The sequence below is a fragment of the Octopus bimaculoides genome, chromosome 11, assembly GCF_046866305.1.
Source record: "Octopus bimaculoides isolate indiv1 chromosome 11, ASM4686630v1, whole genome shotgun sequence".
NCBI classification, from domain to species: domain Eukaryota; kingdom Metazoa; phylum Mollusca; class Cephalopoda; order Octopoda; family Octopodidae; genus Octopus; species Octopus bimaculoides.
The window spans coordinates 40348893-40466392 of record NC_142938.1 but is presented as its reverse complement, the minus strand read 5'-3'; the positions used below and the strand labels follow the sequence as shown (position 1 = coordinate 40466392).

The 117500-nt window shown below is 35.4% G+C and overlaps 2 protein-coding genes and 1 pseudogene across 5 annotated transcripts in view; all 3 read left to right on the top strand.

The window, feature by feature from the left end:
• Nucleotides 1-1865, top strand: part of LOC106880237 (cilia- and flagella-associated protein 36) — a 29018-nt gene extending 27153 nt beyond the window's left edge. For all 3 annotated transcript variants that reach the window (XM_014930100.3, XM_014930099.3, XM_089359845.1), the window contains exon 8: nt 993-1865. In XM_014930100.3, the coding sequence (XP_014785586.1) occupies nt 993-1280 (288 nt within the window). In that variant the 3' untranslated portion in view covers nt 1281-1865. The remainder of the gene's footprint in view (nt 1-992) is intronic.
• A 9091-nt stretch (nt 1866-10956) lies between these two features.
• LOC106880239 (calpain-9) lies at nt 10957-67709 on the top strand. The gene is made up of 18 exons (XM_014930105.3): nt 10957-12249; nt 23892-23973; nt 24818-25079; nt 32642-32822; nt 35347-35430; nt 36791-36891; nt 37060-37137; nt 39805-39962; nt 40319-40479; nt 42086-42297; nt 44047-44152; nt 46573-46630; nt 47165-47223; nt 50186-50254; nt 51339-51417; nt 53972-54088; nt 56009-56061; nt 61208-67709. Exons 1-18 carry the CDS (start codon nt 11803-11805, stop codon nt 61229-61231), a joined length of 2331 nt encoding a protein of 776 aa, XP_014785591.2. The 5' UTR covers nt 10957-11802; the 3' UTR covers nt 61232-67709.
• Nucleotides 67710-81186: 13477 nt separating this feature from the next.
• On the top strand, nt 81187-84443 carry LOC106880236 (transmembrane emp24 domain-containing protein 3 pseudogene; annotated as a pseudogene). Its single transcript, XR_016243652.1, has one exon. The product of XR_016243652.1 is annotated as a transmembrane emp24 domain-containing protein 3 pseudogene (transcript).
• Nucleotides 84444-117500: the final 33057 nt, after the last annotated feature.

Genomic DNA, 117500 nt, shown 5'->3' with positions numbered 1-117500 from the left:
GCAGTGGTACACTGGGGTACACTGTGATACATTGCTGCACTGTAAGGAGTATCTTGGTACACAGTGAACTTCTAAAAATATAAAGTTCGATAAAATCCATGTTATTACATGAATGTCTTGAATATGTTGTTTTCATAATTTAGTTGTATAAAAATGACTAAACAGGGTAAACAATAGTTTCCTTTAAGCAATACAAATTCATAGATGTGATATGTATATATCAACACTTATCTAACTCAGCATGACCCACTCAGGCTTGTATTGTGCTTTTAGAAAAGTAGATAGAACAGGGGATTAAGATCAATGACTCTGGGTTTTCATGTTATTTTGATTAATAAATAAATCAATTTTCACTTGAAAGAATACATCTCCGTTTTACACACACAGTTTGCTGAGTATTAGGAAAGCTGAACTGAGGTGGTTTGTTATTGCCTTCACTAGGAATTCTTAAAGATAGGATTAAAGTCTGGTTGTAATATTGGTTTCAAATTTTGACATGAGTGGAGGGGGCAAGTCGATTACATGGGCCCCAGTCCTCAACTAGTGCTTATTTTTATCAATCCCAAAAGATTGTTATTACATTTTCCAATATCTATTTCAACTTTTTTTCAAGGTTGTGAGCTGGCAGAATTGTTAGCACATCAGGCAAAATGCTTAGTGGTATGTTGTCTCTCTGTATCTTCTGAGTTCAAATACCCCTGAGGTTGAATTTACCTTTCATCTTTTTGGGGTCGATAAAATACGTATCAGTGAAAGACTGGGGTTGATGTAATCGACTTATGCCCTCCCCCAAAATTGCTGGCCTTCTAACAAAATTTGCAATCAATATTTATTTCAACTTTAAACACTAAAATGTTCATTATGTCTCTTGTTTCACATGTATGACAGTGTCTTAGTGGTGACATCATTAAATCTTGCTTTAATTATTTGTAATCCATTAATGATACAGTTGACTGAATGAATTTAATTGAATCAAATTACTTTTGTTTCAGGCTTTTACAACTAAATTGAATCCAGAAAATTTGAAAAAAAGACAAGAATTTCTACGTCAACAAAGAGACAAACTAATTGAAATGAAGAAGAATGAACGGCAAAAGCAACTGATGAAAGCAGAGAAAGATCAGCCGCAACGGCCAAAATCTGCTCGAATTGCCCGCTCTCTGCTGACCCAGAAGCCAGATAAAGTCTCACAAGAGTCAAATACTGTGAAGAATGAAGCAATAGCAATGAGGCAGGCGATTGCAAATCGAATTAAATTGGAAGTGATGTCAAAGAAATGAAGGAACTTTGAACCTGATGGATGATAGAATCTATCTAAGGAGAGGTTCCCAGCTCTAATTACAGTTATTTCCATGGTCTAAAGGCTACTACTTAATAATCCATGTAATTCTAAAGAGAGCAAGATATTCATAGAGTAATAGCCACAACACATTAATAATTCTTTGATTTCCATTCTTCACTTTCACAAATACCCCCCTGCACACACACACACACACACACACACACACACACACACATACACACACATACACACACACACATATACACACATCATATATTCTATAATTTAAATTCTCACTTGCATCCTAGTCATGTTATCCTCCTTCAGTTATTTGAGTCTCTGTGAAAATAAGTTTTAGAGAAAAAAATTTGATATTTCACCAAACACAAGAGTGAAAGAATGCAGTACATTTCCATGTAGCATAAACAACTCCCCACACCACCCAACTTACTCATTATTAAAAAACAACACTCGATAATTATGTGCAACTAAGTAGAAATGCACCTACTGGTGCAATAAACAACTGGCAGGAAAGCATTAAAAATAAATAAATAAATATATAATAATAATAATAATAATAATATAAACTATATATGTTGAATGTTTTTTTACTGTTGATTTTGCATTTCACACTGTTTTTTTATACATCTATTGAGATGCAAAAACATGCACAAACATACATACATACATACATACATACATACATACATACATACATACATACATACATGCATGCATGCATGATGAAGAATGTTACAGGTATCTAGGGGTGGATGAAAATATATCTTACAATGACACCTGTAATAAAACACGTGTCACTAAAGAATATTACAGCCGAATAAAGAAAATTTGGACCTCAGAACTCTCTGCATTCAATAAAACAGTGGCCCACAATGTGTTTGCAGTGCCAGTACACATAGCACCATTTAGGCTGCTTCATTGGATGCTTGATGAGATCTGAGCCATTAATGTGAAAACTCGAAAAATACTAACAAGCACCGAAAAATACTAACAAGCACACATAATTTCCACATAAACTGTGACATAGACTGCCTCTACCTAAAACAAAAACAAGGCAACAGAGGCTTAACATCGATCCAAAATACCTTTGAATATTGCATCATATCCCTTTGGCAACATCTTTTAACCACCAAGTGTCGAAGTGCATCCTTTGACCAAGTTTGCATACATGAGGCTGATAGCATCATAAGACTTGGAAGGCACCTCCTTGAGCAACACTCTTTGTCTAATAACCTAGAATACATGCCCAAAGAAGTTGCATGACTCTACCGCAATGTATCATCAAATGAAAGGATGAACCTATATGAGCAGAAGACTATGCATGGATATGTTAGTAGAAAGCTCCATGATGATAATAACATCGATCATCAAAGCAGTTTATCATGGACCAAAAGCCAGATTACTACTTCTCATTTTGAAAGGTATGTGTTTGCAATCTAGAAACAGGAAATATCAACCAAGTAACTGATGCACAAAAGGGATGGAGATGCAGGAAAAGCCTTAAAATGTGACAACCAATGCAGACTTTGTGGAGTTGACACTGAAGATATCACCTACACCATAAGCAATTGTCCGAGAATGTCATCACGGTTTTATGTACCAATGAGACATGATGTTGTAGCCAGGACACTCTATAATGAAATCCGTTGGAAGGATAATCCTGAGGACAAAGAAATAAGAACCCACAATATGGTAGAAGCCATAGCCACTCATAATAAAAAGGAATACTGGCGGAATGTACCAGTGAAGACCTCAATAAAATGTAAGCACAAGAGACCTGATATAAGGATTTGGGATAGGGAAGAGAAGTTGTGCGCAGTTGTGGAAATTAGCAGCCCAGTGAATGTTAATTTAAGGCTGAAGATCAGTGAAAAGGAGAACACCTATGCTGAACTATTGAGAAATCTGGAGTTACTCTATCCAGATTACAAGTTCAGGTTTATACCTGTAATTATTGGGGCTCTGGGATATGTAACACACTGCTTAAATACCAATCTTGAGAAATTAGACTTCTCAAAATTGGAAAGGAGAAAGCTAATTCGAAGACTACAGATCCAATCCATCAATGGAACTGTAAAAATCTGTAAAACTTTCCAGAAGTTTATCATTTAAATATATATGAACCTGTTTAGATATGCAACTATATTCATGAGAATACAGACATAAAACAAAACATACAATTCTGCACATATACATACATACATACATACATACATACATACATACAAACATAAATACCCTGTTGTTGATGTTGAACTTCCAATGAAGGAACCTTGGATCTAGGTTAGAAACTGGTTCTTTCTCAATTGGCAAGAAATCTTGAAATAAACTGAATAATGACATACATACATAAATATATACATAATACAGAATATGGGGGTTTAGTTCACTGGTGATCTAAATGAATATGTATGCTAGGTAAGTGCTACAACAGATTGTCAGGACTCCAAGCTTGTAACTGAGACAGGAGCTATGGAACCATTTTAGGTTTCTGATACAGCAGATTTATATTTGTGAAAGAGGACAACAAACGCCAAGGCATAACAAGTATTTCAAGTCATAGACATTATTGTTCTTAAATTATCTACAGTCTATACTATGAAAACACTAACACTGCATAAACTATACCCCTGGCCCTAACACTATAACTAGCTTGAACCTAGATAATATAATCCCCGCCTCTGAGGGAGCTTTATGCACCGCTGAAGCCAATGTTAATATTAATAGAAGTACTGATACTAACAATACTAACTCTACTATAACCACTAATACCTCTACTACAACTATTAATAATACTAACAACAATGCTACTACTACTACTACTACCGAAAATATTACTATTACTAATACTATTACCACAACTACTACTACTAATAATAACAATAATACTGCTACAAGTACCAATGCTACTACTAATAGTAACAATTATAACGACCACTCAGAGAGCGCAAACTTCCACCAAGGCAACACCAATGTCCTCTCAATGATTAGCCAGTGATCATTTCTAAAATGACGATATCTGAAATAAACTGGATTGCTCTCACAAACGAGAATGCTAAAAATGAACCCGACCACTCTCAAACGGAAAAATAATCCATATATATATATATATATATATTGAGTGAGAGGTGAAGGGGGGGGGGGGGGGGAGATGAAATACTAATACAGTGAAGGAGAAGTAGTGAGAGAAATAGCCATGACTGAGAGGGAGTGAGAGAAAGTAATGACAATGAGAAAGATGAAATGAAGTGGCAACGAGAGCATCATATGAATGAGAAAGGAATGGATGATAGATGAATAAAGAAGGAAGGAGTGAAAAAGCCAATAGACGGTGTTTGAAGTGTGAGTATATGTGTGTGTACAATGGAAATGGGATGGTAATGTTTCAATGCTGAAAATGTGTGAGTATATGTGTGTGCGTGTACAAAAGAACTATGTAAACATGTAAAGTAAAAAAATTGGAAAAATAATCCATAATCCTTGTCTGGTACCAGATCGATACCAAAATCTAATGAGACTGTGCCATTCACAAGGCCAAACATCCCTGAAAGTTTCATCCAAATCCATCCAGCAATTCTTGAGATATCTTGTCCTTGGACAAACAAACAAACACGACTCAAAACAATACCTCTGCTTTTACTAAAGTGGAGGTAATAATAATAATGGCAATAATGATAACAGCAACATCAATAACATGAACCAATCACCTAATACAACCCTAGCCTTTAACTTGTCTGCAAATAGCATAACTCCATCCCTCTCTTCAACTAACCAACTTAGAACAGATAACTGCAACTTCAGATCTGGGACTGATTGCCCATTGCAAGCCCACTGCAGAAGGTTCAACGTGGTATACCAATGCACTGTCCATAACCTCTTAAATAACTCCATTAGCTACTATATCGGGTCTACCATTAATTTCAAACAAAGATACTCTGCACATTTAAACTGATTTAAATATAAAGAGTATAGCAATTCCACATCCCTAACCAGCCACATACACCATCTAATTAATAGGAAAACACAATACAGGATATCCTGGGCTATAATAGATTCTGGTATCCCATGTCAGAGCCAACACTCCACAAGTGGACTCTGCCTAAAAGAAGCCCTCAAGATTTTAACTCACAACTCACCGCAATTACTCAACAAACAAAATGAAGGCTTCATAAATTGTAAACACAAATTTTTCTGCACATATAAATTTTTCCATAAGTCAAAGTGTAAACTTATCCCTCATGCATAACACTTATTTCCATATTTCCATGATCGTTATAATAGACCTATGCCTATCCCCTCATTATCTTCTCTATCAACATTAGTACCTTACAAGATAACTCAGCGGCATTTGAACTCAGAACATAAAGACAAATGAAATGCCACAAAGCATTTTGCCCAGTATGCTAATGATTCTGCCAAGTCAGTGCCTTAATAATAATAATAATAATAATAATAATAATAATAATAATAATAATAATGATTATAACATATACAGAAGCTTTAGTGGCAGTAGGGCCAATTCTGGCAGCATTAGCAAGCCTAATATTATGATAGTTAATAGTTAATAGGCAGCAAGCTGGTAGATTCATTAGCACACTGGGTGAAATGCTTAGTAGAATTTCATTCATCTTTATGTTCTGAGTTCAAATGCTGTTGGAGTCAACTTTGCCTTTCTTCTTTTCAGGGTCAATGTAATCGACTTACTCTTATTCCCGAAATTACTGGCCTTGTGCCAAAATTTGAAACCAATATTATGGTTGGTAATGAAGGCAACTCTAATAACAGAGATAAAAATAACAATAGTAATAGTAATAATAACAACAATAGTATTAATAGTAGTAGTAGTAGTAGTAGTAATAGTACCAACAGCCTTAACAATGGTGCCAGTCTTATGAATACTGAAATTGATAACCACCACAAGATGGCTAAATATAAAAATATAGGCAAGAATGTGAACAACCCAACTAACCTCTCTGAGAACAGGACCCCCATTTTGTCACCACTAGAACTAGAGATAATGCAAATACTAATAACAGTATATACAACACTGATGATACTCTAGAATATAGCATATATGAGGAAGAAGAATCTGATGGACCCAGTTTAACACTGTATAGATATCTTAGTAATAATACAAACAACAAAAATAGTGTAAAGGAGCTTAACAGGAAATGATGCAACTGTAAAATACTTAGTAATTGTCCGTTATAAAGCAACTGCTACAAATTTAATGCAGTTTATAAATCTATTTTTCTTAGCAAACAACAAAACTCTATCAGGATATACATTGCTGTCACCTTCCATTTTAAACACCCAATACATTGGCCCACCTGAGCTCTTTTAAATCTGTAAAACACAACAAATCTTCATTACTTCTCAACCCTCTTGCCTCTCCCCTTCTCTATATAGCATAACCCTTTCTTTCCCACATGCATTGATCACCATACCACACAGCTGGTGGCTAGTAAGTATATTTCATCTTGTAAGTTACCCCTCACCTGAAACTCAATGCCTCTTCTTCATACATAATGTTCCCCCTGACACCTGGTGGCTAATCTAGCTAACTGATAATTCTAATTTACTTACCCTATATTCTGCTGCTATTCATGATCTTCCTCACACAACCCCACTCAGCGTTTCCCTTCCCTACACATATTGGTACGGGTCACTTCTTTATATGTACCTTCTTCTAACATTTGAATGGTATATATCTATCTCTTCTCATGTTAGTTTTTATCTATCTTACTATTATCATGACCTTGTACTCTGCCTTTCTTCTTTTATGTTCACCTCTGTATATCTCTGACATAACTAATAAACCATTACTTCCTGTTAAGACTTTAGCTCATTCATCTTCCAATGATGGAATAGATTGCAACTATAATGTTAGCTGTTAACTGTTTGCAGAGAAATGCACCCTCTGCACATCTATTCTTGAAACAGCCATAAGAAACTATCTGTGCACCTTCTTCCTTCCTTTCTCCTTTCTTCTCATCCACCTTTGGATTCTATCTACAATGACATAATACCAATAATTCGGACTTACCAGCTTTACCTAATACCAATAATCTGGGCTTACTATATAACTTCTGGAGAATACTAGCATATACCATAACCATTATCATTTTATTGACCTCTTGTGATCTTTATTCCTGTAACAACCCAACCCTCCCATTTAAATGTATAAATGTCATAATCTGACCTGATACCAGTTGTTTGCCTGTTTATCCTTTTATTCGTGTGTGTGTATATGTGTGTGTGTGTCCATTGTGTGGCATCTAATATTGGTTTGTTTACATCCCTGTAACTTAGCAGTTCAGCAAAAGAGCTGATGGAATAAGCACCACATTTAAAACAATTAGTGATTTGTTTTACTAACACTATAAGGCAGTGCTCCAGCATGGCTACATTTCAATGACTGGAACAAGTAAAAAAATAAATTCTACTTGGAAGAAAGTTTTATGGAATTGTGAGAGAAACTTACTGTCAATATTATAAGTATCGTTGTTAAGCACTTGAGAAAGAGAATATATGTCAGGAGTATAAATTTTCTGTTCATGTATTGCTACTTGTCGAACTCAAGTGAAAGAAGAAATGAAGAAGTGTGTAAAAACAGTGAAGGCACAGTTTTATAGTACATAAACACCATAATACTGCACTGATAGTCTCAGTCACTTTAAATTATGATTCCATGTCATCTGGGAAAATTAACAGTTAAATAAATCGACTGAGAAAAGAAGGAAAGAAAACATTATGCTTCACAGAACAGCAATAAATAAACTAAGAGTTTGTATGAAATACACAGATTCTGATAAAAAATTTGCTAAATAGGAGTATGGGGTGAGATTTGTCTCATGGCATTTGAAAACTGTAAAATCTAAAGAAACACTTGATAATTATCCTTCTGTATTCCAACATCATAGAGTGGAGGGTGGTTTAGTTATGTAATGTATCTGTTTATGACAATGCGGGTAGAGCTGTATTTTGACTCTAGACTAAAAAGTGTGAAGTGAAGCAAAGGGGAGTCACTCTAAATCGTAACAAAGTTTGCTGAGTCAAATGACATGAATACTAACTGTAAAAAGAAAAATTTGTAAGGATTAAATGAAAAGTTTACATGCCTGAGTGACAAGTATTAACATAAACAGCTATTGTGTGGAAAGAATATGTTCACAGTAACATTCCTGAACAAAATAACTTTATTTTTGTTGTATAGAAAATACAATTTTGTGTACATAGTTTGTATTAAAACTACATCATATGAAATACCTCAACTTACATAAGCTGTATTTAGCACTTAAATATGACAAGGGTGATTTTCTAGAGAACCTCAAATATGGGCTAATTAATCCATTAGTCATGATACTAACCACTTGCCTACAATTATTAAACATACCACAAAAAATATCAATAGATACATTTCTTGCCTATCCTATATATATAAGGATATATTTAATAGAAGTTCTACATACTATAAAAATGCCTTATGAAGAAGAAGTCATTTGAATGACAAGAATATAAAACCAATACCAAAAATATCAGGTACACAACGAAATATGAGAATGATATGATTTAATCCACCATATTATATAAACATACCTACAAAAATAGTGAGGAGCTAACTAACCCTAATAAGTTCATACTTTTCTGTTTCTCGTAGATACCACAATGTAGAGAATCTCAAATTTTCAGCCAGAAACTATCCAGAATCACCAACATGGATGTAACTATAGAAAAACAACAACAAAAATTTCAACTGGGTTTTTTTCCCTTCATTTATGATATTTATTTTGGCTGGCTCATTAATTTCCATTTCTTTTGTCATTTTCTATGGTTACAATGTTCTATAAGTCATCTCTAAAGGGATTTTAAAAAGTAGTATCGTCTGTTACATAGCTATATCAATCCTTTTGTTCTCTCTCCCCAATTAACAAACCATTGTCAATATCACTACTGTTAACACCACAACCATTGTTAGCAGCAGCTTCTTTTCTTACTTTCAGTTTCTCCGCACGTAAACAAGTGTCAGGTTATAAATGTGTGTGTGTGTGTGTGTGTGTGTGTGTGTGTGTGTGTGTGAAACAAAAATAAGCTAAGATAAATAACTCAGCATGCTCAGTAGAGAAAATGATTGCAGCCAAATTGAAAAAAAGGTATCATAGACAGATGAGATCCAACAAGAATTAAAATACTCACACACACACACACACACATATACACACAATGGAGATGGACTACTACACACACGCACACATCTTTTATCTTTTACTTGTTTTAGCTTTTAGACTATGGCCATGCTGGGGCACTACTTTGACGAAATTTTAGTCAAACAAATCAAACCCAGTACTTATTTTTTTAAGCAGCCTGGAACTTATTCAATCAGTTTCTTTTGTCTAACTGCTAAGTTATGAGGACATAAACACACCAACACCAGTTTTGAAGTGGTGGTGGGGGACAAGCACAAACACAAAGACACACACACATACATACACACATATATTTATATATATGATGGACTTCTTTCAGTTTAACTGGTTCGTTTAAAAGTACCCTTCAATCGACAGGCAATATGCTGTGCTTGAGAAGATCTGTTGAGTCAAATGAAATCATAGCCGTGGCTGATGCCAGTGCTGTCTGACTGGCACCTGTCCTATTGGCACGTAAAAAGCACCATTCAAGTGTGGTTGATGCCAGTACCGCTTGACTGGCTCCCACGCTGGTGGCACGTAAAAAGCACCAGTCGAGCGTGATTGATGCCAGTGCCGCCTGACTGCCCCACTACACTCTTCGGAGTGGTTGGCATTAGGAAGAGCAACCAGCTATAGAAACATTGCCAGATCAGATTGGAGCCTGGTGCAGCCTCCTGGCTTGCCAGTCCCCAGTCAAACCGTCGAACCCATACCTGTATGGAAAGCGGATGTTAAACAATAATGATGGTGATGATGATGATGATGACGTTTTTCAGTTTCCATCAACCAAATCCACTCACAAGGCTTTGGTTAGCCCAAGGATATAGAAGACATTTGCCCAAGGTACCTCGCAGTCGGACTGAACTTGGAACTATGTGATTGGGAAGCAAACTTCTTGCCATGAAGCCATGCCTATACACAAACATATATAAATATACATATATATATATATAAAATGTTTATCGCCACACACACAGAAGCGTTAGCACGTCGGCGAAATGCTTAGCGGTATTTCATCTGTTGCTACGTTCTGAGTTCAAATTCCGTCGAGGTTGACTTTGCCTTTCATCCTTTCGGGGTCGATTAAATAAGTACCAGTTACGCACTGGGGTCGATATAATCGACTTAATCCGTTTGTCTGTCTTTGTTTGTCCCCTCTGTGTGTAGCCCCTTGTGGGTAGTAAAGAAATAACACACACACACACATTGCCAATGTATCATATATCTAAAAACGAAGCACCTAAAGTATAGAGCAGTAAAGTATATTCAAGTAATAAAGTAAAGGTTAATGCTCTATTACCAGAGACATATAATTTTTATTATATATTTCTCTCCAAATTCTTCAGAGTAGTTTATCCATCTATAAAACTGAAAATGTTAAAAAAAAGGATATATCATTATGCATCCACACATTTCTTTCTCCTTCCCCGCTGACATACATAATACATGTGGAGGTGTGTATGTGTGTGTGCTATAAGAAAAAAAAACAGGCGGAAGCTACAATATCGCATGTAAAAGTTTTGTTTACACTTGAGTGAAGAGACAGAAGTTCACAATGACATTAATCAAAGCATGCCATCTATGGGCATTTCATCACAGCACCTTTCTTTGACAAATGACGTGTTCCAACTTTTCCAAGTCTTGATATAACAGTGTACAGTACTTTCTGTTTTAAACGAACAGCTATACTTGTTTAAAATATAACACTTTAAAATGATGGAATGATCGATAATTATAACTTTGGAGAGGTAGAATATAACTGTAAGGACACACCCACCCGCCCACTTTACACAAAACATATGCACGCATGCACACACACACACACATTAGTACTTAGACATTTACAAGTACACTAACATACTTATTAAATGGAAACTGATATTAGATCATCAGATAAAAAAAATAGTAACTTGCACGTTGTAATATGAATTCATGGATTTTTTTCCCTTTTAAGTGAAAGAGTAAAGTCTATTGATTGGTTGATAGTATATAGTTAAAACAGTAAAATGCATAAGTAGCAAATAGCTTTGGTGTTGTATATGCATTAAGGATTATATGACATTAAATAGGTAGGCTTAACCTTGCTGTTTTGCATACCTAGCTTTTCCTGTCTACCGCTTTAAACAATTTTTTCTTTTATTTATTTTTGGCTCAAATAGTTGAGCTGCCAATATGGCGGGTACCTGCACATGTGATGAACTTATCGGCAACATCAAACATGTGTGGAAGCTCACCTAACACAGCATCCTGCCTGACTGAAAGAGAAAAAAAGCAAATAAATAAATATATAAAAGAAATCTGGTTCCTACAATGAATTCTGGGAATCAGTTTCTCAGAAGAGAAGCTGTCTTCACACCTCAGCCATATAGATCGCAGCAAAATAACGAATTCCCCGCCAAGCAACGGAATTCGATATCGTCACAACAGCTGGACTTTGGAATTTTCTCACCTTTACCAACAAAACTTAAAGCTCAAAATTTTGCCAGTAACATCGCTTTTACTTCTACAACAACTGTGACGAACGGCACCAGCCATGAGGAGACTATTAGTTATACAAACAATAATTTAAATATGTCTAAAGAAGACACATACATGTCTGGTAAAAGTAATAAACAGATCTCTCGTCTTTACGACATCGTCCGTCGAAATTGTAAGCAACAGGCGGAACTGTTCGAAGACAAGGATTTTCCTGCAAACGATGCATCTATTTATTTTTCTCGTCATCCACCTTACCAATTTGAATGGAGACGATGCAGTGTAAGTTAAAACAATCAATATCTAACATTTCCACTCATCACATTTCACCCTTACCCTCATCTTGACTTTTTGATTCGGTTCTGGTTTTATTTACTTTGTTTCATTGTTATTATTATTTTCCACTTTTTTTTTGTTTGCTAGTACAACCGAAAAGTAATGATTTTCGTTAAATGTTTAGTAGTTTATTTTAGTGTATGTGTGAGCGACTTTTTTTCTTTTTAATGGGGAGTTATTGATTTAAAAACGCAATCTCAGTCTGGCTATTGTCAATGAGTTATTATTTATTAGGTATATACACACGTATACTTAGGGAGAATTATTGCTGATCCTTTCAATTTCATAGAAATTGGGATAAATCAGTCGATGTGGATTTTTATTTTTAATTATGAGAGCTAGAAGATAGTTAAGAAAGATAAAAAAAGTGACTGATAGAGAGTTTAATATATTAACTTAGATATCCCCAGTTTTTATATTACGTGAATCTGTTTGAACATTTTAAAAGGTATGTTGTCGGTTACCCCGCCCTCAGGTCAATTCAGATCGAACAAACACATTATCAAAGACATTCCGATCATGCCTGTCCTTCAGTAAACTTTTTACATTGATTACGTATGAAATTGAAATACATTATCCACGATTGTTGACATAAATAGGAAAATATTGAGCAAGTAATATATTTCTTAAATATAAGTATCAGCAATTTTAAGGAAGGGCGAAGTACCAGTGTTGAACTGGAACTTATTTTATCGACCTCGAAAGGATTGGCAAATTCGACCTCGACGAAATTTGAAATAATAATTCACATCCAAGGAATGCAAAACTTTCTCTATTAACTATGTCACCTTGTAACGAAACATAGCAAACTATAGATTGTTCACCCCCCCCCCCCCATAAATGTTTCACATACCTCCTTGATTAAGAAAACATACAAATTTAAATACAAATAATTTTATTTATTTAAATATAAACATTTGGAAATATATAATTGATTTGGATTCTAAATATAATATGCAATATAGAAGTTACGCATATTGAAAGGTAAACATGTATAAACAAAATCGTAATAAGATCGAACCGGGTACCACGTGGCTGGAAAGCGAACTTCTTGACCCATATGAATAAATATTTTTAAAAGTTAAGCTTCTTAGTGGCATTGTTAAAAATAACTAGAACATACACCCACACAGATTCATCTCTCCTGTACGTACACTAACACTGTTTACAAAATGTGCAAATAGACTATACAAAGTATTTTGTTCATAGAACTGTTTATTGTTAGCTAATGGACAGGTCTATATACATACATACAGACACAGTAATATATGTTTGCATACATAATACGTACATGCAGATAGACAAACAGACAAGTATTTATGTGTATACATTTCATACAAACACAGAAACCGGTATGAATTGTTTGTGAGAGAGAGAGAGAGCGAGAGAGAGAAAGAGCATATCTACACATGTGTGCGCCCGTGTATGTGTATACACATACACACACAAACACGTATATCTATGTATATGTTTAAAGTATGTAAATAAATGTTAACTTTTCAAAACAGAAAAATGTATTGTATTTACTAAAAGAAATCATTACTTTTCCATCTGCAACACACAGTTATACAAGTGCCGATTAGAAAGGGTGCCGACTATGTCTATTTAGTAAGTTAGGGAGTCAGTTATGGCTATGGCTATTTACTGTGGTGAGCGCATCAGCTGTGACATGTTCACCAGGCTTCTTACGGTATGAGTGCAAAACGAAAGAGAAGGTTTACGGACTTTTCACCCATCTCTACTGTTGTTCAATGCTGGAGTAAGTTTTGGTTATTATGGAGATTTCTGTACTCTAATAGAGGATGTAGACAATTCGATTACATTGATGTTATAAGCAGTCACACAACACGAAATTGAGGCTCTGCCAAAGATAATATAGGACAGAAATGTCTAGTGTGGCGTGGTGAAACACATCTCAGTTGTAGCAATTTCAAGAAGATTGTGTATGTGTGTATAACTATAATGTGTATGTGAGTGTGTGTGTGTGTGTATATATATATATATATATATATATATATATATATATATATATCATCATCATCATCGTCGTTTAACGTCCGTTTTCCATACTGGCATGGGTTGGACGGTTTGACTAGGGACTGGCAGGTCAGGAGGCTGCACCAGGCTCCAATCTGATCTGGCAATGTGTCTACAGCTGGATGCCCTTCCTAACGCCAACCACTCCGAGAGTATAGTGGGTGCTTTTTGTGTGCCTGTCAGGCGGTACTGGCATCGGCCACAACTACAATTACCATTTTTGATTTCAATTTGATTGTGATTTTGATTTTACTTGACTCAATAGGTCTCTTCAAGCACGGCGTATCCCCCGACGATTCAAAGGTATTTTTTAAATGGGCTGGTTATGCGACACTAGTATAGGCTATGGCTGTGATCTCACTTTACTTGCCGGATCATATTGTATGTAGGGTATAAACATACGTGTGTGTATGTTTAAAGTAGTATTAGCATAAGACAAGATAGAGGAGATAGAAAATAATAATGTTGAGAGTGAACAACTGGGAGCTTCTTTGGAATAATCTATTAAGGAGATCAGACCAGATCTGTGACTGAGGCATGGTCCTAACTAAAAAGAGGTTAAGAGGATGATGAAATAGCTCTATAGAGAGAGCCACAAAGGCTAAGAGACAGACTTAAAAACTAATTGAAAGGATGGGTAGCAAAGAGCAAAAGCAAATTGTAACAAAAGAAGCTAGATATCAGGTAAATCTAGCAAAAGGAAAAGCTGAGAGTAAAAGCTTTGCCCAATGTTCTTAGATGTGTGGATCAGAGAAAGGCATGAGATATTTCAGATTGCTAGGCAGTGAGAGAAAATCCTGACATTGTTGGGTTGAAGTGTGTTTGGAATGATAATGGTAGTCTTGCTTGTACAAAGAATGACAAAAAAGACTTGAAAGTACTATTATGTGAGGTTGTTGAATGAAGAGAATACATGGGACAAAGAGGGTTTATCTCAAGTAGAGACCCAACAGAGGGACTGGCCATTCAATTAGAAAGCAGTATGATGGATAGAGAGATTAAAGATACGAAGGAAAGGAAGGCATCCTCATCCATTAGGAATCACTGCTGAGATGCTTAAAATATCTGGCAAAATCATAACTCACATAGGAAATCAGATGCACAGCTGCATCATTGTCAACTACTAAAAGGACAAAGAAAATGCATTAGTGATAGGAAATTATAGAGGAAACTACTGAGGCATTAAACTGTTAGATCAGTTTACAAAGGTTACAGAAAGAGTTACAGTATAATAGATTAGAGAGAGAATTAACAGATGTGATGCAGTTAGGCTATTTTCCTAATGAGGCTGTTGCAGGAGACATATGTTGCCAAGAATAAGCCTCCATACAATACATTTGTGGATCTAGAGGTGTTTGACAGGGATCCTCTGCTGTGTGATCTGGCTGCCATTGAGAAAGCTTGGGCTATGTGAATGGCATTTGAGGGCTGTTACAATCCATGTACAGAATCAAAATCAGCAAGGTGAGAGTTAGTAATGAGTATAAGGATGAATTCAGTGTGAAGGTGCAGTACAGCAGGGGTCAATCTCAGCTCTCTCTGTTCATTATAATCCTCTAAGCCATATCAGAAAAGTTTAAGATATAGTTTTCAATTCCAGCAGAAACAAATCCTAGAATCGTGAAGCCTCAAAGTGAATTTAGCAAAGTTTAAAATAATAAATAGGAAGAAAACTGGAAGCTTGTGGAAACTCTCATTCTGAGAACTGAAATTCCAGGCATGGACACAAAACCTGGAATTAAAAACCCTGAAAATGAACTTAGCAAAGACCCAAGAATTAGTAAATAGGAAAACACAGAACCCTACTACTATCAGGAAAATGGCCAAGCTCTCTATGTAGTAAAGGATTTGGTAGAAATTCCATACAATGTATCCAATGCAAACTATGGACATACTTAAGGTGCAGTGGAATCATAGGCAAGTTATCAAAGAAAATAAACTTTAGTTATGGTAGACGTGGAGGAGCAATAAACACCAGCAGTGTATAGGAAATAGATGCTCTCAGATGCTCAGGAGGATTTCTCAAATTAGCTGATAGCTTCATATCTAGGTGACTTAATTGGTAATTGAGGAGGAAGTTCTGAAAATGCAGTAGCCAGAGTAAGAACAGGCTGAAGATAGTTCAGGGAAGTATTATCTCTTTTGATAACTAAAGATTTGAAAGGCAGACAGGCATGATACTTGTGTATAGACAGCAGTGCTACATGGTTGTGAGATGTGGGTCTGGAATATAGAGGACCTGTGGAGACTAGAAAGAAACTAAGCTAGCATGCTTCACTGGTTGTGCAATGTTAGCATGCATGGACAACAGAGTACAAATGTGTTGAGAGGAAAACTGAGCATAAGAGGAATCAGGTGTAATGTGCAAGAGAGTAGACAATATTGGTTTGAGAATGTAATGTGACTGGATGAGGATAGTTGTATAATCCTTTAGTATTCAGATTACTCTCATAATTAATGCCTATTTATTCACATTGTTTTGAATTAATCATGTAACGTCTTGTAACTTTAAGATTTTGATGAATGTGATTATTTATTTTTAAAATGACATTCAAGGGTAAGTGTGAGAGGCCAGACTTAGCCAATTTAATCATAAAACAGATAGAACATTTAGGCTGGATATGGCCAGTTTAAATGCTAAAAGAATAAAGAAGTGCTAATTACAGCAGAGAAAACCTGTGAATGAAGGAGACAAAGGAAGATGGGGAATGAGGAAGTGAAGACCAATCTTAGGATGTTTAGCTTCATGGAGGAAATAACAAAGGACTGAGGTGATTGATGATACACAGTGCCTCACGCACAGCATATTTCCAAAGGTCTTGGTCAGAAGTCATCGCCTTGGTGAGGCCCAATGTTCGAAGGTCTTGCTTCACCACCTCAGCCCAGGTCTTCCTGGGCCTACCTCTTCCACGGGTTCCCTCAACTGTTAGGGTTTGGCACTGTTATTTAAACTTATAACTGTTTTTAAATATCCACCCATCTTCTTGGATAGGTTTTCAGTATAATATATCTCAAGTGTTCCCAAAACTTTTTACTGCTGTAAAGATCCTGTGTGATCTTTTTTGTACTATGCAGCATTTTTAGATCTGACCACACTTTTTCGAAGCTCTTCCGCTCATTGCCTCTGTCTCAACAGCTGCTGTTAGCATGGGCACTATTTTATAAATTGACATTGCTTGTGATATACCCCTACTGTACAACATCATTGTACATATACTTCATAGAGTCTGTTCTGTCACAAACACTTTCTTACCGACAGATGTAACAAGCCACTGAACATTTTCCATCCTAGTTTTAACAAAACTAGTTGAGCCAACAAAGGAAATGCTGCATGGTCGTTTTATATGCTAGAAATAACTGACATATCTCTTTCTGATGACACACTACTATTTTAAGAAAGAAATGACTTGTATAATTTTGAAAAAAAAAAAAGCAAGATGGTCACATCTGGAAATGCAATAGATTATAGTTCTGCTTAGTCAGGGATGATTGAAAACTTAATAAACAAAAACTTAGTGACTGAACTTTCATTAGAAACCTTCTGTGTTAATTAAATCATCTTACTATAACTTCAGGCTGACCAATATCTCATGAGAGGAATTTACTAAATGAAAACTGTAGGAGTGCACAAATGTGTATGTGTGTGTGTAAGTCCAAGAATGGGGATGTTTGTATTACATTACCAGCACCTCCATTCTTGTACTAATTGTAGCATATTCTGTGAGTAATAAATCCTCTGTAGAATTTAAGCTGTATGAAATGGTTTCCCTTATGGAAACTGTTCATTTTTATGCACTCTCTTAGTATTTGCAGAAGTGCTGTCTGAGGTAACCTCTCACTTTTCTAAATCGACTTTGATTTGATTTATGTGTGTGTGTGTCTATGTCTGTGTTTATGCCTAAAAATCAATGTTTTTGTTTATGTTGTGTCCTTTCACATCTTGTAACTTAGTGGTTCAACAAATAGACTTCAATAAAATAAGTAGCAGACTGAATTAAGAATTGCAGTGTGATATGTTTAACTAAAAACACATGAAGGAAATGCTCCAGCCTGGTTACAGTCCAATGTATGAAACAGATATTCTGCCTGTCTTATTTTCAAATTGGACAGATCCAGCCTCCCACACCAACCCTTTCTAAAAATAAACAATCACATCATTGAAATCTTGAAGCTACAAGATAATGTATGATTAATTCAAAACAATGTGAATAAATAAGCATTACATTTAACAAGGTTAAATGTTACAGGGTTAAAGAAGGGGACATAGACAAGTAATCAATGCAGTTTCTGCTTGTAGTATCTGCTACTAACCATTCCTATGCATTTGCTGCATCCAGTGATTTAATTTCAGTCTGTCAGATTCCTTCACTGCACCTATTGCTTACTCTAAGTACATAATATAATATTGAATTTCTACACATTAAGCAAGGCCACTTTGCAGATAGTGCTACATTTTTCTGTTCTGTTCTGTTCTGTCTCTCTTTCTTTTTCTCTCATTCTTTTCTTTCTCTCTCTCTCTCTCATTCCTTTCTTTCTCTCTCTCTCTCTCATTCCTTTCTTTCTCTCACTGCTAATAGCTAAAACTTTTTTTTTCACCCTACTTGAACTGGTTGTAAAAGCAACCAAATCTCTCTTTAATCACACCTTACACTCTCAAAATGTAAAAGAAAGGTGATTTCTAGAAAGATGGAATTCTCACAGTTGGAATTCCTTTAATCATAGATCTGGTCAATCAGGAATGACTTGGTGCTAAACAACAGCAATATTAGTGAAACAAAGTACCTTGTGGTATTTGTTCTGGCTTTTTACATTCTGTGTCAAAATCCTGCCAAGATCAATTTTGCCTTTCATTGCTAGTTTTGTGCCCAAATTAGAAACAATTTTATCTTTAGTTACTTGGACAGATTATTATATAAACAAAATATAGGTGCAGGCATGGCTGTGTGGTAAGACATTTGCTTTCCAACTACATGGTTCCAAGTTCAATCCAACTATGTGGCATCTTGGGCAAGTATCTACTCTTATAGCACTTGGCCAACCAAACCCTCGCAAGTGGATCTGGTAGATGGAAACTGAAAAAAAGCCTAATGTGTGTGTGTCTTTAATTTAACATCACATGATTGTTGTAAATGAGTGTCACTGTCATACAAGTAGTGTCATCCATATCTAGTATTCTGTGAGAATATGCCTGGCCATGGGGAAATATTACCTTGCTTGGCAACAGCTGGGAATGAGTGACAGAAAGGGCATCCATCTGTAGAAAATCTGCCTCAAATGAACTCTGTTCAATCCAGACAAGCACTGAAAAGTAGATGTTAAATTATGATAATGATGGAAACCTTTGTATCGGGTTTAAGGGGTGGCAGTAAGTATTGAAAAACCTACATACATTCACTTTGTCATTGTATATAGGTACAGGCGTGGCTGTGTGGTAAGAAGCTTGTTTTCCAACCACATGGTTCCAGGTTCAGTCCGACTCCAATGCACCTTGGGCAAGTGTCTTCTGCTATAGCCTCAGGCTGACCATAGCCTTGTGAGTGATTTGGTAGTCTGAAACAGAAAAGAAACCCGTCGTGTATATACACACACACACACATATGAATGTATGTAAATACTTATGTGTGTGTTTTTTGTGTCTGTTTACGTCACTGTAATTTAGTGGTTCAGCAAAAGAAACTGTTAGAATAAGTACTAGGCTTACAAAGAATAAGTCCTGGGGTCAATATCTTCGACTAAAAGCAGTGCTCCAGCATGGCTGCAGTCAAATGACTGTAACAAATAAATACAAAGATACTGAAGGAAAATAGATTTTATCCCAAATTTTAAAAAAACAATAAAAGAGATATATATCAAATAACAATCATAATATACAGTAATATGAGGGTAAGTTATTTAGGCGCTGAGCTGGCAGAATCGTTATTGCATTGGAAAAACTATTTAGTGACATTCTGAGTTTAAATGCCACCAGGATCGATTTTACCTTTCATCCTTTTGGGTGGATAAAATAAGTACCAGTTGAACACTGAGGGTTGATGTAATCGACTTACCCCGCTCCCACGAAATTACTACTCTTATGCTAAAATCTGAGACCAATTAGTTGTTAATTACTTGTAATACACTCACAATTTTTTTTTTTTTTTTTGCAGTAAAATTAGTTGTTAACACAAATCACTATAAGTGCTCTCCCTTTAGTCATTGTAGCACAGGATTGAACTTGGAATGGCAGAAGCGTTAGCATGCCGGACGAAATGATTAGCGACATTTCTTTTGTCTTTACGCTCTGAGTTCAAATTCCGTCGAGGTCAACTTTGCTTTTCATCCTTTCAGGGTTGATAAATTAAATACCAGTTGCGTACTGGGGTCGATCTAATCGACTGGCTCCCTCCCCCAAAATTTCGAGCCTTGTGCCTAGAGTAGAAAAGGTTATTACATTTACAATGAAGGTGGCGAGTGGCAGAATTATTAAGCACACCAGTCAAAATGCTTAGTGGCATTTTGCCTGTCATTATATTCTGAGTTCAAATTCCACTGAGACTGGCTTTGCTTTTCATCCTTTCAGGGTCAATAAGTACCAGCTGAGTACTGGTGGGGGGTGTAATCAGCTCAGCCCATCCCCTGAAATTGCTAGCTTTGTGCCAAAATTTGAAGTCAATATTACATTAATGATGGATGCTCCACTGCTCCACTTTTTGTTTGTTTCAAACAAAAGCAGTGTTCAGTATTTTGGGGTTTTTCCCCTTGTGTGTGTGTGTGGGGGGGGTAGTGGTGAGGTTGGCTACCCTTCCTACCATCAACCACTTTGTAGAAAGTACTGGGTGCTTTTTCATGTTACTGGCACTACTAGTGAGGTCACCAAGTGACTCACAAGTCAAGGCCGTGGCTTTGTGCCAAGTGTTGAAAGGTTAAAGTATGACAGAAGGATAAGGAACAGGTGTCTTGCTGTAGAGGAGATACATTGCTGCCCAAGATGGTGGTGATGAGGTGTCAGGACATACCTTCAAGCTACAAGAAGGTCAGGATCTTTTTTAAAATGGGGGCCACATTTTTCATTAACGAAACACTTTGAAACTTGGAACACTGGTAGAATGTGTCATATAAAACATCTTTTTCTCTTAGTCTTCTTAAAAAAAAAGGAAATCCATAAATTATTCCATGTTAAAGTTGTCGTATTTCTGTAATTTCAACCAATCACTGACGTCCATTCAGCCAATATACATTAAGTGCCGACTACATAAACAAACGATTCTGAAACAATTAACCCTAACCCTAGGGTTAGGGTTAAAGCAAATAAAACGAAGGTATGGAGATTAAATACGCTTTACATCGCTTAATCAGCCAAAGGACTAAATGTAAACAACTGAATACTTGTCAGTGATTGGTTGAAATTATCGAAATAAGACAATTTTTTACATGAAATAAATTCAAATACAAAAATATTTTTCTGTTCTATAACACAAAATAGATAAGTATAAGAAGTTTGAAAGTCTTTCGGTACCAAAAACACTACGTAAAACATTAATGAAAAATGTGGCCCCCGTTTTAAAAAAGATCCGAAGGTCACTATGACGGCTTAAGTGCAGAAGCATAGATGAAACAATATGCTTTTAGGACCTTGTTTTTGCCAAGATGGACACTCAAGCACAGAAAAGTCACCAGCCATTTCAGTCATTTATCATCTCTTCTATGATGTTCAATATTCTGAGGCTGGTTTCCACTACTTTGTCCCACATATTACTAGGTCTCCTTTTTCTTTAGAGCCCATCCTCATTTAGCAATCCACAGCTGTCTTCATCCATTATGCAGCTATCCTCATCCACATGCATCACATGACTATACCAGCACAGTCTCTCGCACACTACATCTGATACCTCTTGTGCCCAGTTTTTCTCTCAATACATTTACTCTTTGTTATATATGTGCACTGATGTTGAGCATGCTAGCGTTCTTTCTAGTATTTGCATATCATCTGCTTTCATGGCTCACATTTCACTACCATGTAGTATTGCACAGGTATCATACAATCTGAGTAAGAGGCCTTTTGCTATCAACAGAGGTAATAGTTCTCTAAACTTTCTCCATCTTGTTCTTACTTTAGCAGCTATACTTTTGAAACCTCCTCCTCCACTATTAAGTCACTTAGATAATAAAAGCTATCTTCTACCTCTTGTGAATCTCCTCGGCATTTGAAAAACTCCATTTTCTCTGGGTTTTCAGTATTTATTGCTCCTGTCGATCAACCACAGACAAAATCTACTCTCTTTGTTAACCTTCCTGTGATATCATTGCATCTCTTATGTGTCCATAATTTGTACCTAATACACCAGATAGAATCTCTGCCTAAACCCTCTTTACATTTAAACAGTCATTTTCTTGAAGGAAGTAGCATCCATTCTGTTTTCCTGCTTACAAAAACATTGGTCATTGCTAAGTTAATTTTAAGGCCCTTTGATTCCAGGTTTCCCTTCCACATTTGGAATTTCTTTCCTAATTCTATTACAGATTCAGTTACAAGAACAAGGTCATCAGCATTGAAGTGTTCTCATGACTTCCAGTCTTAAAGTCCTCTGTTATGGCCTGAAGGACTAGGATAAAAAGGAGAGTAATGAAAACCGGCCCCTGGAGTGAATTCCTACTGGCACACTAAATTTGTTGTACTCATTGCTAGCTCTCACTTTACTGCCAGCACCCTGGTACATGACATGAACAGCTCTCACCAGCCATTCATGCAGCTTATGTAACTTTCATGACCTGGTCCAGCAATTTAATACTTCTGTAATTACTTCTCTCTAAGGCATCTTCTTCATTCTTGTAGCAGTTGATTATAATGCTGCTACACCAGTCATTGGCTTGTGCGTGTGTGTGTGCGTGATGTTCAACATATGCACTAACTAGAGATAGAAAAGAACAAGTTCGCTAACAGACTTTGAACCATGTACTATTTGCAGGATGACCTATTACTGATGTTATTCCTGGCCATTTTTTTTTTCAAATTAGATATTTTTTAAAGTTTTATCTACTTGTTTTGTCTTGGACACTATCTTCCTGCTGATCAAATAAATGTCTCACCAATCCAGTGAAGAAACCTCTATATGGTCATTTGACCTCTTAGAAATTGTAGCTGAATCTCCCTCAAACCACACGCTAACATTTAAAATTTAAAAAAAAAGAACACTGAATACATGCATTAATATTAGATATTGATATATAATTAATATATTAATATATAATTAATCATATATTAATATTAGATATTAATATATGTCTGAAAAAAGACAGGATGGTCACAGCTAGACTGCCTTTAATCCTAGTCCTGCTTGTTTGTTGTTGTTTAAGCCCAGAACTTACCTGGAGTCTAAACATCACTAACAACATAAATGGCTAACATGGAGATAAATCAGCTACGGGCAGTATTCATACATAACCATCTGAATTAGAACTGTGTGATCATCTCCCTGCCCTGAAACTTTTATTAATCTGTTAAATTAAAAAAAATAAAATTAACATTTGAAATCAGCTCATTGTTTTAATTCTAAAACTTCCATTATTTTTAGGCTTTAAGCAAGTTAACTGGCATACAACCAAAGTTTTTTGTTGATGGTATTGGTGGCTTTGATGTTCAGCAAGGACAGTTGGGTGAGTACAAAATTGATTTTTGAATTTTTGGGGTTGTTTTGGTGTTGTGTTAGCCATCCATTTAACTAAAGAGATTATGTAAGAAACTGATAAATCTCTGATTGTCATGTATGTGTAACTTACATGACACCAAAACCAGCCATATGTATGACATAGCCATACATAACATAACCTTGTTAAACAGGAGAAATGGCACATCTTGTGTTGCAGGCACCAAAATAAATTCATCTTCAAAAAATAATCTGAACTACAAACAGGATAGACAATGAACAATGCAGCAACAGCTGTATGGACAATGAAAATTCAAAGATACCGACAAAATAGTAATGGCACTTCCACACAGAAAGAAAAAAAACAGATACACTCATTCTTAGAGGAATACAATGACCATCAGCTAATTCAAACCAACAGAATCTCACACACAAACAACATACACAGGAATACACTTCATAAGTAAAAAGATCACATGAACAAAAACGTAATAAAACCACTGTACCATAAAATTACCCTAAAACCCCATTTAACCATAAAAACAGTATACAAAGTGGATGATCAGCAAACTGTGAAAACAAAATTGCTGTATGTTTTGAGAAGTAAATCTGATGACAAAGTAACATAAGTAATGAAGTGTAAATAAAACTTGCTTCTTTTGACAAACATAATATCTGCTTTAATGAATTTCATAAAAATAAACTTGATAAACAGAAAATTTTCCATGAATATAAATAAGTATCTTTAACAAATAAGTTCAAAGAAAATCACCAAAACAATAAATAACCACTAGAAAGACCAAAAAAATTAACCTATCCTGATTTTAACAAACATCTTTTTTTTTTAATTGCAGGAGACAGCTGGCTTTTGGCTGCCATAGCATGTCTAGCCACACCTGGATGTTCAACTCTCTTCCATCGTGTTATTCCACTTAACCAAAGTTTCAATGTCAATGATTACTGTGGTGCATTTTATTTCAACTTCTGGCACAGTGGTAACTGGGTAGAGATTGTAGTAGATGACTATTTGCCCACCTATGAAGGACAGTACTGCTTTCTACATTCCAGCAAAAGTAATGAATTTTGGCCAGCTCTTCTGGAAAAGGCTTATGCCAAGTAAGAATTTCGATTTGATCTTTATTTTAGTCTTTTAGTTTCTTTTGAGTCAACAGTACATAACTGGACCATAATCGTTGTTTTGTTTAGCCCCAGATCATGCTTGAATTATAGGATACAGCTAAACTACAGGTATGATATTTGTGAGTGATAAGGTTGAGGGATGAGTATTAAGCGAGTTATTTATGGAGGCTTTAAAAAACTTGTTATAAGAGAAATGGTAACTGCTTCCTAAGACAATCTGCAAGTTCAATTCCTGTTTAGTGCTTGTCTCACACTTTTGATTATTTCTTTTATATTATAGGAAAGTGGGTTATACATCATTAGATGTATACCTGACTTTCCTATATAAAATTAGAAATTAAACGGAACGCTGAACTCCAGACTATCAACTTAAACAACATTTATTCAGGTGGTAAATATATACATCTTTAGCTCTTGTTTGTTGTTACAGCTTCTGTGTGTGTGAGCATTGTGTTTGGGACGTTTGGTATGTAGATGTAAGCGAGCTGTCGAGCGTAAGTCCGAAAGATGGTGAGAAACAGCTAAACACGTCCATGCTCAATCGCTGGCCAGCAAGAAAGAGACAGAATTAAGCGGGAAAGCTTGCTTGTTGAATTCCACGCATGCGTGAGACTACGCATGCGTGAGACTACGCATGCGTGAGACTATGCATGCGCACGGCGTTACTACAGGGCTCCCTTGCCAGTGCGGAAACGCACGATAATATGAAATCTGTTGGAACGCCTGAGGCAGGATGGCCACTGAAAACCACCCACAAGATGTAGCACAAAACACACACAAAGAAAAATGAAAGAAATGAATGTGCACTCATGAGAACATGCATGCAATGTACAAATGAAAGAAAGTGTGTGAGTGCACAAGTGTGTGTGAGAAAAAACACGGAACATAGTAAGTGTCCGTAGAGAAAAAATCCAGTTCGTACAAGAGTCCCACAAGGAGATAGAATGTCTGTACTCAGGAAGTCGTGGTCAGTTGTGACCGGTTACCTGGTATGGAATATTCAATTCGGCTAGCTCTTACTGTTGTGCGTGAGTGGATAAATTCCACTCCACAGTGAAGATAAAACCGAGTGTGTTGATTTGGTGTGTCCCTGGTGGTGGGGTTGTTGGCGCACGACATTGTGGTAGACAGTACATTGATGGTGAAGACGTCGGCGCAGGAACTGTAATATAGCTGTGTTCTGTATGTGTGGTGGTAATGATGTCCTGTTGAAACTTGGCGATGTCGGGGGGAATGCTTGTAGTTGGTAGTAGTAGTTGTTGTCGTCGTGGTGGTAATCTTGGTTGAACGAAGCTGGTGGCGAAAAGGCTGCTTGGTGATGAGTGTTTGAAGAGGTGCACTTTTTACAGACGGTCGACAGACAAATCTCTGTACGACCATTAGCAAAAACCTCGAAGAAAATTTTCTTAACCCAAGATGAAAAAACGACCGTGCGAACTCAAAAAGGAGAAATGGTGACGAATGGAAAAACAGAGGACTCCTTTTATTTAAACGTGTCACACGTCGAACACAAAATAATATATCAAAGATGATATACAAATAATTATGTTATACTACGATAACATAAATAGCCAGTAACGAGACGATAAAAGATGACCGTATGAAATGAATAACAAGAGATATTTAGTGTGGCATAAAAGATGTATGTGTATGTGAGAGTGTGAATGCAACATATAAGAACATAATAAAAGACAGGCCGTCTATATGTATGTGAGATATCACAGCAGATAGAAAGTCAGTACACGTGAGAGTTTTATACCAAGTGTTTTTGAGTACACAATTGGAAAGTCGCAGGCTGTAATTCTTGTCTGTTTATCGTGAGTGGAAACATCCACTCTAACAGAGGCGAGATAAAAACCGCGCTTGTTGATGTTAGTAATACGTAGTTCAGTCTCCATGGCCGCATTTGTTCTTTAGTCGGGGTCACCAATTTATAGGTTGGTAGTCCAGAGTCCATGCTGCGTTTGTTTCTTCATCGGGGTCACCACTTTATAGGAAAGTGGGTTATTGCAGCTCAGCGGGCTGCGTGTTCGAATCACGTCGGGGTCACCAGTATAGGAAAGTGGGTTATACATCATTAGATGTATACCTGACTTTCCTATATAAAATTAGAAATTAAACGGAATGCTGAACTCCAGACTACCAACTTAAACAACATTTATTCAGGTGGTAAATATATACATCTTTAGCTCTTGTTTGTTGTTACAGCTTCTGTGTGTGTGAGCATTGTGTTTGGGACGTTTGGTATGTAGATGTAAGCGAGCTGTCGACCGTAAGTCCGAAAGATGGTGAGAGACAGCTAAACACGTCCATGCTCAATCACTGGCCAGCAAGAAAGAGACAGAATTAAACGGGAAAGCTTGCTTGTTGAATTCCACACATGCGTGAGACTACGCATGCGCACGGCGTTACTACAATATCATGCATTTTGTAAGCAATAGGATACAAATCTCCAAGATGCAACTTCATGACATTTCTTATGGTAAGTGGAACAAGGGAATGTCTGAACAACTTAGCCAGAATAAATACCACAGTATTTTCATTTGATTACTCATTTATTTTCTCACTGAAGTGTCTGTCTTTCACAGATATACATTGACAAAAGAGATATATGCAAATACATAAGCACACACAATGGGCTTCTACATAGTTTCCTTGTACTAAATTTCACTAAGAAGGCATTGATCAATCTAAGGTTATAGTAGAATACATTACTTACCTAGTATACCAATCTGTGGGATTGAACCTAAAATAATGTGGTTGTAAAGCAAACCTCTTAACCACCAAGTCATGCCAGCTTCCATATTTGGCCTTCATTTATTAACCATTAACTTGGAAAAGAATCAACTCACATTTGCCAAATTAGCTCACATTAACAAAGATGGAGCTTTCATTGATGCTCCAGTTAACCAATGGAAACGTTTCAACAGGGCTATAGATTGAACTTTGGACAAGATTTTTCTCCGACACTTGTACTTATCTCCCATGATGGAGTTTATCTTAGATCTTTTCATATTAACTGGTTTTGAGAACTATTATCCTGGATAAGCTTTTGTACAGAGAAGGATTTGAACTTGAGACTGAGAACTAACACAACACTTATTAGTTTACAGCACAGTTTACTACTCCTTCTTTGAGTATACAGGATTTGAAGCCTCTTTCTGACCTCTCCTACCAACTGATCAGTTGATGTGAACAGTGATTAGCTGACTTACATGGACACTCGTTTAAGGACTTCTCAAGTTTGTCACCATTTTTACTAGATTTTTTTTCTCTGATGATAGAAGGTGGGATTTAATCCTTTAGCATTTAAACCAGCCATATCTGGCCCAAACAGTCAACCTATTTTGTGTTCAAAATGGTTAAATTTGGCCTCTCACATCTACCCTACAATGTCATTCTAAAGATAAACAGTCACATCATCAAAATTTTGAAGCTATGAGATAATACATGATTAATTCAAAACAATCTTCATCATTATCATCATCATCATTGTTTAACATCTGTTTTCCATGCTGGCATAGATTGAATGGTTTGATAGGAGCTGACCAGGCTCCAATTGTCTGTTGTGGCATGATTTCTATGGCTGGATGCCCTTCTGAATGCGAAAAATTTATGTTCCCATGCTGGGAATTGAACCCGGGCCACCTGGGTGAAAGCCAGGAATCCTAACCACTAGACCACAATAAATAATCATTACATTTGACAAAATAATCTGAATACTAAAGAGTTAAACTCTAAGTTCCAAAGTAGATACCACTAGGTATCATACCCAATGCTGTGCTATTCTGCCAATCCATCACCTTGGACAAATGTGTATGCACATACCCCTCAGGCCCCACCTTGGGTCTGCCCCTGTGCAATCTTTCAGGCTCAGTTCATGTTAGATGTATTTAAAAACCAGAACACTTGGAGATACATAACGTGTTATATAAACCTGTCTGAAGTTGAGTGGGTAGAAGCCAGTCAGATGGATTTTACCTGTAATTCTGAAAGGCTTAACCTTGTCACATGCTATGCAATGTGATTCTATTTGGGGATTACATTAACCCTTTAGCAGTCAGATTATTCTCCCAAATGTAAAGCTTATTTATTCACATTGTTTTGAATTAATCCTGCATTATCTTGTAGTGTTGAGATTTCCATGATGTGATTGTTTATTTTCACAATGACATTGTAGGGTAGGTGTGAGAGGCTTGATCTGGTTGGTTTGAACATAAAATAGGTGGAATATTTGGGCCAGATATGGCCAGTTTGAATGCTAAAGGGTCAAAGGTGTGTGTTTGTAGAATACTGAACCAGTTACAATTCAATAAGCAGATACATAATAATTCAATGAGTTGGTTGTGGTAAATTCATTTATTTTACAGTCCAGTGAGAGATAAATATCATTTAATCCACACAATTGCAAAAAGCTACTAGTAGTTTCATGCTTTTAAGATACATTAAATTGGCAGATTATATAACATGCATCAGGCGTGGTCCCAGGAATTTTTCAAAGGGAGGGCACAAGGTCAAAAGGGAATACAATTCCAGGGGAAAAGGGCGTAATATCATTATTTAGAAGGTGCACTTCTTTTCTTGAGAGGGGGAACATACCCCTCAGGCCCCACCTTGGGTCCACCCCTGTGTATTGTATCTCCAAGCAATCTTTCAGGCTCAGTTCATGTTAGATGTATTTAAAAACCAGAACACTTGGAGATACATGGTACATTATATAAATCTGTTGACTTAATATATCCTAAAAGCATGAAACTATTAGAAGCTCTTTTGTAATTACATATATTAAATGATACACATATATTCCTTTTTAATATAGGTGCGAGGCCTGAAATTTTGGTGAAGGGGGCTAGTCGATTACATTGACCTTGAAAGGATGAAGGTCAAAGTTAACCTCATTGGAATTTGAGCTCAGGATATAAAGATAGACAAAACGCCACTAAACACTTTGTCCAGCATGCTAACAATTCTTCCAACTCACCTTGTGTGTATATATATATATTCATTTACATGTTTCAGTCATTTAACTGCAGCCATGCTGGAGTACCGCCTTTAGTCGAGCAAATCGACCCCAGAGCTTATTCTTTGTAAGCCTAGTACTTATTCTATCGGTCTCTTTTTGTTGAACCGCTAAGTTACAGGGACATAAACACACCAGCATCGGTTGTCAAGTGATGTTGAGGGGACAAACACATACACACACATATATATACATATACAACAGGCTTCTTCCAGTTTCTGTCTACCAAATACACTCACAATGCTTTGGTTGGCCCGAGGCTATAGTAGAAAACACTTGCCCAAGGTGCATTGCAGTGGTACTGAACATGAGACCATGTGGTTGGTAAGCAAGCTACTTACCACACAGTCACTCCTGCGCCTATATATTTATATATATCTTAGCATTTGATTTTATGTAAACCTATATATAAAAACAAACATTAAATTGAAGGATCACTCAATATCTTTCAGTAAAGATATTTATTTCATTTTTACATTGGACTGTCTGATGAAGGCTACATAAGCTGAATCTTTAGAAGAGCTGTTAGCTTCTTTCTTGTCAAAATGATGCGTGTGTGTGTGTGAGAGAGAGAGAAAGAGTGATTCATTTTTGTTCATTTGATTCCCTTTCCTGTTTGTTGCTTTTCTGTTTTTATTCTTTTACTCTTCAAATTTCCTTTTTATTTCTTATATTTCTTTGTCTCTTTTTCTTCTCACTCCTCCTCTGTCTACCTTCTGCCTGTAGGATTTTCTTTACTCTCCCTCTCTCTCCTTTTCTCTTTCCTCCTCCCTTTCTCCTTGTTAATATTCAACAAGCATAGGCCCCTTTTTATGTCTCCATTCCCTTCATTTTCTTTTTCTTTTTTGATCCTTATTTTTAACTCCCTGTTAAGGTTTACATTCATTTTCTGTTATTTAGTTTTGATTAAAACCCAAATCAATCCTGATTGAGCAGACTAATGATTGTTGTGCCTGCCATGACAATCCCATCCTTTTTATTGTAGTATATTTAATACTACATTCTCCATTTCTAAAGTAGGAGTACGATTTGCCTGAGATTTAGCTGCTATTTCTAACAGTTGGAGTTACAGAAATGGTTATGTACCTTATCAACCATCATCATTTTACTTTCACTTTCTCTGATGGTATGGGTTGACCAAGTTGTCATGATCCAAGTCCTTGTTCACAGTTACTGCCCTTCTAGACAGGTCAGGACTGAGTCTTACTTATACATCCCTTTCTCTTCCTCTCCCTCTCTCTCTCTGCCAGGTAACCATGTACCTCCTCTATAGCAAGACACCTGTTTCTGCCTCTCTTTCTCTTTGTCACACTCTAACCTTTCATCACTTCTAATGTACCCTCCCCTCTCAAAATTCCTTGTCTTGCAAGTTACTTGGTGACCTTGCTGTGCTAGTGCCACGTAAAGAGCATCCAGTCCACATTGCGAAGGGGTTGGTATTTGGAAGGGCATCCAGCTGTAAAAACCATGCCAAAACTGACCTTGCCTGTGCTGGTGTCATGTAAAAAGCACTCAATTCACACTACAAAGTGATTGGTGTTATTAAGGGCATCCAGTTGTAAAAACCATGCCCAAAACAGACACAGTAGCCTGGCTGGCTCCTGTCAAACTATCCAACCCATGCCAGCATGGAAGACAGACATTAAATGATTACGATGATGACAATGATGACTTTCAACCTGGTTTCTACAGCTTGATACTCTTCCTGTCACCATTCACTTTACAGAGTGTACTGAGTGTATTTTATCATGGCTCTGTCATTAGAGAAGTTATCATGTTATCAATAAAACTAAAAATCCTATAATCTAAGTTCATACCCTGCTGTGTTTAACTTGGATTTTTCTTCCCTCTGGGTTTTAAACTAAGAAGTTAGCTCCACAATTTATAAAACAAATATCGCCAATAATCAGGGGAAGATTCAGTTGACCATAATTCCTCCTCACCAAATTTGTCACTGTGGGTACCTGCATTGCTGTGGAGTTAAGAAGTTGTCTTCACAATCTTGTTCTATATTTGACCTTATTGTTTGTTCCCTAGGGCAACTGTTTTCTCCTATGACCTTGAGTTAACTAAAAAAAACTTGTGGCTGAAATTGTGTGGGTGGAAGCTTGTGGCATAGGCTGTACCTGATTAGTCATAGCTTCTTGTTCTTTTGTACCAACAGTTTCAGGAACCTTGCAAACTTCATTGGCATATCCCTTTCCATCTCTAAACCCTGCAAACAAAAGCCTGTGCCAAAATAAAAAAGGAAAGCAATTTCTTCACTGTGAAGGGCTGTAACCCAAAATATCCAAAAAATGTTTCTAATATGTTGATTGTTTTAATGATTCTCGTTAACCGAAACCACCACTTGGTTCTTCAGTTTTTAGCAATTATCGAAGAAAATATAATTTATTTTCCTTATCTTTTGTTTTATTACCTTCCTTTTTGTAAATTTATTATTTAGTTTTTTTTTCTTTTCTTTTTTCCCCTATTTTGTTTCTTTCCGCTATTTTTTGAAAATTTGATTTCACTAAAGAATGTACGGATCCTATGAAGCTCTCAAAGTGAATGTTTTTGAAGATGTCCTTGCTGATTTAACTGGTGGACTGATAGAAAGCTACAAGCTTCATGGAGCCAATGCAAATGTTCCAGAAAACATCATTAATATTCTCTTTAAAGCTCTCGATAGATATTCGATTGTGGCTTGTGGCATAAACGTAAGTACATATGACAAAATTATATTTCCCAAGAAGGGATCATCATCATTGCCATCATCATCATCATCATCATTTAATATGTTTTCCATGCTGGCTTGGGTTGGACGGTTTGGCTGGAGTTGGTAAGGATGAAAGGCAAAATCAACTTACTTGGAATTTGGCACTCCGTCGCTTACAACGTTGAGGGTTCCGATCAGTGGAACAGCCTGCTCGTGAAGTTAACGTGCAAGTGGCTGAGCACTCCACAGACACATGTACCCTTAACGTAGTTCTCGGGGATATTCAGCCTGACACAGTGTGACAAGGCTGACCCTTTGAATAACAGGCACAACAGAAACAGGAAGTAAGAGTGAGAGAAAGTTGTGGTGAAAGAGTACAGCAAGGTTCGCCACCATCCCCTGCCGGAGCTTCGTGGAACTTTTGGTGTTTTTGCTCAATAAACACTCACAACGCCCGGTGTGGGAATCGAAACCGCGATCCTATGACCACGAGTCCGCTGCCCTAACCACTGGGCCATTGCGCCTCCACACTTGGAATTTGGACTCATAACATAAAGGCTGATGAAATGCCGCTAAGCTTTTTCACCCAGCATGCTAATGATTCTGCCAGCTCGATGCCTTGTGAAGAAGAGAAATATTGCTGAAGAATTTAGTTATTTACAAATGGAATTTTTCGTGTGTTGTGTTCTTGAGCAAGACACTTTATTTCATGTTGCTCCAGTTCACTCATCTGTAGAAATGAGTTGCAACATCACTGGTGCCAAGCTGTATCAGCCTTTACCTTTCCCTTGGATAACATCAGTGGTGTGGAGGGGGAAGGCTGGTGTGCATTGGCGACTGCTGGTCTTCGATAAAAACAACCTTGCCCGGACTTGTCTCAGAGGATAACTTTCTAGGTGCAATCCCATGGTTATTCATGACCAAAAGGGATCTTTATCCTTTTATATATATATATATATATATATATATATATATATTTGAAAAGATTTGTAAATGTACCACATGAGTAAGTAGATATCAAAGATAAAAATTTTTTTTAAAAGTGGCATTTTCATTTTTATTTATCTTTAATAAATATATATATATATATATATATATATATATATATATACTTTATTTAAAAGCAGAAGAAATATAACAAAAGACTGTTACTCGGAGTTTCACGTTCCCGTTCATCGGACAGTTTTGTTATTTTCTAACAAAACTGTCCGATGAACGGGAATGTGAAACTCAGATTAACAGTCTTTTGTTATGTTTCTGCTGCTTTTAAATAAAGCATATTACTCTACCTCTGGTATTTGAGTACTCTTTTTTCCACCTTGTTGCACATTTTATGTGCTTACTCCGGTATATATATATATATATATATATATATATATATATATATATATATATATATATGTATGTATGTATATAGTTAATGTGGAGAGGGGCTCATACATGTAAAACATGGTTAAAAGAAACTTAAATCAACTGAGATTATCCAAACAAATAGTTGACAAAAATTCCTTCTACGATTGCTTAAATCGAAGGACAGCAAACAAGGGAGATAACTTTAACAAGGCAAATTGAAGTGGATCTGGTCTTCAGAGCCAACTGATTAAAGCAATGAATATGATTTAGTATTATAAGATCTCCTTAGCATGAAAGCAAGATTTTTTTTTGTTTATAACTGAGTCTGAGCCATTGAATGAGTTTCTGTGCATCTGTTATACTCTCAACCATTCTTTGAAATGTGGACTAAAAGGTTTGTAGTCTTTATTTCTTAGGAAATTAACACTCCACAACAGATGCAAGTTAGTATGTTAGACTCTAGATTGCAGTGTGAGTCAGTTTGAAAGTAAATGATATCAGCTGAATCATATCTTGACTGTTCAGATATGTTATCAAGGCGAGCAGGCTTCAGTAACTGACCTTGTTTAGGGGCAACAGCAGTAATTTACATTGTTAATATACATCAATGGTTAGATTTGAAATCTTGTGTAAATTTACAACCATTGTGATATTATTCTCGCGTTTTTAAAAATTTCTTGTTTTTTAGTCAGGAGGAAGGCGGTACCTCTGACCAATTACAGTACATCAAAGGCTGGTGGGAGGGAGGGAGATATCCTCAAGCCAAAACCTGGCCTGACTGCTTGCACTCTGCTAATACCTCTCAAGATATCAGCTAGGTGACAATTTAAGTCTACCATCCAAGTATTCCAGGGCAGCATTTGAATTCAGAATGCACAGTCAGAACAAATACTATAAGGCATTCAGTGAGATGTTTTTACAGCTCCTTCAATTCATTGCCTTAGACTGGTACTTTTCCATCAATACCCGGAAAGATAAAACTCTGAGTTGACTTTGGTAGATTTCGAATCCAAGTATAGAGAGTTGGAACAAATACTACAAAATATTTTGTCTAATACTCTAATGACCGGCAATTTGCCACCTAAAGTGGGAGTGTGTGTGCGTGTGAGCAATTGTGCTTAAATTCACACCATTTTAAATTTATCTATTCCCTTTTCATTTTGATCTTTCAGTCATTGTCACTGGATGAGAAACAGCTTGAACTTCCAAATGGTTTGTTGTCAGGTCATATTTATAACATCACTGATTTGAGGCAGGTAATATTTAAATTTTTTTTTTTTTTTTTTTTTTTTTTTTTAGATAAATTTCAGAAACTTAATATTTTATTTAGTAGTTTTCTATGTGAATGGACATACACACACATCATCATCATCATACATCTGTTTTCCATGCTGGCATGGGTTGGACAATCTGACAGGAGCTGGCAAGGCCGAGCTACTCAGGTTTTGTTGTCTGTTTTAGCAATGCTTCTATAGCTGGATATCCTTCCTAATGCCAACTACTTTACAGAGTGTACTGGGAGCTTTTTACATGGCACTAGCATCAACATCATCATAGTTTGATATCTGTTTTCCATGTTATCATGACACATGAAATTTTTCGAGCGAGATCGTTGCCAGTGCCCCTGGACTGGCTCTTGTGCAGATGACACATGAAATGCACCATTTTGAGCGTGACCGTTGCCAGTGCCGCCTGGCTGGCCTTCGTGGGATTTTCGAGCAAGATCGTTGCCAGTGCCCCTGGACTGGCTCTTGTGCGGGTGGCACATAAATTGCACTATTTTGAGCATGGCCATTGCCAGTACCGCCTGACTGGCCTTCGTGCGGGTGACACGTAAAAGCACCCACTACACTCTCGGAGTGGTTGGTGTTAGGAAGGGCATCTAGCTGTAGAAACTCTGCCAAATCAGATTGGAGCCTGGTGTAGCCATCTGGTTTTACCAGTCCTCAGTCAAATCGTCCAACCCATGCTAGCATGGAAAGCGGACGTTAAACGATGATGATGCTATCATGGGTTAAATAGTCTGAGTCATTTTTTGTTATTGACTGGTGCTCATATATGTCATTAAGCTTAGATTCAACTGCTGGATGCTCTTCTGTTGTTAACCACAATACAGAGTGTACTGGATGCATTTACTCATAGTGACCAATGATGGATAGGACTAAAGAAGCCTCACAACCCTCCTGTTATATATCACTGTATCGACCAGACTATCAGATGTCGTCATACACCATTGATTACATTGCACTTCCTTGCAACAAACTTCTTAAACAGTCATGCTTTATATTAAATTGAAGGAAATAAATATTACCCCTGAATGGAATGCCAGTCTGTTGTAAGTTTACCTATTTACAACTGAGTGAACAGGAGCAACATGAAATGAAACATTTTACTTAAGAACTCAACACACCTCCTGGTCTGAGAATCAAAACCACAATCTTGTGAGTGCAAGTGCAATAGCCCCTACCTCTAGGCCATGTGCCTTCACTAGTAGAGAAGTTTGTACATATGTGATGTATATTTTTTTGTTACTGCATATGTGCATATACATGTAACCATATAGTCTCTTTCTTGTAAATAGTTATGCATATGCATATTCGCTGCTTTCCATTGCAGCTTTTACTGCCCTCGGATCAAGGAAATCGCTCAGTCACTCTGATAAGGATTCGAAACCCTTGGGGTGAACATATTGCCTGGAATGGACCGTGGAATGAAAGGTAATTCAAATTTGACATTTTCTTATTTTAATTTTCTTTAATTAATTTTTTTGCTTTTTAGTTTAACATATCATTACTTTCATTCGTATATTTATTGTTATATCATCTTTCCTTTGATAATTTGTTTTGACTTCCAGATTACAATGTGTTTATTTTCAAATTCTTTAGGTCTGTTGAATGGAACAGTATTCCTAGTGATGAGAGGGAAAAATTAGGACTAGTCTTCAATGATGATGGAGAATTTTGGTATGTATTTTTTTGTGTGAATTTTTTTTCTATATACATATATTTTATTCTCTCTGTTTGTCTGTCTGACCGTCTGCCTCTCCTTCTTCTCCTACTCCTTCCCCCGCTCTCTCTTTAAATATATAAATATATATAATGTTTTATAATATTTTGTGTATCCAGGATTGATATGTATCAGTCATATGCTGTATTATTATTATTTTAATTTCATGTAAAACAGCAGGCTGGTGATTATTGTTAGAGCTCTGGAAAAAATGCCTTGCCACATTTGTCCAAGTTCAAATCCTGTGGAGAACAATTTTTCCTTGCATCTCTCTGGGGTCAATAAAATAAGTATGAGTCAAGTGCAGGGATCAATGATATTGATTGATCTCCTCCCTTCAAACGTTGTCCTGGCACCTAAATTAGAAACTTTTATTATTATCATTATTACTTTTTGATGTTTCAAGTAAAATATAAAGGTGACAATTTGCTTTAGGTTGCTGGCCCACAGCCAAATTGTTGATGGTTTGTATCTTGCTTTTGACACAGAACATATTCATGAAAAGTATACCTTAACCCTTTAGTGTTTAAACTGGCCATATGGGGCTGAAATATTCTATCTGTTATGTGAAAACTAACCAGATTTGTCCTCTTACACTTATCCTACAATGTCATTGTAAAAATAAACTATCACATTATTAAAATCTCAAAACTATTAGATGATGCATGATTAACACTTCAGCATTCAGATTTCTCTGCCAAATGTAATGCTTATTTATTCACATTTTTTGAATTAAGCATGCATTTGAGATCTCAATGATATTATTGTTTATTTTACACTGACATTGTAGGGTAAGTGTGAAAAGCAGGACCTGGCCAGTTTGAACATAAAACACAGATAAAATTTTAGTCTAATATGTCTAGTTTAAATGCTAAAGCGTTAACTGAAAAACAATATAAATAAATAAGCCTTACATTTTGACAGGTTAATCTGAATGATAAAGGGTTAACTTTCACCAGCTTTGACTAGGTCAGTTCAGTTGGCTGTGAATAGGTAAAATAGTGTGGGATATAATTTATTGTTGAACTTTAGAAAGTGGGAAACATTATGTAGTAAGTGTTCTGTTAATTTGGAGTTATTAGTTTGAATCTTCTTAGAGAATGCAACAAAATACCACTTTCCAGTGTTTCCTATCTTGAATTGAACACAAGCACATGACATAAAGATGAAGTCTTCAGTAGAACTCCAGTTGCTCAATGAGAGTACACAACCTTATTTTCTTTCATGTTAAGCTGATGGTGTCCTCTTCAACTGATGATGGATCTTTCATTGGTGAGTTGTCAGAACACTGACTAGAATGCCTTATGATATTCATTTTGGTTCTCTGTGCTCTCAGTTCAAATCCTACTGAGGTCAACTTTGCATTTCATCCTTTTAGTGGTCAATAAAGTATGAGTCCAGTATGAGAGTCAATTCTTCTTTTTCTCTCTTTGTTTATTACTTTTTTGTCTCTCTGGATGAAAAGTGCTGTGGTTAGTCAAATCCAAAGGTATATGGGCTCAACCAAAACCACGTTGTATGTCACAATGATGCTCTTTCAACTCCATCAGGAGTTGAGGGATCAAATCAAGGCTAAGATCTTGCTTTGTTTCTACGACAAGTGGCCTGTTTGGTCAATGATTGGAACTAGCTGCTTTTTGTGTTATAATGTAAGTAGCTGGGTATTCCACAGGCATTTTGACCCTTAGTGTAATTTTCAGGCTGGGTCTCCAGAACCATAGATACAGTAAATACAATGAAATTTCACATAGTTTTCATCTAACTAATTTCATTCACAAAACATGGGTCAACCTGACACTGTAGAACACATTTGCCCAGGGTACTGAATAGTGGGATCAAACAAAGTTGTTTTTTTTCCTTCTTCAACAGAAGATAAATTCTGAAAACATTATGTTATCATCATCATCATCACTGTTTTAATGTTCTCTTTTTCATGCTTACATAGGACAGGCAAAATTTATTGGTGTAGATTTTTTATGGACAAATGCCCTTCCTATCACCAACCCTGACTAAGCATGTTAAAATTTTCCCTATGGGCTGGACAGGTTGTTCATGAAAGATTGGAAATGAATGACTCTATTTGTTTGCTGGTGGCACATGTTTATAACTATCACACAGTGCCAAGACAAGGATACACACACAACAGGTTTTTTTTTTTTTTCAGTTTCTGTCTACCAGGTTCATTCACAAGACTTTGGCTGGATCAGGGCTATAGTGAAAGACATTTGTCCAAGGTGCCATGTAGTGGGACTGAACTCAAAACCACACAATTGAGAAGCAAACTTTTGAAATCACACAGCCATGCTTGCTTCAATACATTATGAAGGGGTACTGAAAAGTTCCTGGCTTTAAGGGTATCATGAAAGGCCTGGTTGGAGGCACAGCCTTCCTAGTTCTCTTACAGAGCTTCGAAAAACTAAAGGACTGCTGCAATAAGTGTGTGAATCTGAGATAGGAATATGTTAAATAAGATCATAATTAACTGATCCTCCTGTATTTTCTTTTACCAAAAACCAGCAACTTTTCAGCACTCCCTTGTATATTCCATCTTCTTTGTTCAATTCACTTTCAACACTTCTAATGTTTACTGAATCTTTCACTTTTTTTTGTTATTTTTCCTTCAGGATGGACTTCAATGATTTTAAAGCTCATTTTGACACATTGAATATCTGTAATTTATCCCCTGATGCTCCAATGAACATGCCTAGGACATGGTTTGCAGTGGAATTCCATAATAGATGGTACAAAGGCTTCTCTGCTGGAGGAAGACCATCCTGCTCTAGTAAGTATTCAAAGTTAAAAGATGTAGGAAAACAAAAATTTCTGACAGCCTTGACTTAAAATGAATGTTGTCACACAAATCACTGTTGTTATTGTAGTAGTAGTAGTAGTAGTAATAGTGTTTGGCTTTAATCAAATAAAATAAATAAATGAGTTCATAAATTACTAAATAGAATTTGGAAATTGGTATTTTCACATAACGTCTGATGACAATATTACAGTAACTTTTTATAACCACTATGTTTGATATTATAATATAAAATAACCAAGTTAATTAACTTAACCAATTTTGATGACTTTCTTTTCTTTTCATTATATATCATAATCAGATTATTTCAATTTTCTTTTCTTTTGCAGCTACGCACTGGAGTAACCCTCAGTATCGCATGATTCTCAGTGATTCTGATGAAGATGATGACACTCACTGTAGTGTCATCCTACAGCTTGCACAGAAAGACTGCAGAAGAATCAAGCTGAAGAACCCTTGCTTACAATACATAGGATTTGTAATTTATAAGGTTTGTTCATTTGTTTACCTGCTTTTTAATAAGCTAGTATGGATTACAGCTAATGTCCTTCTTGTCACTAACTTTACATATTTTTCATGCAACTTCTTCAAAGCAACCAAATGATTTAATGACAGGGGAACTGCTAGCAACATTACTTGTAGTTCACAGCATTTGGAGAGTGTAAATGTAAACTAACTCACAGACATCACACACATACACACGACTGGCACTTTCAGTTTCCCTCTACAAAATCCACTCATAATGCTTGGGTTGGTCTAGAGTTATAATAGAAGACTCTTGCCTAAGATTCTCCACTGTGGGATTGAACCTGAAACCACAAACGGATAGGAAGGTATTTATATAAAAATGTATCTATTACTGAACCACAGCTCAAACAATTTGATTTTTTTTTTTAATTGCCATTCCTCCTTTTGAAGTAGCAATTTTATGTCTTACCCTCACCCCCATGTTATTTAATTTACAAAAGTCTGTGAATGGTTCATGGAAAGAAAAAAGAAAGCAATAACTGTAATGTCATAGAGATAACAATGGAACTTTGAATTTAGCCTGTTCAGTTATCTTCACTGATATTTCTCTCGAATATATTTCCTCCCATGTATGGATCTCCCCACACTTTCAGAACCACAGTCGTTCTGAAATATGGACCATGCATTCAGAAGATATTACACAATGCACTCGTACTTGTGCCACAGAAAATGCACTCGTGCTGATGCCATGTAAATGCACTTGTGACAGTGCCACATAAAAGCATCCATGGCAGTAGCACATGAAAAGCACCCTGACATACTCTGTAAAGTGGTTAGCGTTAGGAAGGGTATCCAGCCATTGAAACCATGCCAAAACAGACAATTGGGGCTTGGACAGCTCTCCGGCTGGCCGGCTCTTATCAAATTATCCAACTTGGAAAACAGACATTAAATAAAAACGATGATGACTACATGAGTCGTGTATTCAGACTTTGTCAATAACCATTTTTGAATTGTGCTTCATTAGCAAATTCTTACTTCATTGTTTATTGCATCTTCACACAGCCCATAAGTTTGAGTGTTGTCAGTTTGGGGATGGGTTACTGAACTGAGTTTAGATGAGTCACTCAATGTTAGTGGCTACACTTAGGCTCATAAAATTTGGATCACTAATTGTCAGTGACTTATGTTGTTCTTAACGTAGAGTCACGTCCCTTTGAAATAGCTGTCGCAATTTGAAACGAGTTAATCGCTGCTGTGCTATTTTACTGTTTTATTTGACATTGTAATTCTTTTGAAATACAATACATTGCTTTTGTTTCAATTAATTTTTAGAATGATGAAAAATTGAGTAAAATAGTTGTCTTAATTAATAAATATTTGGAACATAAACTTATACGAAATTTTGCTGAAAAGTTTTTAATTTAGATCATTTTAAAATAAGGAGATTGTATCTTAGAACCAGGAGCAGTTTCAGGTAAGTTGGTATAGAAAGATTAATGTGTGTTTGTGATTGTGTATTTGTTGAGTGGTGAAGAGAAATAAATTTTTTCAAATAGTATTATAATATTTTTCTGTTTTGCTATAGTGAATACTTAACCACATTTTTAAAATTTCATTTTTGCCAGAATGATCTCCACCATGCTCTTCCATTGCAATATGAATTCTTTAAAAAATATACAAGTGTTGCCAGTGTTGATGCTTTTATGAATGGTCGCCAAGTTGTGAAGCGGTTTGCATTGAAACCTGGAGAATATATTGTGCTACCCTGTACATATGAAGCCAACTTAGAAGCAAGTTTTCTCATCAGATTCTTTATGGAAAAAACAAATATTGTGGAGTAAGTTTTCTTAGTCACAAAAATATGCCATCCCCTTTAGTATAATGGTAATAAAGATTAGAAACAAAACTATCATATGAAGAGGTTGATAAAAGAAGTAAGGATTTTAGACTGTGATTATCTTTATCATTTTAATGTTCACTTTTCTGTGCTTTCATTGGTTAGATAGAATTCATTAAGGTAGATTATCTATGACCAGATGCACTTCCTGTCACCAACCCTTATTTATTTCAAAACAAGATAATATATCCCCATGACTGGACATGTTTACACAGAAGATTGAAAACAAAGGACACTGCTTGTATAACCGTGACATTCATTTACAACTATTGTGTGATGTCGAGACACACAAACATGCGTACACACACACACACACTAACATGAATGTGTGCACACACTCACATGCATACATATACGACCAGCTTCCAGTTGTTACCATCTATCAAATCTGCTCACAAGGCTTTGGTCAGCCTGGAGCTATGCAGCGGAAGGAAATAAGCCCAGAACCATGTGGTTTGGAAGCAAACTTTTTACTACACATTTATGCCTATGCCTATTATATATATATGTATGTATAGGCTTCTTTCAGTTTCTGCCTGCCAAATCTGCTCACAAGGCTTTGTTCAACCCAAGACTATAGTAGAAAACATTTGTCCTAGGTTCCACATATTGGTAAAAAAACATCTTGATTGACAAATGCTTTTGTATAGAAAATGTTATTGCCCATGTTGATTAATTTGAACAGTTGTTATGTATTGCAGTATTTCATACTTTTGATATAAAGTACAATATAGCCCTTTTATCATGGAACACTAAAGTGACATTGTGATCTTGACTAATTCTAGTTAGCTCTGCATAAACATATCTGTATTGTACAGGCAACTGATCTAATATTTTTGATGGCTATACCATACATCTCAAATAAGGTTTTCTTTTAGTTTTCTGACATGGTAGTATGGTATTATATAAATCAGCAACAAAGTTAAAACAATTGATTGTCTAGCCAACTTAAATGCATGTGTACTTCTAATGCCAGCATCATTTGCATCACAAGTATCACCTTTGGTCATTGACAAATAGAATAGAGAAAAACATGATATTACTAAGATATTAATTTTTTTAAATTACTGTTTCTCTCACCTGATCCAGGAAGAAGAAATAGTGATTTTTAAAATTATAGAAGAATCAAAGAATGGAAGAGATTCAATATGTGTTGATTCTGTTCTCAAGTGATTACAGAAGTTGTGTTGTACCATAGAGGAGGGTCCAACATAAACATAATGTTTTTAGGACTTTATTTTTGCTGTGATGGACAGGTCTTCTCAAGCACAAATCATGTAGATTTTAAATGCATAATGATGTTGGTGAGGGTAACAATGGTGATGATAATGATATAAGGAAACTCTGATTGTGAAGACCTCTGATCAAAGGAATGTAAATTGGGAGCATCTAATTTTTGTTTTAGGTATTACATATTTAGGATTCTGTTATCTTAGATGCAGATCTCTCTCCCCTTTTAAGATAGTAGGGTGTCATTTGAGGGATATTGGGTAGCTATTTCTAGCAGGTCAAGCAGCTGTATATGGGCCATGCTTCTAACTTGTTAGTAATAATGATGATGATTAAGAGGAAGAGTTACTGATGATGACAGTGAGTTAGTGGCAATGATGATGATGATGATGAGTTGATAATTTCAAATTGAATATGAAATACTTCAATATTCATTTAATTTATTTTCTATCCAATTAGACCAGCAGACAACATTCCTTCCCTTGTCAGCCAACCTCCAAAAGACTTCATTGATGAAAAAGATACAGAGTGTTTCAAAGAACATTTCTATCGAATATCGGGTGAGGTATGAATCCTGTTTTGTTCTGTTCTAAACCTATTCAGTCATTTCATCATGTCTAGTAATGTGATTATCAATAACATCTAATTCCTCTCCAATTTGATTTAAACTTAACTATATTAACCCTTTAGCATTTGAATTATTCTGTCAAATGTAACACTTATTTATTCATATTGTTTTGAATTGACCATGCATTATCTTGTTGCTTCAAGATTTTGATGATGTCAGTGTTTATTTTAGACTGACATTGTATGGTAGATGTGAGAGGCTGGATCTGGCCAGTGTGAACATGAAACACGTAGAATATTTAGGCCAATTATGGCCAGTTTAACTGTTAAAGGGTTAACCATTAGATATTGCACAGAGACTACTTAGCAGATTCACTACAGAACAAAGAATATCACTGCCTGTATACTATTGGTGACTAAAATGTTTTGCCTAAAAAACATGCCTGCATGCACAATTCACACTTGTGTATATATGTATGTATATATAAATATATGAAACCATATACATGTACACATGCAATATATATCATATCATCCTTTTTATGTCTATTTTTCCATGCTCACATGGGTCAGACAGAATTTGTGGTAGGTTTTCTATGGGTGGATATCCATCTGTCACCAAACTTCACCTGTTTCTAAGTAAGTTAATATTTCCCCATGACTCGACATGCTTACAGACAATATTGGAAATGAAGGACACTGCTTGCATTATGGTGATACTTGTTTACAACTATTATGCAATGTCATGACAAAGAGACAGTAACACACACACACACACATATATATATATATATATGACGGGTTTCTTTCAGTTTCTGGCTACCAAATCCACTTATAAGGCTTTGGGCAGCTTAAGGCAATAGTAGAAGAGACTTGCTCGAGGTGCCACACAGTGGAACTCATCACAGAACCTTGTGGTTGGAAAGCAAACTTCTTATCATGCAGCCTCGCCAGCATCTACATATATAAATGTGTGTTTGTGTGACACTGCATACGCATGTATATATCAGGTTGAGTAAAAAGTAAACAATGTTTTGAACACGGAAGAATTTGTACAGATTTTTACAAAGTTTTGAATTTTTTTAAGCATTTTTTTGCAATTGTCTGATAATACATAGACTTGCCCAAATGCATCAATAAATTAACATTGATATTTTTTTCACTGTTACAACCATCTGAAGTGGAACTGTCAAAGCAGGATATTCGAGCAATTTTGCTATTCAACTTCAAAAAGGACGTAAAGCAGCTGAAACTGATCGCGATATTAACGAAATGTTTGGTGAAGAAATGACCAGTGAGTGGTCAGCTCGAAAATGGTTTAAACAATTTCACAGTGGGGACCTGAGCCTTGAAGATCGTGAGTGTAGTGGACGCCCGTCTGTCATCGATGACGGTCAATTAAAGATCATTGAGAAAGATTCACGTAAAATCACTTGAGAACTGGCAAAAGAACTTCAAGTTAGCCAGAAAACTGCCTGCAACTGTTTGCATGCAATCGGAAAACCAAAAAAGCTCAACAAATGGGTACCACATGATTTGAATGAAAATCAGAAAATGCACAGATATGAAATTTGCTCATTGCTTCTTCTCCGTAACCAGACCGATCCATTTCTTGACCGTATTGTAACTTGTGATGAAAAGTGGATTCTTCACAGTGTTTGGACCAAAATGAAGCACCAAAAACCTTCCCTAAACCTGAGCTCTTGAAAAAGAAGGTTATGATGACTGTTTGGTGGTGTACTGCTGGACTCATCCACTATAACTTCTTAAAACCTGGAAAAACTATTACTGCAGAAACATATTGCCATGAAATTGCCAAAATGAATGAAAAACTGCTACTCCTCCATCCCAGACTGGTCAACAGAAGAGGACCAATCATTCTTTATGACAATGCTCGACCACAGGTTTCACTAATGACGCTCCAGAAGTTGAGGGAACCTGGCTACAAAGTTCTTCCCTACCCAGCTTATTCCCCGGACCTTTCTCCTACCGACTACCACTTTTCAACCACCTTGATGGTTTCCTGCGTGGGGAGTTAGAAAAACTGATGCTGAAAGTGCGTTCAAAGAGTTCATCAGCTTCAGAACTCTAAATTTTTATGTTATCGGAATAAACAAACTTGTAACTTGTTGGCAAAAATGTGTTGATTGTAATGGTACTTACTTTGATGAATAAAATTTCCGTATTGTTGAAATATATTGTAATAAAATTCACGTTTCAAAATGTTGCTTACTTTTTATTCAGCCTGATACATACACAGATAGCTAGATTAAAAAGAAACCATTATAATTTAAAGCTTTTCTGTTTTTAGAAATCACTTATCATCATCAATGTTTTTATGTTTGCTTTCTCATGCTGGTATGGATTGCATGTGTCTTAAGACACAATTATTTGATGCGTTTGTTTTGATGTTTACAGGATATGGAAATTGATTCCTTTGAATTACACAATATCTTGGATGAAGAATTTAAACATGGTTAGTCAGTGTTTCATTTTGTAATTACTTTTGCCGTCTTTTTTCTTTCTGCATTTGCATAGCTCATGTCTATCAAGCATATACTAGAATAAACACAAGCAATATATATTCCTCTCAAGGACCAGTGAGTAGTTTTGTTTTCATAGCAAGAAGCATACAAAAGATAAATTTTTCTTCTTGGAGACGACGCTGATCTGTAACTCCCAGATAAGCTGGTGCATATTCACCTGTACCTGGGTGAACTGAGATCATGAAAAATAAAGTGTGAAGCCCCAGTAACACAATGAAACACTATCAAGTGTATTTGAATTCTTGTCTGATCTACTTAACCATTTTTTAATTAAACGGTAGAAAATAAAGGAGAGAAAAACATGTATAATATAAATTGCCTCTTCACTTGAGAAATTGGCACATTATTTCATAGCTAGATTGATCTTTGGTTTGGGATCAAAGATAGCATTTTAGCTTTAATATTTGTATTCTTTTATTCTTTAAATATTAGTTTACTTTCTTTTTTTTTACTGTGTATTTCAGATAGCCCTTATCACTACACTGGCTTGGATACATGCAAGAATTTTGTCTTTCTCATGGATGTATCCTTTCATACAATATTTATTTGTCATTGCAAGTTGGCAGAAATGTTAGGGGGCGCCAAACTAAATCATCATCATTTCGTCATCTTCCTCGTCATTGTTTTAAGGTACACTTTTCCATTCTTGTATGGGAACAACAGAAGTTGTTGAGGCAAATTTTCTACAGTTGGATATCCTTCTTGTCTCCATCCCTCACTTGTTTCCAGACAAGATGATAGTTCTCCAATTGAGGAAGAAGTTGGGCATAACAGGAATTAAATGCAGTGTGCAAGAGAGAAGATTGTGCTGGTTTGCATGTGAAACTTATGAATGTCGACAGTTGCATACAAAAGCACCAGTTACTTAAAGTGGATGGATTTGTGGAAGCAGGGGACCCAGGAAGACATGGAATAAAATATTGAAGGCAGATCTCAAGATACTGAGCCTTACAAAGGAGATGACAAAGAACTGAGATATCTGGTGCATTGCTGTACTCAAGAAGACCTGTCCACCACAGCAGAATTGATACCAGTGCTGATGCCACATAAAGAGTACCCAGAACACACTGTGCAGTGGCTGGCATTAGAAAGGGCATCCATCCATAGAAACCATGCCAGAACCGATAATTGAGCCTGGTACAACCCCTGGCCTTACCAACTCCAGTCAAATCATCCAACTCATGACAGCATGAAAAACAGATGTGTGATGATGATGGGCATGTTTTCATGGAAGATTGGATGTGAATGACATTGCTTGTATGATGACACTTGATTATAACTTTCACACAATGACAAGACGAGGACGCAACTATGTCTTTCAACCATCTAGAGTCGATAAAATTTAAGAAGCTGATAATATGCAATACATTTGACTCATTCAAGTTTCTTATGAAAATTCACTTGTACCTAGTTAAAAGAAAACTTTATTTCATAGTTTTTGTGAGTTCAATTTCAGTTATAATTTTGGCAACAGAAATGTGATCATACAACAACTTCTTTCCAGTTTATTATTATGGACTGACCCACAATAATGCCTGCCTTCAGACTACTAACATCATTGTTATTTCCAAGGTGGCAAGCTGATAGAATCATTATGTTGGACAAAATGCTTAGCAGCATTTCTTCTGACTCTTTACATTCTGAGTTCAGTTGCTGCTGAAGTTGACTTTGTCTTTCATCCTTCCAGAGTTGATAAAATAAGTACCAAATGAGCACTGGAATCAATGTAATCAATTTCCACTTCCTCTCTCTCAAAAGTGCTGGCCTTGTATCAAAATTTGAAACCATTATTCCTTTTATAGACTTCTGCTCATATCTAGTTTGTATCATTAATCAGACAAGATGAATTTTATCCTATAAGATGCCAGTCTGTTGCAGATAACCATTATTACAATGAACATACTGAAGGCCCATAGATCCAATTTTATAATGATGCTTCTACTTACAGTTGTGAATTAAAATATTTGTTGTTGTACCTCTGAGCATCTAAATGAGCTGGGTTTACGTAGAACTAAATGTCTTGGTCATGGGCACATCATAACATTAATAAAATACAAATCACTAAGCTCTCAGCTGTTTATCAAGACTCCTGTTAACTCCCCCAGCCATGCTTTTCTATTTATTATTAATTTGTCGTCTATGATGACCAAAGACATAATATGGGAGAAGTCAGGGCATGTATCTGGCTATGACCAATCAGTCCAATGTATTCTTAGAAGGCTCTTCTGTAGGTTGGGCACTGGTGGTCTGCTGGGACTGAAGAGGAAGAAGTAAGCTCTGGAATTGTGCAGTTTGTATCTTCTTTGTGCCCCTGCAATCCAGTTCTGTTCATAGGAGGTGACACCTCTGTTGGTGTAGATTTGCCTGGCAGTGCAGTCTTACACTTGAATTTTCCAGGTGTCAGGGTTGATCTCAAGGCTCTTGAGTGTATCCAAGAAGCACTTTTTCTGTCCACCCTGCATGTGCTTGCTTTTCAGCAGTTCATGGTAAAACAGTCTCTTGGGGAGTCATGTGTTAGGCATTCAAACAAGGTAATCTCCCCACCTGACTTGTGCTCTCCTCAACAGTATATAAATGCTTAGTAGATCACCTCAAGTGAGGACCTCTGTGTCTGGGACCTTGTCTCACCTGGTGATTTTCAACAGCCTTCTCAGGCAGTTCATGTGGAAGCTATTTAGCTTTTTGGCGTAGCATTCATAAACTGCCTAAGTCTTGCAGGTATACGGTAGCATAGGTAGTACAACTGCTTGGTACACCTTCAACTTGGAGACCTAATATCTCTCCTTTCCCACACTAATTCACATAGCTGCCAGAATATTGAACTTCCCTTGGCAGTGCGTGTATCAACTTCATTGTCAATGTTCACAGATCTGGAAAGTGTGCTACCAAGGTACTTATCCACAATCTTCAAGTTTCTCCTTCACCAATGATAGCTGGTTCCATATTCTTCTGTGTGGTAGGTTAGTGTACGACCTCTGTCTTCCAAGTACTGATTGTTAGGCCAAAGTTGCTGCAGGCAGTAGAAAAGCACTTCATGCTCTGCTGCATCAAGGCTTCTGTAGCGACATTGAATGTGCAGTCATCTGCAAACAGGAAGTTGCTCACTGAGTCCTCTTCCACCTTGGTCTTGGCCTGTAGCCTCTGCAGGTTGAGGAGTTTGCCATCAGCTTGAATCTGATCTTGATGCTGATTTCATTGTTGTTACAAGAGGCATTTGACAGTATGGTTGAGAACATCATGTCAAACAGCATAGGTGCAAGTACACAGCCCTGCTTGACTCTGTTAGTGACTGAGAATGCATTGGAAGAATCTCCACTGTCCAGTACTCAAGTGAGCATGCCATCATGGAACTGTCACACCATGCCAATAAATTTATCTAGGCAGCTGAACTTCTCTATGATCTTCCAAAGCCCCCTCTTCTACAAACATCAAAATACCATTCATGATCTGTTTCAAGTACCAAAATCCTTAACTCTTTTTCTCAGACAAACAATTCTGGAAAGATTGGCTTTTCAGAATTCCTTGTTTTATGGAGTTATATTCTTGCATGGCGGGTAAATATTCCAGCTTTTCGATGCTTTTATTGTTTCCCAAATATTTCTTACATTTCTTTTTTTTCCCAGTTTCATTGCAATTATTCCTTGTTCATTTACTTTTGTTATGGTTCGATATGTCAAGGAGACAAGTTTGCTCTCATCTTCCCTCTGTTGTTTTGTATGTTCACTATACCTCTGTGTATTCATGTTGCAGCCTTTTTATTGGACATGTATCCTTATATTTACAAAGGAAGTGGATATATCTTATAGAGTAGAGGATGGTGGCTGGCTGCTTACTGGACAAAGGCATTTTATTATGTATTATCTTTTTTAGGTAAACTCCTTGAATTCCTACCTGCACTGTTTTTAGACTTCAGGAGTATCTTGCAATCAGTCTGTAACAATACTGAAATGTCACAATAACAACATCAACAGCCAACCATGTTAGAAGAGAACATGCTACCTGGCAGATCTGTATTAATGGTATTGCTGCTTGATGGTTTACTCCATCTTTTGATTAATTCTGCTTGAACAGGTCAAAGTATAGAAATATCTCAGCAAATAAACATTTCAATCATTATTTAATGAGAGTGGGTGCTGTGATAAAATTTTAACTCTTTAAATATGAAGTTTCCATTTTAAACTTTATATGGAGTTTGTTGGGGAAAATTTGTCTGTATTGCTACATTGAGCAAACCTATGGCATTGTTGATGCCATAATTTCCTCATGACATGGGTGGGGTATTATTTCAAGTTTTAATAACGTCAATAAAGTTTCAGAAAAGCATTTTTCTCGTTATTATGAAACCTAACAGACATTACGGTTTGAAGGTCATTCTTAAGCTGCCTCAACCAAGATGCATTTCACCATGTCAATCTAATACTCTTTGAGTTAATCAAATACTTGGTACCAATATCTCTACATGTTTATGTGTTATATAAATTACATGTTTGTAAATTACATTTGCATTGATTTTTTTCCATTCTGAGATGACTGGCAAATTCTGGTATTTTAACAAGTGTTTGCCTGTAGCTTATTCTCAACTCCACTCTTGTGCAAATTGTAATACAATTCTTCATTACATTTCATTTCTATTACCAGAGAATTTTCCAAACATTTGATGCCAATAAAACTGGTTCTCTAAACTCTTTTGAACTCCAACGTGCAATCACTGCTACTGGTAAGTTCTCACTGTTGCAAACTTGTAAATTATGGGGCCTTTATATATTGTCATGGAGTTGATTTCACAACAGCTTCTTGTTTTTATTAACCAACGCTTTTCCCTCAATTACTTCCTCAACTCATTTAATCTTATTTCACAACTTCATAAGTCTACTAGTGAAGGTGACCTGGATATTATAGTTAACAGTGTTGACAAACCTTGTTTCTAAAATTGTCAAGAAGGCTGAGGGTATCTTAGCATCACTCAGTAAAACCTTTGTCAGCTGCTCTTCAGCTATTTAAAACTTAATATGGCTATGGTACATCCACACTTAGAATTTGTATCACCAGTCTGGAACCCTTATCTTGCTCAAGATATGAATCTCCTGGAAATTGCTTAGAAATTTAGAAATGTGCAACCAGATGAATACCTACCTTCAGGCATCTACCATGCTCTGAACATCTTGCTTCCCAAGCAACTGACTTGGAAAATACCCACAAAATTACCCATCATCTTTCTGAAAACAACTTTCAGTGCCTTTTTGAATTCCATATGTCAAACACTTGTGGACATCCTTACAAAATCACAAAACAACACAGCACCCATAACTTTCAGAAATATTTCTCCACTCTCAAAATCACTGAAGCATGGAATAAACTACTCATTTCAATTGTTAGCTATCAGGACACTGCATCTTTCAAAACTTCCATGCTTCTTGAAATTCACTAATAGTACACCTGATGTCCTCCCTGCCCTTCATTCACTGTTTACTTTCTGTGTATTGTACTTGCAATTTTGGCTACCATTCCTGATGAGTTGTAGTACACCTGAGCATTGTATACATTAAGTCCATTGTTATTATATTACATATACACCTGAGCATATTTAATTTTGATGCACAACTTCACAGGGCTTTATTCAATGCAATGCAGCACCATACCACTGACAATAAGTTCCATATAAGTTATTTAATGCTTTCACAAGCCAAAGAGCTCCATAGAACCAGTATTAACTACAGTGTCCTGTCAAAAGACATACTAATTAAACAGTCTAATATAGTTTCCACTCAGTTATTTCACCCCTGTTATGCTATTTTTTAGTATCCATTTTATTTTATATCTAGAGGAAGAATTATCTCTAATAGAAGTCTTAACCTTTTAGCATTACTCTGTCATAAATATTCTGCCAGAGGTATTGGACAAGCCACATTACTTGTTAACCTAACTAAAAAACAGCTATTACTATTATATTGCTGTTTTGGTGTAGTTTATCATCAGAAATGGAAGGTATCAGTCAACTCTGGGGCGAAGATTCCCTCCAATATTCAAATTTTCAGACCTTTTCAACTCGTTTTAATTGATTATTCCCATACTTCCAAGTGAAATGATGCAATATTCAAAAATGATAAACCTGCTTGTAGCCATCTCTAATGTGGTGTTCCATGGGCAAATTTAGGGCAAGTTAATGAAACCTTATCCCTTATACATTGTTATTGATGACTACATTAGTAGCACTTAGATCAAGCTCCCAATAATTCAGTCCATACATTTCTATTTCCAAGAGCAGGACATAATACTAGGGAAATGGCTGAATAGACATAGTATTAAACTACTATTAGCTCAAAGATCTTGAACTCAGATCTATTATAGGTGTTTCATTGTATATTTACTTAGTAAATCTCATTCTGCATATCTCACTTCGTCTGGCTGTCATCTATGTATGTTACTTGAGATATGTATCCTCTCTAAGAGAAGATTTATCTGGTTTATAGAAGAGCTAAACAAATCACATTTACTTATACTATATAGCACATTAAGTACATTAAAATAAAATGTGTTAACAAACATAGTGTTTGCTGTAATTGTAAGATTTATATTTAACCATCATCATCCATTTTCTATGCTGGCATGGGGTGGACAGTTTGACAGGAGCTGGCCAGCTGAAGAGCTTTCCAGGGTCCATGTTTGTTTTGGTATGGTTTCTATAGCTGGATGCTCTTCCTAAGACCAACCACTTTACAGAGTGTGCTGGGTGCTTTTTACATGCTATTGGCATGGGTGCTTTTATGTGGCACCAGCATGTAAAAGCACTCATGCCGGTGCTCTGTAAAAGCATCCAGTATACTCTGTAAAGTGATTGGCATTAGAAAGGGCATCCAGCCATAGGAACCATACCAAAACAGACATGGGTAGTTCTTCAACTCCTATCAAACTGTCTAACCCATGCCAGCATGGAAAATGGATGTTAAATGGTGATGATGATGACAATGGTTAAATATAAATCGTACAATCAGTGACTCATCATAATATTTTAACGTCTGCTTTCCATGCTGGCATGGGTTGGACGGTTTGACTGAGGACTGGCAAGCCAGAAGGCTGCACCAGCCTCCAGTCTGATAAAGTAAAATTGTGATTGTTCTGTTGATGTGGAAAGGAATTCCCTCTGCAACCATTCTATCTTCTTTGTTAAGATAGTATGGAGTAGAGGGTAGTTTGGCTGCTGCTTCTGTCTTTCATCTCATATAACCAGATTGGCTCATATAATAATTCTTTATTGTTCCTTCATGTGACAGGTTATAAAATGAGTTCCAGCATCCATCGAATACTTTGCTTCCATTATGTAGACAAAGATTGGACAGTCAACATGAATAGTTTTCTCCTCTGTGTTACCAACTTGATGAAACATTTTAGTAAGTGTCTTCTGTTGTTACTGTTTCTGCTACAAGTATATTCTTTACTCACTCCATCAGTTTTTCAGATATCATCATCATCATCATTTAGTATCCATTTTCCATGCTGGCATGGGTTAGATAGTTTGACTGGAATTGGTAAGCTGGAGAGCTGCACCAGGCTCCAGTCAGCTCTGCCTTGGTTTCTATGGCTGGATCTCTTTCCTAATGCTAACCACTCTATAGAGTGTACTGGGTGCCTTTAACATGTTGTTGGCATGGGGAGCCTTTAATGTGTCACCAGCATGGGTGCTTGTAACAGTGTCACCAGCACGGATACCCTTAATGTGTCACCAGCACAGGTGTCTTTTACCCTTGCCAGTGACATGTAAAAGGCACTTGTGCCAATGGTTTTCTTTTATTCCTTGTCTTTACTGTTTTACATGTTGGATAAGCTTTTTTGCAAATTTATATATTTTCAAGGATGTGTGTGAGTATACATATACAGGTTTACAAATACATGCACACAACCATATGCACACATATATGAATATACATAGTCTTCTATGACTCACACATTCTTCCCACAGCTATCACTCTCCCTTCCCCACAACTCCCATACTTGCTTTCCCAAAACTATCGCACTTTCTTCCCCACAGCTATTGATGTTAAAGCTAAGGCTACTGGATGTTGCGTTACAGCCATGTTTAATGATATAAAACAGTGTTTTTCAACTATTTTTTACCTATGACCCCTTTAATTCCAATTTTACTTGGATGTATCTTCCTAGCCATTCAATATCTAAAAAATCATTTTATATTTTTCTAATTAAATATTATAAGGAATTCATCATCATCATCATCATTTAACGTCCGCTTTCCATGCTAGCATGGATTGGACGATTTGACTGAGGACTGGCTGCACCAGGCTCCAATCTGATCTGGCAGAGTTTCTACAGCTGGATGCCCTTCCTAACGCCAACCACTCCGAGAGTGTAGTGGGTGCTTTTACGTACCACCGGCACGAGGGCCAGTCACACTGTGCTGACAATGGCCATGCTCAAAAAGATGTTTTTTACGTGCCACCTGCACAGGAGCCAGTCCAGCAGCACTGGCAACGACCTCGCTCAAATGATTTTCTAACGTGCCACCAGCACAAGTGCTATAAAGCAACGCTGGTAACGATTACGTTCTAATGGTGCTATTTACGGGTCACTAGCACGGAAGCCAGACAGCTGCTCTGGCAATGAACACGCTCGACAGTGCTGTTAGTGCTCCACTGGCGCGGTGACCAGTCATCAAGTATGGTTCAATTACAATTTCACTTGTCCCAAAAAATTGTTAAAATATTTTGTGCAGATAAATTTTAACAAGACTAAAGCATTGCTTGTCCTTTGATCTGATACCCTATGAAGCCTCAGATGTTGATGTGGTAGGGGTGCCTTGATCAAAACTATTCTGACCATGACTGTTCACCCCTCTCTCTCTCTCTCTCTCTCTCTCTCTCTCTCTCTCTCTCTCTCCCTCCCTCCCTCCCTCCCTCTCTCTCTCTCTCTCTCTCTCTCTCTCTCAGCTGTTCTTCCTCTTATGAAGGCAGTAGGGTGAAATTTGATTGCAGTCATCAAATATTTTTTGTATATCAACTGGATATGTGAAAGCTCAATCGTTGGCTTGTCCATCATCATCATCATTTAGCATCTGTTTCCCATGCTGTCTTTAACATGCCACTGGTATAGGTGCTCTTAATGTGTCACTGGCACTGGTGCCTCTGATGTAAGACTGGCATGAGTACCTTTTACGTGTCACTGGTACGAGTGTCTTAAGTGTAAATCTGATATATGTACACCACTACTTCGTATCCCCATTATATATATATATATATATATATATATATATATATATATATTTTCTCAATATTATCACTCTGTATTCTTTCTTTCAGATACATTCAAAGCTTCCCAACAAAAGGGTCAGATCATTTTGACCATTGAGAAAGTAAGTTGGACAACAGTTGTTTTCTTTCTGTGTAACAGTGGTAGTGGCAATGTACTCTGTTGTAGATTACTACTACTATTACTCTTCTGACAAAACTTTCTTGAATAATTGTTCTGAATTATTGACACTATATTGCATAATGGTTGGTCATTATTGTCATTATTTTTATTAAGGCAGAATCATTAGTGCACTGGACGAAATGCCTAGTAGTATTTAGCCTGTTGCTACATTCTGAGTTCAAATTCCGCCAAGGTCGACTTTGCTTTCCAACTTTTCAGAGTCAATAAAATAAGTACTAGTTAAACACTAGTGTCCATGTAATCAACTCATCCCCTCTCGCAAAGTTGCTGCCATTGTAGCAAAATTTGAAACCATTCTTATTTTATTATTATTATTGTTATTATTATTATTGAGTGAGAGAGCAGCGCATGCCATCAAAGAGACAAGCGGGGGCCCTATTAGAATTTTCTTCAGGTTGAGTAGCTCATCCCACTCAAAAGGTCCTTGAACGAGGGTTGTTTAAGGGTGATGAACAAAACACCCATGTTTCCAGAGTTAAATTATTCAAACACCAAGGAATTCCTCTCAACACCTGGCTATAATGCTTCCCCACTACTCCTGCTCATGATCAGAGATGCACATATCGTCAGCCACTAACGAACATGCTCACTTGGTGAAGGTCAATCAACTGACAAGCAAATCTGTGGTTTTGAGCAAAATATTTACTGTAGCCCATCTTTTTATACCAAGACATGATAACACTTCCAATCAGTTAAGATTAGAAGTCATGAGAGCCACTTCTTGGTACTACATCAGGGCATACTATTATTATTCTTTTATTCTTTCACTTGTTTCAGTCATTTGACTGTGTCCATGCTGGAGCACCACCTTTTAATCGAAGAAATTGACCTCTGGACTTATTCTTTGTAAGCCTGGTGCTTATTCTTACGGTTTCATCTGCCGAACCGCTAAGTTATGGAGACGTAAACACACCAACATCGGTTGTCAAATGATGGTGACAGATGGGGGGAGGCAAACACAGACACAACATACACACACACATAAATATATACTTATATATACAAGGTTGGCCAAAAGTCATCTGACAGTAAATCAAAGCCATTTAATTGCAAGATTTATTTATGTTTAACAACTGAATGAATTTAATAGAAGCATCTAGATATGAAACATCATGAAAATTGTTCAAACTGAAGTCCTTGAACGACTTCATAATTGGAATGAATAAATAAAATTGAATATTATGTATTTATTGAATTTTGATTTACTTTTGGGTGACATTTGACCAACCCTGTGTATATACAGCACAGGAGTGGCTGTGTGGTAAGAAGCTTGCTTCCCAATCACATGGTTCCAGGTTCAGTCCCAGTGTGTGGCACCTTGGGGCAAGTGTCTTCTACTATAGCCTCAGGCTGTCCAAAGCCTTGTAAGTGGATTTGGTAGATGCAAACTGAAAGAAGCCCATCATATATATGTGTGTATATATATATATATATATATATACGCATATGTGTCTGTGTTTGTGCCCCTGCTATTGCTTGACACCAATGTTGGTGTGTTTACATCCCTGTATTTTAGCGGTTCAGCAAAAGAGATAGTAGAATAAGCACTAGGCTTTCAAAGAATAAGTCCCGGGATCGATTTGTTCGACTAAAGGTGGTGCTCCAGCATGGCTGCAGTCAAATGACTAAAACAAATGAAAGAATATAAATACACACACACACACACACACACACACACACACATTATACACACATATATGATGGACTTATTTCAGTTTCCGTCTACCAAATCCACTGACAAGACTTTGGTCGGCCTGAGGCTATAGTAGAAGAAACTTGCCCAAGGTGTCATGCAGCGGAACTGAATCCAGAACCATGTGGTTGGGAAGCAAGCTTCTAACCACACAGCCAATTATCATTATTATTATTTTTATTAGCAGTGGGTTGGCAGAATTGTTAAGAATTTTAAACTAAATGTATTGTGGCATTTGTTCTGACTTTTTAATTTCTTAATTCAAATCTTTCTGGTGTCAACTTTACTCTTCATCCTTTGGTGGTTTATAAATGATACCAGTTAAATCCTGGGGTTGAGTTAGTTGACTGTCTTACTCTTCTCAAAATTTTTAGCCTTATGCATAAATGAGAAACCATTATTATTATTATTATAATAAAACTGAAATAATAATGTAAAAGCATTGTGTAATTTGATATTTTGAATAGAAAGAGTAAAAAGACATCTGCTGGATAATTTATTGGAAACAAATATATCCACAAAATGTTATTTCAAAGTAAAATTTAGCATTCATGTGAAATATAATGCATTAAGAAATTCCTTCAGAATCTCACCTCAGAGATTAATCCATTTGTGCCATCCTTCTACGATGGGCTAAAACTTCCTTACATAGGTGGTTGATCATCATCATCATCATCATCATTATTAGCATTTGGGAAAATGCTTTGTGGTATTCTTCAGGCTCCTTATATTCTGAGTTCAAATCTCAGAGGACATCTTTGCCTTTTATGTTTCTGGGGTTGATAAAGTACCAGTCTAGTACCGGAGTTGATGGTATTGACTGACCCTCTTCTTTTAGAAATTACTGACCTTGTGCCTACATCTAATACCATTATTATAAAGGGCAGTGAACAGGCAGAATAATTAGAGTGCTGGTAAAAAATACCTTGCAGCATTTGCTCTGGCCATGTAGGTTTTGTGTTCAAATCTCAATGAGGTATGAGGTCAACTTTGCCTTAGAACCTTTTGTGGAGGTTGATAAAATAAAGTACCAATCAAGTTCTGCATTGAAACCATTATTATTATTATTATTATTATTAGCAACTTTGCTGTTCATCCTTTCGGGGTCAATAAATTAAGTACCAGAGGAGTACTGGGGTCAATGTAATCACTTAGTCCCCTCCCCACAAATTTCAGGCCTTGTGCTTTAGTAGAAAGGATTATTATTATTATTATTATTATTATTATGGCGAGCTAGCAGAATTGTTAGCATGCCAGAAAAATGCATTGTGGCATTTTGTCTGTCTGAAGTTGAGAATACCTTTCATCCTTTCAGGGTCAATGAAATAAGTACCAGTTGAGCACTGGGGTCCCTGTAGTCGACTTTCCCTCTCCCTCAAAATTCCAGACTTTATGCCTATAGTAGAAATGATTTATATTATTATTGATATGCTGGTAGAGTGTCAAAACAAGGAAGACACCAACTAAATCCCTTTATTACAGGTTAGATGTGTCATTGATATTTTTGTTAGGCTGGTTTTGACGGTATTTTTCCCATATTAAAACCATTTTCTATTTGAAGTTTTTGAGGAAATCTTTTATTTATACATAGCCATTACAACGATTACAATAGTTATTTACCAGAAGCTGGATTGCTGATTACTTGCGGTGGATTATGTATGTATATTGGCTAAGAATTAGATAGCTTATCTTTGTGTTAGTGAGAGGTAGGAATTAAGAATGTCAGTGCTCAGAGAAATGCATTATAGATGAAGTCATTCTTTTTAACCCAAGGTCAAGCAGTGACTAAGGATCCTGTTTACCTGTCTTTTGTGGGACTTCTCTCAATTTCTGCACTGATTGTTGCACACTTATATTTATGACCTTATTTTGGCAGGAAGCTCATGGAAAATTCCATTGGTCTTATAATTACAACTGAAATACTTTTGATCAGAATCCAGGGCAAGTCACCTGATATGCTGGGGCCTGTTTCTCATCACTGAGCTAACAGTTTTAAATCTAATCCCCACTATACACTCCTCTTTGTTTTAAGATCAGATCCTGTCATAGTCACTTTTGACATTCATGACCCCCATGGTTCATGGTTTATAAAATGGTAGCATATTGAATTGGTCAAGTTGTTAGTGTCAGACTACCTTATGGTATTTGTTAGAGTTTTTTGCACTCTCACTTCAAATGCTGCTGTAATAAACTTTGCTTTACATTCATTCAGGGTTGATAAATATAGTACCAGTTAAGCACTGGAGTCAATTCTTCTTTCTTTCACCCTCTCAGAACTGGCTGTAGCCAACAAAAACACTCCAGAAAAAGCAATGGGTAATCAGTCTTTGTGCTGTCTTACTACAAAAATTCTGTGACAAACATGGTATTCATTAGCTTGATGGTGCAAGGGAGGAAGTGTTAAACAAAGTAAGTACTATTACTGTAAAGTGGATGGTGATAGGAATGGCATCCAGCCTGTAAAACATTGCCAAACTCCTAATCAATGATTTACATTGGAAGTAAGTGACTGGATGCTGTGTTGAAGAGGATTCATTCATTCAACCCATTCAAGCTTGGAAAAACAGTCTTAAAATGACAATGTTGACTCTATTTATTGTGGTTGTTGGGATCAACTAACCCCACCAATCCCCTTTCCCTATAATTTTGTGTAAATATGAGAAATTATTTTCCTTAATTATTAAGAAAGTGTAAAATAGTTAACTCTATTCATGAGGTTTATATGAGATAAATATTGGTTAACTGACATTAGTCTTATAGACTGTAATGTGATGGAAAGCTCTAAGCAAACCTAGACTATAACTTGGTTTCCATATCCAGTCAAAATTATGACATTTGGTCAACTGGATTCGTTATGAAGGTTATGAACATAACTCGCATTGTGCTGCTACTTTGGTCTAAATAATTAATTTGATTACCAAATCCCTATTAAAACACACTGCCTTTATTTCAATTAATTTCCGTGATAGTGAAGAATTTAGTAGAATAACTTTATCATTATTAAACTGGATTTTGGAATGTAAATTAATATGAAATTTTTATGGAAGGTTTTAATTTAGATCACTTTAAGAGAGGAAGTTTGTATTTTAGATACTTGGGCAATTTGGTATCAGAAGGGTTAACTTGTGTGAAACAAAAAAGAAACATTATTTGTTTTTCCTTTCTCAAATAGATTCATTGTTTCAGATTCATAGGAGAAAGAAAGAAATATGATTGTATAGCATTAATGCCTTTCACTAACATATTTTCAGTGTAAGTGAATTGGTTTAAAATAATGACAATTAGGAACAGAAACTGTTTTGGTTATTGTGTGTGTGTGAGAGAGTTGTATTATTTTCTTTTAAATTACTTTTACCCTTTCTCTTAATTTCAGTGGCTGGAAAAAGTTCTTCTGTGATGGCTGATTGAAGAACTAACATTGGAGAGTTTTGTTTGAAGAAGACACTGAAAGAAGTTCTTTCTTAGATTCTATTTTAATATCTTTTAACACAACAAAGATATTAGGTGCTAATAACTATTGTAAGTTCTTGTAGAAAGGAGAGAAAATGGAAAAAATATATATTTATCTCATATATATATATATCAATATATTTTTATCACAGAAATGTTATCATGTTTTCTATAGGGTTATTGGAATTTAGAAATTCAATACCCAATTATAAATTTACAAACATATTTTTATTGTAGAATATTTACACACAAATATTTATTTTTAATTCAACTTAGGTAACATTCTTTGTTTTTAATTTATTTTAAAATGTCAATTTTGTGTGTGTGTTTGTGTTGTAAAAAAATGTTTTCTTGCAAATTGTCCATTCTTGATGTCTTTGTGCCTCAAAATAATTTAGATTTCCTTGCTCTGACTCAGTTGCTGCCAGCACAGAATGAAGAACACAATACTAGCTGTAAGTGTTATGAAAATGTATGTAAAAACCATCAAAATATTTAGATATAGCTCTGTGTGTTTGTTTATATGACTGTGTATCTAACAAATTATTCTTTCAGTTTCTTTTTTGCTGAACATAAAAGTATGCTTGTTCTACTAAAGTAATGTTACTGTTAGCCCAGACTGTTATTTCTCAAGATGGGCTACAAAGGGAAGAACAAGCATTCATACACATTTGCGCCACCACCCACATTTATACATCAAACCCCTGACCTACTTTACTCTACAAAAGGAGAGTTCAGCAAGGAGCAAATAACAAGAAGCATTTTGCACAACTTTAATTTAACAACAAAGTTTATTTGTTATTGCATTTATTAAAAACTGTGGTAACTTTAACTCATTAAACAAAAGATAAATATCTGTGGTAATTTAAAGAAAATAGCAAAAAGAATTGTGACAAGCAAAAAAGTTAAACAAGTCATTTTACTTGAATTTAAAGAGTATTGTAAAATCTGTTGATTACAAAATTAAGAATTGAATTTGTTATTGCTTTGGTTTGAGTACAGTTCTTGATTCAAAAGATTCTTCATTGTGTAAAATTCTAAAAAAACGCCAGTAAATTTACAAAGTAAAATTCCTGTTATCTGCTGAACTCTCCTTAATTGGAGGTGGAAAAATGGGTCAGAGTTTTGATGTATAAAAGAGAGTGGTGGTGTGACATTGCATGAGCACTGAGAACCATGCAAACTAAATAATAACTACACAACATAGCATAGTAAAGCAAAATATAAAATATAAAAAATTATTAAAAAAGTATTGGTTATTGATAAAATTACAGTTCTTATGTTGTTTTTCACATCACATTATACTTTCAACATTTTGATTTTAATGAAGTATAAATAACTCTTCCTTTTTACACAAAGTGCCTTACACCTAACATTTTATCTATGTGTATATGTTTTATATATTTGAATAGAAAGTTCTATTTTTATAAATTTTGAAAATAAAAGCCAAATATCGTTTGGGTCAAATGATTTCCCTAAATTTCTAAAAGCCCAAGAACAAAGCAACAAAGTAAATAAAAAAACCGCCATAGAAATATATTCATGAAAATTAATAATTAAATAGTTAGTTTCTTTTATTAGATGACCTGTGAAAGTGTCCTTTAACCTCATGAGTTTTGTCAAGAAGAGATGGAGGAGAGAGGGGGATTACTTGGTCATATTATTAATTTCACATTAATCAGTTAATTATTTAACTGATCGTTAACTGATTAATGATCAATTAAACTGGGATTAACAATCAGTTTAAATTGTTGTGGGTTAGTCGCTCTAGCTAAAAGCAAGATTGGAAAAGATGTTGTTATGCTATTTAACTCAAAATTTACTCAATAAAGGTACCAAGAATACATTGAGTTATTCAATTCAGTTTTAGATGTCTTTTTTTGCCCAGATACCTAGGGTTACATTATCCAGTGTGTGTCTTTCTTTTTAAGATAGTGGAGAGTAATTTGAGGGAAATATAGTTGCTATTACTAGTTGGTCAAACAGCTAGATAGAAATTCCCTTGTTGGCTTACAGAATGTTGGAAATGCAGTGGTATTTAGTACAACTTGATTCCAAGCTGAACATATTGAAAAAATGTTTTTACAAAAGACATTAGCTCTGCATAAGCTCATTGATAAAATTAAAGATTTTTAGTTTAAAAAAAAAATCAAAGATAATTATTTTGAATAAATTACACATAATAAATTGATATTGATTTCTTTTGTAGACACAAGGTTTTTTGATTAGTAAAGTTCTGTGACATACTTTCTCGAGAGTAATAACAAAATTTGTAAAGTAAAATAGTTATGTGGGAATCAAAAGAGGATTACAGTCTCGAATTGTTGCTTGTTTAACCTATACTCCAAAACTCACTTGTACACTCTTATCTTATTTAAGTTGATTGGGCATATGGATTGTTAAACAATAACAATGTAACTCATTAGTAAAAACAAATGAATCATGTCAGTCGAGAGGAAAAATGTGTTTTGTACAGAAACTCCACCCATCAAATAAATGATTTGATGAATATATTTATTGTAAGTATATTATCTAATTGAAATTGCTCACAACCTGTTAGGAATGTCTGTCACTCTTAGCTTGATTAATTCATCGTGCTGAATTGTCACAGCTTACTTTGGGCTTTAGTACCAGCAGCAACCTCATATAACTAATGAAACAAAATGGGGACAATAGACGATACCACCACCACCACCAGGTCTACTAAGAGTACTTTATTTTTGTACTATTGTTACTGTTATTTTTCTCAAACATGTTAACTGTTTGTTTTTGAATATTATTAAGGTATTTTGCACTATTTATAAAGAAAGTATACTGTTAATGAAACATTTTATAAGACAATATTATTTATATGACAACATTTAAATTTATAAATATTCTGTACAGCCTGCTTCCCTATGCCTGGTATGCTACTGTTTTCATGTTTTTGTCTCAACATGAATTTGGAAATTATATTTCTTTTATTCTTTTAATATCTGGAATTGCTTCCAAGCTTTCCTTCATTTTAGGAAGGCCTTGTAAGGTAAAAACAAATTTTTATTACATTTTTTTTTTTTCCTGATGGAATATGAAGAAATCCTTTACAAGTGAGTGATGCCAATTATTCATACTCTTAAAGTAGCTTTCAAATGGATCGATTTCTTCCTGTAGAATCTTACTATACCAGCAAAGAATTGTCAAGAAAATATTTTACTTGGTAGGTCTAAGGAGCTAGTACCAAGCTCCTGGTGAGGCCAAGGCTGCAACCCAACTTTATATCCTCTTAGATGCCATTCCATTGCACTTATGCTTTATTGTCTTCAAAGAAAGCAAGATCTGTCATTTTCATTGCTAAGTTTACAGTCATTTACAGCTATAATTAAAAAGATTCCATAAGGCTGGTGCCTTTTCCTGATTTTTCTTCAGTGTTTAGTAGATGAAAGATGAATCTCTTAATATAAGCCCTTGAACTATTACAAGTGGTTTTTCCTACTGAAAGAATTGAACCCAGTACTACAAGCCAACATAGTACTGTCATTACTCACATCTGTGCTCTTAGTAAAGTAAATGCTACTTATATCTAGGTGGAGTTTGCTGTTGCAAGTTAAATTGTTGTAAATCCAGATCAAATAGGCTTATGATAAGAGGTAATCCAGCCGTAACCATTCCATCTTATTCCTATGTACAGTGAACCCAGAACCACATTATCCAACATTTTTCAAGATGGTTAGATGTGACTTGAGCAAAACTTGTGGCGATTTCTAGGAGGCCAAGCAACTACAAGAGGTTCCTTCATTAGCTTGAATGCTGGTGATCCTCCCTGCTGGTTGTCCAATATTTTATCAGCTGGACCATTTACACCCTCATTAAAAATATCACTAAATTAATTTGTCTAGAATCATATTTGCTATTAAAAAAGAAGTTATTTCAGTTAAATCAGTTAAAATGTAGAGTGAGGGCCCCTCAGAGCTCCAGGCCTTTGGGCAGTGCTAATTGACCGACGGCTCAGTCCACTCCTGCCATCCATCATGAGAAAAGTTCTGGGATAGATTTTTGTTTCCAGTCTTAAAGATTTGAATTTCTCATAACTTTTCTCACTTGAGTTCAAAGCTATAGATTTACAGAAGAGAGTAGATTGGATGTTGTGATTTGTATGCCTTTCTCAAAAATACAAATTTTATACAAGTGTTGCGATTTTAGTAGAGAATGAAGCCACAGCATGGGCTTGGCTCAGAAGAGGCTTCTTTCTTAATTTGCAAACTTGAATATAACTTTTAACAAAGCTCAAATTTCTGTTCTTTTTACATATTCTATGACTACCCCACAATATTTTAAACTCTTTTACTACATTTTCAGTTAGAATAGTCATCATACTGATGACTGTAGATGTGCAATGAAGGTGTTAATACATTGTCATAACTGTTAGTGACAGCTGCCAATTCTTGTTTTCTAAAACATAGAATTAATGTGTGTGTGAGAGAGAGTATATTCATTGCTGCCAGCAGCGTTAATCCATTAACAACGGGATTTACAGTTAGAATGATTCCATAGTTTATCCATTATATGGTGCTTCCAATTTCTATAGATTTGAAAAAGCTGCAATTAGAATTAGTCATTATATTGTAGCTTTAATGTAGCATTGCTAACCAGTGTAGTATTGGAAGCATTAATTCACTGACAATAGGACTTCTAATTAGAATAGCTACTTATTGTAACCATTAAATAGGCAGCATACTGGTGTTTATGGTGTTACAGAATTGAAAGGGTGAATTCAGTGGAAGCAGGATTGACAATAAGAATATTTCTATGTGGCTGAGAGTAAAATGTCCAAAATGCTATCAATCCTAACCAAATCCTTCAAAATGTTGTCTTTGATGAGTGTAATTTCTTTTTTATCTCTTATTATTAGAACATTTTTTAATCTTTATTTTTACCCATAAAGGAATGGATTCATGTTGTAGAGGATATTGTCTGAATTTTATCTAAAAAAAAAAAAAAATTCTAAAATCATAAATTTTGAGATATATATAAAATGTTAGGTATTCTTGCAATATTCTTACTATACACATTTTTGTAAATATATTTCATTCACATATTTATTCATATACTTATTCACACATATACACTTACATACTTACATATATGCTCCTTCACATCATTTATTAACATCTTCCAAACATCTATTAACTCACACAGACACATATACACACTCACACACGCAAGTACTCCTCCATTCCTCACCATGTCATAGGGGGTTGTAATAAAACTGAAAAATCATACAGAGCCAGTATAAATAGTAAATGTAACAGGCCATTAACCAAAGGTTTCATGTTCAAGTGCTACTTGATGCTTACTTTTTTTTTCTTTTTTTTTTTTTTGCATTTAGTTCTTGTTTGTCTCTATACAAATAAAAAGGCAGTGAAGTGCCAGAAATAATAGACTTGGACAAAATGTCATGGTATTTAGTTCCTTCTCTTTCTACGTTTTGAGTTCAAATCTTGCTGGGATTAACTTAACCCTTTAGGATTCAACCCTGCTATGTCTTTGGTGAGGAAAGAATTCTCAGAAAATTTACAAGTTTTGCAAGAAGACCAAAATTAATTTTTTTTTTTTTTCTAATTTATCCATTTGCTGTGAGAAAAAGCATTTTTGTTTTCTGTAGTGTTTTAAATTATTTCTAGAAATATCTTATTCACCATAATTATATATATTGTTTTCAGTTTAAACAAATTCTTTTGAATGTTAAAATAGTTTGATATTTTCAGTTCTACTCACATCACCTTTTTCATTTCAATTTCTTACACTTTCTTTCAGTTGGTCTATTCCTCAAGCATCTTCAGGTGTGCTATTCCTACATATGTATACTTAGACTGGATTTTAAACTCGACAGCCTTTATTTTAATCACTAAGATTATGGCTGGATATATTTAAACTTTGTGACGAAAATAACCTGAAGACCCTTGAGAATACACTAAACAGAATGTAATGTAGATAGTAAAGACATGAGAAATGAGATTTAGAGTTTGTAAATGTCATTCTATTTTAACCACAGTTCATCTCAGAACTATCGATGTGAAATAACATTGAATATATTATTTAAGAATGAAATATTTTGCAGTTGTTTTCATGTTTTTTTTGAAGAAATACCTATTTATTGTTTGATTTTGATATTGTTTTCTAACTAATTTAGTTACTAACAAATCTGCATGGGTATGCAAGTATTTATAAGTCTGATAATACTGAAGATATATTTTTACATTTTAATTTTTTTTAAAGATTCAAGTAAAGAAAGATCAAACACAAGTGTCACTTGTTTCCTTTTATACCTTCCAAAACTTAAAAAATCTATTTTTAACTTATGTATGAATTTTTTTTTTTTTTCAACCAAAACTTGTATCTCTGAAACACACCTTGTCTTATGTGTCAATAAATCAAATGAAAATTTACATTTTTTCCACTCCTAAAAACAACTACTTATATAAGATGGTGTGTCTTACACTACAGCATGTCTTATACAATGAAAAATAGAATATGCCACTATATTCTTTATTTTCCTACTTCTAAAAGAAATGAATGACAGTCTGTTTAGATCAGAAACATAGCTAATCACTAAAAAATAACAAAAAGTTTATCATCTGTTTATCTTCTCTTTCAAACGTAAACAGCATTTAACCTTTTGGCATTTAAACCCATCATATTCAACCAAAATATTTTGTTTTACGTTCAAACTAGCCAAATCCAGCCTCTCACACCTATCTTACAATGTCATTCTAAAAATAAGCATCACATCACCAAAAGCTCAAAGGTGAGATAATGCATAATTAATTAAAAACAGTTTGATTAAATAAGCATTATATTTGATAGAGTAAGCTGAATATGAAAGGGTTTAAAAAAAAACATTTCTATTTCTACTATTTAAGGACACTGGTTATGGATCTTTTTAAGAAGTCACTGTTAATTTATGTTATGTATTGATGAGGCAAGTAATGATCATATCCTGTGACTTCATTGTTATTTGGGTTAAAAATGTTATTGCTTGAATGCATTTAACAGGTCAATGCACAGGTTTTCAAGTTTCAATAGCGGTGTGTATGGGTATGTTAGTAAAGTTTTTAATATTCAAGAAAACATTTTAATAAATGCTATTTTTATAATTAATAAAATGCTTAATTAGAATTGAATCAGTATTTTACATTACTTTTCTTTTGGATTTCATAATGTTTAGGAAAATTTATTAAAGCATTTTCATTGCTTCCCAACAACATGGTTTTAGGTTCAGTCCCATTGCATGGCACCGTGGGCAAGTGTCTTCTACTGTAGCCTCAGGCCGACCAAAGTTTTGTGAGTGGATTTGGTAGACAGAAACTGGAAGAAGCCCATCATATGTATGTATATATATATATATATATATATATATATAGATAGATATGTGTGTCTTTGAGTTTGTCCTACCACCACCACTTAACAACTAGTGTTGCTGTGTTTATATCCCTGTAACTTAGCAGTTCAGCCAAAAGAGCCTAATAGGATAAATACCAGGCTTTAAAAAAAAACTGTCCTGGGGTTGATTCGTTTGGCTAAAACCCTTCAAGGTGGTGTCCAAGCATGGCCACAGTCAAATGACTGAAACAAGTATACAATGCCTTAACCCTTTAGCACTCACATTATTCTGTCAAAAGTAATGTTTATTTATTCACTTTGTCTTGAATTAATTATGCATTATCTTGTATCTTTGAGATATTGATGAGGTAACTGTTAATGTTTAGAATGATATTGTAGGATTGATGTGAAAGCCCACATCTGGCTAGTTTGAACATAAAGCAGGTAGAATATTTTGGCTAGATACGGCCTGTTTAAATGCTAGAGTTAACATCAAAGTATCATTGTTTGATTCAATGGTTTTGAGAAAATAGTTAAAACCGTCCATCAAAATTTTATATTATCTGTAACTTGTTTCAGTTGAATCGACCCCAGTACTTATTTTTAAGCCTAGTATTTATTCTATCAGTCTTCTTTGCCAAACCACTAAGTCACGGACATAGATAAACCAGCATTAGTTGTCAAGTAGTGGTGATGGGGGACAAACATAAACACAAAGGCATGCATATATATGACTGGCTTCTTTCAGTTTCTGCCTACCAAATCCACTAACAAGGCTCTGGTTTGCCCAGATCTTTAGTAGAAGACACTTGTCCAAGATGCAACACAGTGGGACTGAACTCAGAACCATGTGGTTGAGAAACGTACCTTACGACACAGCCACACCTGCACCTATAATGTTCTAATTTTATCTTATGTTCCAAATACTTATTTAATAACAACAAAGTTCTGAACTTGATTATGACTAAATTCTTCATTATTTTCTAAATTAATTGAAATAAAAGGAGTATATTTCAACAAATATGGTAACAAAAAAAAAAAGCCGTAAGAAATTCAAGTTAAAAGTTAATTATCTTTCAACATCTTTATAAGCATTCTAATAATTTTTAAGAACAATTAAAGTAATACTGTCATCATCATCATCATCATCATTTAACATCCATTTTCCATGTTGGCATGAGTTGGACAGCTTGACAGGAGCTGGTAAGGCCAGGGGTCACACCAGGTTCCATAGTCTGTTTTGGTCTGATTTCTACAGTTAGATGCTCTTTCTAACAGTAACCACTTTACAGAGTATACTGGATGCTTTTTATGTGGTACCAGCACCAGCACTGTTTATGTGATTTTAGGATATGAATTCTGTTGTAGAGAATGGGTTTTCTTGACTACAGTAATATATATATATATAGTTTTAGGGAAAATAACCAAGTTTCAAGAACTCATCGATGAAAATTGGTTTAATTGAGTTTTTACCTGTAATTTTGGATTTTGTCCCTAATATTATTATAATTATATATATATATATATATATATATATATATATATCCCAGTCCTTTGTCATCTCTGTGAGGTTCAGCATTTTGAGATTAGCCTTTGATACTTCATCTTATATCTTCCTTGGTCTCTCTTTTTCACAACTTCCATCCACTTTAAGTGATCAGCACTTCTTTATGCAATTGTCCTCATCCATCCACACCACATGACCAAACCAAAGAATTGTGAAAATGCATAATGTTGAGAGAAACATTGTTTCATTTAAGCTATTAAAAACAGGATTACCTAATGTATCATACTTGAATTTACACTCCTCCATAAACTAATTGCTAACACTGTTTCCACTGTGTGCACATGCACATTTTGCAACCGATACACAAAAGGCATTAATGTGTGCGTGAAATGTTAATTACTTAAAATAACAAACTAATTAATAATTATTATATAGTGTAGGGAAACACTGGAAAAACAATTTTCACAAAATTTTTGCACTCATTGGCTTCTAAAATTAGAGGAAGCATTAAATGCTGACACAGAAACTATTTCCAGTTTCTTTGATTTCCTGATATTTTTCTATTGTGCTAATAACTAATTTATCATTATTTTATTTTTATCAGTATAAGTTTCTTGTAATTTCATTTAAGTCTTTCAATTAACTAGTAATATCCAAAGTATTTCATCTCTGCCACATTTGAAAATAGTGAAGTCACAAACTTTTTGTTTTACATATCTCGTTTCACCCCTTTTAATCACACCCACCCTTATACAATGTAGTATACCCAATTATCTTCTCCACAAACAGGAACAGTCCTGTCCCTTTTATCATACTTTAACCCAATACCTCCCATAATTCTATTAACTGGAATCTTTTTTATGAAACTTTGATTTCTAGCATAAAACAGCCTTAGAAACATGCTCGAATGATCAAAATAACATTTCAAAATAACATTTTAAATAGAAATAAGCGAGATATTGGGTGGAAAATTAGCAAATCTCATTTGAATATCAGAGAAAAATACCAAGTAGATATAGCAAAAAGGCTAGATATGTGTAAATATTGACAGATAATTACGAAATTTGTAATTTTTAAGTGATCTCATATGAGATCACTGGTAGGTAATGGGTTAACCTTTCAACATCTTGCATAAAGCCATTTGTCTCTCTATTATACTCTCTCTCTCACTTGTGAGGGCTCTTTAGTACTGCAAGTTACATAGTAACTTCATTTATGCTGGTGCCACAAAAAGGAACCCTGTGCACTCTGTAAGGTAATTGGTATAAGGAAGGGTATCCAGCTGTAGAAATATACCAAAACTTAGACACTGGAGCAAGACATTGGATCCCTGTCAAACTGTTCACCTATGCCAGCATGACAAGTTGATGTAAAACGATGGTGATAATGATGTCTTCACTTTAATTCCTAAAAATTGATTTTTGTTTTTATTATCCTGCCCAGGCCCTGTGCTAACCACTTCAACTAGTTTTTCCTTTCCTTTTTTTTTTTTTTTTTTTTTTTTTTTTTTTAATTCCTTCTTGTTTGTATCTTTCCTCCAAATATTGGCTTGTAACAGTTTGAGCAGGACATTAATGATATCTATCTCACTAGTTTCAGAAGGACTGTGGTAGCGAAAGATACTATTCCTTCCTCCAAACCCACCTACTAAAAATGAAAAGAATTCACCCACTGTTAGTAATAAATGTATTAAAGGCATTATGAAACTGTGTATTAACACACTTTCTCCTGGATACATTGCTTGCCCACCATTTGTCAATCAAACTGTTTTTTGGTAATGAGATGTGCCATGTCATGATACCTATTTTATAGCTAGTTGGACTAAATCTTTAGGAATTAGGTATTTATTGCCATGGGAGCGCCATAGCAACACTGATAAAATATGGGTCAACAATCACTACCATAAGGCAGCAACACAATAGCTGAGCCAGCTGTGACTATAACAAATCCAACTTATTTGTATTACTGAGACTGGGATTGATTGAAATTATTTTACTATTTATAAACACAAAACTGTTGCACAGATTCATTAAACAAATTCTCGTAAATTATATTAATTAATCAAAATGCTGTACCTAGTTAATAATTAGCTGTCTTTTTCGGAAAAATGAAGACAGTAAATGATTTCTCTCCGCTCGTGGAAAACTCCAATGATTAATATTGATAAATGGACAATGAAAATAATGAGTTTCACTCACGTGTATTTATCATTGTATCATGCTAAATTTTTCATTAATTAAACAATGGTCAAGATTATGTTCCACTGTCACGTGTTATGACTGTCACAATTTCTCATTTTCTTAAATAAATTTGAGGTTTCATGTCTTTCTACCTATTTCTCTAAAATATATGTGTGTGTAGATATGTGTTTTTGTGAACATTTTAGAAATTTTTAAATTCTTAACAGTGCTCAAAGCTAAATGTAAACAAAATAATTAATTTGTAACAATTTTGGTTCTAAATAAAGCAGATGAATATTTTTCTTGTAAGACATTAATCGGTCTTTCCTTGTTTAAATAAAAATGTAGATAGATCTATATAACTTTTAAATAGAGTAATATTTTTTCTAAAATGTGCTGCTGTTTATTGATCAACAAAACTGCTTGCATTGTCATGCAATATTTCAACCAAATGACCTCAGCAAAAGATATTTCATTACATACAAATGATTTCAATGTCATTGACAAAGCATCTTTATTTTTAACTTATTGTATGTGTGTGAAAGAGATATTGTGTGAGAAGCCATTGATCATAGAGGTACTACCTGAAACTTTTAGTTGTGTATTTTGAGAGCAAGTTATCTTTGTGGAAGAAGTTATAACTCTATTGGAGGCTTTATGCAAAGAGTTGAAGTATTTCAGGTTTGATGGACTCTCACCAGGATTTCAGAGTACGAGCACCCAGTTGTTTGACCAACTAAAAAAGCTCATCACTGAATTAGCATGTAAAGTGATTTAATCTTTTGCTAATACCCAGCCATCTCATTTCATACTGAATCCTACTGATGGCATAATGAGCAAGTGTCTTCTACTATAATCCTGGGCCAACTAAAGCCTCATGATTGAATTTTGTAGATCAAAATTGAAAGAAGCCATTTGCACTGAAGATCACATGCTGTTACTTGACCATGGTGTTATCTAATATCCAGTGTGAAACCAATTGGTAAGAATGGCTGAAATGGATCTTTAATACTGTATACTTTGATTAATAAATACATAGATATATATATATGTGTGTACCTGTGTTTGTTTATATCATCATCATCATTTTAACGTCCATTTTTCCATGCTTGTATAGGTTGGGGGTTTTACGAGGCAGATTTTCTACAGCTGGATACTGTTTCTGTCTCCAATCCTCATCTGTTTCGCAAAACATGTTCTCACAAAATATGGGAAATGAATGTCACTGCTCTAATGATTGTGGCAATTTTATAACTTTCACGCGATGTCAAGACAAGGAGACATACAGATTCACACTCGCTCAGACACACACACATGCATATATGATGGACTTCTTTCAGTTTCTGTTTACCAATTCCACTTACAAGGTTTTGGTCAGCCTGGGACTATAGTAGAAGACACTTTCACAGTGGGACTGGACCTGGTACCATGAGGTTGGGAAGCAAACTTATTACTACACAGCCAAGTCTGCACCTGTATACATATAAATTCATATTCATTTATAACCATTCCTCTCACACTAACTACCACTATACAACTGCTATGACTATTATAATGACAAAAATAGTGTCAAGTTGTACTTAGTATTTTGACTATTACAAGTAAAATCAATATTGTTTTGACTGAATTTTAATTTCTCAAATTCTCATAGATTTAAAATAATAAAAACCCCTTAGAGATGAAAAGCAAAGTGGAGTTCAGCAAGATTTGAACTGAATATAGAATCAGAAGAAATACTGCAATACTTGAACGCAATATATATATGTATGTATATAGATGTAAATACACACACATGCTTATGTGTGTATACAAATGTAAACACACATACATATGTAGATGTATATATGCATTAAAATATTTATTAATTCCATCCAAGGACTATTATTGTTATTACTATATTTATCCTACATTATATCAGCATAGCTCGGTACAACCCCAAAAAACTGGTATCACTAGTTGGCATCATTAGGCTGTAGCTGGCAGAATAGGTTAGGAGCTTTTATATGCATATTCAAAACATTTCTCCAAAGCATATATATGTATATATACACACACACACATCCAGACATACACATAGGTATGTCAGCTATTCCATAATAAGGTGGCATTTAAATATTAGTATAATGTCAAGTCTTTCTTCCTATATCTAGTCACTATCTGATAACACAGATATTTCAGAGACAGTTATGATATCAAACAATTCTAGCCTAGGACAAAGACTTGTCTATTAAAATACATGTCTAGCATGCCTTTAGTCTAAAATGAGGTTTTAAAGCACCAGACAGTAGTCTTTACCCTTGACTAAACAAAGCTATATTAGATGTAGGTTAAAAGCTGTTATGACTAAGGGGTTATGTTTTCCTGTGTATCAGCTCCTCCAGTCTTTGGGAGTAGACCTCAAGGAAAGGGAATTACTTTTGTCAAGTAGATATATATTTTTTATTGCACGACTGAATAAAAGCAGCCATTGTAATTTAAATATCACTAGAGATACCTGAGAACATTTCTGGCATTCTTTTCGTTGTTGTTGATGTTGAGTTGTAGTTGCTGTGCTGGTTGTCGTAGCTGTAGTTGTGGTGGTGGTGGCAAGCTAAGTTGGTGACAATTGCAGTTGTTATCATTTGACTTCTGATGGCCCTAGAGAAAACAGGACTGTCACTTAATCTCATACACTTTTTCAATACTTAAATTTAAAGTCTTCTAATTCAAATCATTGTTATTATTTGCCCCTCACATTAACACTTTCAAATTGTTATTGTCATTTAAAGCAGGCCAACTCTAAGTAGACCTATGATCAAATGTATTCTAGACAGGACTATCCTGTCTTTCTTAGGGTATGCATGCTGCAGTTTCTGATTTGTCCTTTTCTTAAATAAAATAATTGAGTGAGATCTGAGGGAAATTTGGCTTCCATTTTTAAGAGGTTGACCATCTACACATATTCCATCGTCTATATCCCTCTTCTACAAAAATCTGTTTTAATGCTTGTTTTTTTTATTAACCCTGGATAGTTGTCCTGTTGAGATCATTTCTTTGATTGACCCAAGATCTCCTTTGCCTTTTGTCCTTTCAGGATCAATGGAATATGTACCAGTTGAGCACTGGGATTGATGTAATTGACTATCCAACTTCCCACCAAAATTTGAGGCTTTATGCCTAGAGTAGAAATAATAATAATCCTTACTCCTATAGGTACAAGGCCTGAAATTTTTGGAGAAGGGCTAGTTGATTACATTGACTCCAGTGTGCAACTGGTACTCATTTTATCAACCCTGAAAGATGAAATATAAAGTCAACCTTGGTGTAATTTGAACTCAGAACATAAGGACGGATGAAATGCTGCTAAGCATTTCACCTGGCATGCTAATGATTCTGCCAGTTCACCACCTTAATAAAAATAACAATAACAATAATAATCCCTTCTATTATAGGCACAAGGCCTGAAATTTGGACGAGAGTAGTTGATTACATCAACCCCAGTACTCAATTGGTACTTATTTTATCGACCTCAAAAAGATGAAAAGCAAAGTCGACCTTTGCAGAATTTAACAATCAATAATATTAATATGCTAATTTTCTGTTTTTATACATACATACATGTGGTGTGTGTCACAATTACTTCAAAGGAAGTAGTAAAAAGGTTGAAGGGAGAGGTACAAAGAAAAAGAGAAATAAAAGGTGTTAAGCAGAGGAGGTATAGTTGAAGTGAGTGGCAAAGCAGGAGAGAGACAGTGAGTGGTACTGAAAGGAAGATGGCGTTCCCTTTTTGTTTTTAAATGTCTATCAGTATTTTCAGAGTAGACTAATACATACATCGAACGGAAAGTAGATACATAGATCAAAAGAAAAATAGATACATAGACACATTGTCAAATCAAAGACAAATTAACTACAGCAAATATTGGATGTCACTTTTACTTTTCATTACCACACGAGGATAGAATTAATGTGCAAGTGGCTGAGTATTCCACAGACATGCATACCATTAACACAGTTCTCAAGGTGATTCAGCCTCACACAGAATCTGACAAGGCTGGCCCCTTTCAATTACAACTACAATTCATTTTGGCCAGCTGAGTGGACTGGAGCACGATAAACCTCCAAGTGGTTGGAAGAAAACCAAAAAAGATCCTATATAGGGGCAGGAAAATCTTTTTAGTCGTTAGGGTCACTATGGGGGTTAATCAAGTCCTAACAGCAGCATTTGTGGGTCTCACAGATCTGGAGGCCAAGCCCTTTGATAAATACTGATGCGCATGTTGTTATTAAATTGAGTGTGAGTCAAGGGTGAAGTCACTACATGACAGAATAGCAATTATTTCATCTTAGCTTTCACTGCTTATACTAAACACATATTTTTGCTTTATGATATGAAACATTTCCTTTCCTTTCACTCTTTTTAAAGAATGGTATTCTGTCAGTTACGATGAAAAGGTTCCTGTTTATCTGTTATGATTTTACAACTGCTTGTAAAATTAACGTGCAAGTGGCTGAGTACTCCACAGACATGCATGCCATTAACGTAGTTCTCAGGGAGATTCAGCCTCACACAGAATGTGACAAGGCTGGCCCCTTTCAATTACAGCTACAACTCATTTTTGCCAGGTGAAGTAGAGTGCCTTGCTCAGGAAAACAGTGTACTGCCAGGAATCATACTCATGACCATACGATCGTGGGCCAAATACCCTTAACCACTGAGCCACGCACCTTCACTCTCTTAACCATGGAGAAAAGGAGTGAAGCAATAGAGACAAGAAAAGGAAAGCCTCAGTCATTTAAAATGACAATTAGACTGAAATACGATCGGTCTTTTCTAGCTTCTTTACTTTTAACAATGAAGAGTGAAAGAGATTTAGTAATGAATAGAAGGGAAAGTTTATTAGGTGTTTAGGTTTCCATTCTGGGAGTTCTAGAAGGATCAAGTGTTAGTTCTTTCTTCTTTCCCCCACCCCCTGTACTTATTTGCCTTGTTTGATAGTTCTTCATTTCTTTTAGTTGGGGGAAAAGACCGTATTTTTTTTTTAGGTATGTTTAACGTTTTCTTTAGAAACTACAAACAAACCCCACTCCCTTCTGTTTTTTTTTCTTTTTTCATACAAAAACTAATGCAAATTTCAAACGGGGTATAGCTGTGAAAAGAGCCCAGAAAAATGGGTATTACTCCTACAAAATGGGTGGGGAAGAAAAGTTGCCAACTCTATACTTTATAGAGTGTCTTCTACTATAACCTCGAGTCAACCAAAGCCTTGTGCGTGGATTTCATAGATGGAAACTGAGAGAAGCCCATCGTATATATGTATATATATGTGTGTGTTTGTGTCTCTGTTTGTCCCTCCATCATTTGACAACCGATGTTGGTGTGTTTGCAATGGAAACTTCATCTACTTCTATAGCAAAAAAGATACGATTGCCACATATATCAAGTGAAATCTTGCACTACACACTGTGTCAATGTATAAAGTCACAAAATACAAAATCATTGATGGTTCCAGCCTCGAATCTCTGATTATCTCTCACAGCAACATTAAAATTTTTGGTTTTTGTTGTTTTTTTCTTCAAGTATCTTCCTACAGAATTTTAAAATAAACATTGACTGCACTAATCTAACAAGTTTTACGAGATCTACAAATGTCATAGTTCCTACACTTCTCAGAAACTGTATTTCTTACAACAAGAAAGTGTATGTGTGTCTGTCTGCATGGATTTTTAAAACTCTTTGTTTCTTTTATTTTGTTTCAGTCATTGGACTGCAGTCATTCTGGGACACTGCTCTGAAGGGTTCTAGTTTAAAAAAATCAACCCCTACACTTTTTTTGTCAAAGTCGGGTACTTATTCTATCAGTTACTTTTGCAGAACTGCTAAGTTATAGGGATGTAAACAAACCAATACTGGTTGTCAAATGTGATAGGTGACAAACACAACACATACACACATATGCATGTGTGTGTGTATGTATATATATATATGTATAATAATACAAATAATATGTGAGTATATGCACATATACGTACATATATGTACATACCTACATCTACATGTATATATAATCTAATCTTAAGTATTCTATCACAGACTCTGACAACCTCAATTACCTTATCAACCCATTTCTCTGCAAGAAGTATACTCGCGCCTCCCACCCCCACCCCGTCAGTGTTCCCTGCCCAGAAAATCTTACACCTATGTTCTTTGCCTGTGAGGAACCTAGCAGAACTTCTTCTCCACCTTTCTTCTTGGATGCAGCACAAACCTACACATCTCTGTTCAAGCATCTCAACAATCTCACCAGACCTACCTTTTGATGTGCTGACATTAAGTGTGCCAACTCTGAGGGTGTGGGAGGTGTGGGCCTGTGAGACCCTGAGATAGGGGACAGCAGCATCATGCACCAGAAAAGAAAGCTCGCATTTGGCAGAACTCATAAATGAACAATGGCCTTCAACCTGCATACATTACACCATCATTTTATGTGCTACATAATCACTACATTACATAGAAGATAGACCCCTAAGTAGGGATGGAGGAACATTAAGCCTTTGGAGGTGTTCATGGGAGAGACATCCAATAGAGGTCAGAGGATAGAGACTTCTGGTACAGGTGGTGGGGGTGGGATTGGTGGGTGCACCATGAAACAGCAATGTGAAACAGTAAAAACTCAGGCTGCCGGTGTGAGAGAATATTAATGATGATAATCAGATAGAATTGGGTATTTGAATCCTTAACTAGAGCTATAACCAACAGTTTTTGGTCAACCAAACTGTGACAAAATTAGATAAATGAATGAATAAATGACAATAATAAATGAGTGTGAAAGAGAGAGAGAAAGAGGGAGAGTTGAATTGAGCAAAGGGATCTTAAGTTTTTTTCTCTAAACATACGGCATGGAAGATGAAACTGTGTTTGCATAGAAAGATAATGAAATGAAATAATAAAGTAATTTTTTATAATAAATTGTGCTGAAAAAGAGGTTTTAGATGCTAGGTTGGAAAATAAGGCTACTTATCTGAACATCTGGTTTCTACTCCATGTGGTGAGGTATTAAAATATGAGGTAGAGGAATCTGAATGAGCTAGTTTATATAAGGTGGGGTGGGAGAGCGGAATGAAAGTCTTGGGATATACACACACACACACACACACACACACACACATATATATATATATATATATATATATATATATATATATATATATATATATATATATATATATATACATATATATATACAACAGGCTTCTTTCAGTTTCCATCTACCAAATCCACTCATAAGACTTTGGTCAACCTGATGCTATAGTAGAAGACACTTGCCCAGAACCATGTGGTTGGGAAGCAAGCTTCTTACCACACAGCCATGCCTGTACTTGTCTAAATAATGAATGAATTATTCAAGATGACAGCTCTGTTAAGTTTTGTAGGAGCTTGTTGAATATTTCCTCTGACATTCTCATCTTACACAAAATTTCACAGAATACGCATCTTGAATCATTTATTTGTTATTTAGACAGCCTTAATGAAAATGTAGAATTTTTCTACAAACAAACTTAGGAACTGCTTCTTACAGAAAGCTAGTTGTACTTGCATATGAATAATTGTGCTCTACCTATTAATAAGTATCTTCATCATCAACATTGATTTAGTGTCCACTTTTCCATGTTTGCATTCACTAAACAGAATTTATCAAGACATGTTTTCTACAACCCTTGCTGTCACCAAGAAAGGTAATGTTTCCCAATGGCCAGATATGTTTCCATGGAAGGTCGAGAAGGAATAACACCACTTGTATGACAGTGCTACTCATTTACGACTGTTGCACACTGTCAAGACATGAACACACACACACACACACACACACACACACATATGCATGCATATATTGTAGGCTTCTTTTAGTTTCCACCTATCAAATCCATTCACAAGACATTAGTCAGCCTGGACCTATAGTAGGCAATGCATGCTCAAGGTCCCACCTAAAAGGACTCAACCTGAAATCACCTAAAGTAACTCAACCTGAAAACCATCTTAACCACAGACCCATGCTAATGTGTGAATGTGTTAGTGTCTCTTTGTCTTGATAGTATGCAACAGTTATAAAATAAAAATCACCTTCATGCAAAACCATGTGGTTCATTTCCAATATTTTGTGAAAAATATATCTGACCATGAGGAAATATTGTCTTATTTGGAAACTTGATGAGTTTCCAAGGTGGGACTTGATGATAGAAAGAACATTCAATCATAAAAAGAATCTGTCTCATTAAATTCTGTCTGACACATGCAAACAAAGAAAAGTTGATGTTAAAAATGATGATGATGATACCCCCCCCATATATATATGTATATATATATATATATATATATATATATATATATACACACATATATACATACATACATATATATATATATATATATATATATACATATATATATATATACACACACACACACACACACACACACACACACACATATATATATATATATATATATATATATATATATATATATATATACATATATATATATATACATATATATATATATATACACACACACACACATATATATATATATATATATATACATATATATACATATATACATATATATATATATATATATATATATATATATATATATATATATATATATATATATATATACATATACATATATATATATATATATATATATATATATATATATATATATATATATGCACAAATGCTTATGCATATGTATACAAATGCTTCACTTTAAATTATTACTATTAATATTAAGTATTTTATTGTCTGCATGTGTCTGAATGTTTACACACTTTGACATCTGATCTAACAAAGAACTATTTGGACAGTTGGCCAGGTAGGGACAAGAAGGACCATCTGTTGCTATTGCAGTATGACTTGCCAACAGCATAATGATGCCTAACAGCTTTGTGTTCGCGTGGCAAGGAATCAATAACAAATGACACCATGTAAAATCTATTCTAAAACCTCTCCATTTTCTAACTTTCCACGTGGTTAATTCCAGTTCACGTCATTTGTTCATTTTTTCACTCCACCTTCAAAACAAACATGGAATGCTGACAGTTTCTTGGCCAACGTTTTGTGGATAACTTTACCTTTGGAGAAGATTGTTCTTATTTATAGACAGAATATATCATGGACTGATATAGGAAACATAAATTACAATTATAAAGGAAAAACATAAGAGATACGAATTGAGAGAAATTAACAGAGAATTAGAAAATAGAAGAGAATAAGCCTGAAAATACAAGCTTTGAATATTATAAAAAAAAAGATTGAAAAGGAAAGGGGAAAAAAATTATACTGGTTCCGACACTTTTCTTCCTGGAAGTAATTTTCCTATCATTCCAAAATTTATAAAAAGTGGTATGTCCATAGCCATTTTCAACCTTTGCATTCAATGTTAACTGTATTTTTGATGGATGAAAAACTTTAAAAAATATTTCTCTGTGTGTATGTATGTACTTCTGTGTGTGTATACATAAATAAGCATTTCTTTTCATGAATTTCATTCTTTTACATGACTTAACTACTGTGATTGTTTGAGAAAGAATTCAAAAGTATAATACAAATAACCCTTAAAATTTTCAAGATGATCAAATATTCTCAAAGCAATTATTTAAATATAAATATGTTTCATTTAATTGTGGCCACTTTTGTATTGATGTCATCAGCAGTTATTTCTGCAGAACAAATATCACTGACAATTGAATTAAAAGATAATGCTGCTTGGTGCTTTATGCATGAGTTTGAAAGATCTGAACCTTATATATTTACTTACAAAGTAATCAGAGGTGGTAATAAGGACATTGATGTTTCATTAATCTCACCAAATGGTCGAATCATCTATAAAGAAATGCGTCGACAGGAAGATCGCTTGAAAATCAACAGCTCCTCAGGAGTTTATAAATTTTGTTTCAGCAATGAATTTTCTAGCTTAACACATAAAATTGTTTTCTTTAGTATTCAAGGCGAAGAAATTGATAATTTGGCTGTTGAAATGGGCATTAAAAAACCGTCAGCACCAACCTCAGCTGAATCTTCTTGCAACATTGTTCATGAAAGCATGACCAAAGTTGTTAACCATCAAAAGAATTACAGACTACGTGAAGCAGTCGGACGTCACACAGCCGAAACCTTGAACACTCATGTTTTATGGTGGTCACTTGGTCTTACCTCCATTATATGTGTAGCTAGCATTAGTCAAGTTTTGATTTTGAAAACTTTTTTTACAGAAAAGTTAACTTCCTTAAAACCAGGGGACAATCCTCAGTTTGGCTTTCCTCGACATTGAAAAGCTTAGCTTTGTTCTTTCCTTCTTTCTCTCTTCTTGTTTTTCTTTACAATTATTTTGATATTTAGATGAAGGAAGAAATAATGAAGATACTCAGTAAGAAAGCACACTTGACCGGTTAGATGTTGACATGTAGTGGACGTGGGATACACAGACTGGAAGTTCATACACAATTTATCAAGTAATGCATTGAATTCTTCAACAGACCATTTAGCCCTTACTTCTTACTTACCTTGTAGGAAATCCTATATCAGTGTAAATGGAAAGTTGTCTGGATGAAATGTCCTTCAAGACAGATATCGATGAGTTTTAAGTTTTGTCTCTGCTTTATATCAATAGAGAATAGAAAACAAAAAACAAAAGCAATGTTGAGTAAACAACCCAATGAATGACTGTAAGCTGTGAAAGGATCTCCACTGTTTGGTTGGTATATATGATGTTAATCTAAATATTATGTCTGTTTCAAACTGAAACAACACCTCAACATGAATAGCCATGTAACAAAGTTTTGAGTAAAAAAAAAACATTAAACAGAACAAAACCAGAATTTTAATTCTTTTTTTTTTTTTTGTAATTTTTTAACATGTATTACAATAATTTCTTCCTAACAGTTCCTAATTTGAGCAATGGTTTATGACCTGAATGTTACTACTTGGTAGAAATTGTAGAAAGTTTTGCCATGCTTAATCTCCCTCAGCCATTCCCAGCTCACTTGTCTTTCCTTCTCTCATTACCCATATTGAGTCTACCCACCACCCATTTCCCAACCTAGCACTCATCTCTATATTGAGTGCTTTCTCCCAGAAAATCACCTCTCAGGAATTTCCCCTTTCCTCATGGAATTCCTGCAGCTATCAACTTGTTATTCACAAGGAACTGTGTCAATCTCACCATCTTTGGGGGTGGAGGGTCTGCAATGAACATAGGCATAACCCTTTCCTATAGACAAAACCTTTAAAAAACACTTTACACTTTACTTTAAAAAAAATCTTTTAAAAACTCATTAATTACATTATTTTGTCTCTTACTGATGACATTTATATATTTAATTAACTTCTGATATATATTTAATTAACTACTGACATTTATAATGCATCATGATGAAGGGAGTTATAGAATGAATACAAATAATATATTGTGCTGATTCAATTCTGCTCCTCTTCTAGAAACACGAATCTTGTACCCATGTATAAAAAAAAAGAAAAAAAAAGAAACAGTAATTCTAAATGTATGAAATCTGAGACTTTTTTTTAAGAGAGAAAGAAAATGAAGAGAAGCTGAAGGTTTTTGCCTTTTTCAAAGGTGTTATCAATGTTTCTAAAATGAAATGGTTCCACTGGGAATCCCAGTTAGTATTGTAACTTTTTTTGCTTGTGAAGAACTGATATTATTGCTTTCCTTTTGAAAAACTGAAGTTGCAAATGATCAAATACAAAATCATTGGAAGTTTTTAATTTGTAAGTTTTTAATTTGTAAGTTCCTACCAAAGTTAGCCCACTAGTTGATTTAGGCTCCCAGTTGAAATGGTTACACTTCATGTGTAATACTTATGTTTATGCTAATGTAAAACAAATTAAATAAAATTAAGAAAATTATTCTTTGTTTGCATCAGGCAAGCAGAAATTTACTATCATTTTGTTTTCATTAGATTCTTTTCAGTTTACATTTGTAGGACTTAATTTTTCATAATCATTTTCAAAATTTTTCATTGATTAAATTAACATTTACAATTAAGGGTCTTTTTTTTAATGACAAGGGAAACAAAAACTATAATAAAATGAGACCTTTCATCAGATTTTTCTCTCTGTATTTGTCCTTCCATGTATTATCTTTTAATTTAATTAAGGATGACTTTCTTGTTTTATATCAACATAAAACTATGTTAAACCCCTTAGCATTTGAACCAGCAACATCTAGCTCAAATATTCAAGTTGTTTTATGTTAAAACTGGCTAAATCCAGCCTTTCACATTTACCCTACAATATCATTCTAAAGATAAACAATTACATCATTGAAATCTCAAAGCTACAAGATAATGCATGATTAATTCAAAACTATGTGAATGCAATATATTTGACAGAGTAATCTGAATGTTGAAGGGTTAAGAACCAATAAATAGACCCAGCAGTATACAGAATTTTGTTTTAAAGAAATGCAATCCTGATGTTCATGTAGTTGGTTTGTCTCTCTATTTTATGAATAACATTTGATAAACAATTTAATTAATTAACTAAATAATGTAGGCTTTCTCCAAAATTTAATAACATGGTTCAGCAGTATTTTAAAATAATTCATCTGGTGATGGCAAGTAGCTACCAAAGATTTTCCCTATGGAAAACAAGTTATTCTTAGATACACTGCAGAACTCATTTTTTATCCTTATCATGAGGAATTAAACTAGATACTGCGAGCAAACAAGACATTTGTAAAGCATACAGTTCTACAACTGCTTGCAAGGGTGAGCTGCACACTCTACCTACCCCAAAGTCCATACACTGCAAATTCTTAATCAGTATGAATTACAAAACATTATTTAAGTTTTTAAGGTGTTTTATGTTCATAAAGGTCACATTGTTTTGTTTTTGTCTCTTATTAAAAGAAATTTTTATTTCTGTATGTACTCCACCCTCAGCTTTATTCTTTTCGGGTCAATTAATCCAGGAATTTGTTTAAAGAAATTTTATTAATGTTACATATCAGAATATAATTAAACGACACATGGTAACATATGACACACATTGGCATTGTGGGTAAACCACCTGTTACAAAGACAGCCAGTCTTAGGTTTCACTGTTAACTAAGAAGTTTTCTAAACCCACTTCACAATGAGGATAGAGTGGGATGGGTTTTTTTTTATGTGAATTTATGATTTTTAACATAATCAATAATATTGACTTATAATATAGGTGCAAAACTTTGAATTTAGTGGTTTAATAGAGTTAAATAAATCAACCCCAGTACATGACAGGTATTTTACTTTTATTTTATGAAATGATTTTACCTGGAAAGAACAACGATAATGATAATGATTTCAAATTTTGTCAAAAGGCCAGCAATCTCAGGGGAGGGGGTAAGTCAATTACACTGAACCCAATGCTCATCTGGTACCTATTTTATTGACCCCAAAAAGATGAAATGGGAAGTCAACCATGACAGAATTTGAACTCAGAACGTAAAGATGGACAAAATGCCGCTAAACATTTTGCCCAGCATACTAACGATTCTGCCAGCTTACCACCTTAACAACAATAATAATAATGACGATGAAGTTGATTGTGATAGTAATGCCCTGATGCAGTACCAGGCTGTGGCTCTCTGATCTTAACTAATTGGAAGTGTTATCATGTACAGGCTGCCACCAATCAAGCGAAACAGATCAAGCAGACTGCAAATAAGAATGGACAGAAATGAATTGAAGAGCAATGGGGCCAGAAGCCTCTGCATAAACAATATATACTTCAAAGTCAAAATGCTGATGTAGACCAAGCAACAACCCCACAGTGGTTGAAAAGTTCAGGACTGAAAGCAGAGACTGCAGGTTTCAAAGCTTGCTTACCAGAAACTACCAGGCTAACATTCTTCAAAATGGTTCTGACCCTAAATGCAGATTCTGCAACACATTTGATGAAACAATAGACCATCTTGTTTTGGGGTGTCCTGTACTGACACCAAACGAATACAAAGATTGCCACGATAGAGTAAGACAATATTTACATTGGAAAATATGTAAACACTATAAAATTAGCACTCCTGCTTACTGGTATGAACATCATCCTGAGCCAATCATTGAAGGTAAAAACGTCAATACCCTCAGGGATTTTCCGGTCAACACTAACAGAATGAGCCAGACTAATTGACCAGACATAATTATTAAAGACAAAGAAGAAAATATTTGTAGACTAATAGATGTAAGTGTTCCCACTGATAAAAAATATATCTGTAAAGGAATTTGACAAATTAAGTACCGTGTATACTTGACTATAAAACAGCCTCACCTATAAGATGTACCCCTGACTTACAAGGTTCAAATTGGGAATTTTATCATTGACCCAACTATAAATTGCAGTGACTTTTTTGATGTTGAAGAGCAAAGTTCAATTAGGAATTACACCAACATAGTTGTTGTTCAGTAACCAAGCTTTCAGTAAGCTGAAGATGACTTACAACAACTGTTATACCATTAAGTCTATACATTTTAGAAACTGTTGTTTATAATGTAAAATTTTATCCTTTTCAGTTATTCCAAGTGTTGGAACTTCAGATATGGATTGTACCTAGAAAATATCTGAAGATTTTTTTTATAGGATGCGCTTATAAGTCACACCCCCAACTTTAGGTGAAAATTTCAGGGAAAAAATGTGCAACTTATGGCTGAGTATATATAGTAAATATAAGGACCTGGAAATGGAAATACAAAAGATGTGGTATCTGAAAGCAAGAAGTGTTCCTGTCATTGTAAGTGCCTTAGGTATGATAAAAAAAAAAGGGATGTCAGAAACATCTAGATAGCATCCCAGAAGATCCATGTCTCAAAGAAATCCAAAAGATTGTGCTGACAAGTACTGCTTACATCCTTAGAAAAACCCTATCAATTTAAATGTCTGTGTTGTATTACGTGAAGATATTTTGCTACTAACCCAGCCACTTCCCCTCCCAAGCTTTCAGTCATACTGTAACATTTCTTATCCTTCACTCACCCTAGGACGCTGGGTGTGTCTCAGTAAGTGATTGTAACAAACATGCAGATTAAAAGTAAATAATAATAATAATAATAATAATAATGATGATGATGATGATGATGATGATGATGATAAAAACAATACTAATAATAATTAGAGCATTAAGCATGATAAAAAAACATGAACAAAAATGTAAAAGCTATAATTAACCAATGCATTACACACTCAACACACAATACAAACAGTAACACAACAAAAGACTGCATCACACCTCAAAAGAAAAAAACTAACACAATACAGTACTGGGAAAAGTTTGCACACATCCAACAGCAGAAAAGAACACACAATGCTGCACACACCCTAGCAACGCGGAGGTGTAGCAGGTGATGCAGTAGAAATGTGCATCAACTGACCAAATATTGAACAATTATATGATAATAATAATAATAATAATAATAATAATAATAATAGTGGCGTACATTGGCTGGTAATATGCCATACGGTTTCACCATTTTGTCCACAGAAAGTGATAAGTGCAGAATCTGTGGACAAAACAGTGAAACCGTATGGCATATTACCAACCAATGTACACCACTAGCCCAGAAAGAATATAAGAGACATTATGACAATATAGCAAGGATTGTCCATTGGATACTTTGCAACAAGTATGGACTTGATAGAGCAAAAAATTGGTATGACCACAAACCTGAAGGCATCATCAAAAATAGAAATGCAAAGATCCTAAGGGGATTTTATGATTCAGCGCAACCATGAGATGGAGAATAGAAGACCAGACATAGTCTTAATTGAGAAAGAAAACAAACTATGCTGGATCATACATATAGCATGCCCAGCTGACAACAAGGTATGTGATAATGAAGAAAGAAAAGTCAAGCGATTTGACAGGTTAGCTTGGGAAGTTGGGCAGTTGTGGTCGATGAAAAAGGTAGCAGTAGTACCGATAATTATCGGAGCCCTGGGAACAGTGAGCAAAAATCTCAAGAAGCATGTGGAACAAATAGAGGTTGCACTAAGGCGGAGCACTTGCAGAAAACAGCACTGCTTGGAACCGCACGAATACTCCGGAAGGTGCTTGAAAAATAAAAGGTGTTACGTTACTTCACTGGTAGTGAACAGCTGACACTGTAGTACATCTCCAGCGTTAGAAGCTGTGCAAAGGCAATAGTAATGAATAATGATAATAATAATAATAATAAGGAATTTTCTAGGGGAATTCGTTGTCCCCTTCAATATTTGTCTTATGTTTGATCCCCCTCAGTTTAGTATTAAGGAAGGCAAAGGCAGGGTATCAGTTCAGAAATAGTAATGGAAAAATTAATCATTTGCTCTACATGGACTGTAAGAATGAAAGAGATAGATTCCTTAATACAGACTGTAAGACTCTTCAGCAAAGATACAGGCAAAGAATTTGGCATAAATAAGTGTGCAATATTAGTCATGAGAAGGGGACAGGTAGTCAACAGAAAAGGCATCCAATTACCAGATGGCCAGACATTAAAATCATTGAAAGGAGGAGAGAATTGTAAGTATCTAGGAGTATTAGAATCTGACTGGGTACTAACTACAGAAATGAAGACGAAAATTGAGAAGGAGTACATCAGAAGGGTGAAGAAGCTAATGAAGTCAAGGCTAAATGGTCTGAATCTAATGAAGGCTGTAAATAGTTGGGCAGTATCATTACTTAGATACTCAGCAGCTTTTATAGATTGGACAAAAACTGAATTAGCAAAGCGAGGCAGAAGGAATTCAATATGAATGCAGGACTCCACCCAAGGGCAGAAGTAGCAAGATAATACCTACCTGGAAAGGAAGGTGGAAGAGGGTTAATATCAGTAGAAGACTACATGGAATTAGCTAGAGTAGATATAGGCTCCTATGTAGGTAATAGTGAAGAAAGTTTATTAAAAGCTGCTAGAGTCACAGCAATACATAGGGAAACCAGAAACCCAAATGAAGTTAAAAACCAGAAAAAAGAGCAGAAATTATCTGACTTGCAGGAGAAGGTTTTGCATGGTAGATTCCCAAAGATAGTTGCAACAAATAGTAGTAGTGAGACATGTTATAGTTGCAGAAAGGAAAGCTGAAGAGAGAGACAGAAAGTTTGTTAATAGCTGCACAAGATCAAGCACTAAGGACTAATTGGATAAAAGCCAAGATAGACAAAAACCAAGTACATTCCCAATGTAGATTATACAAATCAAAAGAGGAAAGTGTTACTCACATAGTAAGTGAAAGCAGCATGCTGGCACAGAAAAAATACAAGAAAAGACATGACAATCTAAGGAGACTAATTCACTGGGAGCTACGTAGAAAGCTAGGATTTGAACATACAGGTAAAGGGTATGAACATGAACCTAATAAAGTGCTAGAAAGTAAGAAATATAACATGTTGTGGGACTTCAACATTCAGATTGACAGAGTAATAGAAGCTAAATGACCTGATTTGGTAATAGTAGATAAAGAGAATAGAAAGTGCCAGATAATTGATTTTACAGTCCCAAATGATGAAAACATTAATATGAGAAGTATAGAAAAAGGAGCAAAGTACCAAGACCTCACTATTGAATTACAAAGACAATGGAAAGTGCTGGTAAAATATATCCCAGTAGTTATAGTTGCACTAGGAACTATCCCTAAAAATCTGAACAGATGGATAGGGAAATAGGTATAAAACCTGGTGTAGTACAGCTCCAGAAAACAGTGTTATTAGGGACAGCTAAGATACTTAGGAGAGTTCTTGGCATCTAAGGTAACTTGTAGCCCTGTGTTAGGACTTTTTTCTTATCCAACAAACTAATCTGTTGAGTGTATATGAAAATAATAATAATAATAATAATAATAATAATAATAATAATAATAATAATAATAATAATAATTTAAAAGGATTGATGTAACTCTTCACAAAGGTAAACAGACAAGACGAAGAGTGTGATGTGATTGCAATGGATGTTTTATTTGTTGAACACTATTTCAACAGTTAAGTCTGTCTTTGTCGAGTTCAAAATAAAAAGTTATAAAAATTCAAAATTACAGAAATTCAGATCTAAAGTATGAACGAGAGCAACCAGCGTCCATACATTGATGGAATGACATCATCAGTCTTTAAGGTTTAATTTTATAACTGGCAAAAGAAAAAGACGGGAAAAAAAGGGAGAAAAAAAAGGGAAGAAAAAAGAAAAAGAAAAGAATATTTAATTAAACAATTTTGTATAAATTTGATGATATTCTCCTGTCATTTTATTCATTCCTCCAGGGCATGATGTTAATAATCCACAAAATTATTTCTCTTCATGCATTTTGAGTATTGAAAGTGAAGCAGATTCAGAATATTTTCTGAAAATATGCATTTTCAAGTCTTTTTCAAAATTGCAGCCATTTGAAGCAAAATGTTTGGGAAGTTCTGTTGAACTGCTGTTACTCTGCCTGACATGATATCTGTCCCCATTAAATCTTTTGTTTAATTGTTCTGTTGTACAACCAGCATAAATCAAGTTGTGTTTCGTGCATTCTGCCACGTACACCAAATGGGAATCTATACATGTCCCACCTTCTGTATAAATCATAACATTTCTGTTATGATTCCTGATGGAATTCACTTGACAGCAATTTTGGTGGGAGGGGATGAGTTGATTACATCGACCCCAGTGTTCAACTGGTACTTATTTTATTGACCCCCAAAAGGATGAAAGGTAAAGTTGACCTCAGCGGAATTTGAACTCAGAATGTAGCAACAGGCGAAATACCACTAAGCATTTCATCCAGCGTGCTAACAATTCTGCCAGCTCACCACCTTATAACAACAACAACAACAATAACAATAACAACAACAACAACATCAGCAACAAATGGTACAGGACAGTACAATGTGGGGTTACATAGAAGGTGTGTAAAAAAACAAAAAAAAAACATTAACAATATAAAATTATAACAATGAATAATTCCCCCAAAGAGCGAGAATTCTTATGGCTGCTCATGGAGACACCACAAAACCACAGTCATCCTGACTGCTAAGGCAAGTACTCTCTCCACATCATCATCCTTCAACCTACAGGTGCATAATTAGAGTAGTTGCATTCACTCAGACTATTCTTTCAACATTCACCCACCTTTTAACAAAATTACTGGGAGGCAGCACTTCCCTTTCTACCCTCACTTTTCTTTTCAAGTAAACCTTGAAGAACTTGCCGAGGGCTTGGCCAATGAGGAAAGTATCTATCTTCAGCCCTTTCAATCTGGTCCACCACACAGTTTCTTTCACTAAGGCTACCAAGCAAAGAAACACTGTATGCCCTTCCTGGCCAAAGGAAGGCAGCAGGACCATCTTTACAATGGACTCAGTCAATAGCTAGATCCATCCTACATGTAACAGCAAGTGTTTGACATAAACCCACAAATCAGCAATGCTTGGACACTAGATGAGAGCATGCAGAACAGTTTTCTCACTCTGCATGCATCTCGGGCAAGCCTGACTGATGGCACTTCCATGCCAGTAGAGGTTACCTTGAACCAGTAATCTCCCCACCCCAACCCAGTAGCACTGCTGTAATAATGATAATAGGGTGTTTCATTCATCATCCTTAAACAAACCTTATTCAGGGACCTTTTGATTAGGATGGGCTACTCGACCTGCAAAAAATTCTAACTGAGCCTCCACCTGCAAGGTCATATGCTGTTTATCTTGATATAAGATCACCATGTCACGCACATATGGTTGGGATACATGTTCCTGGTGTACCCTTATCAGACAAGTAGTCATGATGGATATATTGAGCTTCGTATATTTGTATCCCAGTATCACTTTGATAGCATGCACTTGTCTCTCTCTCAATAATAATAATAATAGTAATAATAATAATATATAGAAGTGTGTGTTTATTAATTTGATATGGTTGTAGTATATATCTAGGGAGAGTGTTGAGATGGGGCTGCAGCTTTTGACAGCTTTTAATAATAATAATAATAATAATAATAATAATAATAATAATAATAATAATAATAATAATAATAACTGCCCTGATGCAGTACCAGGCAGTGACTCTCATGACTTCTGATCTCAATTGATTGGAAGTGTTATCATGTACATTGTTTTGTCTTGGCATAAAAGATGGGCTACAGCAAATATTCTGCTTTATACCACAGATTTGCTTGTCAGTTGTTTGACCTTAACCAGTTGAGCATGTCCCTTGGTGGCTGACAATATGTGCATCTCTGATCATGAGCAGAAGTAGCGGGGTAGCGGGGGGGGGGGATCATAGTCATGTGTTGAGAGGAATTCTTTGGGGTTTGAATAATTCACCTTTGGAAACATGGGTGTTTTGCTCAACATCCTTAAACAAATCTTATTCATGGACCTTTTGAACGGGATGGGCTACTCGACCTGAAGAAAATTCTAATTGGGCCCCACCTGCGAGGTCATGCATTGTTTATCTTGATATGAGATCACCATGTCGCGTACATATGGTTGTGATGCATGTGCCTGGTGTACCCTTATTAGACGGGTAGTCATGATGGGTATAATAGGCTTCGTATATTTTGATGGCATGCACTGCTCTCTCACTCAATACTACTACTACTACTACTACTACTACTACTACTACTACTACTAATAATAATAATAATAATAATAATAATAATAATAATAATAATAATTGGAGGAAGGTGCTAGTTAATTAAATCAACCGCAGTGCTTAACTTATTTCATTGGCTCCAGAAGGATGAAAGCCAAAGTCAACCTCAGCAGGATTTGAACAATAGTATTGAAGCAAATGAAAGAGCCTGCATGTGGTTTTAGTCTTGTGAGACAGAGCAACCTATTCTCCCACAAAGCACACCTTACCATTATTTTTCTTTGAAATACAAGGGCATATATTGGAGTTCTTGAAAGTAAGACAGAATAATCGCAGCTGGAAAACCTACAATCACAGTTCTGTTTAGTTAGTGCTGGCCTGGAGCTAAAAAGAGCAACAAAGATAGTAACATCTATTTCATATTTAAGCCAATGAGAAGGCTTTTTTGTGGTCATATGGCTTGCTAGAAATAAAAACCAAATCTTCCTCAAATCACACCCTGTCATCTTAAAAGAAGTCAGCTATTACAAAAGTTAGCTGAAAAGTTCATAGGCTGAGCAAGATATTCTCATGGAGGAACGTGACCAAATGAGGTTTATTTTTCAACATAGTCCCCCTTTCAGTCCACACACTTCTTCCATCAGTGTTGCAGTGCTTGGAACCCACTGAAGAAGAAACTTTCATCCAGTTGATCAAAAAAGTCATCAACTGCAGATATGATATCACTGGTTCGTAGCCAAATCTTTCTTTATGTTGGGGAACAGATGATAATCAGATGGGGCCAAATTAGGAGAATAGAAAGCGTTAATAACCAGTTTAAAGTGACAATCACACACAGCAACCATTGAAGCCAAGGATGTGTGTGCTGGAGCATTGTCCTGATGAAACAAAACCCCTCTTGTCAGATTTCCTGGGCATTTGGTCTTGGTAGCCTTTCATAACTGCCTCAGCAAATAGGTAAAGTACTCTCCATTGTTGATGTGGCCCTTTTGAAGATAGTCAATAAATACAATGCCTTTTGCATTCCAAAAAACTCAGGCCTTCACCTTCTCTGCAGATGAAATGACCTTGACCTTCTTTGGAGTAAGTGAGGAGGGATGTTTTCCTCAGTGTTGGCAGTTGCTGGATGTCCAAACCTTGGGTTATCTGCCAGACTCTCTCTTCCTCCTCCTAAATTCAGCTGCCCACTTTTGCTGGAGCATCATTCTCTAATGTAGCAATGAATGTCCCCGGAGGCTAAACCCTTTTTTTTCTGCAGATACTTGATAACACCACAATGCCAAATTTTGATGCATTTTCAAGAGAAGTTGCTACTAGTTACTTTTGAAGTCTTCTTTGAACAGTCACATGTCAGTTTACTTGGAAAGAAACAATGCAGTTATCAATAAGAAGTGTTAAAATTTATGCATACAAAATTTCACAGCTCTAGCATCACTCCTTCATAGTCAAACTATGAACTTTCCAGCTGACCCTTTACTTTGATTCATCAGACCCTGGGAAGAAAAGTTGTTTACTGGCAGGATTTGAACCCAGAATGTAATGAGATATAACTAAATACCATAAGGCATTTTATTCAAAGCTCTACAGATTCTGACATCTATCATTCTGAATAATAACCGTTTCTAACATAAGCACAAAGCTAGTAACTTTGAGTAGGGTGGGGATTAGTCTGTACCATCGATATCAGTATTTGACTGGTACTTTATCTTATTGGCTTCAGAAGGATGAAAGGCAAAGTTGACCCTGGCAGGATTTGAACACAATATGTAAAGAGCTGGAACAAGTACCAAAAGGTATTTTGTCTAACATTCTAAAGATTCTACAGATTCATTGCCATGCATAATCTTTTCTAAGAATTATTATTTACGGCACAAGGTTAGAAATTTGTTGGGGGAAATGAGTCAGTTACATTGCCCATAGTACTTATCAGGTACTTTATTTTATTGATACCAAAAGATGAAAACCAAAGTGACCATAGCAAGATTTGAACTCAGAATGTAAAGAACCAGAACAAATGCTGTTGGACGTTTTGTCCATAACAATTCTGTCAATCCAACTTCTTGAATAATTCTTTCTATTATGAGTACAAAGACTGAAATTTTGGGGAAAGTGGATTAGTGGATTAGTGGATTATCAATGCCCGTACTTGGCTGATACTTATTTTATCACTCCCAAAATGATGACAGATGAAGTTGACTTCAGCAGTATTTGAACTCGAGAGCATAAAACCCAAAAGAAATGCTACTAAGCATTTTATCCAGCATGCTAACAATTCTGCCAGATTGTTGCCTTAACTACCATGAATAATAGTGACAACAATGAATTCTCACATAAGTACAGAAACAATATTTACCAACAATGAATCAAGTCAGTTGAATTAGTCCCAGTATATAGCTGGTATTTATTTTGCAGAATACTTCAAAAGAAATATTCTTTTTTTGCAGTATTTAAACAGCTGGTACCTAAACTACAAAAGTTTGTTTCACAATTCCCAGATTTTACAATATTAACAAACTCTATCAGGCAACTTTTCTGGAAACAGATTGAAATCAGATTGATTATGTTACCATATTACATTTCTTTATCTTTTCTTTTTTTTTTAATGTTTTCCTATATACATTTGTCATTTTATCATGGAAATATCTTACTGCTTAGCACAGACTATGTATCGCTGTGTTAGTGGGGCACATCTGCTAATTGAATACACAACCTATTAGATTGATAGTAATCACTGTGACCTAACAGCAACCAATGGGCTGTCATTTTTACATTTAAGATATCAGTTTCTATTGTCTTACAGCATATATTTTTTATGTCTGACATGCCATAAGAGATAGTTATCATAAATCCACAATATAAGAATATCAGTGTTTCAAATATAATATTATATTTAAATGCTGCCTTCATTTAGTATAAGTACATAAAATAGTGAAGATCAAAAAAAGGAAGCATACATTTATTTTTAACACTTTGGACACAAGAATGTAAAAGGCAACATCTGTGGGATTTTCTCTCAGAGAAAAATTTCTCTTGATAAATTTTGTGTGTAAAAATAAATTAAGCCAAGCTCCAGCTGAAACAGTGTTTCAATGTGATTTTACCTCTTCAGTGAGCTTGTACACTTTTTTGTGCAATCTTATAGCATTCACTTAAGAAAGGATTAATATTTCTGTCTCCTTTCCTACAGATTCTGTATTTAATATCTGACTGAGTTTTATCAATCATTGCCATAATCAAATTTATTCTGCTGGTTGTCATTGAGCAGCAATAATTAGTGATTTAGATTCAGTATTCTTTACTTCCAACATCCTCAGTTTGTTGCATGAAGTGGCCATATAATTCCTTGTCTTTCAGTTATTTATCTTGTTCTTCCTTCTGTTCTTGAATTCTCTTACTGTTTAAGTGACTTTTTGGATATTTCTTGCTGCCAATAGAATTCTTTCTTCCCTACATAGAATATAAAAATCCAATATCACAGTACTAATGGTGTCTTTCCTACTCTTAAAGTGGTGTGTGTTGTGCATTTCTACTGCATCACCTGTTACACCTCCTTATTGCTGGGGTGTTTGCAGCATTGTGTGTTCTTTTCGTTGTTGGGGAGTGCAAACTCTTCCCTGTATTGTATTGCTTCATTTTGTTTTGTTATGAGGTCTGGTTGCAGTCTTTTGCTATATAAGCGTTTGCATTGTGTGTATAGTGCAAGCTGTGTTCTTCTGTTGGGTATCCAGCCTGTAGAGTATCTGTTATGTTGGTTGTTTATTTTATTAGATATTTACTGTGCCTTGTGTTTGAGGATTGTTCTGTTTGGGTTGTATTATTAAATTGATGGTGTCTTGCATAGGATGTAGGTTGTTCCTAGCAGGGTTATTTTTGGATAGTGTTTAGTGTTGAGGGGTCAGGTATAGCTTCTACATTTTTGTTTACATGTTGTTGTTGTTGTTGTTATTATTATTATTATTATTATTATTATTCAGTAGTTTTATTTTTATAACGGGCTTTCACTTCACTACCGAGCGCACCTCTGTGCGCCTTGGGTATGTGCTGTGGTTTGCTGTGATGCTCTTATGGTTACTGTATTGAAAGTGTTTTGCGTAGGATGTGTGCAGTGCCCAGTAGTGCAATTTTCTGTATGTTATATATATTTGTAAGTCCTGGTGTTTTTGTTATGTATTTGTCTGAATATTTTTTTATTATACCTAAGGCACCTACTATGATAGAAATTGTTTCTGTTTTTAGATTCCACATTCAAGTTACCTCTATTTCCAGGTCTTTGTATTTTGAAAGTTTTTCCATTTCCTTTAGGGAAACGTTGTCATCTGCTGGTATTGATACATCAATTAGAAAGCATTTTTTTTCTTCATGATCTTTGGCAACTATATCTGGTCTATTTGCCTTAATTTCTCTATCTGTGTGTATTGGCATATCCCAGAGTATGGTTGCTTTCTCGTTTTCTGGGATCTTTTCTGGCGTGTGTTTATACCATCTTTTTTCTGTTGTTATTCCATAGTGTTGGCATAGCTTCCAGTGTATATAGGTCCCAGCTCTGTCGTGTCTGTGAATATATTCCTTCTTAGCCAGGACTGGGTAGCCAGAGATAATATGATTTATTGTTTCTTGTCCATTTCCACATATTCTACAGTTACTTGTTATGTTTCTTTTCATTATATGTTTTTGGTGATTTCTGGTGGGGAGGCTTTGGTCTTGTGCAGCAATTAAAAATCCTTCAGTCTCTGCTTTGAGTCCTGAGCTTCTCAACCATTGCTGAGATTTTTCTCTGTTTATTTCTTTTGCATTTAGTTTAGCCCAGTATTTACCATGTAGGGGCTTTTCTTGCCATCGTTTTATCATGGTCCATTGCTGTTTTAGTTTTAGTTTGGATTTCATTTGTTTTATAGCTTTTGCTGTTTCTTCTTCTTCTTCTTCTTCTTCTTCATATTTGTTAGGTAGTATGATTTCTTGTTTGTATTTATCAGCTTCCTTAAATACTGAAAACAGTTTTTTGTTTTGCTCGTGTTTTGTGGCTATTTGTATTAGTTTTCCTTGCTTCTGGAGTAGGTATTTTTGCAGTCCTATGGTGGTTATATTGTAATAGTTTTCCAGCTGTATAAGACCCCTGCCACCTTCTGTGCGTTGTATATATAGCCTTTCTATGTCAGATTTTGGGTGGTGCATCCTATATCCTGTCATTATTTTTCTTGTTTTCCTGTCTATTTTAGATAGTTCGTTTAGTGTCCAGTTAAGGATATTGTAGCTGTAGCTTATAACTTGGACAGCTAAAGTGTTGATACCCATTATCTTGTTTTTAGCATTGAGCTCTGTTTTTAGAATTGATCTAACTCGTCTATAGTACTCTTTCTTTATTTTTTCTTTCATTTGTGTGTGTTGTATCCTATCTAGTTCATTGACTCCTAAATATTTGTATGGTTGGCTTTTGTCTAGTTCTCTTATTTCATTGGCTTTATCTAGTGTGATGATGCTCTTATTATTATTATTATTATTGTTGTTGTTGTTGTTGTTGTTGTTGTTGTTGTTGTTGTTATTGAGTGAGTGAGCAGTGCATGCCATCAAAGTAACACTGGGGTACAAATATATGAAGCCCATTATATCTGTCATGACCACGCATCTGATAAGGGTACACCAAGCACATGCATCACAACTATATGTGTGTGACATGGTGATCTCATATCAAGATAAACAGTATATGATCTTGCAAGTGAGATCCAGTCAGAATTTTCTTCAGGTCGAGTAGCCCATCCTGCTCAAAAGGTCCCTGAATAAGGTTCATTTAAGGATGATGAATGAAACACCCATATTTTCATTATTATAGCAATACTACCAGGGGTGGGGGGCATTGCTGGTTCAAGATAAACTCTACAGGCATGGAAGTGCCATCAGCAAGGATTATTATTATTATTATTTCACATACACACAAGAGATTAGACTGTTGGAAAACATTGGGTTACAAGTAAACTTTGATACCAAGAACCCTTCTCAGTATTCTAGCTGTCCCTAATTACACTGTTTTCTGGAGCTGTACTAAACTAGGTTTTATACCTATTTCCCCTATCCATCTGTTCAATCATCATCATCATCATCATCATCCTCATCATCATCATCGTCGTCGTCATTGTCATCATCGTCGTCATTGTCATCATCGTCATCATCATCATCGTCATCATCGTCGTCATCGTCGTCGTCGTCGTCGTCATCGTCGTCATCGTCATCGTCGTCGTCATCATCATCATCATCATCATCATCATCATCATCATCATCATCATCATCATCATCATCATCATCATTATTTTGTCTTTGCACAGCTTCTAACGCTGGAGATGAACTACAATGTCAGTTGTTCACTAACAGTGAACTAAGGTAACACCCCTTATTTTTTGGGCACCATCCTGACTATTCGAGTGGTTCCAAGCAGTGCTGTTTTCTGCAAGTGCTCCACCCTTATTGCAGCCCCTATTTGTTCCATGTATTTCTCAAGATTTTTATTCACTGTTCCCAACGCTCCGACATTTATTGGTACTACCACCAGCTTTTTCATCAACCACAACTGTTTAACCTCCCAAGCTAACCTGTCATATCTATCTTCCTTATCACATACCTTGTTGCCAGCTGGGCATGCTATATGTATGATCCAGCATTGTTTGCTTTCTTTCTCAATTAACACTATGTCAGGTTTCCTATTCTCTATCACATGGTCCCACTGAATCATAAAATCCCATAGGATCTTTGCATTATCATTTTCGATGATGCTTCTGGGTTTATGTTCATACCACTTTTTTGCCCTGTCAAGTCCATACTTGTTGCAAAGTGTCCAATGGACAATCCTTGCTATCTTGTCATAATGTCTCTTATATTCTTTCTGGGCTAGTGGTGTACATTGACTGATAATATGCCATACGGTTTCACCATTTTCTCCATAAATTCTGCACTTATCACTTTCTGATGTGTTGTCTATTTTTTTTCTTTTTTTCTTCCTCTTTCTTTACAATCCTGGAATCAAATGGACTCCAGTTTCCTATGTTATAGTGTCTAGTGCAGTCTTTTGTTTGTATCATGTGTTGTGTGTGTAATGTGTTGGTTATTTAGCCAGCTGGTGGTTGTTTGTTTTATTGTATATTTGCAATAGAATGTGTCCTGTTTGTAGATTGTTTTGTTTGGGTTATATCTTTGAATTGGTAGTGTCTTGTGTAGCATGTGGACTGTTCCTAGTAGGGCTATTTTTTGGATAGTGTGTAGTGTTGAGGGTCCAGGTATAACGTTTTTGTTCATATACTCTTTTATCATGCCCAGTGCTCCCATTATTATTGATATTGTTTTCACCTTCATGCTCCACATCTTGAATATTTCAATTTCAAGGTCTTTGTATTTTGACAATTTCACTTCTTTTGGGCAATATTTTGGCGAGAAGAGACTGCAATGCCTATCAGTAAGCAGGTGATTTTTCCAATCATTGATTATCATATCTGGGTAATTAGCTTTGATTTCTTTGTCAGTTTGAACAGACATATCCCAGATGATTGTTGCCTGGTCGTTGTCATGTACCTTGTTTGGTACATGTTTATTGTCAGCTTTTATGTTGTAGTGTTGGCATATTGTCCAGTGGATACAATTGCTTACTCGATCATGTCTGTATATATATATTCAGATTCGGCAAGGACTGTACAGTCAAAGATAATGTGGTCAATTGTCTCATTGTGCTGGTTGCACATTCTGCATTTGGTGTTTGGGCTTGTTTTCATTATTTTGCTTTTATAGTTGTTTGTAGTCAGGCATTGGTCTTGTGCAGCAAGAATCAGTCCTACATTGCCCATAGTACTTATCAGGTACTTTATTTTATTGATACCAAAAGATGAAAACCAAAGTGACCATAGCAAGATTTGAACTCAGAATGTAAAGAACCAGAACAAATGCTGTTGGACGTTTTGTCCATAACAATTCTGTCAATCCAACTTCTTGAATAATTCTTTCTATTATGAGTACAAAGACTGAAATTTTGGGGAAAGTGGATTAGTGGATTAGTGGATTATCAATGCCCGTACTTGGCTGATACTTATTTTATCACTCCCAAAATGATGACAGATGAAGTTGACTTCAGCAGTATTTGAACTCGAGAGCATAAAACCCAAAAGAAATGCTACTAAGCATTTTATCCAGCATGCTAACAATTCTGCCAGATTGTTGCCTTAACTACCATGAATAATAGTGACAACAATGAATTCTCACATAAGTACAGAAACAATATTTACCAACAATGAATCAAGATCTTTTGAGCCGTTGTTGATTTTTACTTAGGCTCACTTCTTCTCTGTCAAGCCTTGCAGGGTATTGGCAATGGAGTGATTTTTCTCTCCATTTCTTCTTTAGTATGTTTTGTAGTTCTGTTTTCAAGCTGTTTTTTTTGTCTCTTTGACCATTTCTGTTATGTTGTCATCTGAGATCAGAGTATCAGTGTAGTTTGTTTCTGCTTTGTGTTTTGTCACCTTGTGTATAGAGAAAAGTGTTTTCTTTTTCTTGTGTTGCTTTATTACATGTAGCATCCTTCCACTTTTTGTTTCTAAGTACTTTTTTTAGACCAGCTGTTGTTATTTTATAGTAGTTCTCTATCTGTGTCAGGCCAAGGCTTCCTTCTGAGTGGGTAGATATATTCTGTCTGTCTGCTTTGGGGTGGTGATTTCGATATGCTGTTAATAGTTTTCTGGGTTTTTTCTATCTAAGTTTCTCAATTCACTGCTCTTCCAGTTTATTATGTTGAAGCTGTAATTTATGACTGGTATAACTAAAGTGTTGTCCCTGTTATCATACTTTTAACATTGAGTTCAGTGTTTATCATCATCACCATCATCATCATCATCATCATCATCATCATCATCATCATCATTATTATTATATGTTTCACTTTTGCTTTGTATTTGTGCAACTTTACTCCAAGAGACCTCAAGAGACAGCAAGTTAGAAGTTCAAGTTGGTGTTATGTCTAGGGTATCATGTATTTGGTTTTGCACATTAGTAATGTTCTAGAGAATGTTTAAGAAAACATAAGAAAATTATAAGTTTGTTTTAAAATTTGAGATTACAGAGACAGTATTATATGTAGGATATGAGCAGTTCTGATGAGCACTATCTTTTGAATTTCTGCCATTTTGGCATTTCCTGGTATCTGAGCTAGGTAGGGATCAGCCCCTTTTGCTATCATTCCTAGGGCTCCTATGACAACAGGTATTGTTTTAGCCTTGAGGTTCCACATTTTGCCAGTTTCTATTTCAAGATCTTTATACTTGCTCAGTTTTTGGTAGGTCTTGACCGATACATTTATATCGATTGGTACAGTCATATCAATGAGGAGGCATAATTTTTGTTTTAAGCCCTTCAATATGATGTCTGGCCTATTCGCATCTATTTTCCTGTCAGTTTGAAAGCTGAAATTCCAGAGAAGTGAGATGTGATCATTTTCAAGCACTGGAGGTGGTTTGTGCTCCCACCAGTTTTTATCATGGAGCAAATCCAGCTTTTTGCAAATTACCCAGTGAATGTACTGTGCTGTTCTATCATGCTTGTTGAGATACTCTGTAGGCACAAGAAGACTGCACATGGAGACAACATGGTCAATGGTTTTATTTTGTTGTTTACATACACGACATGTTGGGTTATTACTATTATTATTATTATTATTATTATTATTTGCTGACTTAATGAGACTGTTTTCAAGCTGCTCATCTTACTTTGTTTATTTGATAACTTTGTTTCTAACTTATTAAACTTCTTTACTTAGAAACAGTTTTAGAAAACTTGGAGTCTACCTCATGGAATTGACAGAAAAATTTAGAAAAAAAAAAAAGTCTTGTTATTTTCTGTTTTTAGACCAATTTTTTTTCACACTGTCTACATATAGATATAATTTCAAAATTTTCAAACCACATTCTTCAAAGGAAAAAACAATTCAAAACTGAGACTGTCATGCATACAAAATACACAAAGAAGAACAAGAAAACATTTTTCACAAAGACACACATTACAGAAGTAAAAAATAGAATAGTAATGGCAGTTCCACTGAGAGAATTGCTAACGCAAACAAGCCAGTGTCTCTTTTATTAACAATTGCATACAACAAATTCACAGTGTCAAACCAAAACATTAAGAACATTACAGATGGATTACATTTACCTGTGTGGCTCACCCAGAAGGATGATTCAGATATCAGAAATTGCCTCAAAGAACAGGGTTATTTCAGAACATTATGTCAAAAGAAACAGTCTCTCTGCTTGAAGAGTACATACAATAATGGGCAAAGTGTAAAATTAATATACCTGTGTCTTTTAAAGAATCACAAAAGATTCCAATTACTTGCAAATCAGCAACAAGCAAAAGCTTTACAGTATATAGTGCGTGAAATTTCCTTCAATGTGTGTGATAAGGCTTATAGAACTGTACACTGTGTTGTTTAGAACAGAGAACACAGCCAAAAGACAGGCTGGAATAGTGAGGCACACACCCATCCATACATTTCTACCCCAGTATCTAGGGCAGGGAATAACAAAGGTGATAGTCAAGGGTATCAATGAAGATACTGATCTGTGGCTCATTGTTACTTTTGTATTACACTAGGAGTGAGTGATCAATGCAGAGGTGTCAAGAGGCAATATGTATTACAAGGGGTCAAGATGGATTACATGTCCTAATGACCACTCCAGTTTTCTAGCCCCAGTTTCAAGAGAGGTTATATGCCTGACAAGTTGTCTATAAAGCCAAGTGCTTTATGGATGTGAAACCATTGGTCATTCTATGATTGGGCATATAAATACATTACTGCTCTAACTTTTAGAGTGTGCTTCTTTTTCGGATATATGATCCACTGACAATGTATATATTTCTTTTATTTATTAATTTTTTTTTTACTTGTTTCAGTCATTTGACTGCGGCCATGCTGGAGCACCACTTTTAGTTGAACAAATTGACCCCCAGGACCTATTCTTTGTAAGCCTAGTACTCATTCTAGTGGTCTCTTTTGCCGAACCACTAAGTTATTGGGATGTAAACACACCAGCATCAGTTGTCAAACAATGGTGGGAGGATAAATACAGACACATAAACACACACATGGAGATCTTTTGCAATTCACCTCATGGGCTTTCTGGGATTGTAATCAATGGTCTGTTGAACTTGCTGGATAAATTCAGATGTTCTGATGATTTCAGAGCATTTAGAATGCTTTTTGTGTTTTGATACCGGTGATACATTTCTATAGCTCCTTACAAACTTTGTAGACGAAAGACCTGGCAACTTATAAAACTCGAGATATTTCTGAATTACTATGCTCAGCCTTTATAACCACAATAACAGCATGCCTCTTCATTTCTTGAGTAAGCTGAGGGTCTAGCATTATTATTTTCTGAAACAAAGATTATACAGAGTTAGTAAAAAATACAGCAATGACCTTATGTATCCTGTATACATACATGCATACATACATATATATAATATATATGTGTGTGTGTGTGTGTGTGTGTGTGTTTATATATAGTTTATTGTTCCATTATAGATAAGATCAACAAAAAAGTACCCCATTCAGTGAGAGATAAATATCATCTAATATACACATTATATTTAAATACAGTGCGTGTGTGTGTGTGTGTATTTGAGGGTGTGTGTGTTTGTGTTATATATTAACTTTGTCCATTTGTAGTAGAGCACACATTTTATTTTTGAAAATCAATGTGAGATGTGGCACAAAAATGGCTGAGAAACATTAGTGTAGAGCATGTGCTGTGTGAATTGTTTTATTTTATTGCATGACTAGTTAACAGAGGATATTCTACATGAATTGTGCCATTGAATTGAAAGTGCAGTGAGTAGGACGTGAGCTGTGCCCAGCATTACTATTTTGGGACTATGTGTATAGCTTTATATTTTCATTCATCTTCTTCTTTATTAATTCTCATTCACCAATTATCATTTATACTTTTTCACTTTTTTTACTTTTATACCCACTTGCATAGCTAGAGTGTGTGTTGCTCAGGGCATCCCTTCAGTTTGCTACCCCTGAGCCCCCCACAGAAAATACATATTGTCTACAGCAGACCCAAAAGTGGCACCCAGGGTGAACCACCCCACTCTAGTTATGCTAGTGTTTGTACCTCATGTTCTGCCAATTTCTGATCCAAGATCCTCATATCTTGATAGTTTCACAACTTCATGCCTCTATCAGAATAGTTAATTATATCTTGAGTTAATTATATCTCCGTTTGCTTCCATCTCCTTATCAGTCTAGACAAGCATATCTCAAATTATTTCAACAAGATTGTTATATTTGGTAAGTGTCTTCTACAGGTTTATACCATTTGTCTCAGTCATTTGAGTGCCTGGGATCTGGAATGTCATCAGACACTCACCTCCCTTTAACAGTTGGTCAATGTAGTCAGCAGAAATTGCATTTTTAGCAATATAGAGAAGACTAGTGGTGGGTATGAGCAATGATGTTTTTGTTGAAACTAGGAATCAAAGAGGACAAACTGGCTGGTCTGCTTAAGAGGACTTTTAGGTGGGAAATACTGTGGATATTGTTATATTTCAGGATGGGTTTTTTTAGGGGTTTTCTTTTGCCAAATAAACACATACTATAAACTCATTCTTTCCTTCAGCTTTATTATTACTCTTATTTTAGTGTCCTTTGTCTGAAATTTTTTGTCACATATCCTGTAACTGCATCAGTGACTCTCCATCCCACGTGTCTTCTCCTGTCTTGTTTAGTCAATTCTGGCTGCAAAATAAATACACCACTGTGGATCATATCCAGAAATCCTTGGCCTAACAATACTACTGTGGAACACTAACAATTTGAAATAAACCCTACAGACACACAAGGGCCACTAGATAGAACTGACATGTGCACTGAGCAATAAAACTGTGCTGCAGGTACTCATGCAGTGTCTGAGCATCCCCAATTTGTGGAGTTATGTCAAACTGCTGTTGTTTCATATAGGCTGAATCTAGCAACTGGCCAAGACCTTTGTGAAGACTGCCCTACCACTCTCTTCTAACAAGGCTGGGTAGGCAGTGTTCCTCTCTCTGGTGGCTATAACATAAGAGGTTGTATAATGGACAAGGCTGAAAGGTTGAGTGTGGCAGATGTGAAAGAACAATAAACATGAAGAATACATAGGAAACAGATTTCCTCCAATGCCCAGAGTTTCCTAGATATTTTTTTCTTGGCATAAAAAATTCACACTTTTCTTCACTGAGCTTAAAACCATACTCTTTTATTCTTTTGAAGACCTTTTTAACATACTCAGCATGCTGACCTCAAAATTCACTTTTTATGAGTATGTCATCAAGGTAAGCTATAGCTAAATCCAAACCTGCAAGCATAATGTCCATAATTTGTAGGCAAATGCCAAGAGCTACCTTTATACCAAAGGGGAGTTGATTAAATTTATACAACCCATTATGGGTATTTATTGTCAATAATTTTGAACATTTTTCATCGACATTTACTTGCAAATATGCTTCAGATAGGTCCAACTTTGAAAAAACTTTCCTCCATTCAACTGCAATTTTTTTTTAACAATACATTTTTTCTAGAATTTTTTTGTTTGACCCCTTATTTTTTGCTTTGCTATACAATGTGAACTTTTATGTCCAATTTTTCCACAATCAAAACATTAGGAGAATTACTTTTAAAATGCAAACCTCTACACCCATAGCACAGATTTGGTCATGATGTTGGCTTTTCTTTTTTCTTATCCGTTTCAGGACAACGCACATGTATTTTAGAGCAATCTTTTTCTCCAATTTTCTCTGCATCATGTCTTAAATTTATAATCTTCTGGCATTCTTCAGCCACTGCCTGTAGAGTTAATTTTTGGTCCTTTTCTAATTTTGTTAATATACAGGAACATATATCAGCATCTTTTCTTGCAGTTAACCCTTGAACCGGAATTAGACATTTCAACAAATCCAGGGTTTATTCATTTAATTTGAATTTTTCACACTCTCTGTTAACAACCCCCAGTATAGGTGATGAAATCTTCATCATCCTTTTTAAGTAAATTTAAACATTGCCAATGAATATTGAACAGGGAACTTCTGTCACTGAATATTCTCAATAATAAATTGATTATTTCATTGAAATAAATCTCACCTGGTTTCTTTGGCAAAATATAACTACAGTATTTTTCGTGTTCGGCAGAGAATAACTTTCTTAAAAGTAGTCACACCTTTTTCTTGTCATTCTAACTTTTGCATACTTCTTTGAAGATTTCTTCATATCTTCTAAAATATGCAGAAAAAGTAGTACCTTCTTCTGGGTTATAAATAAATTCTCCAATTGAATTTGCTACGTTGTCTGATGAGAACAAACCTGAAATATTTTCAGACTTCTTTATTACTTCCAGTAACTGTTGATATTGTTGTTGTTGCTGTTGTAGTTGTTGTAATAACTGCTGTTGTTGCTGCTGCAAATGTATCACACATGCCAACAAATCTTCCATCGTAAATGATTTTTTTCTTTGGTTTTTAAACCAAAAAACAATTTAATGTCTGATGCAAGCTTTGAATATCTCATCACTACTTTTATATCCTGCCACAGGTTGGTATAGATAAATTATGCAGCAGAGGTTTAATCAATGTGTTCACATGACGTACTTCATGAGACTACCAAAACATTCTCTCCACTACTACCAACTACTACTCTTTATAAGAGTTCGGGTAGTCCATTCTCCCATCTCCCAGGGGTGTCAATGACTCTCACCACAACACTTACCTCAATTGGTGACAAAGGCCTCTTCCGCAGAGTGAAAAACAGATTGTATAATGCTTGCATGAGAAGCTATGCTACATGATAGTGAAACATGGGCTGTGACAGCAGAAGACATGCAAAAGCTTGAAAGAAATGAAGCCAGCATGTTCTGTTGGTTGTGTAATATCAGTGTGCATGTACAACAAGGTGTTAATGTGTTGTGAGATAAACTGGGAATAAGGAGCATCCATCCAGTAAATTCTCTTCCAGCTGTTATTTTGAGGGCAGCTGAAAACACCTGTCATTTTTCAGTATGCACAAATTTCATGACTTTTCTCTATATTGGTTATTCAATTTCAGAGGAGAGGGTAAGGCAATTACATTGACCCCAGTGTTCAACTAGTATTTTATTGACCCTGAAAGGATGAAAGGCAGAGTCAGTCCTGGCAACATTTGAACTCGGAGTGTAAAGACACACAATATGCCATTAAGCATTTTGCCAGCTTGTCACCTCAACTTTCTTTCATACTATTTCAGGCAAGGTGAGACTATCTCAGTCCACATAGTTCTGCTAGACAACCTGCATTTACTTAAGCTTGGACATATTCACTTTTATGTCACAGTGTGCAGTGGTAACAAGACAAACTGCGATTTTCAAAACTAATTTTAACTACATTTTCGCCTGGTGTGTGTGTGTACAAGTCTCATCATTGTTGTGAGCAAAATCACTTGTATTGTTCATACTTATGCCGTTGTTAATAGAAATGTCATTGATTTTCTTTATTCTTTCAAGGCATTTGTCCGGCTATACAATATTTACTTAACCGTTTTTTTTTTGTTGTGTTTTTTTTTATCTGCATAATTGCAAATTTCTTTTTCTTTCAAGGGGCATGGCTGCTATGTCTCATAGCTATTTTGCTCATGTAAAATCAGAAAAAAAGAATTTGTTTCAAAAACAAATCTTATTCCTTCATCAGAATCCTGTGAAGACAGACTTGCAAAGTTTGATGAGTCTATGTACAAAAATAAATATTAAAACTTAATATTCCATGCAATTGTACATAGAAGCCAGTGTTTTGAAGAGTGGGTAGAAAACACATCTGACAAGGTTAGTAGCAAATAATAATAATAATAATAATAATAATAATAATAATAATAATAATAATAATAATAATAATAATGATAATGATAATAATAATAACCTACCAAAAACTGAGCAAATATAAAGATCTTGAAATAGAAATGAGCAAAATGTGGAACCTGAAGACTAAAACAATACCTATTGTCATAGGTGCCCTGGGAATGACAGCGAAATGGGCTGATTACTACCTAGCTCAGATACCAGGAAACCCCAAAATGGCTGAAGTTCAAAAGATAGTGCTCATGGGAACTGCCCATATCCTACGTAAAATACTGTCTATGTGATCTCAAATTTTAAAACAAACTTATAATTTTCTTATGGTTTCTTATACATTCTCTAGAACAACACTATGTACAAATCCAAATATATGATACCCTAGGCATAACACCTACATGAACTTCTAACTTGTTGTCTCTTGAGGTCTCTGGGTGAGACTTGGTTCCAACTTGTACAAATGCAACGCAAAAGTCAAACATAAAATAATAATAATAATAATAATAATAATGAGACTAGCAAAATCCTCTGGGATTTCCCAATCCAAATGGATCAGGTCATAGAGCATAACAGACCGGACTTACTGGTAATGGACAAGGTGAACCACATATGTTATATAGAAAGAAAGTGAAAAGATAGAGAGATACAACACTCTTAAGTATGAAATAGCCCGGCTATGGAAAATGAAGAAGGTGAAGATAGTGCCAATTATTGTTGGGTCCTTGGGGACAGTATAAGAAGGCATCAAGAGGAATATAAAGGAAATTGGAATAGAGTTCCCAGTAGAACTGTTACAAAAGATTTGCCTCCTTGGCACAGCCAGAATAATCAGGAAAGTATTAGACAGCTGAAAAGAATGAATAGCATGGTACTGTAGGCTGCAGGTAGGAGCTCCAACAAGACCTGTGACAAAGAGATAATAATAATAATAATAATAATAATAATAATAATAATAATAATAATAATAATAATAATAATAATAATAATAATCCTTTCTATTATAGACAAAAGACCTGAAATTTGGGGGAGGGGGATAATCAATTACATCAACCCCCAGCGCTCAACTGGTACTTATTTCACAGACACTGAAAGGATGAAGGGCAAAGTTGACCTCAGCGAAATTTGAACTCAGAACGTGAAGACAGATGATATACTGCTAAGCAGTTCACCTGGTGTGCTAACGATTCTGCCAGCTTGCCACCTTGATAATCATCATCGTCATCATTTAACATGTGTTGTTCATGCTGGCATTCGTTGGATGGTGTGACCAGAGCTGGCAAACTGGGGAGCTGCACCACACTCCTGTCTGATTTGGCATGGTTTCTATGGCTGGATGCTCTTCCTAATGCCAACTACTTTACAGAGTGTGATGGGTGCTTTTACATGACACCACACAGATGCTTTTACATGGTGCTGCACAGGATAATAATAATAATAATAATAATAATAATAATAATAATAATAATAATAATAATAATAGTAGTAATAATAATAATAATATGCTTTCTAATTGATGTATCAATACCAGCAGATGACAACGTTTCCCTAAAAGAAATGGAGAAACTTTCAAAATACAAAGACCTGGAAATAGAGGTAACTCGAATGTGGAATCTAAAAACAGAAACAATTCCTATCATAGTAGGTGCCTTAGGTATAATAAAAGAACATTCAGACAAATACATAACAAAAACACCAGGACTTACAAATATATATAACATACAGAAAATTGCACTACTGGGCACTGCACACATCCTACGCAAAACACTTTCAATACAGTAACCATAAGAGCATCACAGCAAACCACAGCACATACCCAAGGCACACAGAGCTGCGCTCGGTAGTGAAGTGAAAGCCCGTTATAAAAATAAAACTACTGAACAATAATAATAATAGTAATAGTAATAATGATGATGATGATGATGATGATGATGATGATGATGATGATGATGATGATGATGATGATGATATGGTTTCAAGTTTTGGCACAAGACCAGCAATTTTTCAGGGAAGGGAGCTAGTCGATTACATCAACCCTAGTGTTCTAGCAGAACATCCACATTTAAGAGAAGGAAGGGATGATAGATGAATAATGAAAGAAGGAGTGCAAAAGCCAGTAAATGTTGTTTGAAGTATGAGTATATGTGCATGTAAAAGAGAGATATGTTTGCATGCGTGTGTGTGTGTGTGTATTTACAATGGAAATGGGACGGTAATGTTCAATACTGAAAATGTTTGAGTATATGGAAAAATAATCCAGAACCTTTGTCCGGTACTGGATCAATCCCAAAATCTAATGAGACTGTGTCAGTCATGAGGCCAAACATCCCTGAAAGTGTCATCTGAATTCATCCAGCAGTTCTTGAGATATCAGAGGTAATGATGTTATTTTTATTAAATTCTTCATCATTTTCAAATTTTGTGCCTATATAAGTTTTTATTTTTATTGAAAACAGACATCAGGCTGTCAGTTCATAACTAACTGAGGACACTAGGTTATGTTCTTCAACAAGACATTTCACTAAATTTTGACAAGCTATTAACCTTATCTCTAAAAGATAAAAATATTAAAAATATTTACATTTACATTACATTTTCATCAGTTTGATCTCCAGTCATCATCAGGTGTCTTATTCCTGGAAGTGTTCATAGAGAGTGAAAGGAAGTATTTTTCTATAGAGAATGGAAATCTAATCACAGACTTAGCCTGATAATACTTTCTAAAATTAGCTCCAAGCTACAAATTATCAGAATGGATTCCAGCAAAGACTTTCATGAACTAACTCTCTGGTTTGAATTCAGTCTGAGATTATGTACACTGCCATGAATAAGATAAACTGAAATTGAATTGTAATATAGACTTAAACATTATAAAACTAATGTTTCATCCTTAATGATGATGTCAACAGCCTGAAAAATTATAATCTTCTTAACAGTAACTTCTATCAGTTCTGTTGACTTTTAATCATGATCAAGAGGTTCTTACAATCTGTGTTAAATATGAACTCAGCTATAAAAATGGTACTTCTTTACAGCTAAATAGACAGAAACAGATGGAGAAATAGAGCTGTCACTAAACACAAAGTCTTCACATATCTTAAGCAAGTGAACTTGGCAGAGCCCTCTCTTTACAGATTATATAAGCAGGAGCATTCGAACTTAATATTGAAGCTATAAAATGTTTGTGAATTTTACACTGCTGCTATAGTTTACAGTAGTAGATTATTCCTAACTGATGGTTCCTACTCGCATCTAAATGAACTCGACAGTTTGTGGCTTAGACAAAATACACAATCTGTTGATCTCTAAGCTAGCGTCTTATTGACTCATCTACACTTTTTTAAAGTGATAAACTATTTCTTAAACTGTTGTCCAGCTCCTACCAATCCATGCTTAATGCACCTATTGCATCAAAGCATCCATAAAAGAATCAATCAAACTGTATTTCAGTTAACATCCCATTTGATCTCAAAGTAAAAACACATCCCAAACTCCCATTATATTTCTCACTTATTGCAATTATTGGTGGTGGTAGTGGTGTGCAGCCCTGGTAATTTAGGTTTTTAGTGAACCAAAGATGTGAAGGTGGACAGGCAAACAAAACAGTGACTGGTGCTTCTAGTCAGGATAAGCTCACCTTTACAGTAGATCATGGTGTCTTAAGATTTAGTAATGTTAAATATGTTGATGATTATTTTAAAGATAGTTTTCTGGAAAATTTAATCCTAATGTATTGAGTTTATTACAGCATCTTGTTGGTTTATTTATTCATGTATAATACATACTTAGTTCATGAAAAAACAAAACAAAAAAATGACTGCATTATTTCCTCAATATTGACTTTACAGCAGGTGCACTTTTATAGTCTAGAATGGTAAAATTCAAATGTTGCTTTTGAATCTGCTTTCTATTTTATTTAGGATGTGTGAATGTTTTCAGTATATTATATACAGCAATTATAATAAATCTGACTAAATGACTGTGTGAATATTTTCAATATATTTTTATACAGCAATTCTAATAAATCTGATAAAAACTTCTTTTTCTATACATTGTATTTACTAAATAAAAGTCATAGCATATTTATCCAGCATTCCATTGTCCATAATTACAAGCATGCATTATACATGAGTGCATATTATACATGAATTCAGTTTGTATAGGAATAATTTATTGATTAAGTTGATGTCATTAAGTGTAAAGAATAACCAAACTGTGGAATACATGCACATATGATTCAAGTAAGAATCAGAATTTGTAGATCCTTTAATCAATGTTAGGATGGAAAACCAACAATTAAAAAATTGATTTAAAAACTGGTGTTAATACAAGAAAAAAGAAGAGAGAAAGATAGAAAGGAGGAAGGAAAGAAAGAAAGAAAAAAAAGAAAGAAAGAAAGAAAGAAAGAAAGAAAGAAAGAAAGAAAGAAAGAAAGAAAGAAAGAAAGAAAGAAAGAAAGAAAGAAAGCATGAAAAGAAGAAAGAAGGGAAGAAAAAAGAAAGCACAAATGGAAGAAAGAAAGAAAACGGCAATAATTACAAATATTGTAATTAGAAAGCAAATGAATTTTAACTTTTATATCCTACTTTATTAACTGATGTATCCAGTAGAGTATTGCAATATATCACAGGTTTTAAGTTGTTTAAAGACTTTGACAGATAAGTCTGTGACTATGAAAGATGAAAGACTGTTACAGAGGCTGTCTATGAAAGAATTTGAAGCTGGTGCTAGAAGCTAACAAAATTTCATGAATTATCTAGTAATAATTATTACTTAATGATTGAAGTAAGTTACTCCTATTCATGGCACTTATTCTTTTCTACTCTAGGCACAAGGCCCAAAATTTTGGGGGAGGGGGAGCAGTCAATTAGATCGACCCCAGTACGCAACTGGTACTTAATTTATCGACCCCAAGAAGATGAAAGGCAAAGTTGACCTCAGCAGAATTTTAATTCAGAATGTAAAGACAGAAAAAATACCGCTAAGCATTTCGCTTGGTGTGCCAATGTTTCTTCCAGCTTGCTGCCTTTATTCATGGCACTTATTCATAAGGTAGACTAGATTATTGAGTTGTAAATTTCTTTACTATGTACCAGGGATACAATGTAACACTTCAGGTCAAAATTAGTTGCTAACTTTTCATTAATAGATTGGCTGTTTAGCTCCTCAACCACCTGTGACTGACTTCCAGCCAATTCAATAATGTGCACATTCTGGTTATTGACTTTAAGATCAATAATTGATATGAATTTTATATGAATTTCTTTTTTATTATTAAATAAAAGAAGATGGCAAGCTGGCAGAATTGTTAGCACGTCGGACAGAATGCCTTGGGACATCTCTTCCAGTTTTACATTCTGAGTTTAAATTGTGCCAAGGTCGCCTTTGCCTTTCATCCTTTCAGGGTTGATAAAATACGCATCAATTGAGTACTGGGTTTGATGCAATCAATTATTCTCTCCCCACAAATTTCAGGCCTTGCGCCTTTGAAAGAAAGGATTATTAAATAAAAGAAAAACAAAGATGTGAGTTTTAAGCAAGACTAAACAAAACAAAACACTTTTTAAAAAATTAAATTCTATTGTTATATTTTGGGATGGTCATTCCCCACCCCGCAAATAAACACACATACTATATATTCATTCTACACCTCAGATTTATTATTGTCCTTATTTTATGCCCTTTGTCTGGAAATCTTTCATCACACCACATGTGACTTCTTCAGTGACTTTCCATCTCATGTGTCTCCTCCTGTGCTGTTTAGTCCATTCTGTCTTTCTCTGGTGTGTATCCTTATCTGTGCATGCATTTACATCTGTATCTGTGTGTGCGTGGTGTGTGTGTGTGCATAATTGTATGTGTGTACACAAAAAATAGGGAAGTTATGTGCTTCCTCACAAACAAGTCTAGCAGAATGTTGATAGCCTGCTGAACTACATCCAAGCAATGCAACCCTACATCACCAACATGAAGGAAACAACAGCATAAGAGCATGAAGGTGAGAGAAAAGACCCCCATGATGGTGGGGTTAAACATACTGGGAGCAAAGAAGCACCTGGCCAACAACTTCCAGGCCACAAACAATGACATCCCAACAATATCCATTCTATTCAATAAAAAAGAGTTTGTATCAGGCCAATTTGGAACCACCTCTTAGCCACCATTGCTCCCGGATCTACTCTGACCCCAGAGCAGTAGCAACTGTCAGGGTTCCAAGTTTAGATTAAATAGCATACTGTAGCTTAGTGGCACTTTGTACATCTTTATGTTCTGAGTTCAAATTCCGCCAGGGTTGTCTTTGCTTTCCATCCTTTCAAGGTCAATAAATTAAGTACCAGTTACTCACTGGGGTCCATGTAATCGACTTACCCCCTCCCCACAAAATTTCATGCCTTATGCCTATAGTAGAAAGGATTATTATTATTGCTATTTGTTGTTGTAAGAGAGCAAGCTGGCAGTCATTAACAGACCAGACAAAATGCCTAGCAGCATTTCTTTATACTCTGAGTCCAAATGCCACTGAGGTTGACTTTGCTGTTCATCCTTTTTGGGGTGCAAGGTTGATGAAATAGTACCAGTTAAGCACTGGAGCCAACGTAGCTAACTATCCCCCATCCTACAAAATTTCAAGCCTTGTGCCTATAATCATCATCATCATCATCATCACCATCATCGTTTAACGTCCGCTTTCCATGCTAGCATGGGTTGGACGATTTGACTGAGGACTGGTGAACAAGATGTCTGCACCAAGCTCCACTCTGATTTGGCAGAGTTTCTACAGCTGGATGCCCTTCCTAACGCCAACCACTCTGAGAGTGTAGTGGGTGCTTTTACGTGCCACCGGCACGAAGGCCAGTCAGGGGGTACTGGCAACGGCCACGCTCAAAATGGTGTATTTTACATGCCACCTGCACAGGAGCCAGTCCAGCGGTACCGGCAACGAACTCGCTCGAATGTCTTTACACGTGCCAGAAATTATTATTATTGTTATTATTATTAGTAGTAGTAGTAGTAGTAGTAGTAGTAGTAGTAGTAGTAGTAGTAGTAGCAGCAGCAGCAGCAGCAGCAGCAGCAGCAGCAGCAGCAGCAGCAGCAGCAGCAGCAGCAGTAGTAGTAGTAGTAGTAGTAGTAGTAGTAGTAGTAGTAGTAGTTGCAACAGCAGCAGCAGCAGCAAAACCACTAGTAGGAGCAGAATACAGGACAAAAAAAAGAACAAACTGATGTTGAGAAAAGATTTATTCATGTGACAGACCAAAATTATTACATGTACATATTCATCTCTGAAAGTAGAAGATGGTAAAATCCACACTTATGTCTTACAGTGCTAGTCAAAGTAAAAGTGTCAGGTGTGTTCATAGTGGTGATGGTGATGATAGTGTGATGGTGGTGATGGTGGTGATGGTGGCAGTAGCAGTTGCAGTGGTGTTGGTGGTGGTGGTGGTATTGCTTGTTGTAGGGAAGGAACTGAAAAAAAATGAATCAATGTTATTTGCCATTTCATTCTCTTTCTCTCTCTGTCTTCCCCTCTCTCTCTCTCTTTCACTCACTCTCACTCTCACTCTCTCTCACTCTCACTCTCATTCTCACTCTCTACCTACTTTACCACCTCATGATCATTTCATAATGGTCAGAATACTAATGGCTAATGGACACACTGATGGCCAACAGATATTCTTGTTAAAACAACAATAACAACAACAACAAAAGAAACAAAAGCAATGAATAATAAATAAACACCCTCACACATATGCATGCATATACATGCACACACACACATCACAGGACACACACTCAGAAACACACACACACACACACACACACACATGTATGTAAGGGAGATTAAGTGTTATTCCCACTGAACAGAATTTATAAAGAAACACTGAAAAGTCCAATCACGTTTGTGTTAAGTTAATTTATCATGTAGAGAGCTTCCAGAACTACAGTCTGCCAATTCACATTCAGTCTGGATTAAAATAAATAAGTGTCAGTTTTTGTATGTGTGTGTGTGTGTGTTTTGGCTGCCTTTTTAAAAAAGAAATTTTATATACATTTGTTTCTTTTTCTCTTTCATGCTTTTTCTTTTAAAATCTTACTCTCAGAAAATTTGGTCAAACAAGAATGGAAATTTTGAACCAACTTCCAGTGTAAGTGGTTATTTTGCAATTCTTGTAATTTTGGCTCTTTTTTTAAAATTAAAAGTATGCATAAACACACACACACACACACACACACACACACACACATACACACACACATCTATATGTACATTTTTACTTAAAAAGGGAAAAGTGCACCTTGTATAATCCTTTATTTTTTCTGGGAGGAAAGCAAGGAATTATCTTCAAACTGGACCAAGACTGAATGCTTGGAGCAAAATGAACTGCACCGAAAGCACCCAAGGACCAGATGTTTCTATCTACCAAATCCACACACAAGTCTTTAGCCAACACGAGGCTATAGTTAAAGGCACTTGTCCAAGATGCCACACAGTAGAACTAAACTTGAAACCACATGGTTAGAAAGTGAACTTCTTTACCAAACAGACATGCCCAAACCCATATACAAAGGGATGCTGAAAAAGTTCCTGGCTTTGGGTAAAAGAAAATACAAGCCGATCTGTTAATTATTCAACATATTCCCCTCTCAGATTCACACACTTATTATCGCAGCCCTTCAGTTTTTCAAAGCCCTGCAAAAGAACTCAGAAACT

Excerpts from the sequence above, each read along its gene's own strand:
- LOC106880239 (XM_014930105.3), top strand. The coding sequence starts at position 11,803 with ATGAATTCTGGGAATCAGTTTCTCAGAAGAGAAGCTGTCTTCACACCT. Across the intron at positions 32,823-35,346 it reads TTGTGGCTTGTGGCATAAAC|TCATTGTCACTGGATGAGAA; the intron begins GTAAGTACATAT and ends TTGATCTTTCAG. Across the intron at positions 44,153-46,572 it reads TCTATCGAATATCGGGTGAG|GATATGGAAATTGATTCCTT; the intron begins GTATGAATCCTG and ends TGATGTTTACAG.